The sequence below is a fragment of the Agelaius phoeniceus genome, chromosome 9 (assembly GCF_051311805.1).
Source record: "Agelaius phoeniceus isolate bAgePho1 chromosome 9, bAgePho1.hap1, whole genome shotgun sequence".
NCBI lineage: Eukaryota > Metazoa > Chordata > Aves > Passeriformes > Icteridae > Agelaius > Agelaius phoeniceus.
In genome coordinates, this window is record NC_135273.1 from 23,082,387 (window position 1) to 23,226,565 (window position 144,179).

Consider the following 144,179-nt stretch of genomic DNA (forward strand, 5'->3'; position numbering starts at 1 on the left):
GTCTTTGTCCTGAAACAATCAATTTTTTTCTTTGTCCTGAAACAACCAATTTTTCTTTCTACTTGTAGTTATTTATAAAACACAGCATTCATATGCTTTCCTTTGCTTTTTTCTTTAAGCAAGATAAGCAAAAAAGGGAATAGCCCTCTACACTGAATTTCTTCAAGTTATGGACCAAGGCAGCACAGCTCTGGATTTACTTCCAACTTGCCATAGTCATAACAGAAAACCTATTTAGCACACACAGCTGTTTTCTGCTCTCTCTGCAGATAAGAGATGTGTGTGAAGTAGTTTCCTGATAAACACACCAAGAAAGTGCTTCATTTATTAAAAAGTCTAAATTTGTTTTAAAACAGATGGAAAAAATGAAAGCAGGATATGGATATTCAAAAACAAAATTATTTCTTGAAAATTTACACTTAACTAATTTCAATTAGCACATTAATGGAAAAGAGAAGAAAATGTAAAAATAGTATTTATTTTTTAAAAATTAAACCCAAACTAAGGTTAAAAATTTTATTCAAAATGCAAGTTTTAATATTCCAAAGTTCCATTTCTTGACTGATAAAACTGATGCTTAAAAAAGCTGCTTATGAGTAAAATCCAACAGCTAATTTGTTTACTGACTGTGCAGAGAGCTCAAACAATAATTACTAATTCAGAGTGCTCTTGTAAACAATCTATTTTTGGTTGGAACACTCATGAGGCTCAGAGCATGCTCTAAGGACAAGACATAGTGGCTTCATGCAAGATAGGTTTTATATTACTTATTCATTTATGTTATAAACACCTGAGATTTAAGCTTAATAATTCTCTACTGTCTAACTAACTACACAAAGAAATGGAGGTTAGCTCATCCATAAATTAAGCAAATAGAATATACCCATAAATAAACACAAGGGTCACACCTTCTTTACCTCTGCCTCTTTTTATTGTCATATTTAAGACAATGATAAAAGATGTAATTTTAGTCTTAATTTTAAAATATACAAGAGAGTAAACCCAGCATTTAAGTAGCTAATTTTTCTATATTTACAAAAAACCAAACCAAAAATCCCCCCAAAGCAACCAAACCCAAAAATCAAAACCAACCAAATAAAAAACCCAACCAATTAAAAATTGGAAAAAGGAAAGATGTGGTTATTTGTTCCAGTACAAACTCCACCCATTTAGACCTTGAAAAGAATCTTTATTCACAAAAATGTCAAGCACTATCAGTAGAATCTCCCCTGAGAAATCCCCTGATACTTAACCACAGGAAAGGTTTATGGGCTTTCGCTCCATGAAGCCTTTACCCATGTTAAATTTACATCTTGACAAAGAAATAGACAAATGAGTAAGTGGCAATCTCACTGAGATCACAAAGAAAACTTGAACTTATTCTGAAATTCCTATTGCTAAAACAGAGATAGCAAAATATATGTAACTTTTAGAGCAGATAATAAATGCACTGCCTTCTCCATTTTCACCCTGCCAAAATCAAGACAAACGTAGATCTTAGCATCACACCAAAAACACAAAATAATTTGAGAATAGCTGTGTTGGATTTCATATGAGATCTTGTCTGCATGGAGGATGAATTAAAAAACAGACACAGTGGGACCTGAAGACTTAAACCAATAGATTTACAGTCTCTGAATGTAGCCTTACACTTTTGGTGGACATAAAGACAAACTGCAGCAAAACTTGTTCATTTTCAAATGCTAGAATACTCAGCAGCCTGCTTTTTCTTCATGAGGGGACAACTTCAACTTTTTTCTTTACTTATTTCTCTTCAACTTTGACCCATGTCATGAGCACACTGAGTATCCAAACACTGCTGAGAGAACACTACTGTACTTTCCCTCCATAGCACCACAATAAATTTAAACATACTACACTGAAATTATTTGAGATCGTATTCATTCTGATGACTGCTTCAGTGGACTACAGCTATAAATACTTTCAAATTATTTCATGGCAATGCATAAAAAGAGCATCTGTTCAGTTTCTACTCTATATAATAGACTAAAGTAGGTTGCTCAATGATCCTGCTCAATTAGGAAACCTTCCCAAAACTAGGACTGCTCTAAGTTACTGATTCCAGCAGTTAAGACAGTTGCTGTCATATGAAAAACTATCTCTAAATTGCAATATTCTTACAACAGTCTTCTCAGAATTTAGTAGCATCCATGAAGTACAGCTTCTTGGAGATATGGTCCCAAAACAGAATCCTGGGGACGACAATAATTTACTGGATAATAACTTGGGATAAAGAAAAACTCATTAAAGCTACCAAAAGCAAAGAAAAGGATTTCAAACACTTTGAACAGTGCTCCTGAACTCACGATGAATTAATCACACGCTAAGTTCCAGCTTTCTGAAGTTTCTGTTCTTAAAAGCTGTAGACTGATCTCTGCAGCTCCCGCTGAAAGAACATTTCCAAAAGCATTCTGGGCAAGCTCACAGAACTCTCTTGCAAATCTCATTTTGTTTTTTAATAAAATCTGAATATACATTAAATAAATATTGAGTTAATAACAGCTTGTAGCCACTGTGGGTAACCGCAAACGCTAACACTGTCACATGAAAAAGAAAATGTCATCAGGTGAAAACCACTTTAAATTTGTTTCTACTCTCTGGTGCACTCTCTCTTTCAGGGTCAGTACTAACCACAGGTGGTGAACATTTGGGCAATTCTTTTGATATAATTTCACTTATCAATTCCCTATGAGACACACAGAACCAATAATACACTTTACTTAATTTAAATAATGTTTGCTGACTATTTCTTGGTTTGCTATCTTGTTTTCTGTCCAAGTGCTATGTAATAATGGGAATATGAAATTCATTATGATCAAATATCAGAGGCCGCCTGGGAGGGGTTGATTCTTTGTCCGCTTTGTGTAACAGTTTAAAGAGACCTGTTCCAATATTCATTGGAATTCCCATGATGATGCACTCAGAAACACCTAGGGAAAAAAGAAAACAAACACAGTGAACATTTGAACAGTAAGGATTTACAAAACTACTTTCATTTGCCCATTCTGTTTTGTGTTACCTACAAAACAGAATGGGCAAATGGTTCAACTTCACAGGTAAGGACCAAGGCCTCTTCACTGGCCAAAGTAAAATGTCATGGTCATCAGACCAGTACATTACTTAAGATATATGTTACTTAACAGTGTTAAATTCTACAGGAAAAACTCAACCTAACCTGAACATCTTCCCCAGTAATGAAAGCCCTTCAGAAGGTTTGTTTTTTGAGAAGACAGGTCCCATGCAGTACTCCTAGCAGAAGATGTAAGGCAAACTTACTTCATGTTCATTCTCTGACTCAGTGCTAAGGCTTCAGTCAAACTTGGCAGGGTTCCCTTGAAACCTCCCCAAGTTCCAGTGAGAAAGGCACAGAACTACTTGAGCTGTGACACTCCTGGCATTTTCACCACTCAAAAAGTGCTTGTTTTGATGTGAAAGATTGAGTCTGTCCCAACGATTTTTGATGGTTATAACCTTTCCACTGCAACGTGCTGATACATTTATATTCCAGATCTACCAATGTGCATGACTTTTCTAAAGAACATTCCACACTCAAAGCAAGCTCTCAGATATCAGTGTTTCTCTCTCAGCATGCTGTTATGATCTAAATGACATTTTTGTGTGTTCTCAGGAGTATAACTCAATTGTCCTTCACAAAAATGTTTAAGAAGGTAACAATAAATAGCTGTACATTTGAATACAGAGAGGATGAAATAAACTAGCTTAAAATTCTGACTTGATTCACAATTTGAATGTATACAAATGAAGATTCAGAAAATACTGTGCACAGAGCACTGTTTGAAACTGGCTACACTAAGACCACCAAGATATACACACAGGTATATATAATTAACTTTTGCATAACACATGCATATTTCTTTATTTTGTTAGTACCCAGAAACTCCCAGTTCAGCTCCAGGACAGTAGGTATTGCATAAACAGATTTTGCAAAGAGTGAAACCTGCTTTACTTCTTTTCTCCATTTAACCTATTAGACTTTTTAAAAATTCAGTCCCAAAATACATGTAGCTTAAAGGAGAAGAATATCTGAAAAGAATGGGGGCAAAGGCATTACAAAAACCCAAAATTATTTCAATTCCAAATATTTGACCACATGGCAAAAATACAAAAGAAAGAGACAAACAGAATGCCAGAACTCATTGACTGGGTTTTCTGTTTGCTGTATGTATGTGGGCATGCATGCACTTGAGCATATGTAGCCATATATTTTCAAAATTTAGCAGATTCTTTCATGAACTCACTAAGATGATTCAGTGGCTGCTAATGTACTTAAATTTAAAACTCAGGAACAGATACATTTAAAAAGAAATTTCTGACACAAGTATCTTGTCTGCTGTTAATGAAGTGAATACTGATAAACAAGACTTCTGATTAAAAAACCAACGACCCACAATATTAATCTATTTTGATTAGAACTAAATGAAGATGTGAAAAACTTGGCCCTTCTGCTTATTTCTAGGTACAAGTGCTAAATGACCTAAGCAATCAGGTAAGAGTATAATCTTCAGCTAGGCTGAGATGTACCTGTCCCCCTACTTAGCAGGAATGAAAATGAAACCTAAATACTGAGTGAGGTACTAGATTGATTCAACAGCCCCAGGTGTTGAAGATAAACAAACTTTCACAATTGGAAAACCAGAAGTATTGATAGTGAGACAAATTTCCTGGTATTTCACTGAGATCTAGGGTGAGAAATAAAACCAAATTACTCAAAGTCTACTTCAAGAAACATCCAGCGAATATCCAACTGACTTCAAGATCTCAGTCTGAGATGAGAGGTACAGAAACACAACAAACTTCCAGGACTTCTAGAATGAATTAGCCTCAAGCCTGAACTTAGCCTGAAGTTTTTGACATACCAACTGAACAGGAAGCTTAACAAAGACAGAACTCCAATGCTCTGAAGAGGTTTTACAGATGCTGGGTAAGGACCACAAACTGTAACAGACTTTGCAATACCTACCACAAACAGAATCCTTCTGTCCAAAGTAGGCAGCATCAAAGAGATGGTCTGCAGTCTTTTCAAAAGAAGCCAGCATCAACACACTTTCCTTCATTTTTGCCAGTCCAAACCTGGTAATGCCCAGAACTTCACCCTTGATTGATGGAAAAACCCAAAGAGTAAGCCTGAGTAAATAAATAAATACACTATCTACAATACAGTATTGTCATAATACACTGATTCACAGTTGAACATCCTGAAGGTTAATAGTTTGGTAGTAATGAATATTGAATATTTACATGAATATGAATAAAACAAAAATCATACTTCATATACAATAGAAGTTGGTATAAATGGCTAATAGCTCTTGAATAGATCTTGAGTATTGAACACATGGAAAGAAACATGGCCATGAAAAAAAACTCCACCATTATAAACTGGCTGCTGAGCTACAAACTTCAGTGGGGTCTGAGAGCACTATGCTGAATCTACTGCCTATTATCTACAGCTAAATCTGACTTCAGCTGCCAGGAGAACACAGAAGATGCTAAATCTTCATTTTTTCACTCTCCAGAAAAAAAGGTAATTAGCTTTCTAAACTCGCTTGACTTCTTTGTTTCTTACTTCTTAGAAACATCCTGATTATATCAGATTGCACATTGAAGCCTAAGTCAGAAGTTCAGGCAAAAGAATGCATGGTAGGAGCCTACCAAGTTTAAAACATGGCACTCTGATGCCCTTTTCTACTGCTGTGCTGCAGCTTCACAGGGTCACAGCCCTGGGGACTGCTGCTGCTCAGTACAAAAAGCTCTGCAGTTTGGGAACAAATCAGAACTCCATCCATTTCATCCAAATTAAACCCTTGCACTCTGGCAGGCAAATTGCAAAATCTTACTTCACTAAGTGTACTCAACTCTAAAAACCATACTGGATGTGAAAGAAAAAAATCAATCAGTAAAGAGCAGATGATTTTGTACTAACACGTTGAGTAGGACTGTTCATGTCAGCTGATTCTATGTGTAATGTCTGTATCCTTTGCCTCACATATGGTGCAGCTGTTACAAACCACTCCTCGTGGGGCTTTCTGCACAGCAAGCCTTAAACTGCACGCATGGCTACCCAAACAGTTGTTTTTCACACCATCATGTTTAGGATTCTTATTTTAAATTATGAAATTATCATTCCCTACTCATTATATCAATTTGTTTCCAGTCAAAATAGATCCACCCTCTCCCAAAGAACTAGAGTAATTAAGCATTTTGTGTAAAACACAAATAACAGTATTAGGTCAGCTCAACTTTGAATTCTTTAAGCCCAGAATGAATTTCGATCTCCTGTGCTCACCCACCCTTCTCAAACATTATAAAATTAATTTGTTTAAACAGGGCAACGTAACACTTAGAAAAACCATAGTACAAACCTTGTAAGTCATTAGATCAGACAATAACATGACATGTCTCCTGTCAATGCTCATGCCATGGTTCACCATCGTGTACTGAATCTCATTGATAATGGTTGTCCGAGCAGCTTCAATTCCCAGAGTTTTCTCTACCTACACAAGAGATTGTTACATGATTGTTCCATGTTACACACATGAAGAACCACGTGTTTGGAGCAAGTACATTCCTGGAATAAATACCATCTGATAGCATACTGATAGTCCATTTCTATGGCTACTCTTTTAAACTTCTCCATTTGAAAAATATTTATAGAAACAGCTTCTTTGTGGTGAACAGTGCTGCCACTGAATTATTCTCTTGTGTTAATGCATTCTGACATCTATTAGTAGAATCAGGCTTCATTCCATTACAAGTGCTGCATCTGAGCACAAGCAAACACTTGTAATAAAGATGCTACAGGGAAAACCCCACAGCACTCATTTAGACATTACCTCATAAGTGTTGTTAGAGGATGTTTTTGTTCCTTTCACTCCATGAGTAGCCATAACAGCTCGTAGATTATCACCTTCAACCAGAAGCTTGTATTTTTCCTTTCCACTTTGTTCATCAACATGAATGACAGCTCGGGAAACCTCTGGTATGCCTTGCACTACAACCTTCAGAAAACAAAAAAGCCCTAGTAACTTTGATGTATGCAGTAACACAGTATATAAGGGTAACATTTCCAGCATTCAAACCCATTGAGAAGGTCTCACTCAAAACACGTATGAGTAAGATTTCTTGCTCTTAAATACATTAGTGCAAAACTGACACACTGTAGTACAAACCTTACTCACTAGCTACATTTTATATTGTATGTCAGACATGCCCACACTCTGGTTTGTGTGTCTGAATGGTGGCAGACCCATACAAACCAAAGGGCAAATTGCTAACAATAAAGGTTCCCTTATCTCTGTTTTTAAAATCCAGAGTAGCGAGTCTCTTCACAGTAAGCTGAAAAAATGACAGATAGTGTCATGTGGTTCAATTTTAGATACAGCTGAAAGCAGATGTAACTATTTCATACAACTGCTGCACTTGGAATGCTTCAATAAATGTTGTAAAGAAAATATCAAAGCTTCCATTTTACTTACAAGTATTAGTAAAGGATGGCTTAGTTTCAACAGCAAGGCAGTACCATCACAATCTAAGAGCTACCAACCCAGCCTATCATCACTGTCAATACTGACAAGAACTATTGCATCTTGCCACCATGGAAAATTATTACTACTGATTACCTTCCACAAAAGCATCAGACAGCCTTGGCTTTTACCTTTGGTAGGTCTTCCTTGAGGGACTGCAAGACATAATACATGGAACTCTTGCTATTTTCACGAGGGGTCACACACACAACTGCTTCTCCATGCACAGCAACATCCCCAGGCTTCACTCTGAGCTTGGAGACGCAAATCGAGTAGCGCACAGTCTCGGCATTCACCTGTGCCAAAAGGCAGCCAGCAGACATCAGGGTTATCACAGCAGGTATCAACATGCTCAAAGAAATTGAGGCATCTTTCAACAGATCATAAAAAGGAAAAATGTAGGGAAAAAAATCCTCAAATAGTCGCTTCTAAATTAGTCTTATAAATCACATGAAATAGTATCCTATGCTGAGGGTACCAGCCTGTACATTAACCAATGGACAGAAATGGCACCCCTGTGTTTAGCAAAACACCAATGTATGTTCTCTCGCTTCCAAATAAAGGGGAAATTATCGACTTGGCAAGGAAAAAATACCAGAGACCCTTCCAGATTAAATGTAGCCACACAACATCTATCATTCACTCATTCACTTCCTTTTTTTTAGCTTCCCCTGGTGTGATTACTGACTCAGGATTAGGACACCCTTTGTAACGTATCCAAGGGTATAATCTGTGTAAGAACTGAACAACTCACCTCTAATCTCAGCAGCCTAATGCGCTCTAAAGACAGCTTCACTAGGATGAAACAGTCATCTGGAAGAAACACTTCCTCAATATATTCAGAAATCTTTAAGAGACAAGGACGAAACAATTAGAATGAATAAATGGCTAAAAGTGCCATTGGTAATTGCATTGCAATTGGCTAAGGCATACATTTAAAGCATTAGCAATAATACAATTTTCTTACCTCTCCTAACAAAGTTTTCTCAATTCTTCCTTTAACCAGACGGGCAAAATCAGGATCATCATCTTTGTCCAACTGTGCTGTTATAATAGGGGTGCTACAAGAATAAACACACACACATGAAAAACCAGGTAGTAATAAATTGCTCAGCTAGAATAGAGATGGCAACTTGAATTCCAGCCTCTCTTATCTAGAGTAGTATTTAGTAAGATAAAGAGATCTACAGCTTCCTCAGGTGTATTTAAGAAAAATTACTGTTCAGTTACTTCAGGCTGGTAAAAACAAGCAAACACACAAGTACTAGTGACTGCTTTCATGGCATATGTTATTCTAGTAATATTTAAGCGTGGCTTCATGCACACCTAGAAATAGGTATGCTTCAAGTACTGCTAAGCACCAGAGCACTCGACAATTGGTGAGAAGTCTAAGGAAATATTATACTTAAATAATCACTTTATTTGATTTGCTCTGTGGGCTTAAGTATCACAGTTGGGCAGACATCAGATTTTTGTTGCTTAAATATTTGCATTGAATGGTGTCTAGTATATTCCTCAAGACAGGGAAATGCTATCATGTATTGCAAATTTACCCATCAGGTTTCACTTGGGCAAAGGAAAAAAAACTCAAGAGATCAAAACAACATTTGTACCTTATAGCCTTTGAAGCATTAATGATTTCTTTGATTCTTGGCACACCCAAAGTAATGTTCATTGAAGCAACACCAGCAAAATGGAAAGTCTTCAGAGTCATCTGTGTGCCAGGCTCACCAATGCTCTGGGCACAAAGAGCTCCTACTGCAGAACCAGGCTCCATCTGTGCCCTAATTAAAAAAGAAATAGAAGGAGATAAGGAACTGAATAAGACATAAGATCCTAAGGAAATAGCAACAGAAACTATTCTGGTAGATATTTGAGAAGTTTGTTAACATATTTTAGTAAAAAAAAACAAGAGAGAGCTTAAAAGGCCACCAATACTTTAAGACTGATCTCCTACAAAGCAAGAAGATGCCCTATCATATAAGCATTCCACAGATTCAGTATAACTTCCATTATAGATTACAAAATGCTTGTCTTCCTCCTCCTAAGCATCAAGCACTAGATCCAGCATTCTCCCTTCACGGAAATACCATATGCTAACATTTACTTATTACAGTAAAAGTGATAATTCACATCTAAAAACACTTAAGACAAACGTAAACAAGTACTCCTAATAAGGGAAAGCAAAAAACTGGTAATTGCTTTAAAATAGTTAAGAATTTAATATATACATGAATTTTCTAAGAGAATAAAACATTTGGAAACAACTGATGCAGGTAGGCAACAAAAGGAGAGATCACTCATGGCTGCATGTGAATGTCCAAATCAAAAAGTCTAAGGAAATGAAATAAATCTCAATGGATAAAGAGATTAGAGCATCCACACCAGCATTATCTTGGTAGAAGCCAAGAATAACAAACAAAAGGATCCTATGAGGGCATAAGAGATCAAAGAACATTTTAAGAATCAAGTGTGATATAACTCCTCAGATTGTGTAGATTAAGAATAGCTATCAAGATTGATTTGAATTTGACACTCATCTACTTAGACTTGGTTCTGCATGGACTCATTGAAGGTATTAAAAAACCTCCTGCAAGAGGGGGAGGAAGGAAACATGTCTGGCAGTGGGTGTAAGAATGTGAAGTGTTTAAACAATATCCTCCCTTACTCTGAATCGTATCACTTTTGGCTTTTACCAGAATCTGCTGTCAAAACACAGTCTGTGGGTACAAGTAATGAGTAGTTAAATGCTAAAACTGCTTGTTGGTATGATTACTGTTACTTCAGAAGGAAGGTGCTTAAAACAAGCAGGTAGCTTTACATGCCCAAGGAACATAAAATGAAACATAAAACATTTTTTACAATGTAAAAGGATACCAAAGTTTGTTAATGAAAGGATCTGATTTTGACTCAAGACAAACATAAAAATCCCACCTAGATTAGATCTCTAGAACTTGTGTGCAAGACCGCTTTAACAAGCCCACCCACAGACAGTGATGCTTGTTCTTTGCATCCCACCTTTGTCTTGCAATGTTTATGTCATTGGAGCCAATTGTTTCTAATTCTTTCTACTGCATTCACAACAGAACCAACATGCATACAGTAAAAACAGCAAAATACACCCAGATGTTACCAACAAAACAGCAGCACTGAGAACACAGCAGGGTAAATACTCACCTCATGTATTTGTCTCTACAAGTCTCTAGAAACTTCTCTAGTTGTGTTGGAGTAATCCTATCCAACTGATATAAAACTCTTGGCTGAAAAGAGAATGGAATAGTTGGAAAAACAACAACTTATGAAAATGGAAAAGAATTACATCATTACCCCACTGAAATTATTTACCTCTGTTGTGCCATTGTCATTAATTCCATACTTGTCCCTAGTTTTTTTTATCTTCTCAGAAACACCTTTGATGAATTTTTTAATTTCCTGAAATCACAGCAAAACCACAGTAAGCAAAGACGTGATGTCCATATTGAAGTCTTGAACAATAAGTTATTTACTTTAAGCTCCAAATATTTAAAATAAATTAATAATGCATAGTATGAAGAGAAGAACATCAAAATTCAGACAAACACATACATTAGAGTTTAGCAATCCAGATCCACTTGGGTGTAGCAACAAACCAGTAGCAGCACATGAGGACTGTGGTCCATGCTGAATAAAAGCATCCTTCCTGAGCACACACTGACAGGTGAAGATAGCTGACTTGGGTTGACCCTTCCTACCCACCACTTACTCAAAGTGATTTAAAAACTCAAAAAACACCAACTCAGAATCCTTATTTTTTGGCAATACTGACACAAATACATTCTCACTCAACCCTCACTATTCAAAATAGTCAAAATGGAAAGTCTATGGCAAGAGAACAAGTATATGAAGTATATCTGCTGGATACATCTCAGAGATTTAAGGTGCACTTTCTTTGAGAGAAAAAAGCTCAAAACTATTATATACATGTATATAATATGATTACCTAATATGATTCAAATAACTCCTCTAAGCTGTGGAGAGGTCTTGAAGAAAATTGCATTTAAGAGGTCATACTACATAGACCTTTCACTCTCTTACCAGGCTTACCCAAAAGAAGTTGTAATAGTCTTTACTGGAGCATAAACTGAAACAATACTGTTAGAAAAATATCCAACATTTATTCTATAAAAGATTATTTGGTCATTACACATTGGACGCACACATATACACTACAAGTCATGAAATGTGAGATCCATGAATAAACTCTTCCACAAACATGGACTTGGTGCAAGTCATGACCATCACACAAGGTTATCAAAACCAAAATATAAACAAAAACCAAGAGGAAATCCTTCCCATCTATTTCAACCATGATTTAGGAAAGCCTCTATAGAGAAACAAACACTTGGATTTTTTGAGAGTCCTTTTAAACCTTTTCTACCCCTTTAGTCTTACCTAACAAACAGAGTGATGGTTACACAGCATCGCCTGTTCTGCACTTGGTACTGGACTCCTTGCAACCAGCACAGTCAGCTAAGCACTGACAATTACTTGCAAAAATGAGTGCTTATCTGAGGGACTGCCATTTGTTTTTTCCACAGCTGAGTTCATGGAAACATTATGAAAACATTTCTATTACATTCTAACAGAATTCTCCCTCAAAAATAACATTCTTATGGACATTCAAGGTATTTCCAGAAAGTACATTTTTTTCTGTGAGTACCAGAACTGAGTTCAAGAGGAAGAACAGGCAACAGAAGTGGTGCTGGAATGGATGCTCCAAAGTCTCTTCCCCACATGGATGACAGTATGTATTCTTATGTTTTTGCCCCTTTTTTCTGCCATGCAATAAGTAGCATTATTCACAAGTATACTGGGACATTTCAAAGGCTTTTGACCCCAACATATTTGCAATAAACTTATAATGTGATTTTTTTCCTAAAGTAAATGTTTAGGCAGTAATATGGAATTAGAGAGTTTAATCTTTTCATTACACATGCATAAAAAAAGCAATGTTGCAGGACTTGCAGAAGACTTTTCCTCTTTGACAGTGCCTGAGTTCCAAAGTACTTAAAAAATCCAAACAACTCCAACACAATACATCAGTTATTACATATAATTCTCACTAAGGTAATCAAATTATATGTTATTTCCATAGACCAGAGTCAAAAAAGGTAGAAGATAAACCTCTAAAAACTTATTTTTATTGTCAAATTTTTATTCATGCAGAAGACCTAAAAGAGGAAATTACTTATTCTTCTCAGCTTTCAAATATATGTTGGCAGTTTATCCAAACTATGGATTAATTTTTGCTACAAATGGAATGAAAATGTAGCTCACACTTTGCTGAGCCTAGCTCTGTCTCTCTGGATTTATAATCTTTAGTGCAACACTGTACTCTATGAGCACAGCTATGTAACTTCCAGAGTGATTTTTTTTACAACTTCTGAATCCATGAAGCCTTAGTCTAGACCAGATGAACAAAGAGGCACCAAACAGGCCTTGCCAGCTCCTCCTTGCTGTCCAGGCAAAAGGGCAGTTCAGGGTTTGCAGCAGGTGTCCCAGCAGCCAGGTTAGTGGGGTCACTGACATACAGAAGCATTGCTGGCATGGCAATCCTTGCAGTGAAGAAGCCACTGGAATGCACAATGGCACAGACAGTGCCATGAGATTCAGCACAATCTGCTCCACTTCAGGCACACCCAGTGGCCAACTCTGCACAGGGCAGCACTGACTGCCTATGTACTGAGCTTCTTCTGTGTTTGCAACACATTCACAGCATTTTTATTCCATCATCTCAAAAAAAAGCACAGAAAAATGACTCTTTTTTGGCTCTTTAGAGACATTGTTTTCTAGACTGGAGTGGATAAGCCCATTACAGGAACCTCTGGCTAAAATAACAGCACTAAGAAGCATCTCTGCTCTGCAATAGAAAAGTGGAGGAAGGGAAAGGAAAACACCAGAAAAACATACTCATATCCCTAGAGACTAAATGAATGACTTTTAGGAAGAAGAATCAAGTACTGAAAGAAAGCTTCCTCAAAATCCTTGAATTTAGCAATGGTTATTAATTAACATGTCACAGTATTCACATTAAGTTAAATAATTGTGATGAACACCTATGTCATAATTTAGCAAGCAATAATGTATATATGCTAATCAATTACTTTAGCACTATACACACATCTCTAGCTAAAAAGCACTAACATTAATGCTCACACAGTGCACACACATGCTACGGTTACCTCATTATATTTTTCATAACCTGTCTCAGTTAATGTCTTCAAGGATGAACAAAAAAAAAGGAAAGAAGAAAATGTAACTATCTAAAATTTAAAAAAATCTTCAGCTAATTATCACTAAGGTGATGTAACCATATCTATGCTTCTGAAATTAATAACAATTATTTAAATTTTCATTAAATGATTTAAAATACGTATACGTCAAAACCAGCTTTATCCACCAACTCTATTATTAAATTATTTGATTTCTCTTCCTTCAGACTTGCAGTTGAGATTTACAGCATATTTCAAATACGGATATAATTTGACTCTAACAATGGAAGTGCAACTCAGGTTTACCTTGTGCTCTGAAACACTCTGATCTATTAAAAAGAAACCCTTCAAATACAGGTCATGAAATGAATTTTTTCTCATCACTGTCAGTAATCAGAAGGTTCATCAAGCTAACAGCTTTATATAGATGTAAGTTTAAGTCTACAGGCAGGTTAATTCTACAGCTTTGATCAGTGATTCTCAAGCAAGTCTTGAGAGTGGCTGCTCTCATAAATATTATAATTGCCCAGTGCTCTTTCAAACAGATTGAATTTTACAATTCAAAGTAAAAGCAGCCATGTGAACTTTCACTCACCCTTAAAAGCCATGTAAGTCGTCTCCAGACAGGCTAAAGTCCTGTGCTTAAATCCTAAGGAAAAGTTAATCACAGTGTGATAAGGAAGTGTGATAATTACCTGCAGAAAACTGTCTTGGCAGCAAAGAAATTCATTCTTCTTCATGATAGACTCAGATGTTAACACCAATTCATTTTTGCTGAGGGCTGGTTCACTGCGGCACGGATAGACAGCCTTCACAGGAAAAAACAGGACTTAGCCACAGACAGCACATGCACAAAAACTCCATTGAAAAGATACAGAACACACTTAGGTAGAACTGAATAACAGCATTTTTTATTTCTGGTTGTGTCTTTTTGTAGTTTGTTTAATGGGTTTTTTTTTGGTTGGTTTTGGTTTACTACACTATATATCAGACTACTGGGGAAAGAAGGGCCACATGCACTCTTCCTTATTTCAGCAAATCTGAAGGTATACACCCAGACATTTCTAGTTCTAGCCATTTTTTACACCCATATTACAGAAATCTAAACAGTTACTTCAGCAAAAGGCGTTTTTCTGGGGAAAGGGGGTCACAACACAGCAACCAACCACAACACCAAAACTGAACAACACAAGTCTTCAAACATGACAATATTATTGAACAACCACCTGCCAGTTGAACTCAAGGAACATCCATGTCTTGATTTAATAGAGAATTAATCTGTGCAATGTATCAAACTAGTGCCCAAATAAGCCTGTAGTAATTATCTACTGAGCTGGATAACAGGCCACAAAACTATGCTCAAGCACAGAAAGAAATTTTACTTGTCACAGATTATACATGGTTTGGTCTCTGCAGACAAATTGCTGTTCCACTGGAAAAAAATCTCTATTACCCTTAGACTGACCAGGACCATTCAAAAAAAGGCAGTTTGAAAGTAAATACTTCCAGTGAAAAAAAATTTCCCCATTATTTACTACTTTCTTCTCCATGGTTAACAGTATTTTCACACTTTGAATAAGGATTTCAGCAATCCTTACCCTGATATTGTCTAGAACTCTCTTGAACTCCAGTGGTTCATCCTTCCCTTCCATAGCTGCAGGATCCAAGCCATCTCCTCCATAAATAAACTGTATAATGTCACCAGTAGAACTTCTGACTGTTAAATCATATTGTGAGCAAAGATCTTCAAGGGATTTTACCAGACGTCTCTGAAAGGAAAAAAAAGTACAAGGTAAGTAAAACAGATCTTTTTAAAAATAGCTGTTGATTTGCAATACAAGAAGTATAGAAACCAGACTTGAGAAATAAATCTGACACAGTGATGAGCAAGCATGAAAACCTACTTAAAATCATGTATTACCCCTCAGGCCTTACTGTACATTCCACAGAACATTCAAGTCAATAAAATTTCATGCAACAACACAATACTCCACATTTACAATTCCATTATATAGAAAAGCTAATGTCTTAAGGCTAAGCTGCAAAAACCTATTGTAGTTTGAGGGATTTATTTGGGTGGGTTTTTTTGACATAACAGTCATTCTTCCAAGCAGATTTATTTCTCAAGGGATACAATACTTTTTGTGTATGAAAGCAGAACCATTCAATGATTGTTTTCACTGAGAAAAAACAAAGAGGTCACCTGCCAAAGCCATTTTTGTATCTGCGTTATCTGCTTCTCCTAAATTAACTCCTTATATTGGGAAATCCCTTAACCACCATATTGCTTTGTGTTCCCCAAAAGAAAGCATGATATCAAACATTTTAGGTTAAAAACATTTCTACTTGAAAGATGGATTTTAATGTTCCATGAAAGCAAATTAGATCACCTAAACTAGACTATGAATTGGTATTTTTTTTCTCACTGGTGAGAAAAAAGGTAGGATAAAATAAATGCTAAGATTTTTTTTTATATTTCAAAGTCCAAGTGCTACAATTAATTGATATAGGAAGAAAGTTGAAGAGGAAAAATATTTTGCAGATTGCTTATTATATTTATACATATATATATGTAAATACCTGCACACATGCCAAGATTATTCCATTAGTTTTGGAGACAAATGGTCTAATTAGTCACCAACCCCAAAAGGTGTTTTTTTCTGTCTTTGCACAGTTAATTGTCTATCTTGGAATGTGTTCCCAGTCCTAATTCATCTTGGCTTTTCTGCTCTCTTTTACACTGGGAAGAGGGCTATAATTCACATACTACTTAAATGTTGGAACAGAAATCTTAAGACTGCACATCAAAGCAAGAAGCTTTGTTGGAAGGACATCTATTTATAGCCAAAGACACTAGAATCTTACAGAACCAGTGTAAGCCTATATGGCCAAGGTCCCTCTTACCTAGAGAGCAGACAGTGAAAGGGAGCTTTAGCTGCATTTCTGTCATCACTCCCATCAGGTTCAGGAACACAGTACACAGAAAGTAGTCCTCAACAATTGCACAGAACAAGGACTTTTACCCATATTCAGGAGGAAACAGCTTAATACAAGCATGTTATTGTACCACTAGCTGAGGTCTCAATTACAAACTCCACATCTCCTGGAGAATAGACCAACCCATGCATTTCACAGTGTAAATTACTCTGTTTACATTGAAAACACACAAGGTTTGCACTTCTCCCTGATCCATCACCTCAACATGCACAAGAGAAATAGCCACATCTTTGAAGACTGATAAAACCCTCACTCTGCTGACAGTTACCTGCATATACCCAGTTTCAGCTGTTTTTACAGCTGTATCCACCAGACCTTCTCGACCAGCCATTGTGTGGAAAAAGAATTCTGTGGGAGTCAACCCAGAATAGAAGCTGTTGGCAACAAAGCCTTTTGCTGCAGGGAGCTGCAGGGAAGAGTGGGAAAAACACAGTTAAAATGCAATGTATGTTCTGTATGTTACAGAAAGACAAGGTGCATGTATTTGAAATGCTTTCTGCAAGTTAGCCAATACCCCCACCAACACAGGACAATGACCTCAGCTCTGCTGAACTCTCAAGTTCCATATCCGTATTTTAGGCCTGAATAAAGGTTTCAGCAATCCTTGCCTAATTCTTCCAAACTGTTCACCAGAGTTGCTCCTTCCTCCTTGTCAGATTTCCAGCTATTCCTTCCGAACACTAGACCAACGCTTCCATTAAGCTTGCAAAAATTGAAACCGCAATTAAGAATGTTCATTTTGCTATAGTAGTGCAAAGATATTTGCTGAAGACTAAGGAAGCTAGGAAAAAGGCAACTGGAGATATGAATAGAATAAATTTTTTGGAATGGTTTGCCCTCACCCCTGAGGAAAACTCCTGCCAATGAAATTTACACAGGCATCCCTTCAAGTCAAAAATCACTTTTTGTTATTTAACAACACGTTATGCTTTCTAAATCAGAAAAAAAGCTGGAGCTACATTTTATTTTCCCATCTAAACCATTAAGTATTGTTTCCTTTTCTACTTATTCAGTATGTTACAGAACTCAGAAGTTTAAATTTCAAACAGCACTTAAAAGAAATTAATCTCACTGGATTCTATTAACAAGTGCATGAGAGTCACTATTGCTTCATGTAGGACCAAAACATGAAACAGAGTAACCCGTGGTACCTATCCTGGTGGAAAAAGAGAAAAACCAGAATGATTGATCTGGCATGCTCTCACCTGTTCATAAAGACACCAACATATTCAGCAGTTTTTCTGGAAAGCATTTGTGCAGTCAGACATAATACCAGTGAGAAACTTTTAACTAATTATTTTTAGGACTCTCAAGAGAACCAAAATTGTATCATCACCTCACTTGAATTCTACTAAATTAGAAAGGTCAAAGCAAGGCTTAGTTGTAAGAAGTAAAGCTAACTGGACATCCTACGGCAACTCAGAGCACTGTTGATAACTCCCAAACCACACAAAACATTTGACATTGACCATATATGATCCTTGTCCTTCAGCATATCATGGCAACATGTTTCATCATGCATTCTCCTCAAAATGGCTTAAGCAAACTTGTTTCACTTGGCTTCACAGTCTGTTGTAAACACCCAGAATTACCTTAGAATGCTTCTCGAAGTGAGGCAAAGACCTGTTCTCAAACCCATCAGGAACACGGGACCCACTGATAGCCTGCTGCCCTACACAAGCAATCATCTGGGATATGTTAATGAAGGAGCCTGAAAAGACAAAGGAAAAGAAAGCTCATCAGGGAAGAAGCATATTCCTCATTTGTGAGTGAAGGGCTATCTTCACTTCCATGAAGGTGAATTATTTAGCCTCATAACTGCTCAGCAAAACAGAACCACAAGAGTTAGAGAAGCTTTTCTGTTACTCGCCCTGGTAATTTCAGGATTTATGCAAACTCTTAAGTGCATTTATGCACCTAAGTGTATGATACAGCCAACATTTTTCATTTTTTTTCCTTTGAGTCATAGACATTCAGGCCTTTATTTGGCTCCCATCCTCTTCAATAAACATACTTCAACAATATTTTTCATAAAGGGTTGAGTCTACCAGGACCCCGAGAATAAATTAAGTCCCAGAGAATTAAGTCACTAACTCAGAAATTTTATTTGCTGAATATGTTTGCAAACAATGCCCCCCCATCACCCCCACAAAAATTATACACTTAATATATTCTTTTTGTCTTAGATTTCAGTATTTTTTTAGAACACAACATGTCACTGTGAGGCTTTCGTCAAAAAGCCCCACAGTGATATGTTGTTAAAAATAAAATTAAAAAATTTACTAGACAGCTAAAAAAGGCAAGAGTGACTTCTTCAAATTCTTAAAGGAAACAAATGAAGACTCACACAAGAATTTGAGACCTTATAGCACCTTCCAGTCCCTAAAGAGGGGCTACAAGAAAGACACAGAGGGACTTTACACAAGGGCATGTAGGGATAGAACAGGGAGAGTGATTTCAAACTGTCAGAGGGCAGGTTTAGATTAGACTTTAGGAAGAAACTCTTTTTTACAAGGGTGGTGAGGCACTGGAACTGGTTGCTCAGAGAAGCTGTGGATGCCCCATCCTGGTCTGCTAGAAGGTGTCCTAACCCACAGCAGGGGGGTTGGAACTAGATGATGTTCAAGTCCCTTCCAAATAATTCCATGATTCTACAAAATGTTAGATCCAATTCTGAATGTATCATTTACTGTTGATTTTCCTATGTGATGTAAATACTTCAAGTAGCAACACAACTGAAAACTTTTAACTGATTAATTACTAAGTCTTAAGATATTTTGCAACTTGTACTAAAAATCAAGACATAAGAATATCAGAACATCTACCTGATTTTAACTAACTATACCCAAGCTGTACTTACTGAACCACTCGAAACAGCTATGGCATGAACTTGCACAACTGACAGTATAAAACAAGCTATAAAGATGGAAGAACAAAGTTTGACATAACTGAAGGAGTGAGCAACCTACATGCCAAGTTCAGCTGTCCTTACCTTTAGAACCACAGAGAGCCATGATCAGGGGACTGTTGCTCTTGTCCAGTTCTCTGAGACAGGCACTGCCAGCATGATCTCTGATAACAGACAGTTCTTTAAGGATTAAAGCCTGAAATACAGCATTTCAGAGGTTCAGAATTTGCTAAAAAACACACAAACAGAACTCTATCACTCCCAGCAACACCCTCAATAGTAAAAGGAAATGCAAAACGCAGTGAAGACAAAGAAACCCAGTTGTTGCTTCAGGTAAGACAATTTTAAATATCAGCTTGCCTAACTTCCAGTTTGCTGAAGAAAATGTCTTTGTTTGGATAAGACAGGGGTATCCAAGAACATGACAATCTCTTATCAGCATCAGAAACATCAGCTAAATTGAGCATTGCACTAAGCTCTAAGTCACACAGTGCTGCATAGAAGATAACCACAAAAATCTTGATCAATGTAAATAACTCATTCCAACTACCTGTGTAATTTTATTCTCCAGTATCACCCCAATACACCCTGGAGGATTTCAGTTGATCTGTGTTAAGCTAGCTTTTTTAGATGCATACAAACATCCAAAGCCTGTACAGACTCAACTCAAGTTACATGCCTAGGGACTGTATTTGCTTGTATTTTAAGGTTTCAGAAGACAACCACAGACTTTCAATGTACAAGAATGTATTTGTGAAGCCTCTACTCCAAATGGAGAGTGAATTTAATTAAAAATTTTACCTCTAGTGTCTCTTCAGCAGTACAACCAGGCTGCTGCTGTAGCTTGCCAGTGTTCAGAGCTTCAATATACTCATCACATTTCTTATAGCCAGCATTCAGGAGCTCATACTTAGCTTTTAGCAGACCCTGCCCAGGCGTTACATCACCAATTCCAATTGAAAAGCCACGATTAGCTATTATTAAAAAGAAAAAAAAAAATTATAGTTCAATCTCATATAAACAAATTAAACCCAGGAAATATTATTGGGAACTTTCAATTTTGCCTCCCATCATGTGACCATCACAGGCACTTGATAAACACAATAATAATTGTTTCACTGACTCCCACCTTCAAAACAAGCCTACTTTTTTAAAAGCATAGAATGTCACATTTGAAACAAAAATCTTGCTTGCTCTCTATTTCTGTATTGAAGTACTATTTTACAAGGAAATATACTTACAAAGATAGACTGGAGCAAGTCTGGCCAGACGTGACATGGCATCTGCAGCTTCCACCTGGCCCCAGTCTCTCAGCAAGATGTAGAAGATGTTGTTCTTGGATCCTGACCCCAGTGTTCCTTTGTCCATACTGCCACTCATTAACTCACTATTTTGAATTGTGACATCTAGAAATGAAAAGGCAAAAAGAATTCACCAGTTCTCTAAAACACTCACCACCCATTAGTAATCACTTATGGAGGGAATTTTTAAATAAAAGCTGTGTCCATGCTCAATATTTTCAATGTGAATTTAGGTGTCATCTTCTTGAAGCACAAGTCACTGCTCTATCACTTATTACATCAAATCCAAACATGACCCAGGTTTTCTTGAGACTTTTGAGAATTTGCAGAGAACTTTCAGAATTACTGTGTCTGCAGAAATGCATTTTTTTCAGAGAACTGAGAACAGCCAACAACAAAATCTGCAAGTTTTCAACATCATGTGCTCCTGTTAAACTCAGAAAAATGGACTCTTCCCATATTTTCTGAAATTAATAGACTGTGAAATAAAGACAATGTCTTATGTGTGTGAGGGGTGTGAGCAGGATTACTTTGTGGCCTTTTGTCCTACAATATTTAGAGCCTTAAAAAAATTGCTCCACCATGTTTACAACCAACTCCATAGCACAGAGTGTTCCTTTCATCTGCAGAAACCAGTCAGTCATCTGTAGAGAGGACCTGAGTGCTAACTGGGAAATTCTTCCTTGAGGCAACATTGCATGACAGAATTAGTGCAAATCAATGGTTCCTTAACTTACACTCGTGAGCAGCAAGGAACCAACCTAAGCCTGCCTGCTCAAGTTCCTTTCCAACAGTCATCACATGAATGTTAAATTAATTCTAAGAAAAGTCTTCCTCTACAGCCTTTTCAACCATGGTGCTTTTTGCATCCCATCTGCCACTGACATCCCTAACTGGAAGGACATGGATGGTTTGATATCCTAGGGATTTATCTTCCCTGCATATCCTAACTCTTTACAGTGTTTGACTTCTAATCCCTGCATTAGTACCCCTCATCAAGAGACTAAATTTTTTCACTTGCCCTCTGAACAACCACTTCCTAAGCTTTGCTTTCCTCGCTCTCACCTTCAAACAGTAAGTTAGCATCATGACAAACTGAGCATCATACAAAACTTTTCTTTCTGTTTAAGAAAATAGACTTCAACTGTTGAGAAAAACTTCAAGATTTCATTTTTCATTTCAAGAACACTTATGTAAAGTATGGCTTCATTGCCTACAGGAAGCTCAATAATTTCTGAGATTTCTTTTGACGACTTGCAAAACATGGCTTTAGAAGCATCACTCACAAGAATCATTGTAGCACAGGTCCTCCCCTTTGCCACAATACTGTTTGCCCTTGGTTCGTAGGTTGGCTTTTACAGGACAATCATCACTGGGTTTGAGGATGAGGCTGAAAACCTGTTTTCCTGTCCAGAGTGTTACAGGCTGAGAGAAAGAGAAGGATAAGAATAAAGACTACAAGTTCATGCTACGACTATAGAAAAAGAGCAAGCAGGAATTTAATTGTAAAATTGCAAGATATACAGAACACGTCTACAGAGAATCATACTGGTAGAAATGCATAGTGGCATTCCTTTGAAAAACATCCTCTTTCAAAGATTTGAACCTCCTGGGCGCTGAATGGTTATCCTTTAGACCAGGGTATGTGCATGCACTCAGAGAAACATGCACTACTGCTCCCTCTTACTGTCATGTTCCCCATCCTAACTAGAAAAGGCAAAAATCCTCCAAGATGCTGCTGTCATTTCATTTCTGAAAGAGGCTGCAACATTCATAGTTCTTCTTTATAAAGTACCTTTGATTTAAAACTTAAGGAGTTTAAAGATTCATGTAGCATCACTATGGGTCAAGAACACACAATAAAGAAAATCTTAGTAACATGAAAAAAATAGTTTGACACACCTTCAGAATTGCTGGGGGTGGAAGGCGAACTTTGACCTTTTCATCCTTGCCAACCAGAATAGATGCAATAATTTGACAGGCTTTGGCTCGATCAAAAAAGGTATCTTTTAATGTAAGAAGATAAGCACCTGGAATGAAAAAAATAATATGACAGACTGAATTTAGATTCAATTTAAAAGCCATTGCATACTCAGTGTTAGTTATTTCATTCTAATATGAATCAGCTACTTACTATGCAAAACAACAATAGTTTAGACAGCTTTAGTTGTAAATCCTTTCCAGAATTTTGTTTAATTACGCCACACTAAATGTCTAAAAATTACAAACAGTCTATTTCTATAACTTACTCTCTTGATCTCAGACTCTATTTCCTATGTGAAACAAGGCCTCAGCACTTATTTTTGTACACTTTCTTCCTTATATTCATTGAACATTTCCTAAAGCATTAAAGACATTGAAGGTACATACTGGAGGTTAAAGCTAATAGTTATTGAGTGAAATCAATTCCTCTAGCATAATCATAAGCAGTTTACATTGTCTACTGAATGCAGACAAAGACCTCAAACACTCATTTGCAGAAAAACACACTCCAAGGTAGGAATAACAGCAGCTACAAAGGTAGACAACATCAGAAATAACTCTGAGAGCATCATGATCTTTCAGGAAAAGAAGGGTCTTATTTAATTATGTCACTTTTGACTTGTGAAAGGAGGAAGTTTTTAATTAATATAGAAAAATTCTGAAAAAGGGAAGTGATTCTGAAGGAACAACTGTTAAATCACACAGCTCTGAAATAAGCTCATACACACCTGTGAGGAAATCTTGAATAGCAGCAATAAGAGGCTCTCCATTTCTAGGTGTTACCAAGTTTGCTTTAGTCTGCATGACACAAAAAGATTATGCATTTGAAGACACTGATATTCCATTGGCTATTTAAAATGGAGCCCACCATATAAGACATTTATTTCATGGTGATATGGTCAAAGCTTATTCTAAACTGAACTACAGCTTTCTTCAAAAAGATGGAAAAACGAAGTCAGAAGTTGCAGTTCACTTCCATCCATGCACATCTACTGACAGGTAAGGAATAGTCTGAGAGAAGTTACTGAAAATGGCATATTCTGTTTCCAAACAGAAGTGGCAAACAACTTGATATGTTTTGGTAGGACAAGGAAGGGAAGACAAGCTAGCTTTGAGAACAGGGGAAAGGACAAGAGGTGTTACATTCACTATAGAGATGAACTGGAATACTGCAAGTGGTGTAATCCCTCCTGATGGGTAACAATCAAGCCACCTCGAGCCCCATGATCTTATGTTTTACTCAAACTACTGCTCCAGTTCATCACCCCCACCCATGGAGCAGGTTTGCCTGAACCCATTCCCACATAGACCTGAATCACTTGGGGGTGTTCTTCTTAAGCTCACAAGTCAGTTCAGTGAGCTCCAACAGGCTGCAGCCAACAATTGGATGGGTACACCTGAACTGAGAGCAACATTTGGTAACCCTAAAGGAGCAATGGATTGGTAAACCCTCAGCTTGCTGCAACTGACTCACACCACAGATCAAAGCTTGTAACCACCAGATCCTTAGTTATCTTCCCTCCCTTCTCCCTTTTTGACCCCACTCTATGAAGAAGCTCCCCACTCTGGGAAGCTGCATTCTCCAGTACAAGCCCAGTATCACCACCTCATTTCCAGCTGGTCCATCTAACTGCAATTCCCAGGCTGTCAGACCAGAAGCAAATGATGGATCTGCTGGTAACAGAGCTACCCTGGTAGCAATCTCTAAGGACAGCTAGGCAGAAACATACTGATGACATCTACCTACACTAGATTTTCCCCAAATGTTAGACCTAAAGCTATTAGATTACCAGGGTCTAACAGTCCTAATCTACTCTGAAGTGGGTTTTTCAGCATTCCCAGGCAGCTTCAAAGTTGTACATTATCCTCACCCACTGATCTTGACAGTAATTCAGATTTCACATCCAAGTTAAGAACTAAAGGACTCAGCCCATCTGTCCCCAGCCAAACCCCAATATGAGAGCATTTTATCTACCCACCCCCATTAAAACAAGTGCTTCTGCTTTTGCTTCTTCTGTCTGAGGAAGGTGAAGGTTCATCTCATCTCCGTCAAAGTCTGCATTGTATGGTGTACAGACACATTCATTGAACCTGAATGTCCTATGAGGTTTTACTCTAGCCTAGAAGAGGAAAAAAAAAAATTATGCACACAGTCAAGCATGGCTAAAAAAAAGCCATGCTCAAGTGCTTCCTTTTTCATTAAAAAAAAGAATCAAAATTCCTGATTATAGGATTTAACTCAACAGGAACTGACAGAAATTGTATTCACACTATATTACAGAAATGTAGCTAATAACTTTCATAATGAAATATTTATAAAAAGCCCATAAGACATAAGACAACATACTTTGTAGAGATCACATCAACTCCAGGAAAATGAAATGCTCACACAAGAAGAGATAGCAAGGTCAATTATGGCTCTTGGAAGAAGTGTGCATACAGGGGCCTGCCTGGGTACACATCAATTCCCATGCACGGGCACAGCTGCACTGCATTCATCCTTGCTCCACACACTGTTTCAGCAGGAGCTGTTTATTTGTGCTTGTGTAAGAAACACCATCAAGGCCAAGTGCCTGGTATTGCAGGCTGCACTGTCTGTGCCAGCCTGTGTGCACTCACAATGTGGGCCATGATGCTCAGCTTGTGCAGAGAGGGCTGCCTGTTGAACAGGACGATGTCACCATCGATCAGATGGCGCTCCACAATGTCACCAAACTTCAGCTCCTGGGCCATCTTCTCTCGGTTCCCGTACTTCAAAAATCTTCATAGGAAGAGAGAACAACGCAGTCAGAAGATACAGACACTAAACAAAGACAACTAAAAATTAATTCTGTGTTTATAATGCCAACTTTTCCATTAAATCATAGAGTATTTGTATTGTAATAACTAAAAAATGAAACTGGTGTGGACTGAACATCAGTCACTGCTATTTTAAGGAATGACTGTATTTTGACATTAGTCAAAGCTACAGTGATTAAACATTAAGTAAGAAAATAATCAATTTGTAAATGCACAGAATTTATTTCATTGTATCAGAGTATAGGAACTTTCACTCATGTATTACCCCTCCTTCCTACATATAAACTGACTTTAGATTAGCTCTCACATGAAAACCACCTGTTTCCCCTTGTGTCTGTACTACATCCTCCACTTCAACTAAGATGGATTTATGTTCTTTTATGACTGAGCCTAACTGCAGTTCAACATCATTAGTACGTGCACTTCAGTTTAAATGCAAGAGAGTATTTTAAAAATTCATACTTTAAACCTGAGAACATGAAGACAATTCTACTGCCCTTTATGAAAGATTCTAAAAATAAATTTTAATCCCTGCAGATATAACTGCCTTCACACACCAACAAGAACAAGTTGATGGGGAGAAATAAAAAGTAAATCATTACAGATAAGCACAATACCTTTTCATTTGGGTGTGCCTTTGCTGTATGAAGTTTGCTCCAGGATGAACATCAGGACCATTGCAGACAAGTTTCCTCATAAAATTAATATTTGCTTTGTTCACCTGTTGCATAAAGACTTCAATCAGAAGCAAGCAGAACATGTTTCAGGATCTTGTTTTTACAGGTGGCTTTTGTGTTCTCAAGTTTTAGGCTCAACTGACAATCCCCTTACACAGCCTCCAGCTGCTGAGGGGAACTTGCAGGAAGGAATAGAGCAGAAAAACATCAGCCTATCTTAGAGCAGAATTATCAGAGGGAAATTAAATTAAAAATCTGGGATGGAATCTTAGAAATAAAGTACCCAACCACTCCTTTATACAAATCTATGAATGAATTGAAAAAATATGAAGCAAAACTGTTAGTTCTAGAGATGTCACTCCTTAAACCACATCTTGTCAGCACTTGCCTATATCCAGTACTACAGATCATTATTTGTCAGCAGCAAGAGAACTGGCAAAGCATCAAGGAATGGCATTTCCAACATAATGCAGTACATTCACTCCCTTTTAGAGTGAGTAAAGAAACAACACTGAGATCTGACCTGGGGAAAAAAAAAACACCAATAAGAGAAACCTCTTGAGTCCTACACAACTTACCTTTTCAGGAAAGGTCAATATTTTAGCAACATGAATAGGCACTGCTACTTCATCTATTCTCAAGTTTGGATCAGGTGAAATGACTGTTCTGCCAGAAAAATCCACTCTCTTTCCAGACAGATTGCCTCTAAACCGACCTAACAAAACAAAATAGTTGAAACTCTTTAAATAAAAATAGTTTTCAATATGTTACGTGTTAAGACGGTACATTAGAACATCATTTAAGGTACAGCACTGAGGTGCAACACAGCAGTAGCAGAAGGAGACTTGGCAATAGCAAAGATTTGTGGTTCAATTATTAAAAAAATAATTAAAAGCAATTTTTTAAACAAACCTTGCTTTCCCTTAAGTCTCTGAACAAAACCTCTGGTCCATTTTTTAGGTGCCATGTTGAGGGGTATACCAGAGAGCTCACTATTAATGTACAGGGCACACTGCAGTTGAAGAAAATCCCAGTCTTCCATAATCATCTGTGTTTTGGCTCCTGATATCCTATGCTAAACAAAATAGTAATCCAATTCAGAAAATAAATATAACATATATTAAACTACACAAGAAATTTTCTGTTATGAGTACAACTCTTCCTTTGCAAATGATATCATGAAACTCGCATCAATGGCAATGAAAAAGGGAAAATAACTTTGTGAGATGATGCATATTACTATAGCATAAGGCACATCACAAGGCAACCCAGCAAAAAAGATAAGTCTTTTGACTAACATGGGCTTTGAACAAATGCTCACAAAATTAGGTTGTCGGGTCCGGCTGTCTGTCTCTGCCCCGACACGGGTAGAGTGGTTCTTTGGTGGGCGCGATGCAAAGGACGAGTCTGGACTCTTCAGCTTTCGGTCTTCAGGTTGTTTATTATTTCTTATCTACAAAAATTTTCTGTCTGCCCAACAGAGGTCTGATCTGCAGGCAGTCACAGGCACTCTCTGACCACCCACGGGGCGGTCATGTCTTTTTATACTAAAACCTACGTATACAATATTTACCTTTATTTCCCAATGCTTTTTGCCCATGTTGGCAAGTGCACCTTCACTAGAAACCAATCTCTAAGTGCCAACATCATCACAGGAGATGGAGGACAAGAAGAAGAAAGAAGAAGGACAAGACACGCCCCGATCTCTCCATCTTGTCTCCATAACCCCCCTGTACCAAAAACCTTAAAATCTATATCTCACCCTCTAAATGTGTCTCTTTTACACCTTGTACTCTGAGGCGATTCTCTTGTCCTCAGACTCTTGTTACTTCTGTGGATGGATCAAAATCAAGCCACCAAACACTCTTGGCAACATTCCAGGGTTTTCGAGACCCCCAAGGGTTCTCCTGGCATCTCTGGACATCGGGAACGATGTGCTGAGATCCCACATTAGGTATTGCTTTTAATTACATTTCTCCCAATCCACTTAAGCTAATATAACTTAACTGACAAGAAAATCAGTAGTTAATAGTTTTTCAATCATGGAAGAGTTAGTACTCAACTCATTTTGTCTGCCTGACAAAGGAATAGTTTTGAAAAGTGTGAAAAGTATTTTTCTGGTAGAAGTGCTCTTCTAAGCAAATGATAAAATGTCAAATCATCTTTTAGTCTCAATTTGATGGCTATGCTAAATGAAACCTGATTTCTCAAGATCCGATGGTGGAATAAAGAAAGCACAAAATGTAAGAAAAGAGGAAGGTCTACAAGAAAAAAACCCCACAAATCAATAGGTGTAATATTTTCATTGTATGTAACTAAGCAAAAAGTGTGACAGTCATGGGAGAGGGGAAAAAAAGAAACAATTAAAATAAGAGTTAACAGACCAGAGCTGAAATGAAAGAACATTTCTCATAAGAACCCAGCAGACCTCCAGCAGGTCCTACGCTGCAAGCAGCCACTCAGCCAGTCCCAGCTGAAATAAGCTGCTCCTCTCTTTCAGTAAAATGCCAAATGACACAGAAATACAGCACCAGACTGTAAGCAGCAAACCCACTTGCCATATTCAGTCCCACACAAGTCTTGCTGAAGGCAGCAGTCTCAGAGAGCAAAGGTCAACTCACCTTTTTTATCACATCATTGAGGAAAATGATCTCGGTCAGTTTCATTGTCAAATCGTCCTCATTAGTGCCAGACTTCAAATCGCTCACCACAGAGGGTCTGATACACAGTGGAGGCACCAGGAGTCGGGTGAGGATCAAATCTGAAGGTTTACCTGCTTGTGGGTTCATTAGAAGCAGAGGAATGTCTTCCACTGGGATTCTTTTAAAGAGGTTCAATACTACCAAAGGATTCAAATTTTCCTACAAAATCCATTGGGAAAATGGGGAGAAGAAGCCATCATGTCAAGTTTCAATGCTTCCCTCCTCCCCTTATTTTATTGATGTTCAGAAATAGCCATTTTCAAAGGCAAATAGACAACTAATCATGCAAACCCAACTATGTTTTGGATAATTTATTCTGAACTGATGTTTTTAGCATCTCAAATGTTAACTTGCTATATATTCTTTCCTTCCATTTTTTCCTTATACATGCATGTTTACTTCCTAGTGTGTTGCTCTTCTGTCTCAAGAGTTAATGGAGAGTATTTGACTGTCAATAAAGGAAGCAACTCAATGTCCTACAACAAGCTCACAGTACATTGTATTCATTTCAGTAAAAAAACCACATGATTACAGTACTACCTAGATATTTCTCTTGTCTTAGTACAGCTACTGCTGCATTCACTACTTTTTCTTTCCAAGTATGTACCTGGAGATCTTTCCAGCTTGCTAAGAGCAGAAGGAAACAAAAGTGCATCCAATGAAAAGTTAATGAAACAAAAAGTTAGCAAATTAAGTCTGCTCTTTTTTTCTCAACATTAATAAGAATTTCTGCAAAAAAAAAGTGTGTATCGGAATTTAGATTGGGAGTTACAGGGAACCTACATATACAGAGAAACTTTATATGGACCTGTGTTTCTTCTTCCTGGTCTAGTTTATAGAAGCACAAGACACTAAGAACACCCCTTCCTTTACAGGCAGGTAATAGTGTACCAGAACATGCTAATGTACTAAATTTCTAATTTTAGCAAATTAACATTATTGTACTGGATACAAACATTCTTCACATTGTATATTTTGACATACAAAACTCTTGTATCATCACAAGACTTTAGCTGATACATTGCAAGCCTTTAAGGTGTTTATTTCATGCACAAAAAACAGCAAAAGACATAGGTTACAGTAAAATTCACCTGAGCTCTTCCCAGTAAGGGTTCTACTTCTTTGTTATATTCAATGGCAGTTTCAAAGGACTGGAGAAAAGTGGATACCACTGGATCTACAACTTTCTTATTTGTCTTGTACTTTTCATGTATTATCTTCAACAAACCACACTTCTTCACAGTTCCTGCAAGGAATTAAATATCAATTGCCATGGGATCTTATTTCAAAAATAACAAAAATGCAAAACACCACCAAAACTTAAGCAAGTTACAGTTCCAAAACAAGCTAAACCTTCAGTAAACACAAGAACAAATTACAACTTGATCAGCTTTGTTAACCAGCTTCCTAAACTCAAAGAACAACAAAAGGACAACCAAGTTATACTTTTTATATGGATGGCTTGGTATACCTACATGATGGGGGAGCCTCTGAGGCTGAAAGTAGGTGGTTTAGCCCACACCTTTAACTCAGCTTCACCTCATTCACAGCAGATATTTTTAAAGTAGAAGTTCCCACTAAAAACAGGACTAAGAAGTGCCATTTATGTATCTTACCAGTATCTTCTGAAGTAATTTTGGAAGTGAATTACCAGAAAAATATGATAAATATTTTCATGTCACACAGGTAACACGACTCATGAAACTTCCACAGGCAAGTCCAAATGCTCAATTTGTTTCCCTGAAGTATTCTGACCCATCATGTAACTTGCCTGAATGCCCACTGTTTATGGCCCTTATGTGTAGACAGGGCACCTACGATAAAGAAGCTCTCCTTTTATTGAGTTGTTGAACATTTCAACAAAGAACCCACAATTTTCAGGGTTAGAACTTAGAAGTTAAGTTATGGATTAACTGTCTACTATAAACCTGTAATAGACCAAGTCCTTAAACAGCAGTAGCATGTGAACAGAGTAAGTGGAAAAAAACCAAGGCCTATTTCAAAAACCACATACAAACTCTTACAAAAATACTCTGCCCTAAAGAAGCAATAATCTTAAGATAATTTAATTTGATGATGAAAAATGATGCTCACTCAAAATTACAAATGCTATCAATGCTTCTATATGAATATATTCATCATTGCCAATAGCTCCCAACATTTTTAAAAACACATTAAAAGGGGGGTTTTTGTCATTGTTGAAGTATCAAATATTGGTTACTACATGAAACATGAAATACTACAAGCAACTAGGAAAATGTCTGTATCCACACAAATGAGGTTAACAAGCATGTGTCTGGCTCTAAAAATGCCATTACCTGTTTCTTAATGAAGGCCAGAGAGAACACCCACTTAGCCATGCAATGAACAAGCATATTCAAGATTTGGATCCTACCACAGCCATCAAGGTGAACACCACCAGAGCAGATAACTTCACAAACTGCTCATGTTGATACTCACCATTAAAGGCCCCACAATAAGGACAAGTGTTTTTCTTTCGGCACTTCTCAGACACTTTCTTTTTCAGCCCTCTCTTCTGAAGATAAGTAAGGCCAGGTCGTTTTAGGTAATCTAAAAACTGCTTTTTTTCTTCCACTGACAGCATGATGCGGCAACAGGTTTTGCAGATCATCTTAAAGGTAAACGTGTATAAACACACTCGTTTCAGAGACACATTCAGAGATGCAACCTCTTGAACCACAGCTTAAGATCTTCAACACAGTGCATTTCTTTGAATGAGATACCACTGTCTTGATTGGAAGACCAACTCACATACATATTAAAAACCACATGAGAAAAACACAGTCAATGAGGCAAATCTTCATCTAAGCTCTGCAGGGTCTTAAAAATTCATATAAAGCAAACAGAGTTTTGATTTATCTGGATGTTCTGAAAGGCAAATTATCCTGCATATATTTAAATCAAACTGCAGAAAAATAATAGATTAAATTTTTGGTCTGAGATTGCACACAACATCACTAAGACTAGTCTTTAAATACATGTATTTTGCAAAAGGAAATGTACACAAAGGTTCATTATGCAACCTTATTTTGGCCTTCTCAACCACTTTCAAGCATCATCTTTTCTCAAAAGTTCCGTTTTTTAGACTAGAAGCTGACAGCAAATCATAATCGTGTTTACCTGTAAGATGCCTATCACAGCTTTGAAGTAGCCAACATGAAAACATGGTAGTTCTAAGTCAATGTACCCATAATGCCCTAAACAGTCAGCCAGACTCTTCCCACAGGTTTCACAGGGACGGTCTTTTTCACTGGTTCCCTTTGGGAGAAAGAGAACACACACACAGAGAAAAAAAAGTTAGCTGTAACTGATGGGATAGATACAAAATACAACAGTTTATAAGCTAGTCAGGAATCTTAGTAGCAGATCCACTCCTTTTCCCCAACACAAGAAGCACATCAATAGCATTACAGTCACTCTGACCCTCAAGAAAAATGGTTTTTACACACAGCCCCTGCTGATGCCAATGACCTGGACTCAGGCAGGTCTTGCAAATGATGTACAGATCATTAATCTACTTTGTGGCATTTTGGTGACACACATCTCTGGGTATCCCAGCACTTTGGTAGAAAAGTAACTTCCTGACTCAAGAGAATGCATTCCTGCCCACCAAAAGTGGGGAAAAAAGTAGTTGTCACTGCAACTAATATTTTATGAAATTCATGTAAAGACTCATTTGGACTTACTTCGGACAAACAGTACGTTTCAGTGACCCCAATCTTTTTTTAACCACTTAATCAATTCCCCAGAAAGAGACTAGAAAACAAAAGAAAGGTTCTCACCATGCGATGGTCCAGTACTCCATACTGCAGTGGAGAGTGATGGTTGTCCTGACTATACAAATTCTTGCTGACCACTTGAATGTGAGCTTGCTGACGCATCTCTTCTGGAGATTTCATGCCAAAACAGATGTGGCTTCTAGGACAGAAAATTTCAAATATATGTATGGGGACATATAAATAAGTAGATATATATATATAAATACATATACATGTGCTTACATACATACGCAAAACTGCTTATAATGACAATCACACCTACGTGCAAGTATCACTGATCCAATAGGGTTGAAAAAGACCTCGGAGATCACTGAACTCAACCTATGACCAAACACTGCCTCGTCAATTAGGCCATGGCATTGTGTGCCACATCCGAGCTTTCCTTAAACACCTCCAGGGTCGGTGACTCCACTACCTCCCTGGGCAGACCATTCAATGCTTAACCATCCCTTCTGTGAAGAAGCTCTCCCTGACGCCCAAGCTAAACCTTTCCTAGTACAACTTAAGGCTGTGCCCTCTCATCCAGTCACTGGTTGCCTGAGAGAAGAAAGCAATTCCTAGCTGGCTACAGCCTCCTTTCAGATAGTTTTAGAAGTGATAAGGTCTCCCCTGAGCCTCTTTTTCTCCAAGCTGAACACCACAGCTCCCTCAAACGCTCCCCCCTAGGGCTGGTGTTCCTTCAGCAGCTTCGTTGCCCTTCTTAGGACCCCAAAGTACTTTAAAACAGTACAAAAGTAGCTAGGTTAATTCGCAACGTTTCTGAAACAGATTCGTGTCAGATAACTATAAAAACAATAAAGCTGCTTTACAGTGACTTGGTGGTTTTTATCTGAGGGACTTATCGACCTTCCTGGGCATACTCCCAGCTGGACACAGGCACAGCCACCCGTGTGACAGACCCCAGCCCGCACCAGCGCTCCTAAGAGCGGAGAGCGGAGCAGCCGTGCCATGAGCTGTCCACCGCGGCCCTCTACACCAACACCGCCAGCTCCGGCTACAGCAGTTCTGCTCCCGCAACTCTGCTGCTGCCCGCCTCAGCCCGCGGGCACCGCACGACCCCCACTCACATTTTTTTGGCCACATCGGTCTCCCTGAACTGCTCCTTCACCATCGCGGCGGCGGCGGGGCCCACGCGGCTGCACGCGGGGACTGGGCCGGGGCGGTCAGCGCGGCCTCCGCCTGCAGCGCCCCCTGTCGGCACCGCCGCTTCGGGGACACCGCCCCAGAGGGTCCCTCCACAGGCACAGACACCCGCACCCTGCTCCCGTGCGCGCTCAGTGCACAGCGAAGAAACTGCTCCCCGTGTTCAGGGGGAACTTCCGGAGCATCGCCGACACACCACCCCTTGGCCTATTAGCCGGCACCACGGAGCGGAGCCCAGCTCGGCTCTCTGACACCCCTCCCTGTCTATGCATATGAACGAGGCTCCCTCTCAGTCGTCTCTTGCCGAGGCTGGAAAAGCCCAACTCCTGGAGCCCCAAGCAACTCCTCAACCAGACTGCGCTACCACGTTCAGTCCGTGGCTCTGAGTGTCCTCACAGCACCCACAGATCACCACGGGCAGAAGCCCCAGGACGCACAGCCCGCAAACAGAAACAGCACACAGCAGAGCTGAGCTCGGCCAGGGGTACCACCGAACACGCACAGAACTCATCCCAACACCATCAAAACACAGAACTGCCTCCGCGCCCGGATTTATGGGGCACACGATGGCCACGCCCGCCTCTATTTCCGCCCAGGCCTGGCTCTGAAAAGGGCGGCCCCACGCATGACTCCACCTTTGCCGGAAACACTCGCGCGCCGCCTTATGATTGGCCGTGGGGGGGCGCCGGTCCTTTTCTCTTCCGGTCGCAGGAGCCGTGGTCGCAGCCATGGTGAGTGCTTGGGCTGGGCCCAATCATCCACCCTGCCCCGCCGCCATCCTTGCCCCGCCGTGCTCTCGCACCGTTACGCTACGTTGGCCCGGCCTGCCCGTACTCACCCCCGGGGATATGGCGGACACTGAGCCTGGGATCCTGCGACCGGGCCCCTGTGCGTTCGTGCCCGCCGGCAGCAGCGAGCTGCGGGGTGAGGGCCGCGCCGTGTCTGTGCTCGGTCAGAGCAGCCCCGTGTTCTGCGGCACCCGTGCGCTGCTCCTCTGCGGGGGCCGCTGTGGGTCACACCCGCGATTAGTGCGGCTGTTCTTCTCTGAAAACTTTGTGCTATGCTGGGTTTTCAGAGAAACTTCCCCACTGCGTTAGGGGGAGCGTGGCCAGCAGCTGGAGAGAGCTGCTCTCTTTTCTCAGCCCTGGAGGGGCTGTACCTGGAGCGTAGTGTCCAGGTTTGGGCTTCTCAGTCCAGGACAGACATGGAGCTCCTGGAGCGGTTCCAGTGGAGGGCAGTGAGGATGAGTGGGGAATTGGAGCATTTTTCTTACGCGGAAAGGCTGAGAGAGCTGAATGTCTTCACCTCAAGAAGAGGTGACAGAAAGGCTGACTTACCTATGTTTATCAGTATTTGAAGGAGGGCATTAGAGGATGCAGCCAGGCTCTGCTTGGTGGTGCTAGGCAATAGTACTGGAGCCCAGGAAGTTTCACCTGAATGTCAGGAAGAGCTTCTTTACTCTTCCAATGCTTGGTCAGTTACTTTGTTCTATATCTTCACTTCCTTTTCACCCTGCCCTTTACCCCTCTACCCATTACCATGTCCTTACTCTGAGGTTAGGTACTAACACGCTAAGTACCGTGCTAAGTCTGTAATTTACTCAAAAAAATTGGTAAGCTTTTTTGTACCCACTGACCTGTTTTTCCTTTCAAGGAATATTGGGCACTCTGTTGTGCTTAGGGCTGGGATGCCATAGAGGCAGTAACATTTAGGCTTGGAAGGAAACTTGTGTTGTATTGTTTGAGTACTTGGGATTGCGAGCCATGTCTTTTACAAAAAGCTGTGTCAGCTTTTCATAGCAGTGCAGGTGTGTATGTTACTATGGTGTTTGGAAACAGGATGAGTTTATCAGTTTCTCACTGTATTTTTTATAAGTGCTTTCTGTAGCCCAAGACCAGCCCACTTAGGTTGTGAGCTCACTGTCAGTATCTGTGGCTCCTGACCATTGTGGTACTGTGCATTATTTATGCTTATATTGAGTTTCTGTTGCATTTGTAGCTATTGTTTTGTTTTATTTAATGCTTTCTCTTGCAGAATGACACAGTGACCATCAGAACCAGGAAGTTCATGACCAACAGACTTCTGCAGCGCAAGCAGATGGTAAAAGACTACAGAAAATGGCATTTATTTGTTCGGTGGTTCTGAGCTGGAAGGTTTAGCTGCTATAAATATGGGGCCCTTAAAATCTCCAGAGTTCTTAAAAAAGGAAGTGTAAGAACATATGGGTTTAAATGTGTTTAAAAGTCTTGATGGTGAAGTTGTACCAGCTTGAGACTGGATGTTGAGGAAAATTTCTGCACCAAAAGAATTATTAAGCATTGGAGTAGGCTCCTCTGGGAAGTGCTTAGGACATCCTTCCTGGAGGTATTTAAAAGACAGGTAGGTGTAAGAACATGGCTTAGTGCCATTGAGACAGGTTTGGATCTACTATTGGCTTTAATGATTTTAAAGGTGTTTTTCAGTTTAAATGACTCAGTGAAGCAAGAAACTTGTGAATGCTTTTGTGTCAAATGAATAAGTTTATGTTTCTAAGGTGGGTTAGTTTAAATGTTGAGCTCATGGTGGGACTGTAGCACCTGCTGGGGCTGTGTACTGGATATTGACCTTTTATCAACTCGTTTAAATTCTTTCTTAGGTCATTGATGTTCTTCATCCTGGGAAGGCTACAGTCCCCAAAACAGAAATCAGGGAAAAGCTGGCGAAAATGTACAAGACAACCCCTGATGTAATTTTCGTCTTTGGCTTCAGAACTCACTTTGGTGGTGGCAAGACAACAGGTTTTGGCATGATCTATGATTCCCTGGACTATGCAAAGAAAAACGAACCAAAGCACAGGCTTGCCAGGGTATGTTATTTTCTGGTATCTTGAAAGCAGGATTTGCATGTGTAAAAACTTAGGTTTTGTGAAAGTACAATTGTGTGAGAGCTCCTAAAATAGCACATGTTAACTTCTGCATTTGCAAAATAGGCTAAGTGTGTTTTTATTCTGTATTACTAGGGAATTGGGAAGGCAAAACTGATAATACCAGAGGTGTTTAGCAGTAACTTTTAATAAAACATTGCTAGAAGTCTAAAATAAGCATAAGAAATGGGGCTGATCCATGTGCCTTTTCAATGTTTACATTCTATGTTGAATTATTCATTAATTAATGATCTTACTACTTAGTTAATATTTCAAACATAAACTTTATTTGAACATTTCAGAAACTATAGAACTTTTCAAGAATTGTTAGTAGAGAAACAATGTTAAAAGCAACTTTCAATTGTTTTTAATAGCACGGCTTGTATGAAAAGAAGAAGACTTCCAGGAAGCAGCGAAAAGAGCGTAAGAACAGAATGAAGAAAGTCAGGGGCACAGCCAAGGCAAATGTTGGTGCTGGCAAGAAGGTAGGATGAGAATATCTTTGAAGCTAGAATGAGCATATGCTTTTGAAATGTTGATTATGAATTCATCAACAGAATAACATTGTTTTTCTTCCATTTTTTCACCTATTCTACTGGATAACAGAAGGTAAACTGTGTGTTATATAGCTTGTCATCAGCTCAGTAGCTTAGTTTTGCTCCTCACTGCTGCCAGCCTAGCTGATATGACATGAAACAATGCTTCCTAAATTACTGTTTCCTATGTGTCACTGTTAAACTTCATAAATCTAACAGTGTTGCTCTAATCACATAACTCAGTCTCGCAATACACACTTGAGATTATCTTAACACTTGTTACTCGGGCTGCCTAAACCCCTAATGCTTACTCCCCCAAGTTACTGTTGGTATGGTGTTCCTTACCCAGGTAAGTGTGTTAAGGATGCGTGGTGTAGGCAGTGAGGACAGTGTGTAAATAAAGATAAGGTAGAATGCCTTGGGGTTTCAGGGACTGATAGCCAAGGTAGTGGAGTCTTCCTCTGGTGAGGCCAGACTGATAGACTTGGCTGTGGTTACAACCTGATGCAGGCAGGTTAGAGGGAGGTAGATTTATTGTATCATGAAACAGAACCAAAGCTGAGGAATAGGTTGGGTGGGAAGCCAGTCACTTTCCTTCACAGTGTTCTGTCTTCTGATAAAAATTGAATAAGCTGTGCAGGCAAGTGAGGTTTTTTTCAGGTGTTTTAGCAAGGGGAGAGAGGGTAATGGGTTTTGATGCTTAGTTCTGTAGCTGTGAAAATACCTTGTTATCTTGAACTTTAGTAATCTTCACTTTTGCTTTTTTCCTACTTTCTTGGAACTCTCCATCAGAAATGAAGTATCTGCAGGTACTGGAAATGAGCATGGATTTGGTGCCTGAATTACACATCACTGCAATGTGTCTATTCTTTTATTTGAAGCACTGTACTGCCTTGTATGCATGTTTGAAACTTTTATTTGTCATACGAGGGTTCACTTAATGACATAATGAATTTTATTTGTGTGACTTAGAAGTAAAATTTGGCCAGACTTTTTGAAACTAGTGAATCAACTTGAAAATAATTCCCAGTGAAAAGAAATAAAAGAAACCCAATGTTGTTGACCTGAGACATTGGTGCAGTCACCACAGGATCTGATTCAAAGTAGTACAGTGCACTTGCATGTGTAACTTGACCATTGTGTGAAAGTAGTCGTGTACATGAAAGCTAAGTCACATCACACTTGATGCATTTGAGATGGTGCTTGGAAATGGCACAGTTGTCAGCATTAAACTGTATTTAACTATTGCCCAGCAGTATTCCAAGTTAACATGCAAATTACAGTGGAATTGGAAGTCTCAGTGGAATTACATTTTGTAGTTAAATGTGGAGGTGAAGCTCTTGTTACCCCTGGATGGAAAGGAACCAGTCTTACTGACAATAGATCAGGGAACTACTCTGCTGGAAAACACTAGGCGCTTTCTTCCTTTGTGCTTTAATGCTGTTTTAATCATGAAGTCCTACAACGGTTTATGGCACAAAATTAGCCTTTGATATAGTAGTAACACCTAATGTTACTACTAGTAGTAAAACCTAATGTTACACACTTCTGTCAGTGCCAAAGGAGTCATTTCATGTTGCATCAATCCCAGTAGTATGGAGCAACTTCTTCCTTTTAAGATTTTTGTACCCAAAGGTAGCTAGTTTTGAGTGTTAATGAAAAGTGATCAGATGACTCACTTGAATTATTAATGGTGTCCAGTTCATAGAAGCTCTTGAAACATATCACCAGTTGAGAAATTGAAGGCAAGCATCATGCCTTCTAGTAGTTACGTAGGAGATGTGACTTCTGTATCAAGTGCTTGTCAAACTAATGTGTAGTCTTAGGAGTAGGTAAACTGTGCTTTTGATTAGAGATATTTTGATGTCTTTTAAAATGATCTTTCAGTTGATAAGTATGCATGGGTTAGATGTGACTCATTTACCAGATTTGTTCATCTTGGTGTTGTCACTTAAGATAAATTATTTTGTGCACTTCCTGAACAACTTACTTGAGAAGAAATCTGTGCTGCATTATAGAAAAACATTTGTGAAATACACTAAGCTTTGTCTTCAGAAATGCATGTTCAGAGATCATGATGTGGTATGGTTCATCATCCTTATCACAGCTGTGTGGAAGAATTAATAGGAGCCCTGGAATACATTTCTGAGTCCACCTACAGAATCTGTGAGAATTATTTTACCTTGTAAATGTGTCAGTACTTGATTTTGAGAAATGTTTAGGCAGGTGTATATTCTAAAAGTTACATATGTAGTCATGAAAAAATCAGAGCTGACTATGCTGATGTCTTGTTAAGTTTTCTTTGATGCTTCTTTTCACTTCTCACTACTTCAGCATTCCCATTCTATTTTCCCTGCAGTTTCAAGAGAAGTATTTTCAAATATTTTGTTATTTAATATATTATGTGGCTCTAGAGCTTGCTGAGCTTGCTAAAATTTGGAGCAAGAATATGTGGATGTGCCTCACCTGATCTTTGCATTCAAAATAGTGATACTGAAATGGAAAAAAATCCCCTCCCTCCCTTGAATGTCACAGCTGTAGCTGTGACAGCCATTGACAGGTGGGGCTGTCAAACAGAAGTGTGGATGGATAAGCACTTGGAAGCCATTGTAGCCTCTAGGTGTAATTGAACAGGCAGCTGCATTCTGAGCATTAGTTAAGCTCTAAATAGCTGTTGAGTTTAAGGGAGTAAGTGAAATCTAAGTCTTCTGTCTCTGCAGTAGTCAAAACTTGGAGGGTTTGCTATCACATTTCAATGTGGTTAATTGAAAAAAGCACATGAGTGTCAGTAAAAACCCTCAAAGCTCAATTTTCTACAGTTGTAGAATTTAGATAAAATTCTTACTAATTGATTCTTTCTCTTTTTCAGTAAATGAACATCCTTCAGGTGGAAAACAGATAACAGGTATGCCTTCAGAATCCTTTGTAAGGGCAGCCATTCAGCAGTGCATTCCTTATGATAACAACTCTGAGGTTCACTTATGCAAAAACTGTGCTGCCTCTGCAGACACAGAACCCAGTGCAGGAGTTTAAGGTTAAGAATATTTACAAATCACTTTTGCACTTAAAACTGAGTTGGTAGCTTATGAGACTTTGACTTGCATGAAATAACTGATCAGTATAAAGACTGAAATAATACATTACGTACTGCAGATTTACTATTACCAAGGTGCTGATTGTTTAGTCTTACTGTTTTTCATTTGAAGGTATGCTAAAGAGGATAGATGTTTAAATTTTATTGTCTAAAATAGATTGAAGTAGCACGATACCTATTTTTGGAATAGATGTATGTTGTTTTCTTACAGGTAGTCATTTCAAGTGAAATACTTACAGACAGGATGCTCTTACAGACAAGTCAGACTACATTTTTATATCTTTGCTGCAGGAACATAAGTGCTGTGGTCAATAACTGCTCCAGAAAAAACAGGTTTTATTACAAATGGCCTGAGTGACTCAGTTGGAAGGAACTTAAACAGTCTGTCTGGGAGCTGATATAGTGAGTGTAATGTCTTAAACAGAAAGCTGTCAAAGCAGTTCTAGCTTGTTGATCTCTTCTGCAGAATTGCTATAATTTAGGCTCATTTATTGCCATGGCAGTGCTGGGAAATTTTGAGCTTTATGCTCTTACAAGAGGAGCAGTGTGGTTCATCTTACTTGTTTGGGAAACAGTCTTTCAGGCTTTATAAAAGTACAAGTGTAAAAATTGTTTTAATTGTGTGTCAGTGATGTGTTTTTTCCTTTACAGGCAGCATCATTCTGTGAAGAAGTATAGAATGAATTACTCTGGAAAGCAGAAGCTGCTCATGACTTTAACATCAAATAAAGTCTGTCAATAAAATACTGGTTTGCCTTTTAATTTTGATTCAAAAGCTACCATTTTGTAAAGTTTGAGAATTTCAGTATAGGTGTACTATTTGCACTGGATTAAAATCTGTTGATAATTAAACAAGTCTTGTTTTGACTATCAATTTAAAGTGAACCACAGCTTCCTACAGGTAGTAGTAGGAGCTAATTCCAAGCAGGCAGTGTTGGAGGCAGGCATGCTCTTGTTCAAATGGTGTTTGGAAGGTCCTTTTTGTATGGCTGCTAAGTATAGCTGAAGCACTTAATGCCTCTTGTAGTGCCTTCAGTTTGAGTTTTGAGCTGGCGGGGTTGCTGCTGTCTGTGTTCAGCAGCATCACACTGTTAGCTGTACAGCTCAAAGAGCTGGGGTGCTGCAGTAAACCCTTCCCATATATCATGTTCAGCATGAAAGGGGAGAGCAGTGACACTGTTCAGTGGAATTGAACAATCACTAGGGGGTGGTGTGAACACAGCAATACAAATACAAGGAAGACACACAGCAATTTTTCATATAATGGGCTGAAAGGAGGCCAAATTGTCCCCTGCCAAAGAGGTGAATTTCTTTGAAGACACGCATTTAAAATAGTTCTGTGAAGGAGCTGAGAAGTGAAGTGATATGCTTGTTTCACTCTTGGTTTGAATTCAATGGAAACCATCTGTTTCAGTGAAGACCATAGAGTTAGTGTTTTCCAAATGTTGACTACTTGAAAGCTCTAGACTGCTGGCACAAATTCTAGTTGCTCTTTTCAGAAGCCTCCTTACCTTAATTCTATGCAATCAAGAAAGGATCTGTAAATAAGTGCTTGCATGAAGGTACGTGGCACAGTGCCTTGTGTAGGATTGATGTTTTGAGTTCATGTAGTAAGCGGTACTGCTCTGGGGGGGTCTGCCTCCACGAGAAATTATTTCTGGAATTTGAGTACTGAGGGTTTCCTTCAGCTTTGTAATGTCTTACATTTTATTTAATACAGATTTGTTTTTGTGGGTAGTACAGTAGCTGTGAAGCAGATGGATTGAAATGATTATACTTGGTGCCATATTATTGCAATCTTCATGCTTCAGCAGTTGGGAGTTGTACACAGGTCTTCCTGTGAGTTTTGCTCTGCCAGTGTTTGCCTCTGCACTCCAGTCGAAGCAAGGTGTAGCAGGTTTTCTGTAGTTCAGAGGTTTAATGCGCATGTGATGCTGGGAACACTCCAGGTTAATCCCCTTTCCTGTGGGAGGTAAAACAATTAAGTGGAACTGGAATCTGCCCTTTTTTTCCCCATTGTGAGCTGAAGGAACCCTTTTATTTCCTGCTGAACTTGGCACATTGCATCATTTAGAGATAGTAGCTTTGTCACTGTTGCCTGCTTGGTCTGGTCTTCATTTCGGGATCAAGAATTTTATCTATTTAACAACAGTCTGGAATCTGGATTAGAAGTTGAAGGAATTTTGGAGAAAAACTTCTAAATTAATCTGGTGGCAAGCAATCTCAAGTTGATATATGTGGAAAGACTTGTAATAATCACTGTTTACAATGACCAGGGCTTGTTGGAGTTGCACAGACAAAAAATGTTTTCCTGTGAAAACATGGAAAATGAGTCCTTGAGGAAGGACCCAAAATTGTATAGAATTGTATAGCAGCAGAGATGACTGTCCTGGCTGCACAGAAAAAGAGCTTTGATAGGCAAGAGATGGCAAAATTTGGCACCATCTGGGTGCAATGAGGTGGTTTTGTCTAGGGACCAGCAAGTAACAATATTTGAGAACAAATATTGAAGGGAAGAAATGAAGCTGACCAACAGTGGCTTGAAATAAATTAGGCATAGTATGCTTTGAGAAGACTGCAGTTCCAACAGTCAGCTGAATGGGCAATGTGAGTTCTTTCTATTGATAGAAAATGTGTCATTTAAGGACTGAAGTATGTAGGTCACTATCAAATCTGTTTGAAACAATCAGAAGAAATTAACTTGTTCATATTGTTTTGGTCAGTTCCTACATAAGAAGAGTTTTAATGTCATTGTTTTCTTACAGAAAGGAAATAGAGTGTCCAGTAACAGCTGTTGATGATACTAGATTCATGTAATAAGTTTGAAATACCTGTTGTGAATGCTTCCTGCTCATGTGCTTCTATTTGAGCAAAACAAGATCTAGTGAACCTTTTTTTGGATGGGGTTTTTGGTACTGCTAAGAGATGAGATAGAAGTAGTTAATAATTTTTTCTATGAATGCTGGCAAAATTTCTTCTGAGCAGGTATATTTTCCAATAAGTTAACTTTTACAAATCAGTGTTAGGAGTAGGCACATCCAAGTAGATTCATGTCTTTGGGCACCTTCATTAAAAAGAGATTAAATGGAAACTTGAGTTTGTAGCTAACATTTTTGAATTCTAGTTACGTCTCAAAAATATTCCCTGGGAAATTATGTCCGCATCTTGAATTCCGTAAATTTCCTCTTAATTTATTCCTCTCTGTAAGGGCTGTGGCTAATGAAGCAGCTGCAGAAGTGACTAAAAGACATCCTGAGTGGTAACTGTGATTCCTATAGCTGGCCATTGGCAGCCAGTGCTTCTGACAAAGCTCCATCTTCTTTCTGTGGCTGCTGTTCATACATGGAGATCTTAGGTAAAGTCCAGCAATGTGCTGGGGCAGAGGATTCAGAGCCCCTGTGCCTTCTCCTAACATAGTAGGTGTTGCACAACCAGCAAAAACGACGAGTGCAGTGCTTCACTAGGGGGGATGATAACAGTTTGTACTTGTGTTCACTGGGTTAAAATACAGCTGTTATTTAATGAAGCTGGCCAGGCTGCACACTGACCCCCATTAGGCGAAACATGCTTCGCTGCCTTTCGTGATGATCTGATTTGATTGTACTGGAGCTGCTACCCTGCTATCATTTTCTGTCAATTTTTGCTAGCCTGTTTGTTAAGCCAGGCATCATTTGTGTTGATTTGATAACAGGTTTCAATCACTGATAATAAAACTTTTCTGTGACAGATGACCTCAGATCCATATCTCCTTCACAGTGTTGGCTGTAAGTAGAAAATTGGGACTGACATTTTGCTTTTACAATGTTTTCTGTCTGGTTTTACAGCCAATGTAAAAATAACAATCAAAATGGCTTAATATTTTTAAATTAAAAGAGTGGAAACAGTTGAATTCTTAAAATGTTGGTCAATAGTTCTTGCATAGCTTGTTTCCCTGATCTTTTCATACTGTGATGGATCCTGCCACAGATGAGGTGAAATTAAGTTTTTGTTTTGTTTGTTTTGGCAAGTAGAAGGGTTTCAGAAAATATGAGAAGTGAGACATTTTATGTTTTAAGTATTTATTTTAATTGATCAATTCTGGTTATTGTAGAGAGGTTGATTTAGGCCCTACTTCAGGGCATTACAAAAGGAAAAAATAATGTAAGGACCTAGGACTGGGAAAAGCTGCTTCCTATTCACACACTAATACTAAACTTGTATGTTTTTGAGGAGTTAATTAAACTGAGGATATATTATTCCTAGCACTGAATTGCATGGTGCAGGTAAAAACAAGCACTGAAGGACTGTACTCATGCATAAACCACAGAAAACAGTGAAATTGAATTGTCTAGGGTCAAAGAAATGCTGAAAAATAAACATCTGTCATTAAACACTAAGTGCAATATGCATAAATTTTTTTTTTTCATTTTTATTAAACATGAAAATCTTCATTTGTGTTAATGCCTGTTAATTGCCTTTTGTCCCTCTGATTTGTGCTTTTGAAAAAAAATAAATCTCCCCTCAGCATGGTGAATACTTTATTTTGGTTCGACAGTGTTTTGGCTCCTGGCTATACTTTGTTGGTATGAAATGTCTGATGACCTGGGTGAAAGCCTCAGTGTAGGAGTAAAAAATACTTTTACAGGAGCTTTAACGTGGTGTGCTGCACAGACAGAGCTGGGGGAGCATCCTTAGAAAATCCTGTCCTGCTGAAAACAAGTGAGGTGCTCCTACAGACCTGGTAGGATGTCACTGGATGACCTTACCATTCCCTGGACAATGCCCTTCATATCTACTTTAAGGTCAGCCCTGACTCAGTCAGATCATTGGACACAATGATAATTGTAGTTCCCTTCCAACTGAAATAGTCTATTCTATGTATTTGTACAGAAGCATATTGCACTTGTGCCTTTAAAACAGTGAGGTACTTAAAATATCCTCCTACTTCATTCTTCTGTGCTGTGTGTGAAGTGGGAACACTGGAACAATGCAGACTTACTGTGTGGGGATTAACTCTTGTCAGTGATGATAGATAAACATAATTTTGTACCCTTTTAGTCTCACAACTCAGCTGTTCCTGTATCTGGCTGCCTAAGTAGGGGCATTCTTCTCTAAGGTTTATAACTTGAATCCCCGTATTCAGTAGCAAAGTTCATTGGCCCATAGCATAAACACCTTGTCCTTTAAATACTTTGTGTGATTACTACTGATTTTAATGTTTTGGAAGTGGGGAAGCTAGTTAGTTCTTCAATCTTGGATCTTTTACTGTCCCCTTAAAGACTCCTGAGGTTTCTTTAACCCACAAGCCTGCTTGGCCAAGAGAATATCTTGTCTCTGTTCAAGCTGCCTGTTGCATATGGACCCAGTGGCTTTTTGTTTCTTTTATTTGTTCTGCTTGCAGGTGCTTTTTCTATCTTTATATTCCCATAGACCGTGTAAGAATTATAACAATCACAAAGTTCATACAAAGCAATTTATTTATCACTCTCTTTCCTAGTGGTTCATCAGTGCTCCACTGGAACCCCTGTGGGTACAAGTGCCAAAAAACCCAGCAGAAACCTGAGGGTGCTGTCTGCATGGTCAAGGGAAGTTTGCAAAGCATTTTATATTGCTGTTATGTGGATGAAAGGGGATAGACTTCCCAGGTGTGTCAAGATTGTACACTTCTTCACTCCTACATTAACTGTATTATTTAGCAAAGATACAACATAATTTCTTTTGTAGTTAATCTTCTCTTGCTTAATTCAGCTTAGTTCTCCCAGACTTTTTTTTTCTTTTCTTTTTTTTTCAATTGTTTTACCACTTAAGTAGCTATCTTGGGATATGAAGTGCAGGAACATGTGCAAAACTTTTTTCATGGACCTTGCTGAATAATCAAAATGTTTTTATCCAGCCATTTTTAATCCACACAAACTTCAAGAGCAATTATCTTGCTTTTCAGTAAAGGCACATACAAGAGGACAACCTATATTCTGAAAGGGATTGTGCAAAGTAATCCTTTAGCCAGCAGAGGACTGTAGAACCACGTATCACACAGTTATGCAAAAATGTTCCATCACAAAGAGTAGGAGAAAACCCATGTACCAAACTATGAAGTCGAGATAGTCTTTTAAATATGGTAAAATACTGAAAAGGGAAGGCTCTTTTCATTGTTTGTTTCTTATTAAGGAATTTAATTTGCCTCAGGTTCCCCTTGTCAATGAAAATCTATGGGAATTTTGTTTACATTTGGAAGCACATTGCCAAGAATAGTACTTCATATGGTAAGTATACTGAACCTTTTGGGGGAATGACAACACTACAGAAATGGTGGTGCATTCCCTAAAGGAAAACATACTTCATTTGTAATGAACATTATGTCTGCAGAAACTAATGGCACAACCTCCTATTCAGCTTATGTAAAATAAAACAGGCCCATATGTTGCTGCTTTTAGGGTTTGGGTGTTTAAATTAAATGTTGTTTAATGAATATTCAAGTCCATTTGCTCAGAAGTTGTGCACAGCGTAGCGTATTTTTCCTCTGTTTTTGGTCTTACCTAGAGTATTAAGCCATTACAAGAGGATGTTAAAGCTGAGGCATCTGTTTCTAACTAAAACTTGGGTATTTAAAGCACCAGAGCAGATGAGAGGGTGAAGAAAGACATACAGTAAGAGGATCATATTATTTTTTTGTTTTGTAATTAAGACTGAGAATGGTTTGATATACATGGCATCCTCTAAGAAACGGGAACTTGACTGTGCTATTACAGCAGCTGCAGTTTGGCTATATTATTGTAGCATACTCAGTCCCTCCCACTTCCTACAGGGCTTCATTCAACTTCTTCTGTACGTGTGGGCAGGTGCCTGAGCCATGCTGGGATGCTCAGCCAAGTGTTTTTGGGCAGGGACATTGGTGTCTGTGTGTGGGGGGCTTTGGGGCTCCAGGTCTCCATGCCTGGGTGGGCAGGTCAGCTGGAGGCATTCCCTGAACCTGGAGTTCCCATACTGGCAGTAACAAGGTCTCCCCTTGGACCATCCAGCCCCTGCTCAAAGTCAAGGAGAAATATTAGTAGTCTGGAAGAGTTCCTCTGGAAGCCAGACCTGTCCTTTTGACTGCCCCAAAATACATTGGGCATTTATCATCAAAGGTGAGCAGTTCCTGTGAGTTGGGAAGGGACAATGGCTATAAAGGGGGGGCTGAGTTCACTTTCATTGTGCAGTTACTTGCTTCTATTTCATCGATTTTTTTAATTCATGAAGGCTCTCCTGGATATGTTTAAATTAATATCTTTTCAGGAAAATTTCTCAAGAAGACAAAATGTGAAATAGATACTTAAATGTTTTCATGAACTTTATCTCTGAGTCCAGAATTGACAGCGCTATCCTCTCTTTTTAATGGCATGGAAAAAATCTCATTAGAAGACAGCTGGAATGTAAACACAAATCACAATAATTGGCTTTTATGTATTTTCATGAGGGTTCTTCAGATGCTTGTTTTTACTGCACAAGTGCAATATTGTAGATATACAGTGAAGCCCTCTTCAGAGAATAATTGATACATGGATAAAATACTTAAAAACATTCCCTAATGCTGTAAATCTAAATGAAGGCTGAGAAAAACAAATACACAAACTCTCAAATTCTTTAAAGTTATGTTATTTCCTACATTTTCCCTGGCCTAAGGAATTCCAAAGTCTCCTCTGAGCTGGGCTGTTAAGCATTAGTGCAAAAGAAAATGGAAATTACCTGTCCAAGGAGGTGTCACCTGAAGATATTTAACCTCTTCTGGGCATGTCTGTACACAAAATTTCACCATATACATGTCTCTTTTAGTGTGTTTGTTAGGGATCTCCAATTAGAAAAAGAAATCTCTACATAGCTTACAAAAAACTGGAGTTAACAATACCATCACTTGTCTGCAATGTGAGTTTCTGAGATGAGCCATACTTTATTTAATTTCTAATTTCAACAGGAAATTACTCTGTTCTGGCTACTGCACAATAAGCAGTGAGACACAGTTCTACCTTGAAATACTGATTTTATTTAGCATCTCTATTCTGAACTCCTGAAGTACATAGAAGAATATCTCTTTCATTTAAAAACTTGATATGGTAGGGAAAGCCTTAGTAGGCTAAGTATTTACTTTTAAAATGTATCTATATGTTAAATATTTTTATACAGTCTTTCTATGTATATGCAGTGAATATACTGAGTTGCTGTAGTGAAAGAGTTCTTTTTGATTTTAGCAGTTGTCTTTGGAGCCAGCCCAGGACCACAAAGGGAAATGAACTGTCCCAGGTTTGTTATCAGTGGGACTGTTCAGTGGTTCCCATCAGCTGCTATCTTCTAAACCCTCTGTGTGCACAGGGCTAACCAAAAATCCCCAGAATGCTGGGATATTTTTTAACCCAAACTGCACTGCAGTATGTGTGCATGCTGAAATTTCAGGTGATCTGCTCCTTTTAGCTGTAAGACAAATACAGGCTAGGTATATGTAGGATAAATGCAGTCTGGGCCATTTTATATTAGATTGATAGGATCATGAAGTACACATGGCCTGAAATCACTAGCAAGCAGCTTGCCAAGTTGTCAGTGTCTGTTTGACTTCAAGTTTCTAGACCCCTCTACCCTACACGATCCTGGTGAATGCAGATTCAGGATTCAACTGACAATTTCCATTTTGTTTTCTCATGTTCCTTCTTTTGAAGGACTCCCACCCTTCACCAGCTACAATCTGTTAAAATTGCAGAGCAAAATATTCTCCAAACACCAGGAAAATATGAAAGACTTGCCTTTTTTTTTCTTCTTCTCCTATCCTGCTTTAAAACAGACTGTCTCTTTCTTCCTCACCTTTCTTCTTGTCAGCTATAGTAAACACAAACTGTCCCTAAGGAGAAAACAAACACTTGCTGTGGTATGCAAACACTCCATGACTTCATGACATCAGTGCTAACATGGCTTGTTTCAGCACCAATTTAAAACTCTTTCTACTGCACCTTATGTCATCTCTTCCTGGCTATCTATCCAGCTTCTTGCAGGTTTGTCACATTAATCTGGCACCCACCCCTTAGAATGCTAAAATGCATTATCCCCCCCTTTCTACAGTAGTCTGTATGTTAAAACATTGAAATTGTTCTGCATCCTCCTTTGCTCCGTAGGAAAGATGAAAGAGGCCGTGGAGAACAATTGTACATCATGGATCTAGCCCTCAGGATAGGGATGGTACTGATGACAACCTGTCAAAATGCTGAACTTGTGGTATTGTTTGGATGAAAGAGAGAATGCAAATGAGGGATAAGGAGAAAATAAAAGCTTCAGGATAGGCAAGGGGGATTTTCCAGCAACAGAATAGCAAACACTGTCAGAGCACTTGTGATTACAAGTCATATAGCCTCCACAGTTGGGAGCCTGAAATGTCTCTTCCTCATTTACACTTCTTCCCAAAGACTTTGTAATGCCTGAAAGAAAATAAATCTAGACACATTCCACAAGCTACAGAAGGAAGATTTGTTTTTAAAAGTCCTAGAAAAGACTCTTGGACCCTGTTGTGTACTACCTGCCAGGAACTCTCTGGTGTAGACTATGAAAGTTTATGAATTTCCAAGATGGTTGGGTTTATATATATGGCAAATTCACATTATTAAAAATTAAATAAATTGGTAAAGAGGTGTAACACCTTCATGTTGGTGCTGTCACTTGCTTTCCCATCAACTTCTAACAAGTTATCTTAGCTAGATTAGATACCTAAATCAATGCTGTTTCTGTAATAACTCTGACCTTTAGGACTGTAACTGACAGTAGTAGTAAGGCTACAGCTGACTGCTTTTGAAGACTAAAAGATGTAATAATGCCAAAATTTGTTACATGTGTTTCCATGCTTCACTGTAGACGAGAACAAATATGCTGTAAAATCTGTACTTTTTTCTGAAATACTGTCAGCATTATGCTATGTATGAAGAAACTCATTGCCTCAGATCACATGGGTGTTCTGAGGGAGGGAAGAATTCTGTTTCCCACCCATTTTTTAGGCATCACAGAGCAAATACAATCAAAAAAGGGTAAGCAGCACTAGGTAGAATCACTACGAAAAGAAGAGCTGATTCTCTCCAGTCCTATGTTTTTCTGTGCTATTTCTTCCCATTGCCCTGCAGGTATGACATTAAAAGAAGCTGTATACAAGGAACTGAGAATAATCAGAGCACAGCAGTCTTTCTTGATTTATTATTTCATTCATTAATCCATATATTAAAAGCAATCTAGGGCAAGGTTCAGAAATCCTCACTCCTGACAGGTTCTCACATATCTGATAACTGATTTTGCTGTAAGAGACTTGTAGGGCATCTGCAGTAAGTTCTGCTGAGATCTATTTCGCAAAACATTTTTACAGCTTCATGTCAAATTATAAGATATAAATTAGTGATTGAATTTCTATCACTTGGATACAGGTGGAGGAGTATATATAAATAGCCAGCATCATAAGAAACCCTCAGCTTCAGGACAGTCCTGAAATGATCCTTGGAATAGTTTCCTGTTTCCTGTTTCCTTTCAGCCCAAAGCTGTTAATTGCCATTGAGAGGTTTGAAGGCATTGATGTGAATACTGTTTTCTCTAACTGCTCAAAAGGAAGGAGCACTGTGATATATGCATTTCATTTGAGTTTTTCCAGGCGGAATGTGGCTTCTTAATATTAATTTGAGACAGCTGAACTGAGCTTTTGTGGCAGTCACACAATCTTATTGGAACAAGTTGCTTAGAGAAGCTGTGGATGCCCCATCACTGGAAGTGTTCAAGGCCAGGTTGGGTGGCGATTTAAGCAACTTGGTCTAGTGGAAGGTGTCCCTCCCCATGGCAGGGGTGTTGGAGCAAGATGATGTTCAAAGTTCCTTCCAACCCAAATTATTCTGTGGTGATTCTAAAATCTGAACTTTAAAAAGAAGAGTTACATTGATCTTACATTGATCTGGCATAAAGATCCAGAAGCTCAATTTTCTCTATTTTGATTTTGTTGAGGCAGTAGAAGTTAGAATCAGTCATTGGAGTTGTCTAATTTTTCTCTTATCCTTGCCAGCCCTTTAGTTCAAACATCCTTTGTCTATTTCTCTCTATATTTATTTAATATAAAATATCTTCCTGAAGATGAGACGTAAATTCAGGGATGCTGGTTTCTGATACAAGCTTAGCTGCAACATCTCCACCTCTGCAGTGAACATGGTGTGCTGTGGATCTCAATCATGTGTTTAAATTCTCTCTGAATATACAGATTATTGCTGCTGTGCAAAGGAAATCTTTTTACTCCCCTTGAGTAATATCCCCCAGCCTTATGCAGCCAGGCAGTATTTATCAGAAAGTCATTACAGCTGTTTTGTTTGCACATAGCTTTCATTCCTCATATTTTAATGTCTGGACAGTATTAGCTCAATTAGTTTAATGAACAAGTAGGTCTTCTGATATTTACTATCTAATTAGTTTATTGGCCTAGATGTAACATACTAGGTCTGTCTGTGCAATGTGTCTAGCCAAGTCTCTTCTGATGAACTTTTCTATTTTGGCTCAGCACTTTTTGGAAAATAAAGAATGGGCTACATTCTGCATCTTTTTTCCTAAAGGATATCAAAGCAATAAATTTCCCTACAAAAGATGATAGTCTTACCCTTGTAAACTGCCAACCAGGCAACTCTGAATCCCTTCTGTGTAGGGCAACCTGAGAGAGAAACTAAAATAAAGAGCCATCTTCTGATTTCCACATAGCATGCAGCAACAGAAGTGGAGGACAACACCATCGAATACATACCAAGGATCATAAAATGCTTTACTACATGCTCCTCTTTCTCCAAATGGAATAAAATAATTAATGTTTGATAGATGTTAGTTGTATTGCTTATTATTTACTTGAAAGTGCTGAAATCTCACCAAGAGGAGCTCATGCACTGTGGATGGAAACAATTATAAAACGAGTGATATGAAACTAGAGTACCTCTACTGTGTCTTAACAAGTAGAACAACAAATTCAACCACACCTTTTTTTCCCTCCCTATTTGTTCTATGAAAAAAAAGATAGGTATTTTATCAATAAAAGCCTCTTCCTCCCAGCAGGCTGAAGAGCCTCACAGGTTGGCCAGTGTCAGCCCTGAGGAGAAGGGTGGTAACTCCAGGCAGCTGCAGGTGCTGGTGCTGTGCCAGGCACAGCTGATGCCCATTCCCTGTGCCCCAGGGTTGGCAGGGTGCTGATGCAGCACAGCTGCTGCTCATCAGGGCCAGGTGAGCCAGGGAGCTTTTCTTGCTGCCTGGGGTAGGGCCTGGCCTTCCTTCCCCCATGGCTGCTCAGGCTGTGCAAGCCCAGAGCAAGGAGGAGCAGGAGTGGGAGGCTGAACATCCACTGGTTCCCTTCTGGCTACGAAGGTGGAAGAGTGACTGCTTAACTAAGATATTTCTGAGTGCTCTGGGGAGTCATCACTTATCCTGAAATTCAAGGAGAGCAGCCCTAAGAAGTCCTGAGTGCAGATAAAGGTAGGGAAACTCTGGGACTTCTGTTTAAGACTGCAGAAGCTTAATTGCTTTTATTCAGATGTTGGAAATGCTTAAAACGAAGAGCAGAAAGTTACATGTGTGAGTAGAGCAGTGTCTCTCCTTTTAAGCCACAAGAAGCACTTTGCCTCTAAACTTGAAGTTGTCCTTTACAATATCAAAAGTGAGTAAATCAGCAGGTAATAAAGCAAAAAAGAACATGATGTTAAGTGGGCAAAGTGAATACATTAGGAAAAACTATTTATAAGAAAGGCTGCTTTTTGTCATTATTTCTAGTTATTCACCCGTTTGTTTTTGACCCAAAAGGTGGCTTTATATGAAGGTCTTCTTTGGTTCAATCAGTATTGAAAACTAAAATTTGAGCTGGTAAAATCTCTTTAGTAAGAAAAAGTATAACATATCTCACAATTTGGAGGCTGTGTAGCTTTGCTTCTTTCAAGCTGTTTTACTTGGTGATGCCCTGTACAGCTGTAGGGTGTAAACTGAAGGGATGTAAGAATTGCTAGCTTAGTGTATATGTGACTATAAAGTTACTGGTTCCTTCCTTTTTATTGACTTTTTTTTCCTCAGTGTTACAAGGGGTGCTGTGAATTCTGGGGAAATGTCAGGGTTTGCTCTATGATACCAGCGCTTATGGTTTAAGGAGTTGGTCTTGAAGAAAACTTCTATTGCCTTCTGGTCCTGGTTTACTCAAATAATAAATGCTGTTAAGGCTTCTGAAGACAGGTGTAGGATATTCTTGTTAGAGAGGTATTGTGGTCATAGGAGGGCTAAACCTATGGGTAGGCCCTATAATAAGTACAAGAATCTGCTCACAGAGCTTGGATGTGTAGTCTGAAAGGTGCTCTGAGCATGGGATGCACTGCAAATTTTCCTGTTAAAACATTTGCTGGAGCAGTTCAGTGACCCACCCATAAGAGGAAATGGGCACAATGGGCTATTCTAGCCTTGGGGCCTTTTTCTGCTCTACAGCAGCATCCCTGCTAATGATGCTGAATGGGCCATCCCAAATAACTAGCTACTGGAAGTCAAAGCAATTTGTGAAGCTTCTCAGAAATGTTTGTGGAAACCTTGGGTAGATGTGCAAATTGATATGAGAGAAAAAGCAGCCTCTTATTATTCATATATTATTTACATTCATAGTATATCAAATGGATTAGTATGGTGTCATAATTACTTGTTTGTGCCACGTTCATTAAGTGAAAAAATGCCTAACTGAAATGCAAAGATGGGAGATAGTCCTTGGGGAACAGGGTTTCTTCCTGGTTTTTGGGAAGCTGTTTATATTTGGGCAGGAGACCAGAGAGAGACCTGGCCTTTCCTAAGACCAAGTCTGAGAAGTCTTGACATTAATTATAAGTTAGGTCTCTGATTCACTGAACTGTTAGCTGCTGTGGTATCTCACAAAAATGGATATTATGTAGTGAATGCCTCTGCTGTTATGGGTAGGGATATGTTACTGGTGTTCAAATAATCATTGCTGTGTTTCAGGATTAACATCATAGTAAGTGGTTAAAAAAATAACAAACCACTGTTTAAAGTTTTCTTGTAATATTTCAGGGAACTTATTCTGTCATGATACACAGTTGGAAACTTCAACCAGTGAAATGAACCTTTGTAAACAGATAGGAGGGAAAGTTTTATCCTGATGATAAAACTTTGTGAAGTTGTATGATGTCCTAAAGTGGACAGTCTATATTGTTAGGTACTTCTGATGTACTTGAACATCTGGTGCTGGGTTTCATTCTTGTACAAGCACTCATTTTTATGGTGTGCCAGCATGTCAATGTGTTGGAAAGCAGTTCCGATTGCTGCACTGGTAGTATTGACTGACTGGGATCAATAATGGTACAATCAAATATAGTACAAGCACTGCTTACCCTTCAGCTTTGCATCTGGCTTTGGCAAAGTGAGAGCATTTCTCTTTCTGAAATTTTCACTTTCAGTGCCTTTCATTCTCAGCTAATGCTGCTTCTGCTTTCCTCTTGGACTTCTGTTTCAGCTATGATGATACACCTCTAAACCAAGTTTGAATCCTGCTTTGTAAACATTTATAAAGGTTTATGAATTTGCCCCAACATTTCCTGTTGTCTCTGTGTGTTAATAGAATAATTTCTGATTCCTTCTACTTCATCGATATGCACTCACATAAATTCATGTTGCAGTTTAGAACCAATTAAAATTTATAAGCCACAAATAGTGAGTGAAATTCTGAGGATTAATTTACTCAGTGAAGTATTAATCTGTGTAATGTAGTAGGTTATCCTTCAGTAAACCTGGTTATATGGAGATGGGGAGATAGGTTTCCTTGCATGTTTTACTGTAAATGCAGTAATTGGTCCCACTGGGCTGTTGAGCTTGGATGGTTACAGCCAGCAGTACCACTGCAGCCTTGGTATGAACCCTGGGAACAAGAACCCACTTGTGTTTATCTAGCAGCATCCATCTTGCTTTCCATTCCCTGCCCAGACTTGGAGATCAGCAAAGAAAAAAAAAATCAAATGAATAAAATTAATTAAACTTTAAAGAAAGGAAGTCTTTGATGTGAATATCAGGAAGTACAACCTATTATCTTTACCTGCCCCAAATCTCTGCTTTTAAAGAAGCAGTGGAGAAGGGATTGAAAAAGGGCAGTAGTGATCAAAAATTGCATAATACATTTGGCAGAAGTGAGTTCCTCCATAAGGCTTGTGAATTAGGATCCTCTTACACTTGGAAAGCCTAATTGATCAAGCCTAGCAAATCTGACTTTTGTTAATGGGTTTTTAACTATCATTTATTCAGCTAATGATCTTGCTGATAGGGAGCAGGGGCAGAGAGAGACTGTGGCTTATGAAGGCCCACAGGAAAAGCTAGTGCCTGATCCAATGCTTTAATTTAGATCCTGTCCTTTCTGCTTCAAGATGTGCTTCCTTTCATCAACTTCTGCCTTCTTCCTGAGTTATTAACTGTGAGCTTGCAGTGGTAAACCCACTGGAACACATGTGTTCAAAAAAAAAAATGTAAGCTGGGGAAAAAAATGTGACAAGGGAGTCCGGAAAGATTTTTTTTTTCTGTAAAGACCCAGCCAGGGAAAGCAAATAAATAAATGTGCTGTAGGAACTTGTATTTTGGAAGCACTGAGGTTTCAGGATTGCCTTGCAGTAGAGGTTCCCCTCATAAAAGAGGATGAGCCTGGTGTCCAGCCCTGTTTTCATTGTTGTTTCTGTCTGTGATTTGGAAAGCCAGCATCCCTGTTGTCTCACTTTATTGGGTTTACGTGCTATTTTCCCTCTGAGAGGGATGATGCTGAAAGACCAAAACCTGCTGAATTGCCTTTACCTGGATGAAATGTCAATTATCCCTGTCCAATCCTGTAGTTTTAATTCTGGTGTGTGTCAGTTCATATGGAGCAGAAATACAGGTGTAAAAAAAGGTAAAATGGCTTTCTGCAGGTAACTCCATCTCAGCTGGGACACAAGCTCTTGGTGAGCCCTGCCCTGTTTTCTACGATGTGCCTCCTTCCAAACTCTCCTTCCCAGGCCCCAAATGTCAGATCCTTGGGGAACTCCAACAACTTGAATCTCATAGGAGACAAAAATCACAGTCTGGGCTTACCAGTCCCTCACTCTGATGGAAAATCCTTGTTAATGATGCACATCAAGAAGGTGGGCAAGAGCTTATTGGTTTGACGTCTTTTCAGGATGCACACTGAAACAGTGCCCAGAATAATGGTGTGGGATTTAAAGGGGTTTCTTTGACTGAAAATGATGACACTGTACACTCACTGGAAGACCCTTGATAATGCTGTCCAACGCTAGAAAGTTTTAAGAATGATGAAAATAGGATCATATATGACAGAGGTACTGTTGGGGGAAAAAACAGCAGTTTGGAAAGGTGTACCACAGAATCTGCTGTTAGGAATGGAAATTACCTCTTGGGTTTCATATATATATGGTAGAATTGCTAACTTCTGTGCTGCTGTTTTTTTTTTTTTTTATGCTGTAGTGGATTGACCTTGGCTGAATGCCAAGTGCCCTCCAAAGCTGCTCTCTCTCCCCCTGTCAGCTGGACAGGAGAGAAAATGTAACAAAAGTTCATGGGTTGAGATAATAATTCACTGATTACTGTCGTGGAACAAACAGATCCAGCTTGGGGAAAACTGATTTATTGCCAGTCAAATCAGAGTAGGTTAATGAGAAAATAAAACCTAACTATTCAAATGCCTTCCCTCACCTGTGGCATCTTCCTGGGCCCAGCATTACTCCTGATTTTCTCTGCCTCTAAAGTGACTTGTTTTTCTCAGACACTTACTCCTATTTCCAGTTGCACTGTCCATTTCCCCTCTCCCCATTTTTGGATGTGCTAACTCAGAGGTGCTACCTGATGCTTCTTGGAGCTTCTTGGCCTTGGCTCTGTCAGACACAGGCAGCTTCTCACAGAAACCACCTCTGGAGTCCCCGTGTGACAAAAGCCTTGCCACACAAACACAATATTGTGGAACATTTTCAAGTAATCTGGGGGAGAAAGCTACCTTGTTTCGTACCATGCTATTTCTAAATTGTTAATAGTAATTCTTTCTCCCACCTTCTTTGTCTCCAGTTACTGAAGCTTGCACATAGCATATTTTTGTGTGCACTGCTTTCTAATTATCTGTTAGGAGGTATTACTATTATATTCCTACAGAGGATAATAGAAGTTGGTAGAGATTCATAAAATGCATTTAAAAACCCTCTAATGAATGTGGGGAGAACAGTGAATTTCTTCTTTTTGCTTTTAGGTGTCTACCTCTATTGAAATAGTAGCATTCAGGAGGAGGGGATTTGATTAGTGTAGTTCTGTTCCATGGCATTACTTTCATGGGAGAGAGTCTGGTAAGAGTTGTCTTCTCCAAAGATCCCCATCATAAACACTAGTGCTGCTTGTTCTCACATTTCTCGGTAATTTCTTGGTAATTTCGTCATAATTGTTGTTTTCTTTTTTTGTTACTCAAATTAAGTCACTTATATAGATTTTTATCTTGACTATCAAAAAAGGATCCTCACTTGCTGGAAATAAAAATGGAAGGAAATTTCAAGTATGCAAATGCAGTTGTGAATACAATTATAATTTACCCTTGCATTTATTTACTACAGTCACTTTGTATTTGAATGAATAATATTTTTTTCTTGATGACCTGAACTGAAATATTCTCTTACCAAGGGCTTTCCAAAACTTTTACTATGAAGTAAACTAGGAAATGAAGCTTCTTGCACTTCGAACATTGAGCCTGAGTGGTTGCTTGGATTCTTCATTGGTAAATAACTTCTTTTTTATTTGGTTTAGATTTTCACTCAGATGTAGCAGTGTAAGGGACCGTGACTCTGAAGGCCTTTGCTGGCCTTAAAGGTATTTGCTGTGGATTAAGATGCAGGATGAGCTGGCTGATACCGCTCTTGCAAACACTGCTCTAGATGCCAGGATGGGGAACACATGGAATAATGAGCTTTAATCCTTGTTAATAATACGAATGAAAGATGCAGGTCAGCCAGCCTTGCTTGTTAGAAGAGCCTGATTAATCAAGCCTTACCTTTTTGGAAAAAAGTGGTTGAAGATTGATTACTGCTTTTTGGCCACTGAAGTTTGTTTCCCATTTATTTTGTCTTGACCTTTGTTCCTGGTGAGCTTTGTTAGATGTTAGCAGACCTCCATGTGGTCTTTTCCACGTCAGAGGACTGGGTTGTCAAGCAGTATTTCCTTTTTTTTTTTTTAGCTTGTAATTCCTGTTTGTGCCCCAGCACCAAGCTTGTGCTCTGATATGTGTAAGGAGGCATTTGTTGCAGGTGTCGGTCTGTGTGTGTTGGAGAAGTTGGCACAGCTGGTGCCCATAGTGTGAGGCTCTGAGGCAGTGGGGTTTACCTGTAGCCGTTGGTCAGTGGAAGCTGATATCCCAGGCTTCCTTCCATGACACTTGGTGGGTTACAGAACAAAGGTCCTCACTTGGAAATTTCATATATGCTTTCTTGTTGATGATGGAGATGCTGTAGATGATGTGGGGCCCCTTCACCTTGCCCCAGGCCCCATTCCAGCTGGCTCCTGCCTCTCAGCTGCAGGCTGCTGTTCAAGTAGTGGGAGCAGAACACACCAATGCCTCAAGCTCTGGCATTCAATCATCATCATGGTGTTTTTGCTGCTGTGTCCTTTGCTTTCCTGGGACAGAGAAGATGGTGCATTAACCAGCTGTTTGGGGCTCCTCTGCTGTTCCTGGGCTCTGCCTTGCTCAGCTGCTGCATGCAGGTTTGCTGTGAGGCAGGAGAGAAACCCCTCAGAGCACTGTCAGACTCTGTGTGGTTCTGTGTTCCTGCAGTTTGTCTCCTCTGCCATCTGCTGTAGGACACAGGTGAAGATCATACAGTACTCTGTACTGTGATGACAAATGTCTTCTGGTATTTAACATCTACCAAGGAAATTTAAGTGTATGCACATGGGAAAATGTATTTTATTGGAGCTTTTCAGGCAGTATCTGTAGAATTGTCTTAATAAAAATGTATTTTTAAAGGCTTTTAAATGAGATTTGTGTAATATTTTCAAGGTATTCAAGCACAGTGGTCTTCATCTTTTGCAAACAGAGTTCATACAACAATATACTCTGGTACCAGACTTGTAGTGAAGAGGAGGGAAAGGCCAGCTTTGCTTTTAGCACTTGTTTTTCAAGCTAGAGCTTCTTCTGTTTATAGCCACCACAGAGTTTAAAGGGCTTATTTTACAGGCTGGGTCATGAGCTGCTGCTATTAGTGATATTTCCCAGGTCCTAATTTCTTCTATCATAGAGATCTAGCCACCTTTACATGTTTTATAATTGTTTAGGTGACTTCTGGGAAGAAGAAAATCCAATAACAACAAAAAAACTCCAAACCAAAACCCAAAAAGACCTAACAAAACAAGCCCCAACCTAAAGCTGCTTTGGGAAAAAGAAACAATAAACTCCTAAAGCTTTTGTTCTTGATGAATGATAATTGAATTGCATATTTAATGTGAACAAATTACTTGGATTTGCTTCTTTAAGTCTGCATGCAGGGATGAAATGAATATATTGCAGTGGGATTACTTCAAAAGTTTTGCTTTAACAAAACCCAACTTGTATGTACCAATGAGTGTATGATGACTTCTACCACAAGGCCATATAAAGCCTTTCAAAACCATTGCTAACTTGAGTTAGATGCTGGCTTTTTAGTTCAATTTCTGCTCTGCATGTAAAATGGAAGCACAAATATGACCACTGTAGAATGGTAGGCCACTTTGTCTTCTGTAGGGACTTGTGTATTTAGCTACTGTCAGCTTATATCAAAAAGTAATTCAGTAGAGGTCTGGCACCTGGGTAAGTGCAGAATTCACTAAATTTGAGCCTCAGACTGCTAGTAGCCTCAGGCTCAAAAGTCTTGCAATTCTAACAGTTGATAGATTTATTTATTTTGGTACAGGCATAGGTAAGGGTAAAAGAGAACTAATTTACTTTTGATGTTTTAAATAAGATGCTGAAGAGGCCCAATGCCAAAATAGCGAAAGCCTTTTTCCATGGAAAGCAAGGCATGGGTGTAGGCCTTTCCAGGCTCCTTGTAAAGGCCAAACCCTGATGACCCTGATGGCCACCAGGGAGCTCTAATTGGCCAGTGGGATGCTGGCACACCTGTGCTGTATGTTGCATGCTCCACCAAGTCTTAGCTCTGTGATCCAGATGGCTCTGGAGAAATCATGTCTTGAGTAAGAAAAATGTGTGTGGGAGTTCTGGAGAGACCACAACATAGTCAAGTCTTAGGAGCAGTTTAAGCTGGTGCTTTTTAGTGGGATTGAAGCATTATCAGCAAGTAGCTTCTATATATGAGTAACTATTTATGTGTATAAATTGACATGATTGCACTTGATCAGGTATTATGAATATCCATGAGTGATAGTGGTTGGGGAAGGCATGAAGGATGCAGAGCTTCACAGCTCAGGCTCAAGCTCTTGACGCATCCTTCACAAATAGAAATGCGTTTGGTAAGGTGTGAAACTGTCTTGTTCATTGATTGCTCCATGGGACCTTCAAGAGGTCAGTCACACACGCAACACAGGAGAACCGTACCACTCTGAGTCCTTGCAAATGAGCTCTGTGCTGAACAAAGGTCCTGGAGGTACTCTGGCATCCAGCTTTCAGTGACTCTTTAAACACTGCAAGTTGAAGCTCTACCCACCAAAACTGGAGTTCACTGTGAATTGCATTTCTGGTGAATCTTGGGTGCAATTTGAGCTTGAGAAGTGAGATGTGTCCTTTCCTGTGCTGCCTGCTGCGTGTCCCGGTGCTAGCCATGATTTCTTAGCTAAATCCTCTGTGGAGGGAATCACTACCCCATCTGCTCTTGAAGCTCTTTGTTTCATTTTGGATTCGTGCTGCACTTGGGCCTCTTCCCCTGCAGCAGGAACACACTTTCCCTCTGTGACAGAGACATAAAACATGAGGATGACACTACTGGTTCACACCAGGCAATGGTGGCGTCGCTCTTTCCCCTGGCTGTGGTCTCCATATTCTGGTGGCCTGAAACACGACCTTGCTCAGACAAAATAAATGTATGCTCACATGTAGGTCATGGCAAATACTTAGTTTTGTTGTTATTCAGGGAAACCCAGATGGACACCAGTCAGAAAGGTTTAGGTTTTTAACTTTTTTAAACCTTCTGTTGTGAGAAGACAGAAGTGGACAACTTTCAAACTACTAGAAAAATTAATTAATAGGTTTTCATTTTTGATATAGTGGCAAATTACAGGGCTGTATTTGTCTGTCTTTTTGATTCACTTTTTTAAAAAAAGTCAGTAATATGGTATGCTGCTCTGATGCTCAACTTTTACAGCATGTTACATAAGAAACTAAATATAAATGTGTTGTAATCATAAGGATTCAGTATGTTTAGGTGTCAAATAATTGTCCAGTATTTATCTCTCTGGGTATATGTTAAGAAATATAGAGAATTTCCATAGTCCTACTTTTTGGATTCATTTTTTTTTTGGTGTTATTATGGAGGGGCTAATTCATTATTTGGAACAACCCTAAGGAGACTGTGATGTAAATGTTAATTTTTTTAAACTCCCCACTACATGATTTGGTAACATTAATATTTAATGGAGTCGAAAGTTTAATGCCAGTGTTTATTTTTAAAAAGGCAGAGATGCTGCAGGACAGCCTCTAACTTTGCTACTTCAGAAAATATTTATGCTTACAAATATTCCTTTCCTTTGCCTTGCCTCTCTTGAAACCTTTCTATTCTCTCATTCCTTATTCCTAAAAATAAGCCATAGGGCTCTAATAGAGACACTGATTAAATATGCTGTTCTGTAATTTATGCAAAAGTGAATCCCAACAGGAATCAGAGACTCTGAAAATCTGTTGTGAAATAATTATCCTGAATGACATTGTAGAAATGGTCCATGAAGATGTTGTCAATAATACATTACATAAAATTTGTTTGAAATAAACCTTGAAAATTACATGATATTCATAGGAACCTGAAAGAATTATCAGTAAACAAATTTAATCAGCCTGATGTTATGCATACCACTCAACCTCTTATTATCTGATCATCTAGGTTTTAGAATACTATGGGGAATTGAATGACAATTAATATGGAGAGCTGTAGGAGCTCATGTAGTGGTTGCAGAACTACCTTATTTTCTCAATTTTTGCACATCTCTGTTTATCTGCATTAATTTCTTGCTGCCACAGTCTTCAGTGATGCCCACTGATAGTGTTCTGGCTGCTGTTGCACCTGTTCCCCTAACAAGAAGGCACTTGTAAACAAAGAATGAACCCACTTGACAATGAAATTCTAATTTTTCTCACTTATTCAGGAGAGTCTATACCAATGTCCAGACACTTCTGGTTGTGATATCCAAACTGCATTGGGAACATGGAACTCAAACTCTGAAGTCAAGTGCAGAATGCACTAGATTATGTAGAGATTTATTGAAGCTTCTTTCAGGAAAATGCAAGACCTTGGTCAGCTACGTTGCATGTCAGTTCAGAAGAAGTGATGCTCACTTCTGCTTGCTGAAGACAGTAGGAATTTTGCCACTGGCTTCACAAGGAGAGATAGGAGTAGAATTGGATTCATCTGAACTCTGGTGTATCAAGCTACTGCTTGCATCTAGCAAGTTCTCTAGAAGGCAAAAAAATATGCCAGAGGACTTGATGGGAGCTTCAAATATTCCTTTGAGTAAATGGGAAAACAGTGCAGAATTCTTTAGCCTGTCTTTGTTATTTAAGGTCATTTGCCAGCCTCTAGGACAGATGTGTGAGTATTCACTTTCAGTGTTACATGTGCATTGCTCAAAGGGATCTTCCATTCTGTGAATGCGTTTGGATGAAATAATTAGAACTGTGCAATGAGGTACCTGTTCAAGGTAGTGTTTCACTTAGTTCATGAGTTTGGAATATGCTGGTGAGAATGCTGCTAAGGAAAGCAGCATCCTTTCACAGAGAAGCCATAAGATTTTAATGAGAAATTATTCCTTCAGACTCCTTTATGTCAAGATGTCAGAAGTGCAGCCAGGTGCACTTGTAAAAGAGCTTAAAGATCAGCAGTAGACAAACCAGTGATTACACAATATTTTCTAGCCTTAGCCAAAGACTCTGTCTAATATTTAGGTAAGTCAGCAAATTAGTGCTGGATTGTTTAGATTCTAAGCTATGGGTGATCCACGTACTTGAAGTTCAAAGACATTTGTAGCTTTTAGCTTTTGCCAGAAACATCAGTTCATGTTTGCGGGTATCCTTGCAGTAAGAAGCTGCATGGAAGTTTTCTTCTAAGGAAATCTCTAATAACTCCTTTTATTCAAGTGCTTTACTGAAACAATTGGTCAAAGCCCCTCCTATGATGACGGGGTTGATAGGTCAGTACATTGCAGGTGATAAGGACCACATCATTTGTACACTTAGTACATTTCTACACTTAAAATATCTCCCATTCTTTTTTTTCCCAGCTGAAGTGCTGTCTATGTAAATAATGTGATATGAATGGCAACAAGATAGGCGCACCTCATTTTTTTGTGGTGTGCTGTTAAAATCGGTTCCCTTGCTGGAAAAATAACTATGCTAAACTGCTTAATTAACTATGCTCTCTGTGTTTATGTATGTGTACTGTATGTACTTATATGTACTAAAACTTGAAAAAAAATTCTTGGCTGTGAGTATAGATCGAGGAGGTTCCTTTTTTTTTTTCCCACATGAGTAGGAGAAACTGCGATTTTAATCCCAAATAAGATTTGAGACAGGTCATTTGGCTAAGTTGTTCCATGTAAAGTGCTCAAAATTGAAACTCCACCCATTAGGGGCCACATAGAAATATCTTGTCTGGTGATTAACCTTTGAATTGTCCAGTATTGTTGGCAAACACAAGTCTTAGATGGGGTACCAGACTCCTCTCACCCTGAAAGCACTTGGCTTGTCAGAGACAATTTTTATTATCTTGTTTGCTTCATGAAGTTAACAAGATTTGGCAGCTCTGGCACAATGGTGAATGAGAAGAACCTACTATGAAGGTCATGGTTCACTATTGCATGAAACCTGAACGTGACATCCTATTGCAGTGTGTATTAAACACAGCTGAAATGTTTGGTTTTGGTATGGGAGGGATGTGGAAATGCTGTCTTGAGCAGAACAGTGTCATCTTCCAGTTCTAACAATTAAACTTTGATTTCTTGATTTTTTTTCCTTTTTCTCCCCTGTGTTAGCAATGCCATCTTCTTCATCAACTTTTATACATGCTTCCTATATATGCATTTTGCCAGGCATCAAAAGGGAGCAGAAGAGTTTCAGATACTGACAGTCATTCAGGTATTCTGTTCTTCAGTTGTTCTGGACTTGAGTAAATCTTTGTGTCTCCCAGTTTTGATGCCATTGTCAGTTGGCCTTCCTGCTTCATTACCTTCTATTTGACATCCTGAAGCTTCCTCCCTCCTTCACACTGTCATTAGTCTTTCCTCTAATTTCTCACTGACCTTCCCTTTGGGAAATAACTGAATCCAGCAAAATAGGTCTTGTAAGTGAATATGTGAATTTTTCAAGGCATAATCCCTCATTGCCTTCAGTAACATTGAAGTACAAGGCCTTTGGTCATCTTGGATTTCTGTTTCTCTCTTCTGTAGTTGTTCTAATTGCCATTGAGGACTGGCCTCTGTTGGAGCCAGGTTTTGTGTGTCATAGCCTCAGAAGGGCTGTTAGCTCGGTGTGCTCTGCCCCTCAGTCACTGCCTGTGCAGCTCCCCAGGAACGCACTCTGCTCCCTTTGGATCGGAGAGCTCAGCCACGTGCCAGCTTTGGCCCTGACATGGGGGCTTTGGAGGGCAAGCTGCTGCTATGGCTGAGTCAAATTACAAGCCCAGGGGATGAGGGATGAGTGAATCTGCCTTTTCAAAAGTCCATGTTTCAGGCTGTGAGGTAGTGCCATCACTTGGGGGTGTGATGGGAACTTGTCTGCTTAGGCAGATTTACTTGTTGCTTATCTAGTTCTGTGTTTGTTCTTGTTTTACTCTTATAAAATATGTGAAATTGGGACTGGTTTTATACTTTACACCTTGATCAGATCTACTTGTACATGTCTTTCAGTGATCAACTGAAACCTGATGACATAGGCAGGGAAAGCATTGTCCTTTTCATGCAATGTACTTGGGACCCCAAAGTAAATACTCTTCAGGCAATCATAGTCGATGCACTCCAGGAAAGCTGTGATGATCAAACTTATCAGTGTAGGCCTAAACTATTCAGCCAGTTCTTGTTATTAGCAGACCTCTGAACAGAAAAACAAGCCAAAATATACGTGATTTCATAGAAAAGCTGTCCATGATTGGTCAGCCTCTTGTACTCAGCCTGTAATATTTCTCCAGCACTTGTGTTATCATTTCTTCTGTTCTCTGACCCAAATAGCTTAAATCATGGTATTCTCTGTCTGCCTTAAAATAACTACTGCAGTCAGCTGTGAGGTGACTACTTCTGAGCAGTGGGTAGAAAAAGTGTTTTATGTATACCTACTGAACACAAGCATTTAATTTGTGTGTTTGAATGACAGACTACATACACTCATATTTAGGTAATAAATATAAACATACATAAAACTGGACACACTGATGTGAAACCTAGTCCTATAAGCACTTAATAATGCTTCAGTTTATCTGTGACATTAATGTGAATAAAGAACTCACAGTAGTAAAAGACGAAGTTTTTTTTAATCAAGGCCTCAGTATGTCTGTGGGTTTTGAGGAAATGCTCCATGCTCTTGGGGATGACTGTGCTGAACAAGGGAAGTTAATGCAGCCAATGATAATAAGTGCCGCTATTGGCTATTGCCTCCATTATCACTGAAACAAGGCCTTGTACCTTTCACATATGTGTATATCCAATTAAAAGTAGCCATAGATAAGAATGAACATCCCATTTCTTCCACTTCCACTTCAGTTTGTCATGGTTCCTGTTTGAACTCGGAAGTAGATTCCATGTCACCTAAACTTGTGGACAGCAAGCAGAAATACTGTAGCAAAGCTAACATGTTTTACTTTGGGCTCACGTTCAGTTCTTTTGTAAAAACATTGCTTATGTGTCAGTTGTATCATTCTGCATTTTAATAAGAGATGGCTAAAACATCTAAGTGCTTCAACAAAATAGACAAGTCTTGGGGATTTTTCTACTGGCACTGGCAGTAACTCTATGAGGCAACTTTGGAGATGAGAGTTATACTCTTGGCCAAAATGGAGCTACTGTACATGGGCTTACAGTCCTGTGTAAGAATTGAATCTTTTTCTTTGGAAGAATAGAAACTTGCTAGTGGGCTCAAGTGTCACTTCAGGAAAACATGATGGTATTGCATGTGGCAATATCATGGAAGCCTCAATGAAGAGACTGTGTTGTTCTAATGCCAACTGTCAGCAGTTTTCTCTTTATGCCTCATATTGTGTACCTCTGGAAAACTGATGGAATAGTGGAGGTAAAGCACAGCTGTGCTCCTGGTTTTGATACATTCTGTCACTTGTGGAGTTTGCAATACAAACGTTTGTGTTTGCAAAAGCTCACAAGGTGCGATGCTTCCTGGTCCTTGTAATATATTGTGAGAAAAAGCAATACCTACTTCTTGACATCTTTTTAACCTGAAAATGCTTGTGAAACCTGATATATGTATAAAAATGTGTTCGTAATCCCTATGAACTATTTGTCTTGGTAAATCGTGGCTTGTAAGTTACAGAATAATCTAGTTTGGAGAAGGTCTTTAGTATCAACCCCAACTGTTAACTCAGCACAAACCCGTGTTCCTAAGTGCCTCAGCTATGCCTTTTCTCCTCCAGGGATGGTGATTCTCTCATTTCCCTTCCGTTGCTTAATGAATCTGGTGAAGAAATGTTCCCTAATATTCCATCTAAACCTCCCCTGATGCAGCTTTTCCTCCAGAACAAGAGGCCATTTCCTCTTGTTCTGTCACTTGTTGAATGAATGACATAAAGCAATCCTATCAGTATGATGATTTTATAAGTGATTGTGGAAGTTCTTGCAAGGATTGGCCAGTTATCAGTTTAGGTAATTCTATTAGGTTTATTTATGGTCACTTTATTTATGGCTATTGTTTTTAGTACCTGAGAAATTTGCAACCAACTGAACTTCTGGTAAAATGCTTTTCCACTTATGGGAAACTTGAATACTTGGTTTTCCTACCAGATGTAGGATGTTCAAGCTACATAAAAATGGTGTATTTATTAAGGTGAAACAAGACAATTGGAAAAAGGTGTAACAGCCAAGAAAGTGGATGCTGTGGACACAGAGCATATCTTGCCTCTAATTTCAGATCCTAGCAGTGAGGTGAAATGTCCAGGGAGTTCAACCTAATTTGAATGCTTACTGTAAATAGCACTTGTGTAAGATGTATTTTATTATGGCATAATGAAAACAAAATTAAAATCTTCTAGAAATTAGGACTCTGTGCTTTGAGGCAAAATAAATACACTGGGGAGGAATAAAAACCCCTGTTAGAGTGATTGGAGATAGTATATCAGTCTGATTCTGATCGGCAGCTCAGTTCTTTCAGTTATTTCTTGCAAATCCTCTTTCAGACTTTTTTTTTTCTGGTACGGGTTCAAAAGCAGAGACAGATTGTGTACAATCTTTATTAAGTCCCAGAAGCTGGGGGTCCCATATCTCATTGTTGTATTGATGAAATCTGTGCCTTATCCACATTCTTGTAGAGGAAAGAGAAACTTAGTTATGTACCTGGGAAAAACAGAATGTAAGGAAAAAATCACCAGCATCCTCTGGAATGTTAAAGCATTCCAAGTGCTTTAGAGATGGTATGTGACTGAATGGTGTTTTTATCCTCTAGCTTGCTGTTCTGTGTGAGAAATGTTTCTGTGTATAACGTATATTACATACTCAAATATACATAGGCATATGTCTGAATATATGTTTATCTGCGCTCATTTGAGCTGTTAGTGATAGTGACTATATTTTTAATTAAATTATACCCAGTCAGTGTAATTAATAGATTTTGCTAGGACTTTCCACAAGATGATGTAAGGTTTGAAAAATATTTGAGGTGAAACATGCATAACGATGTAAATTTTTTCTTTGAATTCCCATATCATATATCGTCTCCAGACATTCTCTCAAACATGAACTGTAATTGGATTCCTTGGTTGTGCCTTTTGGAGAAAGCAATATGTTAGATTAACGGTACTTTTTAAACTAGAGTGCATCAGGAGCAACTCTGAAGACTTGCAAATGCAACATCGTTTAGTGAAAGCAGTGGTTGGGTGGCAGAACAGCAAGATTGCTAGTGTGTGCTTGCCTCATCTCTTTCTACTTGAATGATAATTCCACTGATTTGTTGTTTTTTTTTTTTCCTTTTCCTCCTCTGTCCAATAGCAGTAAGTAGGTGTTTTTATTTCAAGAAGTAGTTGGGAGACTGACAATCCTATATCTTCAGTCACAATCCCTGTAGGAAAATAATCCACTACTAAGTTAAAGCAAATGGACATGAAGGTTGCAACATGTTTCATAGAGTGAAGTAGAGTTAGCACATTAGAACTGGGAAACAGAATGGAGTGTGAGCCATCATCAACAATGAACACCAATGAAGAATATAGGAACTGCAAGAAAAATTTATCAATAAAAGGATAACAAAGCTGCTGAGGCAGAAAAAATTAAAGAAAATTAGTTGTAAATAAGGATTTAGGATGGGTGGGGTGTTAGAATAGAAAATGCCTAGTAATTATTGGATTTATTTTCAGTTATTAATTAAAGTTAATTACTTGGTGTGTTGTGCGTTGGATGGTAGAAAAATAGAAATACCAAGTGTTGTCTCATTTCCAATTGGTATTACCTGTTTTGACTACTTCCCACATTGATCAAGTTACTAACTAGGCTATTTTACTGCTGATAAAATAGTTGAAGATTTCTTCTGTTTCCCACTAGGTATAAGAGGTAATCCTTTTTACCTTCAGAATTGCTTAGAAGCACTTGCTTTGGAAATAAGTCTCCACTTCTCAGGACTGGCTCTGGAGGAAAGTTGTTTATGAATCTAACAGTGCTTTGGGAATTGTGTGGGCCCCAGAATAGAGTGTACACATCACCATGGACATCATGATCTCACAGACAGGGTTCTGCAAGACAGCAAGAGAATACTGATGCTTAAAACTCTGTATTTGAGTATCTTGTTCAGCATCTTGCTGACCTGGTATTCTGGTTCATTCCCACAGGTGGTTCTGATTGACTAAGCAAAGAAAATTAGAAGGTGAACAGTAGAGCAAAGTAAATAGTTGTCTCACATCTTGGTGTTGTCCTTGTATGCAACAAAGCTGCAGGAGGAATAAATCCTTTATGAAAAAGATATTAGTAATTCTAAAGGGCCAGGAGTCTGTAATACTGGAGAAAATGAATTGGTTAAAAAGGAAATGACAAAATAGTTGCTAGTTGTAGTTCCCTCTTGCCTCTGAAATGTCAGGTTAGATCCTTACTGCTACCAACTGTTCTGGCTTTATTTTGTAATGAAAAAATCTGGGAGCCTGAGTTTTTTTAGGTAAACATGAGCTTTCTGATTCTAATATTTTGTAATCAAAGTACAAAAAAAAAGTGCATCTTAAAAGCTGCAATGTAAGCTGACAAATTTAACCACAGTCTTGTCAAAATCAGTCTTGCCAATCTTCGATCTTGATCTGGATTGATGGTTTTGAAGTGTGGAATCTTCCAATCAAACCTGACAGGGAAATATTTTTATGCACTGGTGGCTCACTTAGCATATAGGAACATTTTCAGTGAAATATGTTATTTCTGATGCATGTTCTCAATAGAATTGGAATGAGAATGTAACTGAGAATGGCTCTCTTGTCCCCCTCTCCATATCCATATCTGTTTAGGCCACTGCTCTGGGTTGGAGGTTCAAGCTCTGCGCTGTGCTTGTGTCAAATTATTTGAAGCCTGAGGAAGGTACCTTTTTGTCAACCCCAACTGTGTTAAATAACTGTATAATCTTACTCAAAGAAAAGCTGAAAAACTGTATTCTAGTGGTTAAGACCTTGCCTGGCCTATAGGAAGAACATGAACTCAACTCCAGAACTGGTATATATCCTATATCCATGGAAAACTAGTTGCTGATCTGTTTGTTATCCAAAGATGTTTCTGTCTGTCCCCGTTTTATGTCTAAAAACACTTGACAAGGTCCTGGAGCTGATCAAAGACTGAAGACATCAAGTGAAAGGGGTCCAGAATTTTTGGCAAAATGCACCCTGTTATCACAGTTAGGCCTTCTGGCAGTACTGGGTTTCCTGGTTTAAAACCACTCTGGTCTTGGTCTTCCCATCACTGCTGATAACTGCATTGCTCGTGAGTGCCAACAGCTTGCAATCTCTCATGATTGTTACATTCTCCATTGTGTTTTCAGAGATTATTTAGATATACATACCAATTCTACTAAGTCATTAATCTATGTACTTGCATTCCAATGTACATTTTCTACACAAACGTCTACTTGTGAAGCTGTGAAGGTGTTTGTTTACCTATGAGTTGAGAATCATTCTCTTGTCTCTGCTGCTAAACTGCTGTGAGTGAGAACTTGGATGATGGATGGATTTAAGTAAAATGGGGGAAGCTGTCAGTATGTTACAATGGTGCAAACAAGTTAACTTGATTTCCTCTGTTTTGCAACTGCTCTGCCACAGAGGTTGGTTGAGTGCAGCTGCCCAGAAGCTGTGTGGGATGGGGGCTGTAGTTGAGCTGCCAGAATAATCTATGCTTTCAAGGCAAATCTCAGACTCTTTTGCTGTTGTGAAATGGGGTACTTTAGCAGTGCTGAAACCCTACAAAGTCAGTTGCAGTCCGTGTCTCCTGCATTCAAGATGCACCTAAGTGGAGCTTCATGTTGAGTTTCATCATGGTTCAATCTGTCCTGGAGAACAATTTTGCCCCTCAAATAGTGGAAGGCCAGTCAGTTTTTCTGTGAGACATAGAGGTTTTTGCCACTTGGTATATAGTAAGTGAGATGGTAAAACCTGGGGGAGGGTATTAAGATAAAGAGAGAAAAAGCTTCCAAGTAGCTCTTGACAGATGGTGCTTGAAAATGAGTTTCTCTTTGGCACCATGAATGCTCCCTGAGGGGTTCTTCATTCTCCAATTCTTTCCCCTTTCTTTTTTCCCTTCGCTTGCTCCCTGACACTTGCCTTCATTTGCTGTAATTTAAATGAAAGCACAGAAAAGGCATATTTGGTTTTAATATGTAAAGAGCTACTCCTGGGTTTGAAGCAGCCATTTAACATGCAGGTTGAGTGAAAAAAGAAATGGAGGCTGGGGCTGCTGGCTGTCAGTTCCTGCCACAGCAGTTGCTGCCATTGCTTGGCTGCTATCAAAGATTCATCAGGGGGAAGTTGCTGCTTTGCAGACAAAAATAACAGATGGTCGTTCGTGTTTGCCTTACTCCGGGGGCCTCGCCACAATACACGAGGTCCAAGAGAATTTGAATTACTGGGGGTGGCTGCTTTCTCTGTGTGTGTTCATGCATATTTGAACAGATTTTTTGTTTTTGGATTTTATAAACTTGCTAATGAATTTAATGATGAACCTATGGATTTCCTGAAATGCTTACATGATGTGTTGGTTTTGAAGTGAGTTTTAATTAAATTTTCCAGCACTCATCCACAATTTAGCACTGTTCTGTTGCAAAACAAGCTTCTTGCCACAGGTGGCAGGGCATGGATGTGACTCAGAAAAAAAGCTCTCCCTGCTGCCAACCCAAATAAACATGGTTCATTTTGGAAAACTACTGATCACATTTTTGTCTCCAGCAAACTAAATACTTATAGGCAAAATAAATGTCTGTTTCTGTATAAGGTAAGTAGAACAGAATAGGATAGTTAAGTTTTGAAATATCTTACTTTTATCTCTTTAAATTTGGATAATTTTTTTTCTTGAAACTTACTGGCTTTATCTTTACAGAGAAGTTCTGTTATGTAAAATTTAACATTAAACTCCTCAAAAAGGTACCTCAAATACTGCGTATGGCCAAGGAAGGAAACCTTTAGCCTTTTTGCCCTAAGCTTTTCAACGTTATTGCTTCCAATTAAGTGACTTATTTGGTATTCAGACTTAGGTTTTAAAACCAATTATAGTTAGAATGCGTATGTGAGTTTACAGTGTGTTTATATTGATCAAGTACGAAGTTTATGAATTGCAGCAGCACTGATGAGAAGTCAACCCCAGATCTAGACCCAGTGTATTGTTTGGTTCCAGAAAGATTCTGTCTGAGAATCAAATACCATCTATATGTACTTGGTCAACTTGTGTGCACCACGCTGGCAGTTCATGTTCGGTACCCCCACACAAGTGGGTGTGCTGGTCATGTGAGGGACACGTCTCATACTGAGGTGCTGTGTGCCAAGGCAGTGGTTCCTCTCAATCTAATGCCTAAAGAACACTGAGCAATGCTTGGAAATCACAGAATATGCTGCGTTGGAAGGGACAAGGATTGTTGGAACCAAGATTGAGTTCAACTCATGGCCCTGCACAGGACCATGCCCAAGAGTCGTGTCACGCACCTGGGAGCGTTGTCCAAACTCTCCTTGAACTCCGTCAGGCTTGGTTAAAACCCTTTACAAAAATATCTATTTGTTGTTACCAAACACCAGCAGTAAGGCTCAGTAGCCTGTTTGGATTCTCTGAGTCCTGACTCCATTTATCTACTTTTTGCAGTCACCTGGGTCTGGGAAATAGGAGCAAAGTGTTGAATGAGCGAGTCCAGTATATAGCATACTGCAGGCTTTTGGGATGGTGTTTTCTTCTCTCAACTGGCCACCTAACTTGCTTTCTTCCTGACAGAAGAGGAGATAGATGCATAGATAACTAGGTGGTGGTAGGCTTGCTTGATTTCAGAAGTGAATTTTATGTTAATGTAGTGGCTATTCAAGCATGACTGAAAATGCATATAATTTGGCTTAGATTCCTTAAGGTGGTTGGCTGATTCTCAAGTGAATTTTGCTAGATGAACTGTGTAATCAAGTTGTACTAGACTATGAGATGTGTACTCTGTGTATAGATATTTGGTAAATTAAAGTTATTACTGTACTTTTGAACTCTGTAGACCACTTATTGTCAGAAGGAGAAAGAAGCTGGTTCTGTGGTGATTGTTGTGATGATGGCCAAGATAATCTAACAAAGGTCTTTGGGTTTTAATTTTAGATTTGCAGAAGCATGGCAAACTGGTGAAATGTTCGTTTAGTTAGTCAAGCTTTTTGAAATTTGCAAACAGACAAATTACAAGACAATACAAAAGTTTTTTCTTATCCTATGTAGAAAAAAAACCAACCCCAAACGTAACAAAATTCCAACCCAAAAAGTTGGTTGGTTCACAGAACTCAAATCAGGCAAAAAGTGTTTGGGGATAGGAAAACTCTTTATTCTTCATGTCTTTTCATCTGCCAGATCTACAATTTCTGTCTTTTGAGAGCCTTGAGGAGGTGTGTTTGTGTACTGGTGACAGACTGCTCTGGGTTCAAGTACCAGTGAACAGCATTCATTGATCTGTTATTTGGGGATGTTAATTGACACAGTATATTTTGAGATGTTCAATTTATAATGTTTATGACTTGAATGCATGGTGGTGAAAGGGTCTGGCAGAAGAAGTTAAAGGCTTTAAGTTCCTCTCTCTAGACCACTAGATGATTTCCAATGTGCTAACAAGGATGGATAGATTAGCAGGTGCTTCATTCAGGAAAAACACTTGTGGTGTAACTTATCTACTGCGTGTGAAGATATATTCCCTCAGACTGGAAACCTGCCACTTGCCTGCTAGTGGGACTGGGAGAGAACTGGAAGGGCAAAAGAGAACTCATGGGTTGAGATAAAGACAATTTAACAGGGAAAGCAAAACCACAAGCAAAATAATCAGTTCTCACTTCCCATGGGCCAGCAGGTGTTCAGCCATGTCTGGGAGAGTAGAGCCCCATCACACTGAAGTTGCAAAGGCAAACACCATCATCCCAAATGTCCCCCCCTTCATAGCTCTTCCATCCACTTTATCTACAGAGCATGATGTCACATAGTCTGGCATGTCACTTTGGGTCACCTGTCCCGGCTGTGTCTCCTCCCAACCTCCCATGCACCCTCAACTTCATCACTGGTGTGTCAGTATGAAAAGTGCAAAGGCCTTGGATCTGTTCAAGCTCTGCTCAGCAATAACAAAACCATCTCTGTGTTATTAAACCTGTGCTCTGCACCAAGCCAAAACACAGCCCCACACCAGACACTGATGAAAATAAACTGTACCCCAGCTGAAAACAGCAGAGACATCTTCCAGGAAATTGAGCTATGGTTCCTCAGACCTAGGTCTAAAAGAACTTTGTGGTTATTGTTGAGGTACATAAGGCCCTTGGGTTAGTCTGAAGTCTTGTTGGATTTTTAGGGCGTTCTGGAATGGGTAGAGTTAGCTAGGCTAGGATTTACTATGGCTACCTGCTTCTGGGCCAGAGCTTGAGTGGTTCAGATTGCTGACATGACCCAAAAGGATGGGAGTTAGCAATGTGGAGGAAATAAAGATGACTTATGTGACCCATCTGGTTCAAGTGACTGGAACCTTTGTGCTGCATGGCCTGAATATAGAAACTATGTAGACATATAAGGTTGATGATGTTAATGAAAAGTGGCAGTTCCACATCTCTAGTGCCAAGTGCATTACTGAATAATTCAGTCCCTTGTACTGTACATTTCACTTCATTTCTCTTGTGAAGGGATTTAGTATTTGGCACAATAATTCTACTGCTGTCCTTGTCACGGTTTGGCCATAGGAATGCAATAGGGTGTGCATGGAATCAGGAAAGAGATTTATGGGAGATTAAAGCTACCCTGTTCTCAGCTATAGTAGACTCTATGACTGATCCTTGGAGCTAGTCTAGTTTATAGTTGAGAATGGAAGAAGTGAGAATGCCTATTCAAATCAGCACCTCACAGAGCAGTACTTCTTAATGCATGTTACTCAGATTAGGAACTCTTGTAAGGAGAAGTTCTTTTGAGTGTGAAAAATTCTTTCCCCAGGATTTTTTTTTTTTTTTTGTGTTGAATATGAGCTCAGATTTCCACCTACCTAACTCTTTCTGTAGTCTTCAGATTTTGGAGTAAATTTGGGCCAATGAGTATGCAACCCAGGAGTCTGAATGAAGAATCATCTCACAGTTCTTTTGAAGCACAGTTGACAGTTTAAACTTACTGGGTTCCAGCTTGGGAAAAAGCACAGTAGATTCCACAGTTGAAAATGTCATGCAAGACCTTTGAAGACCTATCAGGTGCTTCTTCCAAGTGCTGAACACCTACTGGAAATACACTGTTGTTTTTCTCTTCAATGCAACTTACTGATATCCTTTTGTATCATGGAGGAGAGCAGTGCTTATGTCATGGCTTCAATTCTTATCCTTTATTGGCCACAGACTTAAACACAGCAGATCATGGGATCTTATTTGTACTCTCTTGCACTTCACAGAGGGCCTTTACAAGGCTTTTTTTTTTTTTTTTCATTTAACTGTATGATACAAGTATTGGCTTTTGCTTTAGATGGTGTTGGTGCGTTGCTGTATTGCACAGTAAGCTCAAATGATAGTTAAAATTGATGGAAGGAGGTCCAGGGAAGTACCTCAAGGTGCTCGTGACCATAGTACTGAGATGATATTGTCTTGCAGCAATTCTTAAGCTTCACCAAAAATTAATCAAGTTATGGAAATATTTTGATGCTTCAGCACTTGAGAAGAGGGGAGCAGTGTTCTTTTTGTTTTCTTTGTCAATAGTGGTAGGCTGTTACCTGCCTTTTGCACTGCTAATGGCAATGGTTTTATCTATAAGTGTATGGGTTTCCACAATTACTTTGATGGATTAACACCAAAACTGCTTAAATTTCCCTCACTTTTTCTCTGTTGCTGTCTTTTCCTGGCTCCACATATCCAACTTTCAGGTTGTATCTCTCTGACTTTGTTTAGTAAACAAGGGAGGAGATTAATCTGAGTTATCTAGGGTGGCATTCAGCCATCTGTTCAACAGGATCCCTGGCTTGCAGAGTTGCTCTTTGATTATACGGGTGGTTTGTTTTTCAGATGAATTTTTTTGATAATAGGGAGCATTTTGCAGTAGGCAGTCTCGTGTTTTTTCTTATATTACAAAACTTGGAGGGAAGTGTATAGCAATAAGTATAAGGAAGTCAAGGCAGCACATGAAATAGCTCTAAGAAGTAATAAGGTACAGAAGCATGTGGAAAAGGGAACAGGGTTTCCTCAGAGCTAGATGGGAAATAGCTGAGGAGTGGAGAGGAGGATTTTGCTGCTCAGCTATAATCCTCAGCCAGACTCCCTACAGCCAGGGTCAAAGTAGTGTCTCTTATGTGGTAAAGAACTTTAAATCTTACTGTGTTCAATTGCTTCTGGCTGCTGGTGAGAGCAGAGCTTACCTGATAGTTCTGAATGAGTGAGCTCAGGTATTGGAAGCAATTGAGGCACAGAAGGAAAGAACATCAGACCTGTGAAGAACAACATTGTTTCTGGTACTAAACTGAAATACAGCTTCTTAAATGTAAGTTTGTGTTTCCCCATTCAAGCACATTTTGTAGTTTAGACTAATACTCAGACACATGCTTAATTATCTATCTACATAAGAGACAAGCAGCATAATGAACAGTCAGCATTCTAGAGTAGTTGACATCATGTGGTGACCCATGTCTGTTCAAATAACTGTTTTTTTTATGCTGCTGGCAAAGTCAGATATTGAGGGTGAGCTAGCCCATGGTTAGTGAATAAGGAGCTGTCTCACGTACAGGAGCGATTTTTCTGGAGACTGAACTGGGAGCTGTATCCTGTACAGAAGTGGCTCTGTGGACAACACTGAACTGGGAGCTGTGCCCTGTACAGCAGTGGCTCTGTGGACAACACTGAACTGGGAGCTGTGTCCTGTACAGCAGTGGCTCTGTGGAGACTGAGCTGGGAGCTGTGTCCTGTACAGCAGTGGCTCTGTGGAGACTGAGCTGGGAGCTGTGTCCTGTACAGCAGTGGCTCTGTGGAGACTGAGCTGGGAGCTGTGTCCTGTACAGCAGTGGACAACACTGAACTGGGAGCTGTATCCTGTACAGCAGTGGCTCTGTGGAGACTGAACCGGGAGCTGTATCCTGTACAGCAGTGATTTTTGTGGACACTGAACCGGGAGCTGTATCCTGTACAGGAATGGCTCTGTGGAGACTGAGCTGGGAGCTGTATCCTGTACAGCAGTGATTTTTGTGGACACTGAACTGGGAGCTGTATCCTGTACAGGAATGGCTCTGTGGACAGTGAACTGGGAGCTGTATCCTGTACAGCAGTGGCTCTGTGATCTTGGTAATGGATTAGTGACTTGGTATGAGCTCCAAGTGTGCTGCAATGCAAGAGGTCCAATCTGAACCTTGAATAAGTGAATAGGGGAGAACATCAATTAGGGATGACCCTGTGTCTTTAAGCACCATTTGTCAGTACTGGAATGCTTTGCACTCAATCCAAATTTGCAATATACTGAGGGGAGGAAGGAGGAAAAAGGAACCATGATTTATTTGAAGTCTGTTCTTTAGTGATTGATTTAAAGATATGTTTGGGTGGGCAGAAGGATTAAGCAGTACCTTGGTGGCTATGTTGTGGTACCTTCAGTGGAAGGAAATTATTATAGAAAAATACCTATTTCTTCTAAATAAGCATAGATGTCTAAAAGCTGAAACCAGAAAAATTCACATGAAATGGGAAGTTTTTGCTAGGTGAAGTTGATTAACTGTTGAATCAAAGTGTCAAGAGAGCTGTGGCGTCTGTTTGCCTTAATTCCCTCAGGTAGAGACTAGAAAGTATAATTTGATCAAACAAGTTTCTGGCTTAAACACACAGGCAATTGGTTAACATTTTAAGTGCTATCTCAAGCAGAAAATTATATTACTCTGTAATGGCATTCTTTGGTTTTAATATGTCTGATCAGCTGGTGGAAAAAAGAACAGAGCATTTTTCTCTGTCACTGAAAAATTAAAATTCATTAGAATTTGATCTAGAGAATAAAATAATTTTTGTAGCTTTTCATGTAGCACTTTGTTGCTGAAGAAAAACAGATTTTCTCTATTTCTGCAAAGACAGTCCTATATCATCAAAAGCTAATGTCCAAGTATAAATATCTTGTGCATGCATGCATACTCTATATTTTGAAAATGCATTTCAAGAAATGATGGATTGTTGCATATCTGATAGCTTAAGATCAGGAAGAGATGACTGAAGCTCCTTGGTGAAAGGTGTATGGTGTTTGTTTACCACCCACTGCTGTTCTTTTGAAACACATCTGTGAGCAGAATATTCTCAAGGGATGTTTACAAAATAAGCCAGGAGCCTGTCAGCCACTCAGCCTTTTCTCTGTGTTCTGGTGAATATGTTAAATTTCCTCTGTGTTTTCCTATCCCTCTTGTAACATAAAAAAAAATCTGAAATCCACAGCAGTGCAGACAGCTGGGAACCTGGCAGCCCAAGTATTCTTTTAGGAAGAAAACTGGGCTTGGAAAACATCTTCTCATGCTGGGAAACTCTGTACTGTCTTGCTGGAGTGCTGGGAGCCTCTTGCAATGCTTTCACATGCAACTCCTAGGTAACATCTGCTTATTGCTAGAGAGTCCTTCCTTAAGTCCTCAGATTTGTGCAGAGGTTTTTTTTTTTGTAACATGTTTTATCTTGCTAGCCTTAGAGGTTTTTATTGACTGTCTTTATTGAAGCACACAATGAGTAAACTGCTTCTGCTTACATGTGATTCCTTCCTTGCTAGTTCTGCTTTCAGGAGCTTTTCTGTTCCTGCTTCAGGAAAAGTCCTTGTTTTAAAGATCAACAGTGGAGTTCCTCATTGGAAATGAAAAAACTGTTTCTTAAAAAGAAAATAAAATATCAAACAACCATCTGATACCTTGTGTGGTGCCAGCTTTGATGGCACCACCTGCCTGATTGAAATAGCATTAATTATGGGCATTTGAGTTTAAAAATAGCAGTCTGGAGATCACTTTTCAGCTCTGGACTTAGTTACATATAGGCTTTATATTGCATTTTATTTGAATTTCATTTTGTTAAATTGTAAACTTAAATGAAAACTGTAAATTTCTGTTTGAAAATTATAGATTAATTAAAAAACGTTCGTCTCTGAACTTCTGAATTACTTCAGTTTTAGACATGGATCGTGTGCTTTACTATAGCCTTTATTACTGAAAGATGACAATAAAGGATCTGCTTCCTTCATTCTAAATAAAATGGAAGTAGGTGTAATAGTTTTCATGTAGTGTTCTCTTAGGCAAATGATAAATTCAATTTACCCATATTGTTTATCAGTGCTGTTTTGTAACTTGCTGAGTATTTTCTGCATCAAGGGCATAAAAAAAGCCACAAAAGAACCAAACAAACCTGCAACTAACACCCCAAACAAATGAGGAAAAATTGTGAAAACCTTGATCTAGAGTAGAAACACTGAAACTTACCAAAGTGCTGTGCGAAGTGGAAGATACAAACCCACAAGAGTGGAATTTTAGCTTTTTTGATATCTTAAGTCAGTACAGGGTATGTTTTTTTAGATGCACCAGCTGGCTCCACATGGGTGTCTGTTGGGCACTGTCTGTCACTCCACTCTGATCACCTGTGGTCGCTGAGCTGCCCTGGGCACTCCTGTGTCCTGCTCGGGCCTCGGGTCCCTGAGCTGCCCTGGGCAGTCCCATGTCCCGTTCTGGTCTCGGGTCCCTGAGCTGCCCTGGGCACTCTCATGGCCTGCTTGGGTCCCTGAGCTGCCCTGGGCACTCCCATGTCCTGCTCTGGCCTCGGGTCCCTGAGCTGCCCTGGGCAGTCCTGTGTCCTGCTCGGGTCCCTGAGCTGCCCTGGGCAGTCCCATGTCCTGCTCGGGTCCCTGAGCTGCCCTGGGCAGTCCCATGTCCTGCTCGGGTCCCTGAGCTGCCCTGGGCGCTCCCATGTCCTGCTCGGGTCCCTGAGCTGCCCTGGGCGCTCCCATGTCCTGCTCTGGCCTCGGGTCCCTGAGCTGCCCTGGGTGCTCCCATGTCCTGCTCCCACCTCAGCAGCGGTCACTGCAGTCGGGTGTCCAGTGGAGCCCGTGCCCGGCCTGGGCAGGGCGTGCTGGGCTACCAGGCTGGGCCATGTAAGGATGAAAAGGTGCAGGGATGAGCAATGGGGAGGACAGGTGAGGGTCCATCCCCAGCAGGAGCAGTGCAGGGAGGGTGGGGGTCCCTCCTCCATACAGAGCTTGGGTGGCTGAGGCCTGGAGCAGATGGGGGCCGACTGGGCCTGTGGGTGCCCACAGCGCACTGGTGGTCTCAGGCCTGTGCCAGTGTCTGGTGTGTATAGGGGGGATATGCTGATAAAAGGCTGGCTGAACTGCTCTGAAAAGTTGATATGAGGGCCAAACTGTGCTGTCCCCATGAGCTGGGTGGGCTGGGCTGCCTGATGCTGCTTTGCACTGTGACAGAGCCCTGTCTGGCCTCACCTGTGCCCTGCCAACTGAGGCTGGAGCAGTCCCTGGGTTTTCACTGACTCCTGTGCTGTAAACAGGAGCATCAAGCAGACTTATCTTTGGCTGTGCAAGTAAGTTTGATCATACTCCTTTTATGCTGTTTGTTAATGAATAATCCTCTGTTAGGATGTCCTCTGTCTCACTAGAGTTTTCCAGTCATCTGGGAAAGGATGAGCATGAAGACAGCCTGCTCAAGTCCGTCGTACATGTGTGTTGAAAATGTGTCATTGTTTGCCTGATATTGTTAGCACAGATATGATTCATGAATCAGGTTTCAACCACTGCAGATGTAAAGCTAGTTTTTGTCAGAAAAACAAGGCAAATGGGTATTAACCATATTGTACAGAGTGTAGCACTTTAAGTTAACTTCTGAATGTTTCTGTGAGGGTTTTTTGCAAAGGTTTGGCAGGATTCTGTGTCTTGTGGCAACTGTTGTGTGAAGCTTCATCCTGCAGTTGTCCATGTGAATGTATGCTGTATTTAGTGCCATGAGTCCCAGCTAGGTACTTAGTGGACAATGAACAGTACCAGCACTTACCAGTGCATTGGTATCAGAGTTACCAGCTCTATTTGTGTTGTGATAACACATTAACAGCAACTCAAATGTCTGAACTCTCAAGTTCTGTGGAAACTCTGGGGCAAAACCACAGTAATATGTTATTATCTTTATCCTATAACCTTCAGGGCTTTTTTGCAGATCTGCAAATATTGAAGGGATGTATATAATTTTACAAAGGTTCACTTGGAAGGAAGCAGTGCATCAGCTCCAGGTTTTCTGGCTTAGCCAGGTCCTGATGCTTCCTTGCAGCAGCTATGAACAACTTTACCACACTCTAACTTCTGACAGAGTAGAAAACTGCATGATACAACTTGTACTGTTGGAGTATGGAAAACATTGTTTCTGGGACCTTGAAAAGGCTTGTACTAGTGGTACAGACTTGGAACAATGAGACTTAGATCTATGTTCTCTGTATGTACCTGCTATTCTTATTTGTGTACAGAAAAGCTCCTAACAGAAATTGCATAGGCAATGTGGAGATGGTGATTTGTGACAAAACTCAAGGTCAAGAAGTTATTTTTTGATCAATAACCAGTTTAAGCATGTTTGACAAACCTCGTTTTTTAAAGTCAGTGCTTTAAGGATATTAGGCAAGTTTTCACATGGTGGCAAAGATGATGAGAAAACACATCACCTGCAGTAAGCAGTAGAGCCACAGTACTAAAAACACAGTAGCAACTCAGTGATTCAATTGCATTTGTTCTCACAACTCCCTGTTTGCAGCACTCCTTCATTTATTTATTTCATGTGTCACACAATGCCATTGCTCAGCTGGAGGCTAAGAGGGAATGTAGATAGACTGCATACCTGCAAGAGGCCAGGAATGTTGCATCTGGAGAGCAGTATTTGTGATCCAAAGACAGGATCCCATGTCCTGTGGCCCTGGTGTCCTTGTGTTTGCATCAAGGCAGCAGCATGGATCAGTTCACTGCGGCAGCAGGCCAGCTGATGTGACTTGCATTATTATCAGATACCTGATTGCAGTCTCTGGATGGATGGAGGGTGGGATGTGAGCAGCATAACAATGTGTGTGCTGCTGCTGTGTGATAGTAATCTGTGATGAGGACAGAGGCTCCTAAGCACTGCAGAAAAGTTTATAAGGACATGATGAAACTGCTTTGTGAAATTTTGTTTGTTACTGGGATTTTGAACTCTGATGTACTGCCAGCTTGTCCAGAAGGTGTTTTGACAAACATGTTTGGCCTGTGCAGAACAAGAAGGTAGAGGGATTTAGTTCTGAAATTGAAGTTTTCTTCTGACAGAGACTTACTATATAATTTGTGACAAATTTAGATATTCCAAGGCTAAAGTAGTCCAAGTTTTGGATTCCAATGTGGTATTTAATGATTTTTCTTTTCAAAAATTTTAAAATTTCTTGCATAACTGTGTCAGTAAAATTTTTTGACAACACTTCTGATTTTCTTACATGCTGCGGTAAATTGCTCAGACATAGGATCTTGATCTATTTCTTGATGGCAAATTGCTGTGGTCTTTTCAGTGGAGCAATTTCTGGCCCATGCTGGTTGCAGACTGAGCACTGTGGTATTCAGAGAAATACTTTTCTAAACTGAATGTAATTGCCAAAACATATTTTTTGAGCACTTCTTAGGGGTTAGTAGAAGAAAAATCCTGACATAAGGTCTTTGCCTTGACATTCCTTTTGGAAATGAAGACAACTGGATAAGTAAAGAAAACTAACAAAAAAAGAGAAGGAAAAGAGAAGAAAATACATCATAGCCTTTATATTCAGAGCAGAAGCAGCTCTTCAGAAATGTACTACAACAGAGCACTGCCTCAAACTCAGACGTATAGAAGTCCTCACGATAGTGGCGTGCTGCCTGTACGCTATTGGCTGGGGGAGCCAGTCAGTGAAGGATATTGCTGGCTTCTAAATTGGTCCCTCAAACACCTATTGAAATCAGCCATCATTCACTGAGCAGAGGGAGGGCAACAAAAAACCCCACTGTAGTGGGAAACCACTTGAAAAATTTCTGAGCTGCTAAATTTTCATTGCAAATCCCCTGGTATCTCTTGTATGAGCTGATACAAGAAATTATGTTAAATATTCAGAATGTGAAACAGTCATCTGGTGGGAGAAAAGAAACTTTGTAATGCTTTTTTCTACTGTCTGAGACTTCAGTAAATTATTCAAGTGCATCATTTGTAATGATATTCTCTAAGTCAGTTTTATTGCTGTTTGAGTACAGCAGAATAGGTGACAAGTTTTCATCCATTTTGCCTGGTTAAAACTTTTTCTTACATTATGTTAAAGTGCTGTCTGGGCCTGTGTACCCAAGAGCAGTGCCTTACCTGCTAGCCTGACAATGTCAAGGAGAAACAGATTGCTTATAAGGAGAATATGCAACAAATGGCATGGATCATGAGTTAGGACATTGTCAAAGACAGTAAGTGTTGGAGATGATGTGTGCTAATGAGCAAGACTTAGTCAGAGCCCTTCTACTGAGATGAAAACATTGTAATGGGACTATGAAGTTATAGCAGTCACACTACAAGTGGTTCTTATTTGGCTTATAATAAATTTAGTACCATTATTTTAAGCAAGAATTTTTTTCCCCTCAGACTCATTTGCCCTCTGGTGTTCCCAATTCTGTCATTTTCATGAAGACTTTATAGTTGTCACTTGATGAATATGACAGCGTTTGGCCTGCGTTACAGCAGGAAAAGGAGAAAGCAGTCATGTAAAGGTGTTTCTGTCATGAAAATTAAATGACTGGTTTGGTCTACAGTATACAGTTTGCAGGTCCATTTGATAGTGTGTATTTAACATTAGTTTGGTTCTCTGGTAAAACTGGAATTTTCACTTTTACAGGTGGAACAGAAAAGACCATATCCATAGGCTTTAGGAAAGAGGTTTTTCTCTAAGACTTAGTTTTGTTCTTTTTTGGTTTTTGTCTTTGTTTTTTGTTTGTTTGTTTGTTTTGTTGTGTTTTTGTTTGGGTTTTTTTCTCCCCAGAATTGCATGGGCTGTAGATTTGAGTCTGAACAAAACTTCACTTAATTTTGGAGGAGTTAATTTTAGGTCTGTTTTCAAGTACAACTTCTGTAAGACTACAGTGGCTAGATTTTTGAACTCCTCTGATTATTGATTGTACTGTATTTTGAGTATTTTATAGAAAACCCAAAGCTATGTTCCTTTGAACAAGTGCAGAGCTAGCACACCTTTTCCACTTGCAGAAGTATACTGTATAGTACTGAGCTCCCTGGATCATCCATTATCTGAACTGTCCTTTGTGAGCCGCTCTCCGATTCTTTGCTGAATTATTTATGTTTTGATTTCAGCATGCCCCTTGGATGAGGCACTGTAAACTCCAGGACTTCGGTTGTCAGGTTCATAGTAACAAAGTGCAGGATAAAACCAAGTGAAGCTTTCGTAGTAAAATGTGAGTTTGCATTCTAGTAAAAGAGAAATGGCAATGTTTTAGGGATATGAAGAAGAAAACCACATTCAATTGAAGAAATGTTAAATTTCTCTGTGTTGGAAAGACCCCTATTTTATTTGTAAAAACCATCTAGTTTGTGGAGATAGTGTTTCAGTAGAAAGTCTTATTCAAAAGTAGGATGGGGCATTCAGACGTTGTTCCTGGTGTTTGGTCTTTCTCAGTTTTTACTTAGTGAATTATTTGTGCTGGTTCTCAATACTTCTGTCTACGCTGATGAGGCCACGTTGAAAAATAAGCTTATAAATGTCTTAAAACGGGATGAAAATGCACCCAGGTCTAGTGAAGTTCTCAAAATAGGTGGTCCCAAGCATGGGCACAGACTTTACCAGATTAATTTAGATCTAAGGTTATCAGTAGATATATCATGCTGGTAGCTGATGAGAAACCAGCTGCAATTGATTGTTTTGCATTGTCAATGTAGACTTAGCACCCTCTGTTCTTAACTTATATGCAAAGGGAACTTCTATCTGTAGTAAGAGTAAAGCTCTGATATTTCAGAAATTCAATACTATACTTGATCAGTGTTAGATACTTTTGCACATGGTATGCCTAATGTTACAGTGTCAGTGTTATTTGCAGGGTGTTTTGAGAGTACATTACCTTTGCTGCAATGTCATGACCATTCCTATGTTTTAAACAAGTTATTGATTGGTACAGTTAGATAAATTTCTATTTATTTAGTTAGCATGGTAGTAAGTACCTTTCTGTAACTCACTATGTTAACTGACAGGCAGAAAGCAAGAACTCACTAAGTAACTGAAACATTTTTCAGTTGCAAAGTAATTTTTAATGAGGTACATTTTGTCTAGGAAGAGGAGTGAGGAAGGAAAAATAGCAAGTACAATGTACAAAAGGATCTTTGTGCTCCTAATACTGGCTGACATGAGAAGCTTGCCAAACAAAACCAATTCTTTTGCAATGGTAATGAAGTGCATGTACAAAGAAGAGACCAAGGGTGAAATGGAAAGCAAATGAAGTCGGTCATGTAGTTTCGTTTGTACCTGCTAAAAATGAACCCTTTTACTTGAGAGTTAGTAACAAGTTGTGCGCTTCAAGAATTACAACTAAACTGACGTGGTCTGTTTGCATTGGGAAAGCCGAGAGTAGGAGAAGCAGTCTCCTCAGTAGTACTATTTCAAATCTGGATGTTAGTTGGGGTGTTTGGGAGGGCAAGCCAAGTTGCAGCAGAACAAAGACCAGTAGTACTGGCTCCTCACAGGGATTAGAACAGATTTGTCTGCTATCACACTACAGATATACTTTAAGCAGCTGTAGCTTTGCTGAATCGTGGGTAGTTCTCCTGTGTCTTCGTGCTATACTGTATCATTCCTAGCACAACAGTATATGGAAAAACAGGCTAAGAAAAGCCAGTGCCCATAAAGGGGATTATATTTGAATAAAGGGAGAGAGTCCACGAGGGCACATTGCTCTAGGATTTTCTCACCTGCGATTTCAGAGGGCCCAGCCTCCATTTCTCCTTAACTCCTGGCTGCATGTTGTCCTCTTCCTTTCCCCTTTGGCTGATGTACCAGGAAGGTACAGCCTTCCCAAACTGCCTACCACATATCCCCCCTTCAACCTGTCATTTTAACCCCAAAGTTCTGAAATTCAGGCTTGTGCAGACCCACTTGTTTCAGGCGACAACCTGCTGCTTAAACTTAGTAGAGACATTAAGCCCCATTTCAAAAATGTTAACACCCATACCTTCACCCATAGAATTGTTTGTAAAGACATGATCATACCTCTTCGCTATCGCAGTGAACAAGGACTGTTTGCTACTTTGCAGGTTTTTTGGCTGTGAGACAGAGATGAGGCTGTCTGTGTTTTGTTTGAAAAAACAGTTTGAAATTTCTGCAAAAAGAGGCTGTGTAAGTTCTTGGTTTGTATCACTTGCTTTTAGGTAGTGTACTAGAGAGAGACTGCTCCCAATTGTGGTCTTGTATTTTGCCTTGAATTGAGAAGTCCCTTCTGCAGCACTTAGCTAGTTTTTGGGAAAGCATTCTGTCTTTGTGTGCATATGTGGCATTCATGCTTGATTTGGGCTTTTAAATGATGCTCGTCTTGACAGCAAATTAGTGTGCTAGATACACATTCTGGTTTACGAAGAAATGAACTTGTTAAATTTGGTTGTACCTGATTTTAAAAGCTCCTTATTTCTTTTGGAGAAAAAAAAAGTAATTGGATCAACTGAAATGTGGCTTAGATGTGTGTTTTTTTAAGTGCAAAGTCTTTTATTAACACAAGATTTTTGAAGCAACCACAGTAATTCAGTCAAGCAGTATCTACAATAATCTGTTTTAATGGTTTCGGGTCTTTTGTGACCCAGTTTTCTTGCATAGAAATTCTAGGAGTACTGATGAAGCTCAGTGCTCTTATTTTGGCATGACTCTACCTTCTTGAAATTACTCTTTTTATCTCTACAGATCAATAACATGCCTATTTGTGGGGTGTATCTGGATTGGGTCTGCACTGTCTGTTTTGAATGCTGTTTCCTTTTTGGTGTACTGTGCTTTTGGATGCTGCAGCTGCTGGCCTTTGCTTAAGTTGTGCATTTTAATTCCCCTTTGTCATATAATGACCTCAAATGCAGTCAGCAGCAGGTTCTTTAGCCAAGTTGCAAGAAGGAACAGGTTCTTTGCACAATTTGTCTCATATACTTAGCAGAAACTTTGTTATTGCCTTTTCTGTTTCTTGTTTAGCACTTGTGCTTCAGTGTGCTGTATTTTTCTGGTGGGGGTTTTGTTTTTTTTTTTTTAGTTTTGGGGGTTTTTGTTCTAAAACCTATCCTACTGGGCAATGTCTGTCATCCTAAATGAGGGCTGAAGTTAGGTAGTCTTTCATATTTCCTATATTTCCAAGTGATTAATTTTTCAAATAGTTTTGCTCAGAGAACAGCAGCGGGTTCCTGTTCTGTCCTGTAATGTTCTGTGTCTCAGAACATTAGTTTCTGACTGCTGAGCTCAGATTCATTGGATAAAAATATTAAAGCTTTCTGCAGCTGTCCGTGAACTGGGAGTTTAACTTTGCAGATTAAAGTTTAGTAGGAATCCCAGAGGGTAAGGTTTATTTCTACAGAATATTTGAGGTCAGTAAGAGCAATCAGATAATGAATTTGAAGTGTTTCTTTCAAGATACTGGAGTATTAAACTAGGATATTCTATGATATGAATTACTACCCAAAACATCATTTCCTTTTTCTATAAACTACTACCATTACTGTACTCTAGGCCCCAACTTCTCTTCACAGTATTGCTACAAGGCTTGTTGACCAAGCTGTTAAACCCCATGCTTTATATTGTAACTGAGGTTTCTTGGGCTGCAAGTAGAAACTCAAGAAACACTTTGTATCACCTTACAACAGGATGTCTAGATCTGATTCTGTCTTGTAACTGGTCAGTTAAGAAAAATGGTTTTAGTATCCTCCTTTGAAAAGCCTTTGATTGCTGAAATTAGTGTTGAAGAGTGAGCTAATATGGTGTGAAAACTCTGACATCTTATGGTTTAAAACTTGATGTCATCAGCTGTGTCCGTCTAATTCTAGGCTGCTACTTTTAGTTCTTTTAATGTTTTTTAAATTGCAAACAGGCGATTGTTTGCTTGGACAGGAGCATTTCATGGTAAGTAGAGGTGATGTTTCCAGGAGATAGGAGCTTAACAAGTGTGGTAGATACTTGTTTACTTGTGGTTGTGAATGCATGAAAATAAATAGCCAACACAGTGGGAGAAAATCTTAGAAAGTATTAAAGACATCATAGGATACAATAACTTAAAAAAGGAAGAGCTTATGGTTGTATTAAGAAGTATTGCTTGAACTGCGTGAACACATTCAAAGAAAATGCCACCAAATCTTTCCAACAAATATCTTGCTGAGGTTTTCCTGAGTTGAATAGAGATGATTTTTAGTGTTTTTATTTTCAGAGAGAAATGTCTTCATGGTGGAATTATTTCTGAGGCTATGGAACTTTACAGTAGATGGTAGGCTTGCCTTGAAGCAGAAGTAAATAACCCTAAGTAGAGGATATAAAGCATTAAATTGTTGAGTGTCAGTCCTTCACCACAAGAACACAAAAATCCATCTTGCTTGCTGTAGATAAAACACTGAAGCAATAAGCTGGGCTTTTTTGGACACATGCACACCAGACTGAACTGGAAATAAAGAATTCTTGGGAGTTGTTTTATCGTTTATCTTGGGAAACAAATAATTCACTGCAGAGGAGAATGAACTTCAGATAAGAACCCATGACAGTGATGTAGTATGATATAGTGTAGTAACACTTTATTTTATAGCATCTTTGCAGAAAATGATATCTCAAAGTCTATGTGTGGTTAGATAATACAGATATAAAGTTAAATGGTAGCAAGGAGACAGAAATTAAGACTTTTTAAAGAAAGAGAGGACAATCAGTTTCCAGACAGCATTTAGAGGATAGATGGCAGTATGATTGCAAAGGCTCTTTTTTTTTTTTTGGGAAATGTTTTTCTAGATGAGGCAGGTAGAGTGGGAAAATATCTATTTAAAGAATGGCAGGCAGAGATGTGCATGTGTAAACAGACTGCTGAAATTTGTTCTTGCTTTCTAGTACCCACTTGGTAATGCACAAATTGACTTGGGCATTATTTCCATGAGTTTCTTCCCTTAGACCTAACTTCATTGTGTTATATTTGTGCTTATTGTAGTTATATAATTGCTGGCTTGTGCTTATTGAAGTGAAGTAAAAGTAGACTGTTCTATTCATATGCCTCACTTTTTGTGGTGAGTTTTTTAGCTTCCCTTCCTCAGCTTTTTGGCAAATTTCCCTACAAGACTGTCCTGGGCAAAATAGTCTTGTCTTCTTTTTTTTACTCCATGTGTTGCTGGTTAACATGATCTGCACTTTACACCTGATACAGACTATTCTGTTCCTGACCTGGAGATGTTTTTCAGATGCTTTTGCTCAGCATGATATTTCACTACATATTGGAGAGCCTCTTCAAAACTGAAGCTGGATTGAGCTGTGGAACCTGACGAGGAGAAAAATGAGAACATCTTAGAGAGGAATTTCTTTACCCTGCTGTTTCTTGCCCTTAAATTTGATCCTAACTCGCTGGAATATACACAACAAAGGCCACTGTGAATGTGAGAGTAGCCTTTCAAGCTGTTCAAATGTGTGAAGGGAATGCAATGTGTGTACGGTCAGGATGTGCACAGTATTGCTTTCTGTGGTGTGGTCAGCTGCTCTGTGGCTGCAACTGCCTAGGGGTCTGCTGCTCACTTAGCTGCAGAGTTTGTTTTGTAGCTACCCTCAGCATTGTATGTCTACTTCCCTGCTTTATACTGGGTGGCAGCTTCCCTGCTTCTGTCCATAAACTTCCATCTGGAACATTGTCCCAGAATGGGTTCTTTGACCCAGTGCACAAGAGGCCAATCCCCACACAGTTGAGCTATTTGAACAGAGATTAACCAACTTTTGCTCATGAAGTATCTTTGCAAACCTGCTTGCATGAGCTGCAGCCTTTCTGTTAACCCAAGTCTTTGGAATGGATGCTTATTTGCAAAAATTTCTGGCAAAGTTTGTCTTCTCTGTACCTTCATGTCCCAGCTGCGCGTTTCTTCAGTGTTTTGTGAGAATGCCAGGACTTTGCACTTCAACACCATAAGTAATGCTTATGTGCATTAGTGGTAGAGAGAGTGAAGCCCAGAGCTAGTGTGTATGAAAGAAAATTGTCTCTGCTATTTTAAGCAGCAGAAGTATGATATTGTGCTATTTCAAGGCTGTAAATCACTGTTAAATATCCATGACTGTTCATTGCTCACTGAAGGCTCAATTTTGATAATTGGATGTTGCAAGTTGTTAATGAAGAAATTGAGTACCTAAAATTTTGGGTTAATAATTATAGTGTTATGGCTGTTTCCCGATGTTCTAATGTCTTAATAATGCAAAGGATATAGCTAGTATTGTTTGTTAATTTTCCTGTGTATACTCAATCCAATTCCTATTGAGCCATCGAGAAACTTACTAGCATGTCAGTCTTGACATAAAAACTTACTCAGCAGGTTGTATTTGAATATGAATATCCCATTCACTCAAATTTGGTAATAGTACTGTTACTGCTTCAAAATGAATCCCCAGAGCCAAGCTAGCAAAGGATACCTGGGAGACATGAAGCCAGGGTTTAAGTCTGGCTGATCTTAACCACATCTGTACTCTCTGACATCCTAGTTCCACATCCCTTGGGAGATGCTGACAAGAGGGTGAACATGACACATGTTTTGTGAAGGTGATTAAATCAAACCTCTTGATGACAGTCTTGACAAACTAATAATATGACAAAAAAAAGGTCGTTTTCTTTTTACCTCTTATCTTAGTTTATAGTAAGGCTGTCTAGATTTCAAAAGCAGAATGCAGTTTAAAATTAAATTATTATGGAAGGATTTTTCTCCTGCAATTTTTCTCTAAGAATAACAACTTAGGATAGAGTAGAGTAATCTTTAATGACAAATGGATAGAAATGACACCAAGATCTTGTTGTAACTAAAAGATGTCTATGCAGTATTTAGCTATAGATCTTCTATGCTCCTAGGTTCTCTTTAGGTAATCAGCCTTCTGGTGATGGCTGCACAGAGGGAGAACCAAGTCACTGAGAAACCATTAACAGAAGATAACAATAGCAGATTGCTCTGTTTATTCTATTAAGTATTTTCTGATTTGAATAACACGAGACAGAGTTTGAGTGCTTTACCAAAATGAGTGAACATTTCAAGGAATATACCTTTTTTTGGTAGTGCCTGATGAATATGCTTTGAGTATGTGGTTTCTTTTATACTCTTTATATATTAGTACCATTCATATCCTGCAGTCTGGATCATGTACAAAACTTTTAGATAACCTGTCACTGTTGCAGTAGCTCTGCTGATGCTGGGATGAGTGTGAGAAATGAATGTATTAGCTGTTGGCACATAAACTATTGTGCGTTTTAGATCCATCTCCAAGCTTCAGTGGGGCACTGGAATTATCTTAACCCATGTACACTTCTTTATGGACTCTGCAGTTGTACCAATAAGGCAAGTACAGCCTCAGGAAGCTTTTCTACAAATGTTCAGGGATGGAGTATGTGTCATTCCATGTGAGTTACAGTAAGGGATGCTTTTTGCTGCCCACAGGTAAGTTCACTATTGTTAGTATAATTAAAGATTATCTAATTAATATAGAGGAAACTCTTTATACTTCACAGAGATAAACATCTAGAGACGATTAAAATATCTTCATGCACTTTGATGTACTTTCAAACAGTTAATTTCAAAGGTTGTGCAAACAGAAAAACTCCTCATGTTCTATTAGTCTTTTGCCCTAAGTGCCTAGATGTAATACTCTAAACTTGAGAAGGTGTACCTCTGTTTGCCAGGTTCTCATAGGAATGATGAAAGTTTATCCCAAATTGCTGGGGCTTTTTGCATGAAATAAGTTGAATAAGACTATCCTAGCAGAGTATAGAAACATGGGCTACTTCTAAATGTCTGTTATAACAATAAAGCTTTATTGGGGTTGTTCAAAATGGCTGAGATTGACCTTGACAACTGTATTTCTGATGTGAAATCACAACCTGTGCTCTGGAGAACAGTCAAAATGATGAGAATATTGTTGGTATCTTTGTGCAAGGTTTATAATTCTATTGAAAGACTCTTCTTGGGGCTGGTTTTAGTGTGCTGATAAAATATTTCAGATGTCAAAGCATGACCCGTATCAGAAAGTAATGGCTGAGCAGTCTCATCCTAGATCACTCTAAACAGTTTCCAAAATGCTGAACTGTTTAAAATAGCAGAGCATGTGATGATTGAAAAACATCCTCAACATGGTGTATATGCTGAAATGCAGCATATTTAAGTGAGAATGGTTCATGTGTATTTCTAAATTTCTTTAGCACTTTCATTTCTATTCCTAAATGTTAACTAAGTGTGGCTGTCAAAACTTCTGTCTATAAATTCAGAGCCTCAGATAAAGGATGCTCAAGGCAAAAGTTGAAGTGTGTAATTGTTAAGGTTATCTGGACTGGTAGTGAAATTTAGGTTAATTATTGTGCATGTTCCTGTGTGTCATTTGGAAGGGTCTTTTCTGGTTCTCTTAAAATGGAAATATGTAGCTGGCACAATAATTATTTTCAAGACTTATTAATTATTTGTAATGCACAGACTTAACTGGCATCTTCATTGACAGTGTTAATAAAATAAGATATGGATATTGCAATCAGGGTTTCATCCAGCTTGATGAACTGATGAACATTAGGGGAACCCTAGAAATAGTATTTTTACATTTGACTTAACTGGTAACAAATCCTAGAAGCACATGTGTGATCTACATAGAAAAGCAGCTGCTCCCAGTGTTGGGAAGAATACCAAGTCTACCTCCCCATCTTCCATTAGTATTACCTTTGTTCTCTTTTTCAAGTTTTTATTGTCTCCTGGATCTCATGGAGGCACATCAGTCACGCTTCTCAAGAGTGGAGAATGACAACATTCCACAAGGATGCAGAGGGGAAAAAAAAAAGGAATGGCTGAAGGGAACCATCTTGGAGTAGAATGCAGAGGGAGTTTTGTTAGGGGAATAGAATGGCAAGTTTTGTTCACAAGGATGATAAATACAAAAGATAACAGCATCTTAAGTGAGTCCAGAGGGAAAGATGGACTTATAGTATAGAGGTACTGAGTAGGACAGGTTTGCTTATAAGTCAATAGGGCATCGCAAGAATAGCTTGATTATACATTATTTCAAACATATAATTCACTATTTCCCCTAATAAATTAAGTTAATAACAGTTGGCTGACATAAACCCATAAAACTCAAGATTCCCCCTTAACAGACAGATGAGGGACTCAGAAACAGCATGTAGCCCATCTCCATTTTTGACCTTGTGCCTTAAACCAAGACCAGCTAAAAAGAGGGAGGGGAGTAGGCACTTTGGGACACTAATTCAGCTTAATGCTGAGTATGATTGAAGCTGTCTCTGTTGGCAGTAAAGTATATTCTCCATAAGGTCTAGGAATAATGACATGTTGTAAATTCATTTAATTTTAAAGCTTGCTCAAAGGTAGAATTACTAGAAGCACTTCAAGTCTAGTGTGGATCTTGGGCTGGATTTTTTTTTTTAACTACAGACTCACCAGGCACTAGTTATTCAATTAGAGCTCTGGCTTTAAATGTATAACAACCTGAATACAGATTGTGTTACTAATGTGGAATCACCTGGAGCAGAAAGCATATGAATTATTTCAGTGGTTTGTAATTTTCCTCTGTCAGAATTTTGGGTTAAAAAACCCTAATTAAAAAAAAAAGTATATATAGTCCTGTGCACTTATATCTCTTTAGTATGGAGTCTAAATTCTACCCATACAAGGGGTGTGCAGGGCAGTAGTACAAAAATGAAATGTAACTCATTGTCATAGTAGGCATGAGCTTTCAGCCTATGTAATTACCTATCTCTAGCCAGGCTGAAAATATTCTGTAACCTCAGAGTGAACTCTAGTCCTGGACCTCTACAGTAAGAGTAGAGAAATGCCATGCTCCAGCAGTCACTTAGATGAAACACAACATCAGAATATACTCTCATAGGCTGATTTCCTCCTGAAGGCATGGACACTGGTTCTTAGCTTATATTGGAAATGCAGTTTACTACAGATTAATTCTCTCAATGGGTGCCTCAAGGCTTTAAAGGTTATTATTATGCTGTTTTTAAAAAAAACACTGAAGCATAATTTGCTATTAAAGGCAATTATGATAACTGCTGTCTGAGAACAGTCCTCCTTGGAGCCTACCAGCACATGAGATATTGCTGCTAGTGCTGCATTTCCACTATCAGAACTCACCCATCTTATTTGTGCTGTACTCCAGTCTTATGTATGTCTCGCTATACCATTTTGATACAGATACTATGAAATTTTTGTCATTAACTTTGCCTTGGTTTTGGGTAGACTTCTGTGCATCTTGTTTCTGTACCAGACTCCAGTGGTCAATAGCTTTGACTAGTGCCAAAATCCATTTTCCCCATCCAGTAATCAAGCCTTGGTGTTCTCTGCAGTTCCTAAGGTGTGAAGGAGTTAAGATGTAGCAGTAAACAATTCTTTGGATATTCTTACAGGATCAGATGTGTAACGGGGCATGTTTGCCACCAGCAGTGGCCTCAGCTCTATAGAGAAATTTGGGTAGCCTCAATCAAAAGGGAGACCTCAATCAAAAGTTGTCCACCTTCCACCAGGGACAGGTTTCTTAGGACCTTCTCTGTGTTACCCATAATGCTGGAGAGGCTATGAATCTGCTTTTATCAATTCTTGGCAGTTCAGTTGGGTGACTGCCACGAGACAGCATGGAATCCTCAAGTTTAAGGGGATAGAGATTTGGGATGGCTCTGCCTGCCTTTTGACCCTACTGTTTGTGAGCCTCCTTTCCTTGCACTCGGGGAAATGCAAATATCTGCTGAGCTTCTACGGTCTATACATAACTGTGTTGTGAAGCAACGCTGAGTAATTTTCTTGTAAGTAATAGGAGAATGTCATGGGAAAGTATTTATTATTTATCTGATTTACCCCTAATTACGCCTTTAGTTAGCACTTATAAGGTGTTTTTCTACAGATATTGTTAAAACAAAAAATATTGTGTGGGTTTTCACACAGACAGTTTGCATTCAATCTGATGTACAGCTGTGATTACAGTTAATTCCAAACTCTGTTTAAAAGAGTGAGCTATACAGGCCAAAGTTTTATGGCTGATAAACACTGAAAGTTAAAATCCACAGAAAATTCACATGCAAATGACAGCTCACTGTAGCTACCATGGAGAGGAGAAGTGATGATTAGATAATTCACAGATTAAGTACTTATGTGTTTAACATGTTTCCTGAACAGAGATCAACTTATTGATGCACTTCTGCTAAACATCCAAAGGGACAGGTATGTCACAAGGAGTGTAGTTTTAATGGTGGTATATAAAGCTATTTGTTCAGGAAGGACCAGGGGGCAGCTTTCTTTTAAATGCAGGAGATGCTGCAGTAAGGAAATGCATCTGAATGTAGTTCAATAGTTCTTCTACTTCTAGCACCAATCTCTGTTATAAATGCACTGCTGGGATGTAGAAGGTTAGTTTTTTTAAGAAAGTATTTATTAAAATATGGTTTTATGTTAGGATTTTGATGATGTTATACACTGGTAGATTTTTCCTTTAATGTGTTCCAAATGAAAGAAAATTTTACATTCATCAGCGGTTAGAGTTCAAAAGCTGTTAAGAATAAGTTCTGTTAGTCTCTTAAATAAAACCACTGCATCTCTAAGAGCTTGGACAAGCATTCAGTCCACTCTTGCATTTCAATGGGAGCTATGCTCCTACTCTGCTTCATTAGCCTGCCCCTGCCAGACAAACACAGGGTATTGGCTGCCTGGGAAAGGCAGCTGCCACCTATGGAGAGAGAGGAGCCACCATAGATGGCTGGTGAGGGGCAGTTGGTGTCTATGTCATTCTGTGCCAAGAAGTAGCTCTGTTTTTCATTAAAAGCTATTTTGAGACCTGCAAGTGTCTTGTGTTGTTGTTATGCAAAAAGACAAAAAAAAATAATCTTTTGTTATACAAGTTTAACCTAACAGTGACCCAATGACCACACTTACTTGGTCCTAAAAGCCATAATTAATTATGTTAGTGGTTACTGGAAATATCTTTGAAAATGTGTTTTTTTCTTGAATAGAAAATCTTTGCTTCTCTGTTTAAAATATCAGTCCCTACTGAGGCCTAAGGACTCCATAATGAGGAAGTCTGTCTTTTTTTTTTTTTCTTCCCTCCTTTTTTTTTCTTTTGGTCCTCTCTGTATAGCTGTGAAGAGTAAGTACACCTACACTGTTCCACAGCATGCTTTTCATGGAAGTGACTCAGCAGGGATGTTAAATTCTTTGACCTCTGACAATCCCTTAAACTTGTGTAAAAGAAGAAAAAATTTCCAAATACGAATGTTCTCGTGGTGGATTTTTATAGCTGCTACTCTACGTGTTTCAAAATGGTAAGTTCAGTTCTTAATTCTAAGGAGAGGATCAAGTGACAACAGAAGTGAACTCTCTACTTAACTCGCAGCTACCTTCTGGAATAGTTTTTCCACAGCTTGACATTTCCCTTATTGTAAAATATATCACTCCTCATACATTAGGCTCTTTTAATTTCAGAAGCCTGCTGGGATTGATGTTTCGTAAATCCATCTACATGTGTAATCCTTTCCTATTACTTGGATAAATACTTTGACTCTCCTGCTCCAAGCCAGAGAACTAGAAAAAAATGGATCAGTTCTTTCATAGGGAAGGAAAAAGTCAGTCTATAGACAGAATCAGTCATCTCTTTCTAATCTTTTAAAACTATACAACTGAATAACACATTTGGGTCTGTTTGGGTTTCTTTAGCAGAACTGAGGCAGAATTGGGAAATGATTTCTTGGAAAATGCCCAGCCTATAAAGTTACAGGGTATTTTGCTCCAGCTTCAAGGGATTTTAGATCTGTAGTGTAATTTTAATATGCAGACATCCTTGTCTAGTCATCTCACTGTTGCTATGGGTGTTCTATGCTTTCATCAGAAAGCTAACATAATTTACACCTGCCTCAGCTTGTACATTTGAATTTCAGAGTGACTTTGGGGTAGCTATGTATGCAGGTTGCCAACTGATGTACCAGGGCTGTGGTAAATAGTCTTTCTAAGTGCTCACTAATTTGTCCTTATGTAAATATGAATGGAAAGCAGCCCCATAGTGTGTTGGAGTAAAATTTGCGAGACCATTTTGTTCACAGCTATTTTAATACAGGATATTTTAAAAAATCCTGCCCTTGTCAGTACTGCTTTCTACATAACATGTTTATGTGAACCCTACCCTGGATAAAGAATGGCAGAGACATAGGAGACTACTCCATTACCTTCTTAACATGTTTATGTAATTAGAATTTTCCTCAAATAGCTCCAATTAGTGGGGATAAAAGTATATTTCTGTTTGGGCTGTCTTTGTTTTAAGGCTTATTTGCCCATACATGTACAGATTTGGTTTATCCCAGGAAAATTTATATTATTATTTGCATGCTAATCGATACGTAGCTGGAGCCTCTCTTTGCTAGGGTCTGGACAAGCCTATATTAGAAGAGAATTGGGGCCACAGATGAAAAAATCCTCAACTAGACCCATCAACTTCATGTTTCTAGTAGAAGACTCAGGTGGCCCCTTTCTCCTTGGTGGTTGGCAGCAATACTTTGTGTACTTGTAGTGTGATGTGAATGCTAGCTGGGAGAAGTACAGGAATGGTAGAGGCCACCTAAGGTAGAACTTTCCAGAGAACACTAAAATGTAAAGGACCTCATTGCAGGACATGTTTTGGATGTGCTTATGAAAACCATATAAATGGCAAAGGAAATGGGGACATGATGCCAAACGCCCATGGAAAAGGGGTCATGTCTCTCCCAGTTGCCACCATCTAGTGTCTGATACACTTCAACTATGTGGTGTGTCCATGAGTTGATTAAGTGCTGGTTTATATGAACATGCAGTTCTGCAGAGAAATTTAATTTTTCTAGACTCTAGTTTTCAGCTGTATTAATATTTGGGCTGGTTTTGTCTGAGGTATAATTAATTTTCTTCATAGCAATTAGTATAACTGTGTTTTGGGTTTGTGCTGAAAATGGTGTTAATAGTATAAGAAGGCTTTTTGTTACTGCTGAAAAGCTGTAAATGGTGTTGATACTCTAAGAAGGCTTTTTGTTACTGCTGAAAAGCAATTCCCTGAGAAATTCCTTTGAGTCCTTTCCAGCTTCTTGCCCCACCTCACCAGAAAGGAGGCTGGAGGTGCAGAAGAAGTTGTGAGGCCACAACAGCTGACCCTACCTGATCAAAGGAATATTCAATACCATATAGCATCATGCTCATCATATGAAGCTGAGGGGAGAGGAGGAAGCAGAGACATTCAAAGTGATGGAGTTTTCCCAAGTCCTCATTGTGTATGATGGAGACCTGCTTTCACAGGGATGCCTGAACACCTGTCTGCCCATGGGAAGTGGTGAATCAATTCCTTGTTCTGCTTTGCTCACACATGTGGCTATTGCTTTACTTTTTGCTGGACTTGCTTTATCTCTACCTACAAATTTTCTCACTTTCACTCTTTTGGTTTTTCTCCCTTTTCCACTGTGTAAGGGAGTAGATGAGTTACTGGGTGGTGTTTAGTGTCGTGGGGGACACTGGGGTTAAACCACAACAACTTTTTATGACATAAAAATACCCCAAACGTTAGTAGTTAGAGGGAAGATGCAATTTTTGCTAAAGGATGATACATTCCATTTAGTCTTAGGAGATGTTATAAACCAAAGAAAACCCAAGATGAATGAAAATATATTTTTTATATTTATTGTGTACAAGACTCTTGCCGAAACCTGCTGCTTCTCTAGTCAACTTTCTATGCCTCAAACTGATGGTAATTAGGATTACTCTAATAAAGGGGACCCTGAAGAATATTATAATTAAGCTTGTGCTAAAATATGCCTAAACTTTATAGATCAGACCTAGCTAGCACTTTGAATATCCTTTTGGAATGAGAAGAGCCTTGTAATATATAAAGAATCAGCTTTAAAAGTGCCCTCTAGGGAGAGAATAAGCTTGGATGTTTTGGTTTTGATTTGAATTTCTGTAAGGCAAAATGCTATGGGCAAATATGGAATCTGAAGTGCTCCTCTAGGAGATAACACTGTACTATTTTACAAAAAAATTGAATCTGCTTTTTTGTCTGTTGTGTCCACACCTCACAGCCCCCTGCCCATGACACTTGGAGTTTTTTTTTTGGTGAGAATTTTTTCCCAAAATTCATGAAATTGGAAGTAAAGATTTCAAAATCAAGATGTGGCTTTATCACAGAAGAATTCTTCATCTCAAGGTTGCAGATGTTTTTTCCTTGCAAACAAGGGGTTAAACTTCATAGGAAGTTTGGCTCTGAATTTGGAGGCTGTAGTCTAATTGGATTTCATTTCATGTGCACGTTAACATAAGCTGTAAGTGGGTCTGAAACAGTCTAGCTGATGGATGGCTTTTCTTCCGAAGGTGGCACATTGCCACTGGTTCCAGAGGCTGCTTAATGCACTACAGGAGATGGAGCAGGTGCAATGCTCTTGCCAAAGGCTTGGAATACCTGCTCTGTCTGCCTGAAAAAGGATAATGTGTCCATGTTGCCTTGTGGTTTCTAGCATCAGTCCTGTGACAATTATGTTTTGTAAGTACAACTTACACAAAATATAATTTTTTACCAGGTACTGAATTTTCTTCTAAAGTACAACTAATGGCTGAAACTACTCATTCCTCTGTAGATTTTATTTGCTATCAGCATTTTCCACTTGGCTGTCTTAGTCACAAAACAGGCAGAGAGAGTATACCCAGGAAATGGTAGCCAAATTGGCGATATCCTGAATCCACTGCCTGCATCTTTGACATCTGCCTTGAACTTTAATGGCATCAAAAGTTGTATGTGTGCTTTCTGAAAAATTATGCCCTTTTCAAAAAAAAAGAAATAAAAACCTCCTGGAGTTTATTGGAAGGCATGTGCTTATAAAAGGTCCTTGGGCCTGACTTGATACCATTGCAGTTTGAAAACAAAACCACAAACACACTCTCCCTCCCCAGAACAAAAAACAACTGGAAAAACACCCTCCCCCCATCTCCCAACCCCCCCAGTAGTTTTTTTTTTCTTTGGTATTTTAGGCATACTCATATGGCATCAGTTGTCAGTTTCAGTATTTTCAGGAGTAGGAAGGCAAAACTGTAAAAATTGTCACTAATATTACTATTGGGAGCAGATTTCAGCTTACTATCACTTTTGGCTGATAACTGAATTTCCACTAGCTGCTGATAACTGAATTTCCACTTCTGGTAATTTACTCTAGCTACTTACTAATGCAAAACCAGTGAGTCCCTAGATTTATTGACCTGTTGGTGTAAACCTCTTATATGAACATGGGAAACATAATGTAGTGCTAATTTTTGCATCCTATTTTATATAGTGCACATAAGGTTAACACAATTTTCCTCCTTGGTATCTATTGAGTAAGAGGGAGAATACCAGAGATGTGGTTAGGCATTCATAGCTAATGTAGATGTATTACAGTCACAACTTGTAATCTGAGTATCTGTGCACTTCTGGCTTGAAGATGTGCTGACATTTTTTCCATGGAATGGGTATGGGGTTTTTTTTTGTCTGTGTCCATAGACAGTAAAATGGTGAAGAGCTCTGCCTGTTTGCTAATGATTTGGACTTGAGACATGATGTCCCCACTTATTTTCTGGGTCACTTAGCTGAACAGAGGAATGTGATATTTATGTGGATTGCTACCTTCAGAGGAGACACAAAGCTCACTGCATAGAAAACATGAAGAAAAAGAACTTGGCAGGGTTGGAAGGAAGAGAATGGGTGAATGAATTGAGATAGAGGTGTTAAGTGAGAAAGTTTGGTAAAGGTGAGGGATGAGAAAAAATGGAAATGTGAAGAGGAAGAGAAGAATTGAGATAAGAGTACCAAAGGGACAAGGAGGATTGACAAGAAAAAGATGTTTGTGCCCAGTACTACCAGTCTCTCTCTGCCCCAGGCAGAGAGCAAGGCAGCAGTGTGGTGATGTAAATTAAGTCTTATATTTCTCTGGTACGAACACTGGCTGCCCCATATGCTGTTTCTTAAAATTTTCATATCCATACTCGTAAAACACAGTAAATGCTCAAAAAATGCTTTTTAGAACTCACTGTGGAGTGATGTTGTTTCTGTTCATTATCTTGCAAGTTGTTTTCCAAGTAGCTTGAAGAAGCATCAAGTCTTGCAAATGGTACACAAACCCTCATGGTCTTAATATTTTTTTTAAAGCACAATTTCTGCGTTCTTTTTCTTTTTACTCGTCCTTTGAAGAAAGCAGCTGTTGGAGTTTGTGTTCTCAAGCTGCTTTGTAAAGAGTCAGGAATAGAAGTAGCTCCTTTTGACACGCATAAAAGTATTCATGAGTGCAGTAATTGTCACTGTTGTAACAGGGAAGTAAAAATTAACAGCTCATTTGTGCTTTTAAGACCATAATCAGAAATATTGATTTGTAGCAACTGAATATGAGTTTGCAATTAAAAGCAACTACTCTAACATTATATTTGTATTTGGAAACATATATTTGTATTTGTTAATAAAATGTTTTCTTTGAACTGCTATTTACAGCCAAGATGAACATTTTTAACAATTGTAGTACAAATCATAAATGTGAATCATGGCTTAAATGGTGGTTTACTGCAGTTGGTGATGCCCCTTTGCTGCCAATTACCCAACTGCAAACTCATAGGATTTTAAATTTATTTTCCACATAGTGCCTCAGCAGTGAGAGAAAGAGGCTTAGCCACAAACAAATCAAATCTTGGACAAACACTGTACGTTTTTTTGCTGTGAGAAATCTGGAGCTAGTTTGCCAACTGGAGGCAGGAATTATTTCAGCCTGCTAGTTGTCTTTGAAGTTAGCTGCCAGGTAATTTCCTAATTTCCCTACTAGACCATGATATCTTGTAGGAGTGTGCTAAAAATACCACGCTCCATAACAACTCTCTTCTTGTAAGCTGACTATTGAATAATTGAGCAGGTTTTGGGAAGGACTTTCAGACTGGCTCACCAAGCAGCTGCCTAGTAATTTTAAGTAATTTTAAAGTGGGCATCTACTTTAGAGGAATCCACAGAGTATCTTTTGCATGCATAGATAGCTACATACACATAAATGTGTGGATATAGTACATAGTTTCCCTATGATATGACAGTAAGAAATATGTTATCAAGACTTAAAATATGTCTGTGTAAGACCTAGAAAGGCAATAACATACATCAGTGATCCTGTAGTGACAATGGGGTTCAATGGATTTATTAATTTAGTTCCTAGATGATTCTTTGGATTGCAGCACTACAAAAGTAAGAGCAAAATGAAAAGCACTGAACAGCAACAAAGAAACCTCAAAAATCCTGAACGCCAAAACTAAGTGCAAACCATCTCTTCAAATAAAAACTTGACAAAGAATATTATAGATAGAATGGTCTAGAAAAATTAAATTTTAGGTGTAATAGAAATATGTTACTGTCATTAGAAGCATCAGTACCCAAAATCTTTAATGATCTGCATGCAATTTCCACTTGTTCTGAGGAAGGGGTTTTCTTCCTCTTTTATTCTTTTATGCAGAATTGAAGCTGTGCTGACTGTGGGAAAAGTGTCTCCTCTCCAGGTTTCTGTAGCTAGCCATTACTGTCCTGATGTAGGGGATTTATAGGTGAAATGATAATGAAAAAGAAATAATAATCTAGTTGGATTTAAGTGCTCTCTTTGAGAGATCACATCAGATACATGTGGATTTGAATGCAAAGATAATTTCTGTCTTCAGCTTAAAAAGAGTGTTGTATTTCTTTTACTAGCTACTCTGAAAGAGTACTCTTGTAAGACTAGTTGGGATAATATGTGTGACTAAAGTAAAGCCATTTGATCTGTAATCTGTCCTAAGTGGTTTTTATCCCTCCTTGATAATTATACTATGAAGTCAGATATTCTTTCTCAGCATTTAGTTTTGTAGCAAAATAAAGCTGTTCACTCTTATCTACACTTTGTTGACACTCTCGTTTTCCTAATCACTGTAATAGGTCCTCTTTGACTTTGTTCCAATTGAAATTGTTTTTTGTGCATAAATGTGACAAAAACTATTTACGTTTTAAGTGACATCTTACTGAAGATGTTTAAAATAGTGTTCATTGGATAGGTTCTAAAGTCTGAGTATCAACCTGCACATCTATGAGCCATCTTTATATTCCTAGGCTGCAGATGAATACATATACTTGAAGATTGATCCTAGGTAGCATCCAAGAATCTTTTGTGTTTAATTGTTGAATACAAATGGATATTTTTAGAAGTGGTGCAGAGATGGTGGCAATGTGGATATATGCAGCGGTATAGTTTTATGTCTCTGCTCTCTTGATACAGTCTTGATAAAGGCGTTAAGCATGTGGTTTATGATACTATGGGTAATGGCTTAGTGAAATATGCAGAAATTTTAGCTGAAATATTTCATGTTCTTAGTCTTGGGTGTATCTGATATGTGTTTATAAAAAGGGGTTTTTCATTTTTTTTTTTTTCAAATTTGGAGGCATGTAACAGTCAGGAAAAATGTCTGCTACTTATGCCAATAGTAATTTTGTTTGAATGGATGCTTTATTTTTTGTACTACAAATTTATTGTAGTTTGAAACTTTTCCCTTGAAATCCAGGTACCTTGTATAGTAAGAATTAATATATTTTTATTACAACTTGCAGGGTTTGTCTACTTAGGTTTTCTAAGTAACGCTGTTTTCAACACACACATAAAATTTCATTCCCTTGTACAAGCCACAGAAATCAGCCTTTTCACTAAATACTCTTCAAGTTTTTTGCTTTTTTCTAGGCGGTTGGCTGGAAGTGACTTTAGTGTGACAATGAAGGTACCAATGAACTTTTATATAGGGGGTGAGACCCCAAGCAAATGTTTTAAGCACCATTTTGTATTTGTTCTATGAAGTTGGGATAAGGAAGGGTTTAAGTACTGGTATCTGTTTCAGTCCTGTTGGCACACACTAAGCAGGAGAAAAATGCTGAAAGTTTCTCTGCTAGGTTTGTATACACATACTTCTATAGGTATATGTAATAATATATGCTAATATGAAACTAGTGTCTACCTTGGACAGTTTAAATAATTGTGTTAGATTACACTTCAGCACTCCTGAATACGGGAGGCTGTGGCAATTGCCAAGTGAGTCATCTTTCAATACAGCATTGTGTGATTTCTGGGTCACTAGTGCCATTGAAAAGCAAAACTTGACATTTGTCTTTTCAAGATAACCTGAAAGCTATAATTATGGAACTGTATTTTTGGATTATTTTTCGTTATTTCTTTCATTAAATTGATGCTTCAGACAGAATGTTCAAATATTGTTTTTTTAATTGGGGGTTTGGATTTAGCACTGGATTTAGAAACTTTTTTGCCACATTTTGATCTGTAAGGTCATGTGTTCAGTTCCTCTTTCCTCAAATGCATGAATTAGGAGTTGTATGCTTTACCTTACCTAAAGTTAAGAATGTTTTACTTAATGTTTCAATGCCTCATCAGTTCATCCATCTGTATTAAGACATTAGAACTTTCTTATTTTGCAAGGATGTTTTCAGTTTTAATTCCTTTAATGTCTAAAAATACTTCCATAATCTTATGTGAAGGAACTAATCAGTGCCAAGTGTTAACAAGGCCAAGTACTCTGAAGCTGTCTAGTACTGAAGTATGAACAATATGAACAATCTTTTTATCACATGAGTTTTCAAGGAAATAGTTTACCTGCAATTGCTGTATGTTGGTATTTTTTCATGTTAGTGGAAAGGCTAATTTCTGTGCAAACACTTTTGTATCATAGCAGCATGAAGTTTTATACTTGGTCACAGCAATAGGGCTTGAAAGAGTGCAGAGACATGGAAAGCCTGAAGGCTTAGATCTCACCTAGTGAAAAGATATGAGAGCTTAGAGCTTAGTTATTCAGAATATGAATAACTGTGCAGGGGATATTGTAGCAGCCTTCAGTTCAGTATCTACTTGATTTAGAGTTCCTTTGCAGTGAGCCAAGGAGAAAGGCTCCTTAGGGATATATGAAAAATCTGTCTCTCAAGTATTTTCACCTGATCTATCTTTATTGAGTGAAGCCAGTTCACAAGACTGAAAAGCAGTGCCTTAAAAAAAAAAAAATTACACGATAAGTGTACAAGGAATTAATGGATACTTTTTCATTACTGTCATTACTACTGTGGCTTTTCAGTTTTACCTGTGACATGACACTTTGAACTGCAATTTAATGATGATTTAGAAAATACAAATCAATCAGCACTTAATCTATTTTTGCAAAATTAAAAGTCATGTAGAGATGTGCTTCAAAAATTAGTGATAGAAGTAGCACTTGGTTCTGTTAATAAAAATTTACATTAATGCAGCATTTTCTATTAATTTTGACTAATTTCATTCACATTGTGTTTGGTTAACTGCTAGGTTGAAATGCTTCTACTGAGCAACTTGATTCACTTCTGAGGTGGTGGTGATCAAATGTCTTGTAGCAATTGTAAAGCTTGGCAGAGGTGGAGCACTTGGCCCCAGGTAAAGGATCCAAATGGTGAAACAAAGTGCTGAGTACTACTCTGCTCTAAGATGGGATGTCAACCTGATCACTTTGGTCAGCTTCAAGTCTAAGACATTTATGAAAGTGTAGAAAGCTTGTTCTATCCAGATGTGGGGTGAATATATTGTTTCAATACATTTAGCTCACTTTACTTGTGTTAGGGTGGGTTTTATCATTGTGGGCAGGAAGAAACCTAGTTTTGTTTTTGACTTTGTGTGTGAATTCAACTACATCAGTTCATCTTCTGCTGCGTGAACTGCTACGCTTGTTTCTCAGGATCCTGCGAAAATTGTAGGAAGACCACCTTAAAAATAAAGTGTCTCTCATGAGCTGTGGCTATTTTAGGAATTAATCATATTGTCTTTTGGACACACTCAGGTTCAGGTATCTCCTGAATATATGGTAAGGTTTGGACTAATTATTTGTCTCATTCTCATCACCACAAAATGTATATACCCAGGTTGAGGTTTCCTACCGCCCTATCTTATAGTTTACAGTGCAAGTTTATCTTAGTTGTTTTTAAGTACTGTAGAAACATCTTGGGAATTTTGCTGTTGATTTCTGTGGCACACAGGTTGTGGCAGTGCAATTTGTTCTGTCTCTTCAATTGCAAAATCATTAATCTGGAACCTGTAGGAGGTTCTTGTTAGAATCTCAGTAGTAACATATCACACTTATTAATGAGATGTTCATAAATTAGGCTCCTAAAGGCATTCACTTGAGCCTATCAGCCCATGAGGATCGGGGTTTGTATGAGGATTTTTTTAAGCAGATTGCTGCCTATTCACTGAGCTGGGTGGCACTACAAAACAGACACTGGAACAACAGACTATTTATATCACTCTGAATCCAGCAGAGCCCTGTTAAATGATGTTTGTTTGGTTCTTTGTTCCTTTCTCTCTATGGATGTTTAGTCTCTCCTTTGAATGAAGGTGTTTGGCTGTGCAATACTTGATTTCAGGAGGTGGAGAACAGGCCTGTTGGCTGGCACTGTTGGGCAGGTTACAGCAGGTGGCACTGTTTGGTGACTTTTGCTTAACACCATTAATTATTCCAGTGCACAGGCATGTGTTGATATATGATGATTTTTTCAATTGGGTTTTTATGGAAACACTAAATAAGGTACCCAGTCTGAAGAAGCAGGTACATATGTCCTTTCTCCTAAGGAATAGTAACAACTCCTGTGCATATCAATATATATGAAATGGGTCTAAGACTGTTATGTGTTATATCAATAATAAAGAAAAAGACCTATGGAACTCATTTTTCAACTGATGCTTGGACTAGGTGTGCTGGACTCGTGTGAAAAATTCTGGAGGAAGTAATCATGTTTAACTTCTATGTATCAAGGGTTAATTATTTTAAAAGGGCTTAGAGGTCTCTACAAAAAAAAAAGTAAGTTTTTAACATATAGCTTTGTTTTCATGTTCACTTTAATTTTGTCATCATGTCATAAGAGGTAAAACAAAACATGGTCTTGTGAAGATGATATCTCTGTTTACGGGGAGGGGAGATTCATTGTTGCACTGCTTTTCCAGTGTGGTAACTTACACAATAAATGCATGTTCTTATTCAACTCACAGATGAAAAAAACATGTGTCTAGGTGTGTGCACATATGAATTCACTTGTAAAGTCACTCTACCCTCACTAGTTTTGCAGCTGGGAGATTTCTTTCAGCCACTTGATAAACAGGGATGTTGGTAAAAGCAGAATTGATGTGATTAGATCTGCACAAGACAAAATAAATACAGTTTTCTGCTTATTTGATATTAAATATGGCCATTTAACAGCTGTGTTAAATGTGTCTGAAAAGCTACAGATAAATTGTTTCTATCAAAAATAAAGAATCATGTGTCTGGGGGAGAGAAATCCAGCAAAGCACTGGTTTCTGACACTGCTCGTTTTCTAATGTAACAGTTATTTTTAGCTCTAGAAAGTGCAAAACATGTTTAAGAGAAATAGGCTGGAAAATGTGACATTGCACAACCCATCTTTGTGGGTGGATGAGGTTTCTCTGTCTGGATTGTGCTGTTTGCTCTCATTTGCATCCTCTCGCTGAAGTGTCATGCTCTTATGAATTACACATATTTGTGGTTTAGAAGCCCTATGCAAGCATATTGATATGACTGGAAAATATATTTAAATGGTATAACATACAAGCCTGTGATGTTGTTAAAATCAATATTGTAAGAAATAATTCCTCATGTTTTGACTCAATACTTATATTTTGTTTATCAACCTTACACTAATAGCAGAGTTAGACTGAGAAGGATGGATTTTACAAGGTATTAAAATAACTTTAGTAGGAGTGGGAAAAAAACAGGTGCTTCATGTTTATTTCTAAGGATGAAGAGAATCATTTGGAATGGAACAGGGAAAGGAGGACTGGAGATGTGCATTTCCTTGCTGCCTCTATTCTCAGTTCTGCTGCTGGTCTCCTGGGATAAGTGTTTTCATTTCTGTGTGAGTTGCATGCCTTAACCTTTAAGATCGGAATAGTGATTATGAACTTGCTGTTTACCCACTTGTACATGTTTGGATGAAAAACATTGTGTAATGGTTTATTAATTCTCATATGTTTTGCTCCTGCCATCTGCCTATTTGCTGGCCTGCTTATTCAAATGGAAGGACCTGGGCTGCACCATGAATTTTTTTCTTTTCTTTCCTGTGTCCAAAATTGAGAGCTTGGATGATGCTGATGAACTTGTGACTGGCGAACTTAAGTGGAAGAAAGCAGTTTCTCTGAGGATTATGTATTATTTGCAGTGGTCAGAAGACTGGGGAGTACACAGAAAGTCTCTACTTGTCCAGACAAACAGTAAAGAGAAAGTTGAGAGGGAATATTTTTGTCTGTGTGGCGTTTGCAGCTCCTATGATCTTCTGGTCAGAAAGGGAGAATTAGCCTCCTAGTTGCAGATAGAGCTGCTTCCCTCATTTACTGATTCACACTCAATTAATTTATATGTATCCCAACTTATTCTTATGGTTATTCTTACCAGGTAGAAAATGGATTTCCTGGTTTGAATACTGAATATTGTCAATATTTTTCTTCTTTGCTTGTACTGTAAGCAAAGCAGGCTGGTATCAGTGCTGATGTAGACAATATGCAGTATTAGAGAACTAATACAAAAGGTTTTCCAGCAGAGAAAATCTTGAATTAATAGTAATTGAAGGCAACATTGAGTGTAGGTTTTTTTTCTTTTTTTTTTTTTTTTTTTTTCCGGAAGCCTAATCTTCAGAACTAAGAAGAGTGAAGTTTAATTACCACTACTCACATTAAAGATGTTTCATCAACAGTTCTCCTTAAAAAGGGATTGAAGAAAAAAAAATCATCTTCTTTATGTGCTTTTTAGTCTGTGTGGCATTTTGCACCCAAATTTGCCCGTTAACCAGTGCAAGAACAAAAATGTCTAAGTATCCTCTTAGATATAAACTCTCACACAATCATATAAGCTCCATCTAATATAGCTCTGCAAGTGCAATTTTTAGTACTGAACTGTTGAAAGATTTTAATTTCAAGAGGATCACAGGGTATGTACAGAAGGAGAAATAATCTCAACTTTGTGTGTAGAATAATTCAGATTATCTGAACTTTAATTATTTCAAACTTTGTCCAATTATTAAGTGTGCTGAAGCCATCCTTGAGTATCTGAAATCTAGTCTCTAAATGTGTCTGTTGGTTCCAGTGACTCAGATAATCAAGATTGTAACCTTTATGTAAGTTAGACACCTAGCATTTGGGGTAATTCCTTGTGATATCTTGAGATCTTCACATAAAAATCTCTTCAAGTTTTTGCAAGAGACTCTGGCAATGAACTTAGACTGCCTTGATTAACAAGACTCAAGTTTCAAATGTGCAAGTTGACAAAGCCATCTGAAAAAGTAAAGGTCTCTGGAGGAAGAGCCACAGTGTGTTCTCCAGGCTGGCTAGGTCCTGTTTTCATGGGTTCAATTTGGGGCAAATGATATTTTTGTTGCCTTTCCATTAAGTGGTGTTGTCCAGATACTGCCTTATGTTTAGTGTAGTTAGCTAAAATCAGAATAGAGGTATCTTTGAGGGAAGTGGACAAATACAGGTAAAACAAAATATAAGTTCCAAACCTCAGAAGATAAAAATGATTTTTTGGATTTAAATTCACACCGTGTTACTGCTTTTAACATGCAGAATGTTTGGTTTTGTTTTTTTTGTTTAAGTGTTTTGTTTTGTCAGCTTTGAATGCCTTAATACCCATCCTTGTCAATTTCTCAAGGACAAGTGTTTAGATCTTACTGCAAAATTAGTGTCTCAGTTGGATGCTCAGATATGCTTCCAAATGCATAGGCCATATAATGTTGTTTATTGTCCATTTTCCAGTTTCCCAATTTCACAGCTTTTATGAGAATATGAATGATTAAAGCTCAAAAGAATAAACTGACAGAGCTTTGTTATCTTAGAGCCATTTGTAAAATAACCACTTTGAGATGCTTTATGGTTTACATAGCATTGTGAATATTAGTATGAATTTCTCTTTGCTTCTGCAGGTGCTGGTTTGCAGAGACAAATATAACCTCCAATTCCCAGCACACTGATCTGTCTAAACACAATTTGACATGCATTGCTATTAGCTTAGCACCTTATCAAATAATGTGCCCTGATAGAGATAAAAGGTTTTACAACCTTACCGCCTTTGTTTCTGTGTGCGTTCACCCACAGAGACAGCTCTGCAGCAGCTAATAATTAACACAAAAGACAAAGACAAATCTATATGGCTCAGTGTTGGAGGGTCCAATGTGCATGTTAAGTAGCTGGGGAAGTGAAATCTACAGCAAGAGGGTCTAAAATGGGATCTTCAAATGAGGCTTTCAAATGAATTGAAGTTGGGCTTTGTAAAGTCTCATTTTTACATGATGGAGCAGATGTCATAGTGTTGTCTGGAAATCACCATGGTTCTGTGTGTCAGAGCATTTACTCAGGTCTTCAGAGAGGCTCTCACTGCTCTGTTAGCTGTAACTCTGTGTTGCTTTGCATTCCAAATGTAAGCAAACATCTGAAGAAGGAATTAAGTGTGCTGAAAAAAATAACCAGGGTGATGATATAAAATGTTCTCTGAACTGAAACTTTCGTTGCTAACTTTTGTGTCTTTGTGGGTACACACAGCTCTAAGTGGTAGCTTGGGGGACTAAACACAAGGCCATGCTGGCTTTTTCTGACTGTTTTCTATTCAGAGGCCAGTGAGGGCTCCTCTCCTTTTCTTGAGTCATCCAGCATCTTTAACCTGCCTAGCAATACAAGTGTCATTTTAGCCAGACTAGATACTCAAAATAGGAGCTGTTTTGACACGAACAACAAGGTGGCTGGTCCAGCATTATACAGGACAATGAAGCGGTGTGTTTCCCCTCTCTTTGCTAAATCTAGTTAAGTACATCAAAAAAAGAATCTTCCTCATGACTGTTGAAGCTCTAATTCATCATCTGAATAAATCTCCAGCCCAAATTAACTGAGAACAGTGGGGTGTTTAGTAGTTTTAAAAATCAGATAAAAATTCTAGCTATCCATAAATATTGTTACATTTTCAGGAAAATCAATTCTAGAGAGACTTTGAGATATTTGACAACACAAGTACCAGTAGATGCCATGAGGGATATTTGCAATTGTGTGTCTTCAGGTGCTTTTGAAACTCAATAACTATCCATGTATGTTTTAATGCTTATGAATGTCTCTACAGTTTGAATCTGGGTTCAATTGAAAATTGGCTTGACTATGAATTAAGAGGCATGTTATTCTCATTCCTATTAAATGTGAGCTATCAAAGAAAACTATCCTTAAGTATTGAAATGATAATGCTGAAGTGAAAGTATTTAGGAACAAGGGAAACTTTGAAATATGTGACTTTTTTTCCTAAAAAAATGATTAGGAGAAACTTAAGTTTATTATCAATTGTATTGCTATACTGAGTTTTAATTTATCACCCCATCAAAATAATAAAATGAAGCCAGAAAATCCAAATGAGTTCAAGCTCCAATTGCCCACAGAGAGTAGGAAGAGTAAGTCAGAGAAGAAACAGTGATACTTGAAGGATGTTTATAGAATAGATGTTTCACTTGGAAACATAATGGTGTCATGCTGATCCAAACATCCAAAGCAGATTTGCATGATTATAATTTGGCTGAAATTTATATAGGAAGCCTATAGAATTTTGGTATTAATTTGCCATTGAGTTTCAGTGAGACTTTGTAGTCCTTTTGAAGTCTTACTGATGCTGGTTTTTAATTCAAATTTTCCTGTAAGACATCTCTGAACATCTTCTTAAGGTGAACTTGCATGCTGACATAGCTTTCCAAACTGATATTTTTTCCTGGTATTTAGTGTTTGATGTCTGAGAAAGCTGCTTAGGGATGTCTCATCTTATGTCTTGACTTGATTGGCAGTGGTGGCAATTAGTTTTAATTTTGTGAGCCAGCACAATGTCAAGCACATTTTGTGTGCAGAAGACATGTCATGGTAGGACCCAATCCTAATTTCTGTGGATCTGACAAATGTTCAATGGAAGCAAGCTGTGCTACTGCTCATGGCCTGATGAAAACTTGAATTTTTTTTTTCTGTGTGTGTATGTGAATGCCTGAGTAGTACAAAAAATGTGCCAAGTCTTATAAACTCCCCATCCCTCTGAGTGCAGTGGTCTGTGTTTATCAGCAAACTAGGCAAAACGGTGGAAAAACCCCTTCTTACAGAGTTCTTTTTATCTATCTGAAATACAACAGTTCGCCCTTTGCTTGGTTTCTAAACCATCAAACAAGATTCAAAAGATTACCCAGCTACCAAAACCTACATATTAGTCTTGCCTGAGTTGAAAAGAAAAATGGTGGAAGACTGTATGGGCCTTAGTAGCTGCTTCCCTGTGATTTGTGTGCTCAGCAGCTGTCTCTGCCCAAGCACTGAAGTTACAGTGCAACAAAGTCAGGGAAGGAAGATCCCCTCATAAGATCAGGGTATAATGCAATCTGTGCCCCTGTTCTTTGAGCATGCTGGTAAAACCAAGCAAGGGAAGAGGATGGAGAACAGAAAGAAACCTGCAAGAGCAGTGTTGGGCTGGGCTGATGACAGGCTGCTGCCCTGCACCTTCTCCCTCTAATTTTCTTAGCTTCACAATCACTAAAATTTTCCCAACTCTTCAGCAGTGAACAGAGGCTAAGTGTCTGAAGCCTCAACTCTTGTTATTCTGAGTGAGTTTCTTTACTTGCAAAAAGAAAGCTTATAGACTAATAGAAATTTTAAAGAAAATTTCATTAATAGTCATTATTGAGATGGTTGTGCACCTAAATTAATATTTTATTAATACGACATATTTGTCTTTTAGTATTTTCTGTTCTATTAGCTGGTGAGAAAACTGTGAGATTTACCATTTCTGTCATGACCAACCTGAGAACCTTCTCATCTTTCTTCCTGATTTATAGCTCACAGAATAAGGACAGATAAGTTGCTGAGTGGTCTTAGTTCCTCTGCCTGACCCTGCTCTGGCAACTTAGCTTTATTTGAAGGCTTTTATTTTGTATGTGAAGCTTTGTGGAAAGGATGCTAGCAAGGTGCAGCATGACAGTTCTGGTAAATGAAGCAGTCTTCTCACATGGTTTGACACTGCAGAGCAAGTTCTGCATTGGAAGCATTCAGTACTGAGAAGATGAATATTAAACACCTATTTTTATTTGCATTGTAACAACTTAGAATTGTTTTTCAAGTGCAGGAGCCCTTTTGTGAACTACACATATCTGAGAGAAACTCCAGCATCTGATGATACATTGAGGCTATAATAGGTGAGTGCAGAGTGCTAGAACAGACATGCAACATAAACCAGAGGTGATCAAAACAACTGTAACAGCAAGGAAGAGTGCCTCTTGTTGCCTGAAAGGTAGCAAGCAGTGGGAACAAAAATAGAGCCTCAAGACCCTCCCTGAAAATTGCAAAATGAAATCTGAAGCAACAGCTGTGTTGCTATCTCTCGTGAAAAGTACAGATGAGGATTGATGCAGAGGAACATCATGTATCTTGGGACATCGAGTCTTTCTTGGCAAACAGCCAGATCAAACACATATGGGTCTATGTCCTAAGCTATTCAGGTTCCTCTGTGACCTTCAAAACCTCCCTGGAGGATTTTGGGATATTTCTTACTTTGAAGAACTAAGGGAGGAAATTGCACACACTACAGCTTTCCTCCTCCTTTGTCACTCATATTTTGTTTTGGTTTGTTTTTCATTGAAGAATTGTTAGGATTTTTATCTTGTGAGCCTTTTGGTGGATGCCCAGAACCATCTTGAGCAGTGAACTTTGGGCTGATAAAAGTAATTGTATTAAGGTAGCACACAAGCAAAGGTGAAATAATAGGAACTAATAGTCTTGGCTGTTACTGCTAAGTTTTAAAAACTATTATGTTGAGCAAGGATGCTTTTGATTAAATTATGAAAGACACGATCTCTGTGCAAATTTTATGATTTGTTGCATTTCAAATCAAGTTAATTCATTGCTATGAATGCTTCTCCCTTTAGTGTCTTGGAGTTTCACAGACATAGTTTTGTGACCATTTGCATAATTATATAAATGGGCAACTCTTTGTCCTTCATCATCCTTTCCCCCTCAGGATTTCTTCTTTTTTTTTTTTTTTTCCTGCAATCTTTTGAAGTCCAGCCCAGAATTTCTGAAGGTAGGTACTGGCTTGATTAACTTCAAAGCGACGCACTGCTGACTATCATATTAGCTTGCCACTTGGCCTCCAGCAGACACTGCAGTTGTCAATGGAATTGAGTAGCTTTACTGGAGCTATGTTTTTTTTTCTTCCATAGCAATGGGAAAATAATTAACTATGAAGGTTCAACAATGTCACTCAAGTATATGTTCATATGTTAGCTAATAGTGTCTGCTGTAACTTTAAATGTAGAGATGTATATAATGACAAAATATTTTTTGTCTCATGTTTATTCTTTTGTTGCCCCAAGAAGTACCCAGAGGAAATGTGGTGATTTGGCAGAATTGTAATCAAGACCCTTTCCCAGGACTTGGGAGTTTGAAATAGCATGAGATGCAGATTTATTTTTATAATTTCTAATTTGTTTGGTAAACTAAATTTTGATGGACATCTAATAAACAACTATGTCCCTGTTTTCTGTGCAACACTAAAGCTCCAAAGGTCAATGCAATGTATCTCATTATGACCAAGCTGTAAATTGTCAGTCGCATAAAATCATTTTTATAAACTACATCCTCCTAATGTCAGCTATATGATGCAATTGCATTTCTTGCTGAACTAGTTTCCCTGCCTTATTGTTGTAATTAGAGATCTCAAGATATCATCTGGCCCTGGTAATAGTTATGTCCTAATGATGAAATAGTTGTGGTAATCTGTGGGAGGTGAAAAATTTTCCTGAAATGTTGACAAATATAACTGTGAGTTTTTATGGAATGGAGAAATTTTCTTGATAGAGACTATCTCTGTATGCTGTTTTGAGATTATATGGCTGCATCTAATTTTGCCAGAGAAACCCCCTTTTCTGTCTTTAATTTCTCTATGCAAATGAAAGATACCCAAATGCAAGCATGACTAGATTGAAAGTCAAAATGCACAAACTGTGAGAAAGGCTGGTTTTTCTGAGATCCAAAGCAGACTTGTTAGTGAGCAGCATTATGTTTAATTATTCTTTGTAATGTGAAAGACAATATATAAAGACAATAAGGGAAAACATAGATTTAGAGTTCCATGCAACTGAATATGTAGTGTGCTTGCTGGGATGGTAAATAGACAAGCCTTTAGAAGTTCTAAGTATGTTGGACAAGAGACAAGCACAGGTACTCTCAGAAGGGTTTATTTTGTTGGTAATTAGAAATCTGAGTTAGAAGAATAGGTCACAAATGATCTAAGGATATGAACAAATCTGACCAATGAGTTTCTGTAGGGTATTTAAGGTATTTTGATGATACAGATACACTATGCCTGCCTTTGTCAGCCTGTTACTCATTTGATATATTTCAGTGATTTTGGAAAGGCTGTCTTTTGCAATGTAGTTCCATGCCCTCCACCTTTTGTGGCTTTCTGTACAAATGAAACTGTACATGTTATGCAATAAAGCCTTGTAACTGACATCTGTAATGAAAGGGGAAATGAGAAATTAAGAATTCAGTCCTAGGAAAGCCCTTGCATGTGTTATTCCAGAAACCAGGACTAACATAAAACACTCCAATTAATACTGAATACTGCATATTATTTGATTACAATTCAGAAAACTTTTTTTGGTAGGTCACAGTAGGGTGGCTTGATTTAAATCACCAATTTAAATAATGATTTAAGTCAGCAGGCAGGAGCCCTGTAGTTAGATAATTAATTTTAATCCGTACTTAATTATTTTCTTAAAGAAATTTCAGTCCTGTTGGTAGGTATAAAAAATTAAAACACACTGACTTGCAAACAGATGCAATCTTATGTTATTAATTAATAATATATTTTGTTAATAGAGAAAGATATATTAAAATACATGTGTGAGTAATTACATCACTCAATATGCATTTATTTATATTGTTAATGTTTGCATTTTCTGGCATTAGAGAATGGTGAGTTGTTTGTTGTCTGCTATGAGGATACTTTTTCACGTGGGGTTTTTCAAGAAGCATAACTTGGTTCATGGAATGTAAATTAAGTGATTAGTTAGGTTACTTAAGGAAAAAACATATAAGGAGATGGATACATGATTGTAAAAAGCACACACTAAAGAAGTGTAACTTAGTTCCCTTGTTCAGTAAATATTGAAAGTACATTAGCTGTAGTGAATATCTATGCTCAGTACACTGTATTTTCAACGGTGTAGATACCGAAAAATCCATCAACCTATCTTTAGGTGTCTAAACAACTTTCAGTGTCTTTCCCCACATATTTCAGAATTTTAGAGCTTCCAGTCTTGTAGTCTTTTGTATCTTTTTCTTAATTTACAGATGGAAGAGAACACCATCTCTTTGAAAGTAACATTTACTTATTGCATAAGTTTAACCCAGTGAAGAAAGCATAATTGCCATTTTTAGTAGATGTTGAGAATAAATATTACTTTAAGTAAAAATCTGGCTTTAATATGACTGGTTTAGAAGGTTGAAATTATTTACCCCTACTTATTAAAAAAATAAAATCAGGAACACCAAGAAAACAGCATGTGTTTGGAAAAAAACCAAAAAACCCCAAACAGTAATTCAAGAAAACAGCTCTTCCACAGCTGTGTCTTATGGCAGTAGCCAAATGGATCTAGTAAAAAAGCTTCTAAGGGGAGCTATACCAGGTTAGATCAACAATTTATTTCATAAAGATTCCTGTTTGCATGGGAGACAGTGGCACCTAAAACATTGTCATGGTTTAATTATATACTTGGCAGTTATGTACAGTGATTGTACTTTAATGAGGAAAGAATACTCTCTCTGAAGTCTACATTTGTGCATTTATTGCATGTCTAATTAAGGAAATTTCAAAATATGTATAATATACTGTAGAAACTTCTAAACAAAATATTCTGTGCTTATTTAATAGCCCATGTTAGATGAGCAACAACTAAAGTAAGGAAATGAAACAGATTTTAAACCCCAGTTTTGCTGTAGATCACAGCTTTGAAGAAAAGTAATGGGAGAACCTGAGACGTGCTGTATGAGGTAGGCTGAATGGTGTGATGAAATGCTTTTTTGATCTTGTTAGATGACATCAAAAGAAACAATTTCTTACTGCTTTCATCTTGATAAGAGAACAGTAACTGAGTTCCTTCTAGACATATAGATGCTTTACGTCCTAGAGCAGGTTGCAGTGAGATGGCACTGATTTTCCAGTAGGTATGTACTTTTTCTGCAGCAATTGGCTCCAAGAGAAGTCCTTCCTACCTGTACCCAGGAGGAAGGGTTTTCATCAGGGCTCACTGCTGTCACCCATCATGTCTGCATCTTTCACCTTATCAGCTTTGCAGCCTTGAGTGGAATGGAAGCGGATCCATGACACGTATCTAACCCTTCAAGCATCACTCCAGCTACTCAGTGCCCTCTCCCCAGCCCAGTTTTATCACTGTTACTTGCTAAACAGGACTGCCTGGGGGTTTTGGGCAGAGCTGTGCATCTGCACAGTGAGGGAGCCTTTCTTCAGGTTCGTTGTATTTACTATCCCAAAGGTATTGCACCTTTTCCATAAAGCAGTATATTTGAAGGGGGTGGTGTGGGAATATTTTTGTCTTTCTTCCCTATAATTATGACTTCATGAGAAGCCAGACCACCTAGTGCTGATTTGAAGAGTCTTGTGAGGTGGGGAGGAAGGCATATCTGCATTCCCTGCCCTAGGACCCAGGGAATGATCTCAACTGTCATGTCAGATGAAAATTCATGAGGCTATTCTGTCACAGTGTGAGGCAGCATAATAGAATATGGTCTCATTCGTAAAAATTTCTGTTTTCTTCCCCTGCCACTTGTCTTTTTAGCTATTAAACAGGGTTAAGGCTCCTCTTGTCACTTTTATTAATGCGGAGAATCTACATCAAGGAGATTTTTTGCCCCTCTATTCCTTGGAAAGTTTCTCTCAATGCTAGAATTAGAAGTGAAGATTAAAGCAGAAAAAAAATAGACATTGAGAAAAGGATAGATTCTCAGCAGCTCTTTTTCAGGAAAAAAACTCAATGGAGAGGACATATGTCATCACATAGTTTAGAGATACTTCTCTTTCCTGCTGATTTAAGAGAGCGAAGTCAGATGTAAACAATAGATCAGTGGCCTCACCATGGAGCATGTTAGAATAGACTGCAGCCTAAATCCTTATCAAATCATCTTGAATATTAGGAACTTGTTGATTTCAGTAGCTAAATGATTGCAGCTACTGCAGGGATTTGCTCTTTAGATTTCCTAGCTCAGGGAGCTGAACTTTTCCTTCAGGAGGATTACCATTAGGTCTATAGGACCTAATCAGCATAAACCTTCAGCCCAGCAGGCAGGTGTCACAGTAGCTGTTGGTTTGCAAGGTAAGTAGGTACAAAATGTGAGAAGTTCAGAATTAGTAATGCAAGTCTTCTGTCATTTTTATCATTGGACCCTGCAGGGAAGATCTGATTAAATGGATATTCAACTCTTTGCATTAATGTGAACCCAATTTTAATTTGCATTTAATTAACAGCACAGAAAGTATAATTTTATTATTTGCTGTTGAAAAGCAGATCTGTGGTGGCAAGGAGCTACATACGGTTGCTGAAGTGTGATATAAATGACTTTATCTCATACCTCTTCGTTTCTTCTATTTCTGCTTGCTGCAGCATATTAATTTCAACATCTGTTTTGTTTGGTACGAAATGCAACATCCAGATTTTTCCTGAATTAAGTTGCTTGACATGTTTCTTTGTTTTGTAGGTCCTCTATATAAAAATAACAATGCTGTAGGCCTGGAAATCTTCAAATGCCCTGTATAGCTTCACAGAGGTGTGTTTCAGGTTCTGTGGTACAGAACATAAAAGCAATCTGATTTGGATTTCTGAGGGCATTGATTCTGTCCACAACTTCTGACATGCATTTCTTTTGGGAAGTGACAGGGAGCAAATCAGTTGACCTCATTGCACCTTGGTTTCCTGTCTCACTGTGGCCTAGCTGGTCTATTTAGACTCCTTGGAGCATGGTAAGAATAAGAAAAGCAGAATAGCTCCACTTAGGTTCACTAGAAGGACCTCTGGCTCTTGTTGGGCATAAACTGTAGTAATTGAGAATTCAGTTTTCTACTAAAAGGGTTTATTTATGAATCAATAAGTTACATTTGAATCTAAATGTGAAATATGCCATTATCTTTTTAAAATTATTATTATTATTATTTAAGTTTTACAATGCATGCTCCTGTGTCTGCAGTAGATAAGATACAGCTTTATTTCAGTCTAGTATAGCAGTTTTAATAATCTTAAATTAACAGCTATAGGTCCTTCTACTTGCCAATTTGTGGGCATGACCTTTCTGCTCAAAAATCATGCTCCAGAAATGCATACCATCAAGATTTCTTTAATGGACAGCTGTAGTAGTGCCCAGAAACATCATGTGCTTTGTTCCACCAGTAGCTGGAAATGCTGTACTTCATCAGATAGCTGAAATGAAATGATAGATGTAAAATCATTTGGTATATGCTGACTAGATGTGAAAAACAACACATCCCATATGTTCTGATATGTTGAACTGATATGCACACATATGTTGAACCAACACATGAGCCAACATATAACAGAGAACTGAATGTGTTAGGAATCAAAGTCTTACTAGATTGAACATATTATAGAGAAACTGTAACTTAGATTAACTGAATTTTCTAGAAAAAAACTCTTCCACAAAAGTTTATTGCAACTGATTTACAACAGAAATTTAGTCATAAGTTTACATATTGTCATATCCACGCAGATATGACAATATGACAAGCAGAAGTATCTTCCTGTAAGATTGCGTAGAAGTGAACCATCTGGGGAGTGAAACACACAAATACATGGAATAAATGCTAATTGCTGAACTGCACAACTTGGATTTCAAGCTTACACTTTTCTTAATACCTCATTTGAACAATGCTCATGGATGTATCTTTCCCTTCCATTTACTTTGAAGTCATTCAGAAGGGAGTAGATTCTAGTCCAGTAATTAGCATTTAAAATAGCATTTAGAATCTGGAATCTGGTGATCCTGTGTTCTTTTTACCTAACTCTGGATAAAAATATAAGTAAGCAGTGTCTCTTTACTTAGCTCCATTCTTTTGTGACTATTTTCCTAACAGAGTAAGATGGATACAAGCCATCAACCATATGAGTGTTTTGCCATGAGACTGGAATGTTTATACTTTGCAAAACGTAAGTTTTGCAGTGTCTTAGAGGCTGAGAAGCCTTAGGCCATCCACTTTCTAGGCAGTTAGAAGGCAAGAGGCTCCTTGGAAGGCTGAGGGGTTAGTTCAGCAGCTGTTGCTTATGTAATTGTACCAGGATGCTGCAGCTAATTATGGCACTGTGATGTGAAACTGTTCTAATCTGGTTTTACATTGATTATTTTAAGAAACTTCTGTAACACCATAAAGAATTTTTAAAAATTATTGAGGCACTTGCAGTTTTAATTTTAGCTGTCTCTCCCCAGTTTGGATACCCAGTACATCTTTCATTTATTAGCATATGGTCTTTGTATCCTGCTTAGTGTATCCTTCCTTGGGCCTGTGTGTGCCAGGCTCTAAGCAGAAGCAGCAGATCACTGCTGGAAAGGAATTACAGTAATTGACTTGTGGGGTCACAAACAGTTAACTCTGTGGGAGAGATGTTAATGCTAAATGATGCTATAATGGCATTTCTGCTCAAATAAATGATACCAGCATAGCAAGGTTTAGAAGTAGTTTCCAAATGGCCAGGAAATGTGAGTAAGCAAGTCATGAGCTAAAACATACATTCTCTTAGCAAGGACAAAGCTGTATCATGTGCTGCCAGTGGGGCTTCATCAGTGAGCAAAGGGTATGGCTGGATTTAAGAGGGATGCAATTTTCAAGCTTATTGAGAAGGGACACAGGAGGCAAAAGTTGAATTCAGGGACTTGTTTAAATGTGTGGGCTGAAAGCATATACAGAAGAGAGGACTTTTGGGTGTGCTGAGTGTCCTTTATGTAGATTACAGGCAACAAAGGGTGTCTCTGATTACACTGATGTTAAACTATTCCTCTTATGGCTTTTTCCATCAGGTACATTGCTCATCCAGGTCCCCAGAGCCTCTTATTATTGGTATAACAAGGTATATTATAGACTGTGTTGGCTTATGTGTCTCATAGTCCAATGTATGTACATGCTTTATATCTGTTGGTTCAGTCCATGGTGAGATTGTCTCCCGTGGAAGGGCATGGGGCACAACTGGGGAGTTTTTCTTGTGTGGATGTTCATGCATGCTGTACTTTTTCATTCAAGCAATTTCCATGTTCCTCTGTAAATAAAGCAAGATTTCTACTTCTGTGTACTGTTGCTCCTAGGTTACAATGTGTATGAAACTGAAGGTGGAAGAGGTAGAAAATTGTAATTTCCTGTTGTCTTCACTAGCTCATTATTTTGTCTGATGGGACTGGGATCCAGTTGTAACTGGACATGCTGGACATGACAGCCTTTTCTTTGTCTAGTTTTGGTAGGATACTGGCAAATTGACATACCCAAGGCTTGTCTGGTTCATGACTTAACATAATGTGAGCCTAAGTGATTAATAGTCAGTAGTAATTAGCATATTAGACTAGTATTCAGAAAGTATATCTTCCTGAGGCACGTAAAAAGCTTTAGGATGTATTGAACACCAATTATAATCTAATAAAAAGGTAACCCTCCTATCCTTTTGTCCAAGAAGTAGTTGGGCTGGGCTGAATGTTCATGCTAATACACCGTTTCAATGTATTTCTGAATAAGTGGTAACTAAATAATGTAAGATTATCATGTAGTGGCTGGCTACACTGAATAAAAGCAAAAACAAGATGAGTAATTTACACCATTATAAATGTGAATATAATGCAAATTGGTAGCTGTACTTTGTATCTGAGAGATTAATTGTAAACTTCCAATCTCCTGTAGGCACTGGGAAACCTTTGAGATCCCAGGAAGATAGGAGTTATGAACAAAACTTTATTGGCTTTGCCTTAATGCATTATGCAAAATTTGGGAATGCTGTATTCCTCAGTGATGCCTGATCAAATACTCACTGTGTCCTTGAGGTTTCTTGCTTTCCTCCTCTGGCACACTGAGCTGTGACTTTTGGTCTTTTGTCACCAATGAAAAATTTGTTAATTTTTGGAAGTATTTTATGTCTCACATTGTAGCACATATGATAAGAATGTTCTATAGACTCTTCTAGCTGAAAAAGGAGCATGTTTACTTTTGGCAAAGGATGGCCTGGGCAAATGCTCCCAGGCATACATTCTTTAGCTGTATGTGACACAGGACTTTCATAAGCAGAAAAGTAATTTGGGAACATGGAAATCCTTTAGTTGAAGCTGTGTTTCTTGAAACACAGCAATTCTTTGGAAATGCTCTGTGTTATGGAAATATATTTTTCTTATTAACAGGTTCTTATGTGTAGCTTTATTTTTAAAAGCTATTTGTTAAACCCTGCAAAAATATTTATTTTATATATGTTTGCTGCATGTAGAATATCTGCAGCTGCAGATGATGGTGGCAAATTCAGTCCATTTAAATATATCTGCACCTTTGAATAACAAAACTTATTGAATTTGGAAATCAATATAGGCCAATGTTACAACAGTTCTATGTATTAGAACTTTGAAGGTAGATGGGATAAAGCAGGTGTTGTTTAACTGCAAAAAGTCCAAGGATCTGAAAAATCTATAAATCAAATATAATAACTTATTTTCAAGATAGTCACTATTATAATTTAGTAGAAGGAAGCTTTTACAAGTTGTTGTTGCCAAGGTAACCACTTCATTCCCATCCATGTGTTGAGCATATGTGTATCACTTTATCTCAGCTCTCACAGGCAATAGCATGGTGCTTCATTTAGGAAATGATTTTTTTTTTAAGTGTATAAAACCTCTCAACATCTAGAAGATGCATTAAATGTTCTCACTCAAGACAGACTTAAATTACTCTTTTGGGGTTTTTTATGCGAAAGTTCTGAATGTGACTGAGTCTTGTTATAGCTTCAAACTCCATACAGATGAAATTTAAAAAGTAAACAAGTTGTCAATATTTAATTTCAAATGCATATATTCAATGATTTATGGATTATATCTACACACAGGCATTTATATATAAATGGATTGTGTTTATATTTGTGTGTGGGAAGGACTGACAAAAAGCAACTGAAAGAAATGTCACCATCTTAATCTTTCTTATGGTTGCTATATGTTGTAGCTAATTTTTTTTTATGATTTCAAGGAAGCTAAGATTTGTTGTTGTGTAGATGGAAACCTGACCAGCAAAGAATAAGTGTATTTGCAAATTTCACTATTTGCTGCTAATTTCCAAAGTGCCCAGCAACAGAGTTAATGTGGAGGTTAAAAAACCAAACAAGGATAGGGGGAGCAGACAGATTAAAAATTATGGCCTAGACAGGTGTATTGAATACCTCATTTGAAAGATCAACAGTATCATTTTTAGTCAAGTTTAGTAACACCAGTGCCTAGATACGTTATAATGTCCTTTTGGTACTGTGTATTATAATGGGAAAATTTGCTGTATGATACTGCCTGTGGTTTTTACTGCTGTCCAATACTGAAGTTGTGTCAATTTTTGCATTGCTAAAAATATGTAGAAGTTTTGCCTTATGTTTGGCTTTTGACTAAATTTCCCATCCTTAACTTGAAATAGTCTTTATTTTTTAGTAAAGACAACCATTTTGTACCATCTTTGAAAGTGGTCAAGGTGGCTATTTGGTTAATGGCCAGGTTTATTATATGGGAAACCTCTCTATGATCAGTAACATTTTGCAGATGGACATGGTAGACATTAGAGGGTGACAGTGCAAAACCAACTTGAGGTGGATTTGCTGCAAGATGTCTGGCAGAGCCTCAAATTTTTGTGACTTATCTTAAAAGCCAGAGGAAGAGGTCTTTGCTAGAGCCTCATGTTGTTGGTAAAACATTCAGAAATGCTTCTGTTGAGCACAAACTCAGCTACTGGTAAATTATGTAAAGTGGGTTGGTTTTTCCCTGCTGTTTTGAGATTTGGAGGAAAAAAAAGCCTAGTCTGGACAGATCGTTCTTGCTGAACAAGACCATGAAGGGAAATAAGTTGTTTTTTATCCCTGTAAATAGTGTTTCTAAATGTATTTTAATAATCTTTTTGTGTGTGGAATGTGTGCCATCAGAACTGTCTTTTAACTCTGAAGATATCAACTGGAAGGAAATTATGGCCTAAGGAAAGACTAAATATAAAGGAAAAACCATGAAAGCTTTTATTTCAGAAATATCTTGTTGCTATCTTTTGTTTAAAACAAAACAAATTGAGTTCACAATCATTTTCATGCCAATGTAGAAATAAGCCACCACGTTTTGTAACAACAACTGCTTGGTAGTTCACTGTTTGGCTCTCACGGTCAATTCCAGACCAGCTTCCCCTCACTTTGCCTGTTCAGCAGGTACTTGACAACTTCAATTGCATGGCTGGCGTTCAGAAGTCTCAGCACCCAGCTCATGCTCAATGTGCCTTCTGAAGTTACGAGGGCTTTTTTCAATTTAACATAACCATGTGGCCTTGTACCTGCAAGGTTCACTACTTGGTCTGAGGTTTATTTGCACATGAAAGCATCTGAGATAGCTGTTCAACCCACAGATCCTTTAGTAAAAAGAATACTCACAGGGATGGCCAAGTATTCTCAATGCAATGATCTAAGTGCAGTCATATGAATGGGGATTTTCCACTGGCTTATACAGATTTGGGCTTGAGAACTTGTGTCAAGTTCTGGGGATACAAACACACACCAAAAAATTGCAAAGACCAAAAATATGTTTGTTTTTAAAAGATGATGATGATGGACCATCTGTTTGAGGGTTTGTTTTCTTTTTTTATGATAATGCTCTTTGGAGTTACGCATTTTCTCCCAAGCTGCCTCATTATTGTAAATCATTACATATAGATGATTCTTTTCTTTTGTTCTTCTTTTATATTTCAGGATTTCTAGGGCACATTTTATTTGAGCAAAAATCCCTCTACTGGGTAATCCCTGACTTATGTTCTAATATAGTTAGCTAAATAACTCATGATGTTTCTATAGTTTTAATTACCTAAGGTAATAAGTGATTATTAGCTTAAAACTAATACCACTTGGGATAAAGAATTTGCAAGTTGGGATCCTTAAGGCCAATATGTAAATACATAACCCTTAGTCCCCAGTCATATCTCCCTACTTGCCACTTCATCATGGAGAAGCCCCCAAAGGATCTCTAAAGAGCTCTAACCATGCATCTGCACAGATCTACCTACAGTACAAAGGGTGGTAATCAAGGTTAGGCAAACAGTTTGCAAGTAACTTAGTGAAAGCATTTCCCTTCCCTCACTTGCTTTCCTCCTCCTTTTATGGCTTCTTTAATAACAGGAGATTTCCATAGCATTTTATCTTGAACTAAATTTTGCTTGGTATTTCTGTGGAGCAGGTTTAGAATGCAGTTAAAGGCAAACTTTGTATTGAGTGTTCATTTGAACGTTTTTATTTTAATTGACAATTAAATGTTTTGGATGGAAAATCTACTACATTGGATGACAGTGGAAGTCCCTGATCTAATTTTCTCTTAGCACTGGGGACTCGATAAACAGGAGACTTGTAGTGGTTCCTCACTAGTGGAATAACAGGAAAAATAATTTAATTTCATCCTTGAAAAGGACATTTCAAGATAGCTATAAATCTCCTTGTGCAGTGATTCTCTGTAAATAGTAATGAAATGAGGTTTTCACCAATGCTATCTAAAATGAAAACAGGTGTGTTGAGAGGACTAGTATTTGGAATACTGTCATAGCATGTTCGGGAAAATGGAGAGCTTTTCAATTTCTCAGGTTCTTTAAGGACTCTTTCTCTGAAAAATCAAGCTTTCAGAAAACATAACTTTTGGTAAGATGTAATTATAGAGTTAACCGGCCATTAACAGTGTTCCATATTTGGATTGTTGTATTTGTGTCCTGACTTATTTGTTCAAAAAGGATGCATTAGTTTTTTGAAAGTAATGGCAGGCTGTGTTTGCCTAAGCTGTATGGAAATTCTAAGGTTTTAGTACAAATAGGTTCTATATTTGATAAACACTGATATATGTGGCTTTGGAAGAAATAATATGGTCTCAGCAACAAAAAAATATCGACCATTGAATGTTATTTTTTCAACTTAAAAGCTTTCCTTTGAATTTTAGTTTAGTCTAAGAATCTTATGCATTAATTGAAGAGGTTAGGTTTGTACCTGCTCACTTCATTACCAGCTGTTACCAATTAGTGGAGCTTAGTCATTAAGGAACCTGCTGGGGTTTGAGGAGAACAATTTATATTTTTTCATGGCATTTAAGCACACAATATGCTTGTGAGTGGAAAAGTTTCATTTGGGAGCACTCAGTTTTAGCGGCATTAGCATATCTATGGTGGGCTAGACTTGAGCTAATATCCCTGGGGCAGGGGGCACGGGAGAGCTCCACTACTTGAGTAGGTGCTCCAGGAGGGGTTCAGAGCAGCCTTTTGGGCTGTAGCTGTGCCTGTGCCAGGACGAGTCATGGGCCCTGTGCTGTTTGTGCATGGTGAGCATGCATCATGGCAAGCTTTAGCCTCAAGCAGTCTCTGAAAAACAGTTTTTATTAAGCCTCAGTATACGGACAACATGATGTCTCATAAGGGTATGGGGGAACAGAATTGCCTCTTCATGGGTTGTTCAGGTCATGGCAGGCTGGGCACACATGCTGTAATCCATTAGAAAGGTGTAGGCTGATTTCCCTAATTAATTATTTTTGTTATGTGAAGCAGAACCATTTTCTCCCCTTCCTTAATCTAGTCCTTGCTTCCCATAGGTAGTGGTATATTTTGTGCCTGTTTCCAGAGCCTTTGTTAATAAATCCCAGTATTAATTCCAGGAGCTTGGAGATTTTTTTGGTCTATGTTGCTCTCATACTTTTCTGCACAAGTTCTGGCACAAGTTACCCTGTGAAGTGTGAGGACAATAGTTTTGATTAGTTTCTCTGCTTGGGACAGATCAAAGAGGAAGCATTCCTGCTCTTTCCTCCCCTTGAGCAGCTGTGTAGGACAAGTTGTCCCCTATTGGGCTGATGTCAAGATTCATGTTTTGCTCTTATGAGGTCTCTCTAATGGGACCATTTCATGTACTAGATGACATTACTGGGTTAGTCTTCAAGTTTTTGCTGATGGACTTCCACATCTCTCTGGCTACATTGGATTTAAACTTTAAACACACTCCTAACTTATGCTGTTGCATGTCTTCACTGGTGGAATGCATGTAATCACAGAATCACTGGGTTGGAAGAGATCATTGAGTTCAACCCAGCCCTAACACCTCAACTAGACCATGGCACTGAGTGCCACATCCAATCTTTTTCTAATCACATCCAATCTTTTTCTAACGACATCCAGAGATAGGGACTCCACCATCTCCCCAGGCAGACCATTCCAGTACTTGATCACCTTTTCTGTAAAAAACTTTTTCCTAATATCCAACCCATATTTTCCTTGGCACAGCTTAAGACTGTGTCCTCTGGGTCTGTCAGCTGCTGCCTGGAGAAGGAGAGCAACCCCACCTGACTACAGCCACCTTTCACGCATCTGTAGAGAGTGATAAGGTCACCCCTGAGTCTCCTTCTCTCCAGGCTAAAGATCCCCAGCTCCTTCAGTCGTTCTACACAGGGCTTGTGTTCCAAGCTCCTCACCAGCCTTGTTGCCCTTCTCTGGACACTCTGAAGCATCTCCATGTCCTTCCTAAACTGAGGGGCCCAGAACTGGACACACTTGGTTGAGTTTTCCCTTGTACAGTTTTGTTTAATTAGAAGCTGCCTATAGTTCTATTGAAGTATTTCAGCTCCGTGTAATGTAAATGTGCTGCAGCTAGGTACAGCTCCTAGATGAATACTGGCATTCTCTCTGGGTAGAGGCATATACCCAGCTACCTAGTTATACTTTAAACTACCAATTCAAAAAAATCAAAATAACCAGAGCTGAGCTTGTGATTGAACACACCCATTAACAAAAAAGTAATTGAAAAAAAGGAATAAACATTTTTTGTGACTGTGCCTCTAATACTAAGAACAGATGATTCCAGTTTTCTCCTCTGCCCCAACTTGCAATCAGACTAATTTCTTCCTAGCTAGGCCTCTGCAGTGTATGGCCATGTAGAAGTGACAGCTTGCTGCTCTTTCTTGGCTCACATAAAGGGCTGCTGGAGGTCACAACAAGATGAGTCCAGTGCCATCCCATAAGCTGCAGGAGGGTAAAGCTGGACAGCAGAGAGCATTTTTGTTGAAAGAAGCGCTTCAAAGCAAACTGCAAATAAAAGGTTATTGCTCACTAAAATTTTGGCCTATTTCAATCTGGAATATGTCAAAATATTTTGACAGCATGGGAAAACTCCCTTCTCCCTCTTTGCAATATGTTCCAAAAAACCCCTTCTGACTGAAGGAAATTGATTTTGCCAATTATTTCTGGTTTTATGGGAAACCACAGAGGCTATTTAAATTTCTGAAACTGGCTCTTTTGGGAAGTAAGTTAGGACAAAGGAGCTAAAGGATAATAGGATTTACCAGCGGTGAGGAGAAATAGGTGTCTGTTCTCATTTGTGCCATATGAACCCCCAGCCCCTTGTCTCCAGCCATGCAGCTGCTGCTCAGGTCAGGTACAGGAGTGCCAGGTCATTTCTTTGCTGTGGACTTAGCTTCTGTAATTATCCTCTGTTTTATCTCCTTAAGGGTTGCCTTGCATATGTCTTGTAGAGAATTTCAACTGTCAGGAGTTTCAGATTTGCTACAAACTGCACCCTGGTCATTTTGATAAGGATGCCTTGACAGGAGCATTTTCTTCGAGCATAAAATTTCAAGGACAGAGTTGGTTTCATTGGCTGTTAAACCTGCTGTCAGATTGTTTTGGAAATGGATTATGGAAAGGAACTGTATTTCTGCATGCCATTTTATATTGCTGAGTCTCTTGGACTACTGTTTGGTTCTCACGTTTTGCATCTTAGAGGCAAAGTCAGAGAAACATTGGTGCTTTCTAGGATATCACCTTTTTTTTTTTCTTTTTCTATTTTGTTAAGATGTATTTCAAGTCTAATGAACACCTGATCTTACGGAAATCATTGGGAACTTTGTCTTTATGGGCAGACTTTTCCAGAAGGAGTTTCTTCTTAAATAGTGTGTTTGGTGCTCAGTTATCTCTGGAGGATTGTCCAAGGTTGCAAAGTATCCTTCCCACATATTAAATACAAGCACAAACAAAAAACCTGAAGAAAACCCAAACCCTTTCATCAGCACTATCAACAACAACTCAAGCATGAATCCTTAACTCAAGTACTTGCCCTTGTCTTTGTAGACTCACTGACGACATAGCAGCAGCTCAAGTTAACCTAGTGGTAAGAATGATTCACTTAGAGATGAGAGGTTCTTCACATGCTGTATAGCACTTTAAAATGCTAAGTACTTCCATATTTGGAAGTACTTATCTTTTATTTTCTACAATATCTTAATTTTTTTAAATGCCACAGAAATAATATTAGGGTTCTCTTAAGTGTTTGCTTTTATATTAATAAATCTTCAGAAAACCACATAATTTTTTCTGATTGATTTTATAATTTGACACCTGCTTCTTATGAATTTCAAACATTTAAAGACAGTACTAAGACATCTCTTTCATTTCTGCTATCGTGTGACAGTGACAGATTACTGCCTGCCAGTAATTTCATTAACATTTCAAATTAAAGAATAGAAGGACACACAATTTATAACAGGACTTTTTTTCCTGGTGTTCTTTTCTTCCTTTCCCTTTTTAGGGTACTCTAAAAGTAATTTGTGATTTATCATGTTGCTAATCTTCCTGTTATGGGGGTGAACTTCCTTTTCAGGACTTCAGAAAGGAAATGGCTGCTGATGAAATGTGCAAGGTTCACAGAAATGTAAACAAAATAATGGCACTGGATGACAGAATAGGCAAAACAGGCATCAGAAGTACAGAATTCTCTTTTAACCCTGGCAAATTTGCCTTGGTCTGATCTGATGGCGAAAAGGAGGTAGCTGAGCCTCCCCTTAGTTCAGACTCTTGGCTCTTTGTTGAAGCTGATAGTACAGAAATTCTCACTGCAAATTTGACAGAGTGTTTTGTGTGCTGTGTGACTTGTGCTCAATTCACTCCAAGTCCTACACCAGCAGCCTCCAGAGGTCTTCAATCTTTGTAATCTGAAGTAGTCATAAATCTTCGAGCTGTTTCTTTGTAGCTAAGCGCTGGTAGAGTAATACTACATTACACTGAACAGGCATCAGTTCATCGAGCTTAAGAATTAACAGATATGTGATACTGAATTTGGAGAAAAAAGTTGAACTGTCAAAATTTCTTTAAGCAGACTGAGTGGGTATACGCAAGTATCTGCCCCTCGCAATTCTGTTCTGGAATCAGCTGAGACCTGCTGGCAACTTCAGTGCTATGTGAGTTCTCACATAGTGATATAGATAGGGGAATTTAAAATGTATGAATCTGGTGTGAATCAGCTAAAAGCTGGTTCAAGTTAGTTTTTTTAACTTTAAAATGAGCTGTTCAACAAATTCAGATTTTGAGCATTCCTTTTCCTAGGCCCTGCATTTCATGCTGTCTTTATCCTTTTTTTTTTTTTTGAGTAAGAATTTGCAAAAGAAAAATGTGCATTCTACACCTGTTTTTATCAGACTTTATATTTCAGGGTTACAAATTACTTTGGGATATTTAAGGGAAAATAAGCCACCTTAAGTATGCACTAAACATAATTGTGACAGGAAAATACATCTGCTTTATTGATGTGTTACTGCAATTAGCATGTAGGAAAAGCCAAAAAAAAGGCAGAGTTTAGTGTAACGCAATTGCTCTATTAATTTAATGGGACAAAGGCTTGGTTTAAAAATACCTTTTTATAAGAAATGGAGGTCAAAGTGTGCAGTATTCTAAGATCTTACTTACCAAATGTAAATGAACTGTCGAGCTGTGTAGGGAGGAAAAGAAGAAAAACACAGGTGCAGTCAAATATCAGGGCAAATTATTGTTTTCAAAATTAACTTTATCATGTGTTTATTCTGTTTTACTGTGATAAAAATATCCCTAACAATCATTACTCAGCAAATACCCATCTATTCCACCAGAGCTGCAGATTTTTCTGGCTTTGCTCTTGAAACACTTAATCTAAAAGGGTTTTCTTTAAGTGGTGCACTGCTCCCCAGGTTTCCATTCTTTGAAGATTACTGGTGTATTTTCTAGTTAAAAAAAAGGCTTCTGGATTTAGCTGAACAGTGATCACATCCATTTAAAAGGAGTGAGTTCTGAGTTCAGACCAGTGTTTTGATTGCACATAACCTGGAAGATGGTGTTTAATGGAGATGTAAATGATTTCTTGAGGGACAAGTCCTTACTTTTGGGCTAAACAGTCATATTTGAGAAATACTCTAAAATAGGTAATCATCATAAAAATAAATATTCTTTGAACACAAAGGCTTTTGAATTATTTTATAAGGTTACAAATGAAGATCTTTTAGAGATTTGTAGTGAGTTATTACATCAGTTTACCAAGTGATGCCATTCAGGTCCTGCTCTTTCTACCTTGACTTTTAATCCCATCAAAATTATTTAAATGCAAGTGGTAGGAGTGTGCTGGGATTCTCACTCATCCCCATGGAAAACGCTGTGGTATCCCAGCAGAGCATGAGGAAGAAGAGCTGTATAATGCTTCCTCTGACACAAATAGTTCAAGAGTTCTAAGAGAAGGTTCCACACATGTTCACTTAGCTGGATTTCATGTCTGAGGCATTTACTGAAATAAGCGAAGAATGAAATAGCACCCATTGTTACCAGATGATAAATGTGGGATTTTATCAGGCGCTGAAGCTGCGTGTTTTGTACAAACAGAGATAGAGATGATCACTTTTACTCCCAGTCTCACTCCTTCCACATAAATATTGTATAGGGTTGAGGAGCTTATTAAACATATGCCTAGCATATTATTAAGTTTTTTTCACTCAATCCAGTCAATTACATGTCAGGATTGCTGCTAGTCTGTGGGATCTGGTCTTTGTGTTTGACTTTGTAAAATTCATGAATAAGGGGATGGAATTTTAATTAGATGCATTAACGTGATTTTAGAATGTTGTACTGTTTCTGACTAGTGGGGTGCTTATGTAGCCAGTCTGTCTCATCTCTGACAGTGGCCAAAAGTGCATGCGCTGGGATGAGTAAGAATGTGGCAAGTGGATGTCCTATGTTATAGGTACTTTTGGTCTTACAGCTTGTTCAGATGTTTGGATGTTCATTTTGTATTGGTACTTTGGTACTTTTTTTCCTCTCTGAAGTTGTGTAGTTTTCCCCTGAGTTGAATCTCCCTGGTTCCTCTTTGTCTAGGAGTCATATTTGCTACTGGTTGGTCTTCAAGTGTTACAACTGTTCATAGCAAAACTGTTAATTGTTACTGCTAGTGATTAAGCTTCCACTCTGAGTTCCTTTTGAATCCTTAGCTGAGTATAACCTAGTCCTGGGAATTGGACACTTTGTCCAGTTTTTCCTTATTTTCTTTAGAGCATTTTAATTTTAGAGAGACCCTTAGAATTTCTCCAAAAGTAAGAACCACAGCATGGCAATCTCTGTGTTCTCCATGATCAGCACTGATGCAAATGACTGATTTTTTTGCTGCACCTTTGAAACCTTCACATGTATTGAGATCATCACCTGACCTTCAGATTATCTGTTATGATTTGTGTTCCTACAGTTTCTCTTATAATATTTATGTTCTTGATATATGTGGAGAATAACTTATTTGCAGTTATGAGTCCTGATAGTTTTGGAGTTTGGTTTTGGTATACCTTGGGGGGTTTTGTTTAACTTCTTCTTTTAATCCTGTAAGGGTTTTTAAAATGGATGATAGCTCCAGCTTTCTGAATGGTATCTTGCTCCAAAGAGGCTTCCTTACTCTTCTGGTGAGCTGTGCTGGTTTCATTCTGTCATTTTGATTTGCTGATAATGAGACTCTGCATTGGTAAGATTCTGAACCACACTAAGCCTTTTGAGTTTGCTACAACATGAGGTTTGCATCTCTGATTTTTTGGGAGACCTCTAAGTAGCAGGTCCATGGAATATTTCTTTTTAAGGCTTAAATTTTATCTCTGAATTCTCTCCTGATGGGTCATTTTCCTGTGGTGTTTTCCTGTTTACCACAGAATGGATCAGTAGTATTTCAAGGGCAAAGGAATTTGATTCTATGCAATTCCTTTAGAATGCACCAAAATACTGCAAAGATATGTAAGAGGCAGTTAGCAGTCAATTTTCCCTCACAATTTAGAACTCTGGTTCTCAGCCTCAGAGTTTCCAGTTTTTTGAGAAAGACATGATGCATTCAGTTGGAGATGAACTCCACTGTACCCACTTCCTAAGAGTTATAGGACAGCTTGTAGGAACAGAGTTCTTTGGTGTTCAGGCTATTTCTTTTTGCAGTGTCTTAGGTGCAAAGGTTTGGGACAGTCAATCTCCTGATGTGCTCAGTTCCACATTTCCTGTTATTCCTGTACAAAGGAAGGGGGAAAAAAAGACCTGTAGCTGCAACACATAAAAGTACTCATCATTTAAGTAGGAATAAGTTGCCTGCCAGGTGGTTACCCTAGTACTCTTGTATGATTTTATAAATAAAAGGCAACTTTAATATTTTTACTGGAATGCTTAAAAGGATATATAATTCATTTCATACCCTTTCAAGACATTATATTCTTCCTCTCTTCATCCTTAAGAAACTTCATAAACCCTCAAAACTAGAAGTAAAATTACCTCATGGTGATCTCATTTTTTTTCTAGGCATAAAGTTATGAAGTTGCTAATCCAGTCTTTTATCTTGAATTCACCATTATAATGTCAAGATTGAATAATCTGCCTTTATCTCCAGGGTGACAGCTATGTAGAAACTTCAAAAGGGACAGTTTTGCCAGCATCTAAAGCCTCTTGTTAATTACTACATCTTGAAGTAAAGTGAAATAAAGGAGGATGAAAATTATATTTCTCTTTGACAACCTTGTAAAAATATCAGTGATGAAGCAGTACATTATAAGTACTTTAAAAATGCATTTACTGAGATCAAGACCATTCTGATCATGGTTCAGGTTAAAGTCTACAAGATACATTATAGGAGATGTGTGTGTCACTGATGGTTTAGAAATTTCTTAACTGGGAATTAAGTATTTTGCCTCTATTTTCTTACTTAAATTGAGATGATTTAGTAATGGTGTTGCTTTACAGCTGGCAGAAGGGCTTGTATTGTTGTGTCTTCCAAGTAGAAATAAACTTGTTCTGTTTCATATCCCAGCTTTACCCTGTTTTCACTGCTGCTGGCCTTACATGACCTTATTATGTAAAGCCAGATAGAGTGTAAATATTATGACCTGTAGCAAGCACTGTGCTATCAGCAGAGAATGCTAATAGTGAACTGTGTGTGTTTTCAGGAGTAGGGTTTGAGGCGTTCTGCATTGTGGCAGTTTGTCTATGCCCTTCTCTTGGAGATCAGGCTGTGTGGGTGAGTCAGAGGAGGGATATTTGCTCCATAGGAAAAAAGTCCTCATATCAAACCTGTAGGCCAGGCAGGAAAAGTTGTGGATCAGTTATTTTCTTTTAAAGGGTTGTTATACTAATTGTCTCTGAAAATCTGAGGGAGCTTCATGCAAACAAGAAACCAATTAATCCCTTGTTTGTACCAAGTTCTAAGTACATAATATGGTCAAGTGAGAAATAAAATTAGGCTCAGGTTTTTAGGAAATTTGTAGTGTTTTGTATTTTTTTTAAATGTGGTTCAGTATGAAATAATTTATATCACAAAATAGATAATATAAACCACTGTGGATAACAAAGTTGACTGAGCTGATGGTGCTAGAACAGTGCTTGTTTAATTAATATTAACTACTTGAGGAATTGTAGCATTGTGAATTTAACACTACATCAATAATGGCTGGCTGTCAATCCAGTGTCCTTGTATTACTGGTAGCCACCAGATGATGTTTCTAAGGAAGGAAAATCTTACCAGTAGTGTGAAGGCTTAAGTAATTCTAGAGGCTTGGGCTGGATAAGGGGGTTGGAGCCCCCTCTTTGGTCATCACAGGTCACATCCTGAAGGAGCTATAGTGCAATATAAGACTCCCCTTTGTATTAGGTGGTCATTCCTACTAACATTTGATTTCAGCAGTGCTGTTTGCCATAAGTATTTAGCTATTGTGCTGTATTGGTTCAATGTGACATTATAAAAAAAAATAATGACAAATAAGGGAAATCTATACTATTCAAGTGAGATAATATTCCTTCTTTGCAACGCAAAGAAATGAAATGTGATGTTCCTTTTGTTAGCATAAGTTTCCAGTGGTGTCATCCATAAAAAACTGCAGTTATAAAATCCCTAATCCAGGGTTTCAGCCTGGGTGTCTCCCCATGTAACAGAAGGGAATGCAGTGTTTGTGGCTTTGTCCTTGTATATAGATTTCCTCATTCCTTTTACTTGTGTGGAAGACAGACCTCTAAAGTGGAAGTTCAGTAACTGGATAATTGTGGCTAAATGAGCTGCCCTGAGGATTTTAGGACTGTTTTAACAAATTATCATGGTGCCATCAAGAAATCTGTGTGGTTAAAATGAGGCAATGAGGCACTGCTATGTCCCTGTTATGTGGTAACAGGGACATAGCAGTGTTTGCACATTTCAGAAAATTAAAGGTGTCCATTAGTGTGAATGTCGTAATATATAAAGTAGGATTTCATGTTAAATACCATGTGATCTGTGGGATATGTTTCAGTAATATCTAAAACTGAGACTCCTGGTTATTGCTTTAGGTTGAGATGAAGTTATTGCTTACTTTGTTATTATCAGCTTCTCTTTTAAAAATACTGAGCAAGCTTCAATGAGGTGCTAAAACTCAGAGGGTTTTAAGGTAGTTCTAGTACCTGAACAGCTTCCAACAGTGAAAGTTTGTACCTGGAGGACATCAGCTTTGTAGTGCAAGTGTCCTTTCTGAAAGAAGATGTGGAAACTTATATTACTTGACATATCCACAGTGGTGCCATCATGTTGAGAATCTTGTAAAGCTAGTCCTGGGACTAACCTGAATGAAGGATATCTGTGCTAACCTGCAGCAAAAGCAGTGCCTGCAGTATTTCCAACAATATTTACCTTTGGAAGCATTTTAAGATTTCTGTTGTTACAAGAATTGTCATAATACATCAGTAACAAATCTAAGAAGTATTGATAATATGTCTTCAACTAGGTTCAACATTTAAGATGCTTGATATCCTGTACTTTCCTGAGCCAAAACAGTCTAGTCATTGCTGAACATTACACTGGTGCAAAAATTACAGTAGTGACTTGAACAGATTTCTCTACAGCCATCTTCTCTGAGACTTTTCAAACTAATTTATCTCATTCTAGGGAGAAGAAATAATATTCTGTTATCTTTTCTGAAATTTCATTCAGATCTTAAATTAATGAGCAGAATATAAGCTTATTTCTGAACATAAGTCTGGGAGGGATAGTGAGTGAAGCATGAAAAACAATCAAATAATATGAATGGAAGCAATTCCCAGAGTATGCATTAATAATTAATAATACTGCATTTTGAGAAAAATCTGTGGGTTTTCAGTTGCTGTACTTTTGGGTCATCTGACACAGGAGGATGGTAACAGCACTGCATTTTCACTCAACAGTGCCTCCAGGTCTGGAGAGGTTTCAGCTGAGGATTTTAGGGAGAAATTTGCTTGTTGTGTGGTCCTGTGTAAAATTATATCTGCTCTAAATATCCAGGCACCTCATAAATCCAAAGAGCAAGACTGGGCTTTTTTTGTTCTCTTCCATTCCTTTGTCTGTATGAATTGATTCATAGTTTTAATTAACCTGCCTTTTTTTCACCAAAAATACTCTTTTGAAAAGCAAAACTTATCAATATTTACAAGATCCTTTTTTTGCTAGGATCCTTTGATTTCTAAAATTTTCTTTATATATGTTTCCTTTCTTCTAGAAATGTTGTTAGCTCATTCAGAATTTCTAAATGTAAAATTACCAAAAGAGACTGTTTCTAAACTGTTGGGGGAGGGGTATGCTTGGTATAGGGAAGTATTTTCTTTCAAAATCAGTCTCACTTTCTTTTTCAGCATCTCAGGAGAAGATCTGTGTAGAGAGGTCTGTGTATTTCAGACTCCAAATGCATGGTAAACAGTTGTCAACTCAGTTCTGCTCATCTGCTATCAGAAAATCAGAAAAAAAATTGCAGGCTTATTGTTTTTCTTGAATAGTTCAACAAAAACTATTGTACTGGCAGATCCTAGCCTGAATATTTAAATGCTGAAATGTTTATTGTAGTAATTAACACATAGTAATTAGATCAGTTCAACAGTGCTGGCTATATATAAATTTAGTCCATGGATACTCAAATCCAGCACAACACTTGCACGTAATCCCACTGAAGTCCATGTAATTCAAATTACATCCATCCTTAAGAGCTTTTTTTGATTAGGGCCTAAATATTCTTTATTATGCAAGAAAATGCTGTCTAGCTCCTGGTTCTTAGATATTCTTGCTCATAAAAGTCCAAGTTGTAAACTAAGTTAGTGGATAAAAATGAGGCGGTCACTACTCCCAGCTGTTTGTGAAGCTGGGACTTGCCTAAGCACATATGTCTTGGGTCAAGCACATGATGATGGAGCTGAGAGTCTGGGGAGAAGATGACTCCATGAGACAGGTGCTGGTGGGAGAACAGGCTACTTTTCTTGACAGAGAAGTACAGATCAACTGTGTGCACACAAATTTTAGGTAAGTATATGTAATTTTAGAGTAACTTCTATTTTACCTTCCCTTTTTGTCTGATACCTTGTTGCAGTTAGGAGTCAGCAAATCTTTAAGTGCTTACATTTCCTGCAGGAAAATGCTTCCAACTTGGATATGAGCAGCTATTCTAGAAAATGAAATGGAAACGAAAAATAGAGAATTAAACACCCCCTCCTCTCTTGAAAGCAATACCATGGGTGTGATGCTATCACAGTTAGGTGTGAGTGTCCTGCTCTGGAAAGGGACTCCTGAATAAGAAAAGCACTGCAAAGAATAGTAGCTGAGAATAGAATGTTGTGTGGATTACAGGGATTAGACAGTGGACAAATGAGTTGTCTTTTGTCTTTTTACAGGCTTATTCTTGATATTTTTCTCTTTCTCCTGCTAAACCTCTCCTTTTTTATGTGTATGACATGCAAATTTAATGTGAATTACAAAAAGTGCTTTGGAAGTCCAGAAATTTACTTTTAGACCTTTATATTCTAGCTGGTATGTACAAGGGCCTCTAACTAGACTGTTGTCACTGTAGATCACAGGACACTGCAGAAATATTAAAGCATAAGGAAAGACAAATATAATAAATGTAGTTGATGGTCTCCAAGATGTATTTCACCTCAAGCATTTTGCATTCAGTTCATTAAAAGTAGCTGCTTTGCCTGCAGGACAAATGTATTTAGCATTCATGTCCTGTTCCCTCTATCTTATTCAAAATATTTTTATCTCTTTGGTTAAAACCAGAAGCATTTTCCACTTACATGAGATTCTGCTACACAATTCTATTGGTCTGCCAGGTTTTTTCCTGTCTTTTCTTTCATCTTTGTGTTCTGCACAAGCAGCTTTATCACCAAGCTCTTCTGTACAGCGACTTCTGCTACATTTCACAGAATCCAAGGTGCTTCAAGGACAGGGATTTTGTCATCTGTTATTGTTTTTCTGAGTAGCATCCCTGAAAATTCCCAGGTGTGGAAGCAGGAGCATTACAATTTTCTGATAAAATTTAAGATGAACCGTAATGCAAAGCTCTTGACATTGAGGAAGGGCTAACATGACTAAATCCAGATTTAAGAGCATTCTGCAGCAGCACTAGAATCACAGCTAATGACTGTACTCAGCTTGGATGGGAGGCACAGTGCTGTCAGTGTGTCACTCCTGCATTCATGGCTCAAATAGCAAAGCCTACCTATCCTAAAGAGCTGGCACTGCTGGATCCATGGCAGCTGTTGTAATGCATAATTAATGCAGCCCTGCCATACAGTTCCAAACACTCCGTGTCAGTGCGTGCAGGAAGCCTGCAAAATGGGCACTACTTGCACTTAGCAAATATTTATTTTTACCTAACTTTATTATGGCATATACACTTCCGCAAAATTGGGTGAAAAGAGGTAGGGTTCCCAAGTATCTTGTGATTGAGAGATTCCAGTGGAAATTGTCATTTTCATTCTCTACAAACAGCAAGGAAAAGATGAATTCATGTTTCCTTACTCAGTTTTGGGCAATGTACAGCATAAGCACTAAAATGAGTAAGGAAACATCTAGTTGGTTATTTTAGATCTAAGTAGGTCAAAAAAAGATACTGGGTGAAGCAAAAATTGTGTTAATGTTTGGATAGTGTGATCAGAGTTGGTTTTGGAGCAAGCTGGTATGGGAAGGGTTTTGAAGGAAACACTTTAGTCAGCAAGGTACGTAGTTTTTATATTGACAAATCCTTTTTTGGAAGGTTGACAAAAGCAAAAATGGCTGTTTAGCAGCATTTCCTTCTCTACATGCTGGAAGCCTTTGCCCTATGATGGGAGCACAGTCCTGTCCCTTAGCTGTGGCTGACTCCCAGGCCGAGGATGGCACTGGAGCGTGAGCTTCTGCATGGTGCTCTCACCCGTGCACCTTTGATTAGCTGGAAACAAGCTGCTGTGATAAGGAATTCTGCAGGGAAAAGTTTTGCAAAGAAGCTATATGAAACTGATTCAAGTATGTGTTGTGCTTGTTGTGCTGTGTGTTTGAGTGCCTTGAGCAGTACTGTGTAGCAGTAGCAGAGAATCTCTGGGTGGGGTAGTAATTACACCGTGTATACTTCTTTCTGGTTTGATGTGCCTAGGAAAATACAAACCTCTGCTGCCTGGAAGATCCAAATGTAGAAATCTAATATCTCTGACCTTAAACTTAATTCTTTCCCTGCATGTTGGCAACATCTCTTGTTGCATATGAATGATGTAAATTATTTGAATTATATTCCCAATGCCCTAAGTGGAAACTTGCCTCATGTGTGAAATTTAAGATGAGAAGTAGAAAATGATTTTGAAATTTTGTTCTTACTCTACCAGTTTTGGCACTTTGCTTCAATTAGTGAAGTTCTATGAATTTCAAGTAGCTGAAAAGTTATAGTATCTTCTTGCAGATAAAGGCATCTAAAGGTACTTTTACGTAGAATGTAATTTCAGGACATGTTTCTTGAAATTATTTGAGTTGAATTCAAATATGAAAACAAAACCTGAAAATAATTTGATTGTGTCCAAAATAAATACGTTTGTTGTTTTTTTTTATTTTTTCAAATAATTTTGAGGTCTTTGAGAGGTGTAAAGATTATTAGGCTTTATTTCATTCTTTAGAACAAAGAAGAGCATGACTAGGGACAGCAGCACAACCTTAAGTTAAATGCCTTTCTCTCCACTCAAGATCCTCCACTTAACAGTACTTATAAGGGATGATTATTTCTGCAATGTGCTATGTGCTACCTGACCTTTAAAAAACCAAGACACTGTATGTGAAAACTTGTGATAGCCATAGAAAGAAATCAGCTAAAAAAGGTAGTGTGCATTTTATGGTGAACTGAGGTTCTTCCTGATGATAATGATTCCTTTCTGCACCTGTGTAATTAGATGGTTGGTTTCTCCAAAGGGACTCGGCCAGTTTTGAAAGACTCTTTTGCACAGGTATTTTTAACTAGTGGAATTAGTAACCAGGTCTGTCCAGAGAACTGTTTATCTCTGCAAGATCTGCAACAGTGAACTATAAAAGCTGACTTTTCTAGTAGGCAACTTCTTAAATAAGGGTTATAAAAAACCTGGAGAAATGTTAGGAGGACTACAAAGGCTCTGGTAAACACAGCCCCCCTCTGTAAGGGAATGATGCCTAATGGACTTGCATTGAGATGTGTATTCTGAATCTGGCTAATGTTTGCTGCCTCTGGATTGTGAAACAAAGAAATCATGAATCAAATGGAATAGCTGCAATTTTGCCACACAAAAAAGCAAATTGTATAATAGATGTCTGCTGTAACTAATTTCTGTATACATATCTAATTTATTTCGTAGTAGTTTGGGACACATTTAAACAAGAGCTAATTGGATATAGAAAAAATCTGAAGGGAGATGGACTGCATTTAAAGTACAACCCTTGCCTCAAACAAACCAAAACGAAGGAAGACCTCTATTAAAGGATTATTTTCTGAGTTGTAGAAAACATTTTTGTATTAGTTCTTTACTCTTTTCCATAACTCTTGCAGACAAGTGTATGGTTCCCTTGCTTACAGAGACTGCACACTGTTGAGCAATATCTGCCCCATTTATACGAATAGACTTGTTTTAATTGACTATATTTGAGCTGGATAACATAACTTGGAGGGAAAAGAGGAAATTTGTTTTTCTGCAGAGAATAATCCCTGGTTAATAGATGGGGCTTTATTAATAGTTATGAAGGAACGACAAGATGCAGGTTTTTAGCCATAGACAAACATGACCTAGCCTGAGAGTCACTTAAAATAGGTAGGGCACTCCCCACCAGAGAGGAAAACTAAGAGCCTCATGCCATGTTATGGTCCTGGGTGATGCTTAAATGGGTCAGAACAAAGCATCTGTTTGGAAAGAAGTTACATTAGGATTTGGCCCAGTTACTTCATTTGTGCCCCATTTCTTTGTCAGCCACAGAAGGTGATACAATAATGGGTGGCCCTGTCAGGGACCATTTAGGTATAACAGAGTCTCTTAGTAGAAATGCAAGTAAATTTTTCATCTACCAGCATCAATGAGCTGAAAAGCTTGAAGAGAGAAAACCAGACTAGTTTATTTCATTTCTTTATTTATTTAGTCTGAAAGGCTTGGAACGATTCTGGAGTGCAGTTCTGACCTTTTCATACACACAACTAAGTGGTAAGGGAAGCTAGGCTTCCTGTCAGCCCTTAGAAGCTGCTATTTCTCTCTTTTTCCTTGTGGTCAATACTTGGCTTTTCTGTAAAGCCTTGCTTGATTGTTATTTCAGTTAGACCATAAAGGCCCTTATCTGACACTGCCAACGTGTTTCCTTGCAGAAATAGATTATTTCAAATGACAGAATCCAAGCAAAAGTTCAACGTTCATGTCTGATGCCTTATAGAAAACTAGCAGCATGCAATACATGACTTAGCAGCACTGCACCATCAATATGTGTGTTATTCAACATTTGCTTCACCTTTCCTTAGAAATAATTTTAAATGTAGAGATGAAATAGAATCTATTTTGTGTAAAGGAAATATATTTCTGGCTTGATTTAGGATGAGATGACAAGAAAGGACAGAAGAAAAGTATGGGAGGATGGCATATAAAATAAACAAAAGCGATCGATTCAGTGTAATAATATGATTTGTGAAATTTATGAAATTAGGTAAATTTCAAAGCCAAAAGGGAAAGTTATATATTGAGACTGACTTGTGTGAGCTCAGATAATGAGTAAACTCATGTGTGAAATGTTTTTTTAAATTACTGAAATTCTTCACATGTGAAATTTCAAATGGGAAATTAGTTTATAGTTTTAAGGAAAAGGGACTGTTCTCTAAAGGGACTGTGTTCTGTAAAATGATTTATGGGTTTAGTGGTCATTACTTGGAGTGAAAATAAGGACTTAGTATGAAAACTGTGATTTAAAACTGTGTTGTAATAAAGCAACATGAACATATATGCAAAGATGAACTGCTGAAAGTACTGGTGGGTTCTGTGACCTGTAATATGCAGTTCTCTCTCTGCATCTGCTATACTGTAATCAAGGAGAATTATATGCCAAGAGGAGGCCTTGCTAAGACTAATTCTGGTAATAAAAGGGGCTAAAATGGATAGGTTTCCATATTCTGAGCTTATCTATGAAAAAATCTTGTGAAAGATAAACAACAAAAGCAAATATTTACTGGGGGCTGAAGCATCAGGATGTCAAAAGATTTCATATGAGGAATAGGTAGAGAACTGCAGCATAATTTGAAGAAAAAGTTAAATTTTTGGGCCATGAGACTGATTATTTTCCTTCTGTCTTTGACATCCTGTTTTGTGAGAAACATAGCATTTTATTATTTCTGGGAAAG

General features: G+C 38.5%; 2 protein-coding genes across 5 annotated transcripts; one reads left to right on the top strand and one right to left on the bottom strand.

The window, feature by feature from the left end:
- Window positions 1–1,358: 1,358 nt before the first annotated feature.
- Window positions 1,359–34,678, bottom strand: POLR3A (RNA polymerase III subunit A). Of its 2 annotated transcripts, XM_054637808.2 has the most exons (32): window positions 34,048–34,678; window positions 32,984–33,119; window positions 32,322–32,459; window positions 31,641–31,812; window positions 30,272–30,426; window positions 29,100–29,339; window positions 27,391–27,553; window positions 27,057–27,193; window positions 26,419–26,522; window positions 25,622–25,763; window positions 24,982–25,122; window positions 23,731–23,800; window positions 22,922–23,049; window positions 22,306–22,444; window positions 20,960–21,124; window positions 20,520–20,692; window positions 19,803–19,914; window positions 18,403–18,521; window positions 17,079–17,216; window positions 15,412–15,582; window positions 14,509–14,622; window positions 13,784–13,819; window positions 10,908–10,994; window positions 10,740–10,822; window positions 9,176–9,346; window positions 8,530–8,623; window positions 8,317–8,409; window positions 7,694–7,858; window positions 6,873–7,037; window positions 6,402–6,533; window positions 5,003–5,135; window positions 1,359–2,951 (listed from the first exon to the last, which is right to left on the bottom strand). In XM_054637808.2, exons 1-32 carry the CDS (start codon window positions 34,089–34,091, stop codon window positions 2,803–2,805), a joined length of 4,209 nt encoding a protein of 1,402 aa, XP_054493783.2. In that variant the 5' UTR covers window positions 34,092–34,678; the 3' UTR covers window positions 1,359–2,802. The 2 variants fall into 2 exon arrangements, with proteins under 2 accessions (XP_054493783.2, XP_054493784.2); XM_054637809.2 differs by lacking the exon at window positions 13,784–13,819 and having other exon boundaries at window positions 34,048–34,676.
- Window positions 34,679–34,769: 91 nt separating this feature from the next.
- RPS24 (ribosomal protein S24) lies at window positions 34,770–41,401 on the top strand. Of its 3 annotated transcripts, XM_054637811.2 has the most exons (7): window positions 34,770–34,854; window positions 36,158–36,223; window positions 36,759–36,968; window positions 37,400–37,510; window positions 38,354–38,370; window positions 40,431–40,466; window positions 41,307–41,401. In XM_054637811.2, the coding sequence occupies exons 1-5, from the start codon at window positions 34,852–34,854 to the stop codon at window positions 38,357–38,359; spliced, it is 396 nt and encodes a 131-aa protein (XP_054493786.1). In that variant the 5' UTR covers window positions 34,770–34,851; the 3' UTR covers window positions 38,360–38,370; window positions 40,431–40,466; window positions 41,307–41,401. The 3 variants fall into 3 exon arrangements, with proteins under 3 accessions (XP_054493786.1, XP_077039386.1, XP_054493787.1); XM_054637812.2 differs by lacking the exon at window positions 38,354–38,370 and having other exon boundaries at window positions 34,771–34,854; XM_077183271.1 differs by lacking the exons at window positions 38,354–38,370; window positions 40,431–40,466; window positions 41,307–41,401 and adding an exon at window positions 37,632–38,174.
- The last annotated feature ends 102,778 nt before the right edge of the window (window positions 41,402–144,179 follow it).

What these genes read in the sequence shown, in the direction of transcription:
- POLR3A (XM_054637808.2), bottom strand. Translation starts at nt 34,091, where the DNA reads ATGGTGAAGGAGCAGTTCAGGGAGACCGATGTGGCCAAAAAAAT. An exon ending in ACTTGCTCCAGTCTATCTTT is followed by an intron (nt 20,693 to 20,959) that starts GTAAGTATATTT and finishes TTTTAATAATAG; the next exon opens with CTAATCGTGGCTTTTCAATT. An exon ending in TTAGGCTGCTGAGATTAGAG is followed by an intron (nt 7,859 to 8,316) that starts GTGAGTTGTTCA and finishes CTTTTGGCACAG; the next exon opens with GTGAATGCCGAGACTGTGCG.
- RPS24 (XM_077183271.1), top strand. An exon ending in TTCTGCAGCGCAAGCAGATG is followed by an intron (nt 36,224 to 36,758) that starts GTAAAAGACTAC and finishes ATTCTTTCTTAG; the next exon opens with GTCATTGATGTTCTTCATCC. An exon ending in ATGTTGGTGCTGGCAAGAAG is followed by an intron (nt 37,511 to 37,631) that starts GTAGGATGAGAA and finishes ACTGGATAACAG; the next exon opens with AAGGTAAACTGTGTGTTATA.